Genomic DNA, 144179 nt, shown 5'->3' with positions numbered 1-144179 from the left:
TGATGTTCATGCACACGTCAAGCTCTCACATGCTGATGTTGCCCCACCACCAACAATTGCCCTCGCAAGCTGGTGCCTCTGGCCCTAACTCTTAGCCTTTGGAAATTTTTACCACACACCACTGACTGACAGGGGCAGAGGTAGGGGGACTAGACTAGGTTCAGTCCTGGATGCTACTTCTTGTTGGAACTGACTTCCCAATTTTTCTAACTATTTTTAGGATATGATAACCTGACTTATTCCCATAGGGAGCCATTTCCATATGAACACTCCTCCTACCCCCAGTTTTCACATGGTACAGTCTCTACCTCAAAAAATAAAATAAACGGCTGTGTGAATTTGGCCTCGGGAGTTAGCCTGGGAAGAAAACAAGGCCAGCTCATCTAGCAAGCGGCATAACGGCATGCAATTCCACAATGCAATTTCCTGGCAGCTTTCGGTCAGCAACTGAAGCACTTTGCTCCATGGAGCTATTGATTGTTATGAAAAGAATATGGCTTTGATTGCTCTAACACTTGCTGAAGAGGCTGTTTAACTGCTTAAAGAAACCATAAAGCCTGTGCCTGCACGAAAATGTTTTCTTTCCGATTGCTAAAGCAGCGGCCAGAGCAGCTGAAAAGTCTCTGTTTCTGCTACCTGTGAGTGCAAAGGATGTCTAGCATGAAAAAAGATCATGCCAGGAGGATTCTGAAGCAGGGGGGATCATTCTGAGTTGTTTGTTTTTAAAATCCATCCCTTCATATATATTTTTATTATGAAATGAAACCATACATTTTTTGTTAATATTTCTGTCTTGTTTTCCTTTCTGTTTCGTATGAATAGCCATTCTTTTCTTCCTCATTTTAAACAATAAAACACCGTTGTTACCTCAACTCTCTCAGTTGATGATTTGTCAGCCTTTTATGTACTTATCATAGTGGCTTGGTGTATGTATTAAGCATGCTAATAACTAAAATTGCTCCTTTTGCATTTCAAAAGCAGCTTCATAATTCTCAACCAATTTAGATTTTTCAAGCTTTCTTTTTTTTTTTGTCACTTTATATTATTTGCCAATCATTAAAACTTTATTCTAGGATTTGAAAAATCTAAAATACTTTTCAAAGAGTTGGATCCTGAGTTGCCCTTCTGAAAACTGGAGGATTTATTCTGTTCACAGGAGGAACTGCAATCTAATGGAGGCTCCTGATGGAAGTACAATGGTACCTCGGGTTACATACGCTTCAGGTTACAGACTCCGCAAATCCAGAAATAGTACCTCGGGTTAAGAACTTTGCTTCAGGATGAGAACAGAAATTGTGCTCCAGCGGCAGCAGGGGGCCCCATTAGCTAAAGTGGTGCTTCAGGTTAAGAACAGACCTCCGGAACGAATTAAGTACTTAACCCGAGGTACCACTGTACTGGGGAGTGGGGGAGGAGCTTTTTGCCAATTATCCCAGCAGCCACAAACGACATCCTGAAGTCCTCTAAAGAACATTTCAAGGGAGCTGCGGATGGAGGGAGAAATTGGCAAAACTGACTCTCCTCAGTCCTTTCTACCAGTGGGACAGTTCCATTCAGTTCTGGGAACTCTGGCTCTGAGCCATAGTGTTTGCCAGTCTGCATGCTGCTTCTATTAGCTTACTGATAGACTTAAAGCATTAAACTGGCTATTGTGTACTAATTGTCTTCTACAGCACTCATCATCCACATGCAATTTTATTCCCCTCCCTACTGTATTTAATAAACCTGCCTTCATCTCTCTTGCTGCGTCCAGTTCTTTGAGGGGCAGTCTTTTCCCCTATTTGTTGGAAATGAATACCCAGCCTACAATGTTATTAATATCCCATTTACAATGGGCTCACTTTATGAATTCTTTAAATAAATTCAAACTATCAGAGCGCTGGTGCTTCACCTGTACCTGTACAAAGGACTGTATAGTGCCGTACTTTCTGGGTTCCACTTCAAACTGCCACTGAATTCTGCACCAGCTAAAGTTTCCGAACCATCTTAAGAGGTGGATAGGTTAGGCTGAGAGGCAATGCCTGGCAAAAGGCCACCCAGTTTGCTTAATGGCCAAGGTGGGATTTGTACCCCGGTCTCATTCTAACCACGACACCATGCTGGCCAGATATGCTTATTACTTTATATGGCAGTGTGATGAGATTCTGGTCCTGAGCACATGATTAATAATAATAATAATAATAATAATAATTTATACCCCGCCCATCTGGCTGGGTTTCCCCAGCCACTCTAAGTCACAACTAACATTATTTTTTGCTTTCCCAATACCTTTTAAATGCAATATTTCAACTACACATCCAACATCCTATACCCTTTTAAAATGTGGCTCTTTTGGCGGCGGGGGGGGGGGAGTTTTTGGGTCATTGTACCTATTTTGATTTTATATATTGTGATCTTTTCTGTGAATCGCCCTGAGACCTCCAGTTATAGGGCGGGATATAAATTCAATAAATAAACAAAGAAAATTTTTTTTTAAAGTAAATGGAAGTTGCAATAACATTTCTATATAGAAAAAAGTGTCCTCGGCTTTGTTTTTCACAAATCGAGAAACTGAGAGTGAACCAGAACTTATGACAAGGGTATCTTGCTATCTGAGAAGCCGGTAGATTTGACTTGAATGGTTCTAATCTGAGGTTTTCACAGTGATATCAAATATTAGTCATACCCAAGTAAACTCTATGAGCTTAAGTCCATTTATTTCAATGGGTCTACTCTAAGTATGATTTAATTGGCTGTCACCTACCCTATTTAAATGAAACAAACACAATAAACAACTTTTAAATGGCAGCCTTAGCTACGTGTAAATAAAAATTTGTCTCATAGCCCAAAATTCATCTCAGCTTTCTTCAGAGCATTATTTTGTGATACTTATTTGCTGCCCTCAGGTGGCTACATTTTTGTGACATTTCTGTATTTTGAGTGAAATGCAGGTGAAATGCACACTTTTTTATCCTGTAAATTAAAGCTTAGAATTTCAGATTCCAAATCACTAACTAAAAATTCAGTTATGATGTTGGGCTGTTATCACCTTGAGAGCAAATCTTTTCAGTTGTTCAGCAGTGGTTCAGAATTCTCTCATCCCCCCCATAAACATTAAGGCATGTGTAAAAACTTCCAATTTGCACATATTAAATATGGAATTTCAACGTTCAACAGTTCTATCAACAGACTTCAAAATTTAAATTAAATTGGAACTGAAACTTCAAAACAAACCAGAGGCCTAAAGGGCTATCATTGCAGTCCATAATATTAGCTGTTTTGGATATTATGATATCGCATGCCATTGTTTCTGTGCTATTTGCCTGTACATGTCTATCCTCATAGGCCTAAAGCAAGGAAAACATTGCACAGATACTTAGGTTTAGCACATCACTGAGCTTGTTCATTCTTCAGTTACAAGTCTTGAATAATCTTGTGCCTACACCCTCACTGTGGAGAGAAATTGGGGAACATATTGGTCTCTATAACATTTATTTGAACACAATAACTACCAGGACACCTAATCTGTCCCTAGAAAAAAAGGAAAGGGAGGGGTAGGTCAGATGACAACTAAATATGGTGTTCCAGAGTTCAATAATTTATTTTTGCCTAGAGAAGGAAGGAGAGATGCATTCCTAATTTTCAGATTGTTCTGAGAAATCTCATCAGAATGTAGTAACTGAACAGCCCCATTGTTAGAGCATAAATGGAAGTTACCAAGCCTGGATGTTACCAGAACATTAATAAATACTATTAGGCACCCTCTGTCCATCACACCTCCCTTAGCTGGTGAAAAGCTCCTCATACCATTGCATCTATGTGGGCCAGCCCTTCCTAGAGCTGGTTCTGATATCACAAAGCAACAAATATAGCATTTCAGGAAAAGCTAGGGTTATTCAAAATAGGCCAAGTGCCACCTCGCATCACACACCACTTCTATTCACAATAGTTTTTTTTTGTGTGCCAACTGTTTGGCCCGTTTGGCATTATAAGACAGCAAGGCTTCTTCCTGTTCATTTTCTTTGTAGTATGCACAATAGAATCATAGAATTGTAGAATTGGAAGGGACCACGAGGGTCATCTAGTCCAACTCCCTGCAATGCTCAACATGGGGCTCGAACCCACAACCCTGAGATTAAGAGTCTCATGTTCTACTAACTGGGCTTTGTTCAGAGGCAATTTTGTGAACTTGATCACCCCACCATGCCTCCTGGTGTGAATGAAATTTAGTACAACCTAGTGGTATACATGAGTTTGACCAAACTGCGGGAGGTAGTGGAAGACAGGAGTGCCTGGCGTGCTCTGGTCCATGGGGTCACGAAGAGTCGGACACAACTAAACAACTAAACAACAACAACAACAACGGTATATCAGTCAAAAGCCACAGTTCCATAATGCAACAGGTGCTGCAGTGTGAAAGCACTGTTAGAAAACAGGACAGATGAGCTGGAAAACCAACACTGGAAACTAACACCTGGAAAACTAACACAAGAAGCCCCATGTCTGAATGTACCCCAGATGGACCTCAACACTGGTTAAGCCAAATAAACACACAGCAGCTTTAGGCAGCACTGATTATGTAACAATGTAATAATTTTGTTGTTGTTTAGTTGTGTCCGACTCTTCGTGACCCCATGGACCAGAGCACGCCAGGCACTCCTGTCTTCCACTGCCTCCTGCAGTTTGGTCAGACTCATGTTCATAGCTTTGAGAACACTGTCCAACCATCTCGTCCTCTGTCGTCCCCTTCTCCTTGTGCCCTCCATCTTTCCCAACATCAGGGTCTTTTCCAGGGAGTCTTCTCTTCTCATCAGGTGGCCAAAGTATTGGAGCCTCAGTTTCACAATCTGTCCTTCCAGTGAGCACTCAGGGCTGATTTCCTGAAGAATGGAGAGGTTTGATCTTCTTGCAGTCCATGGGACTCTCAAGAGTTTCCTCCAGCACCATAATTCAAAAGCATCAATTCTTCGGCGATCAGCCTTCTTTATGCTCCAGCTCTCACTTTCATACATCACTACTGGGAAAACCATAGCTTTAACTATACCGACCTTTGTCAGTAAGGTGATGTCTCTGCTTTTTAAGATGCTGTCTAGGTTTGTCATTGCTTTTCTCCCAAGAAGCAGGTGTCTTTTAATTTCGTGACTGCTGTCACCATCTGCAGTGATCATGGAGTCCAAGAAAGTAAAATATCTCACTGCCTCCATTTCTTCCCCTTCTTTTTGCCAGGAAGTGATGGGCCCAGTGGCCATGATCTTAGTTTTTTTTATGTTGAGCTTCAGACCATATTTTGCGCTCTCCTCTTTCACCCTCATTAAGAGGTTCTTTAATTCCTCCTCACTTTCCAAGGCAAAAAGATCTCCCAAACGAAGAGCCCTTATTTTCAGTTGGTTTAAGCACACACAGAGAACTTTTAGGATGAACTGGTGTAAATGGAGCAATGCATTAGCTTGCCCAGCCAACTTCAAAGACATAATACTAACCAAATGCATAGGTAACAAGGCAACCTACAAAAATAAACTCTAGCAGCAGCCACCTTATGATGTCCATAGGTCAGTGCTGGGGAACAAAGGGTTTCTTGTCCACTTGAAGCAGCACACACACAAACAGTCCAGATGAGCCTGAAATGGTCCAGCTCCAAACTTCGCCAAGAAGTGGATCAAAGGTTTAGACTAATATCAGTCCTCCCTGCAGGCTGTGCTGCTAATGTGTTGAGAGGAGTCAGCTGCTTGCAGCAGGGCAAGCATAATGGAGCGGTCCATTGGGGTAGTGAGGATAGGGGGAAATCAGATATCTTCCTTATGAACCAGCCCTTAATTGAGAGAGATGTGGCTGTAGTTACGCAGAGGCACAAGACTTTCCCCCTGCCTCTTAGAATTCAGCTGAATTGCAGAAAGCCCCCAACACTCCTCCCTACCTTGCACTGCAAAGATATTTCCTGAGTCAAATATTTGCTTAATTCCTTCCATTTCACTCACCAAAGAGGTTGTTAGCTTTATTTCACTGTCTAAGACTGTGTGTTCCTGTTTGTTCTCCATCCAGTCTGCTCCTGATGCTAGTTTGGGAAGCGGTGTGCACACAACTTAGCTCACACCATACCCATCCTGTTGTTTCTTACGAAACACTGTGGTTTGATGTGTTTCCCCTCCAAACCAGCTCCAATCTGAATTCAGAAAAAACAACGGTGCTTTAAGCCTGCAATGTGTAGGCACTCCAAGGCTCTTGACTGGAGACCAAAACAAAAAGCAGGTGGCTGTCAGGTCCATATAGCCAGTAGCACATACATTGATACTTGACTCCAGTTCCCTCACAGATGGCTAAGACATTACTGGAAGGGCTCTGAGCACACTTAGCTTTCCTCCTCTCTTTCTAGGCATGGTCCATGCGTTAAAACTGTATCAGAGCACCCCCCCCCCCAAGAGCTTTCCACATGAGAACCTGCTCTTTAAAGCTCAACCAAAGCAAACGGCAATCTGCAGAAAACCCAAACTGACATTTGCTCCAACTGAGTGCTAAAGAGTGGGTTTCTGTGGGGAAAACCTCACATTTTGACACAGAGCTTTTAAGCACAGACCTGAGCCTGGAAAGATCAGGGCAAAAGGCAAACGTGAATAAGCTCCTCGTTCTCTGGGGCTTCCAAGTCTTCAAAGTACATTCTTCCAGTTGTGGCGGAGAAACAAGAGGATGGGGGGGGGGGCTCCTGTGCAACTTAGGGCTCATCCTGACTTCCTTTTGCACCACACTTTCTAGGCACACAAGTGGCGCTGTGGATTAAACCACAGAGCCTAGGACTTGCCGATCAGAAGGTCGGCGGTTCGAATCCCCGTGACGGGGTGAGCTCCCGTTGCTCGGTCCCTGCTCCTGCCAACCTAGCAGTTCGAAAGCACATCAAAGTGTAAGTAGATAAATAGGTACCACTCCAGCGGGAAGGTAAACGGCGTTTCCGTGCGCTGCTCTGGTTTGCCAGAAGCGGCTTAGTCATGCTGGCCACATGACCCGGAAGCTGTACGCCGGCTCCCTTGGACAATAAAGCGGGATGAGTGCCGCAACCCCAGAGTCGGTCACAACTGGACCTAATGGTCAGTGGTCCCTTTACCTTTACCTTTCTAGGCACAGGCCTGTACTTTAAAGCTCTGCATCAGAGGATTTTTGTTTCCCTGGGAAAACTCACATTTTTCCACTGAATTGGAGCAAATGGCTGCAAGAGTGGAGCATATTCAAGAAGTAACCTGTAACCAGGAGAATGTAAAAGGTAAAGGTAAAGGTACCCCTGCCCGTACGGGCCAGTCGTGTCCGACTCTAGGGTTGCGCGCTCATCTCGCTCAAGAGGCCGGGAGCCAGCGCTGTCCGCAGACACTTCCGGGTCACGTGGCCAGCGTGACTAAGCGGCATCTGGCGAGCCAGCACCAGTGCCACACACAGAAACACCGTTTACCTTCCCACTATAAAGCGGTCCCTATTTATCTACTTGCACTTAGGGGTGCTTTCGAACTGCTAGGTGGGCAGGAGCTGGGACCGAAAGACAGGAGCTCACCCCGCCGCGGGGATTCGAACCGCCGACCTTGCGATCAGCAAGTCCTAGGCACTGAGGTTTTACCCACAGCGCCACCCGCGTCCCTAACAAGGAGAATATATTCAGTGGTAAAACACAGTTTTCCCCAGGGAAATCACCGGGACAAAACAAAAACAAAAACTCCCTTGGACACCGAGCTTTAAAGCCCAAATCTGTGCCTAGAAACATGGCACAAAAGGAAGTCAGGATGAGCCCTAGTTCTTAGAGACAGCTCCTGGCAAGTTGGAGATGCTTAGAAGAATGAGTAGCCTTATCCTGAGTTTGTTCCAGTTACAACCACCAGGAGCCTTAAGAAGAAGACGCCAGCAAGAGGTGTAGGAAACTTGCCACTGGCATAGGTGTGAAAGTTTCTGTGCAGTCAAGTTTTCCATTGCCTCCTCTTATACCTATTTATTGGATACTGCACCTACTTTCTCACCATCTGTTCCAGTAAATATTAATCCTTGGTACCTTTCCAGTTATAACTGGTTGATTGGTATCGTATCATCCCTTCTTCAGTACTAAATATGTTTTACTATATATATTTTTCTTCTGTGATCCAATAAAAAAATAAAGCTGAAATCCTATACCCACTAATCTGCATGTGAGTCCCATATACATGCACAGAAATGTGCTGTCAGTCTTTGAGAACAAGACTGCGTTTGACTTTTAAACTATGCAAGGAATGCTTTTAATTCTCATCCACTCCCTCATCAAATATGGTTTCACTGTTATTTCAATTGCTCTTCCTTCAATTGCTCTTGCTTCCCAAAATTTCCCAAACAGTATGGCTGTTTTTATCTCATGGGTGTTAACATCTTAGATTCCTTGGCATAGACTTATACCGCATAGGCATACAAAAGGGTCATAATGGAAACGCCCTGACTTTCCACTGTGTCCACAACTTAGTTAAGGCCCAGTAGATTAGTTAAGAAGGTGTAAGAAGGCAAAAGAAGAAGAGTCACTCTTGAAAGACAGTATCATGGTTATATTCATGGTTATAATCATGGTAATATATTCAGAACAGATCCATTGAAATAAATGGCCATAGCATTCAGTTCAATTAAGTTCAATAGGTCTACTTTGAGTAGAGTTTAACTGGAATACAATCCTCTGTAGGAAACACTAGATCTTTCTTGTAGGAAGGGATAGAATAATAGAATTGTGGACTAGATGAGGGTCATGTAGTCCAACCCCCAGTAATGCAGGAATCTCACCTAAAACATCCATGACTGGTGGCCATCCAACCTCTGCTTAAAAACCTCCAATGACAGAGAGTCCACTACCATCTGAGGGAAGGGCCGCTGAAACATATTCCTCATGGAATTTATAAGCAAATAAGGACAGAACAGGCGTTGCAAGGTGTGACAGAAGAGCTATTTCACACACACACCCCAGAGATGATATACAGAATACAGTCGCACCTTGGAAGTTGAATGGAATCCATTCCGGAAGTCTGTTCGACTTCCAAAATGTTCAAAAACCAAGGCGCAGCTTCTGATTGGCTGCAGGAAGCTCCTGCGGAACACTCACTTCCAGGTTTGTGGTGTTCAGGAGCCAAAATGTTTGAGTCGCAAGGCGCTCAACTTCTGAAGTACGACTGTACAGTAAAGATGATTAAAAGCAACACAGAAAATAACAGAGTAAACAGAAAAACAGTCCAAAGTAGACATCCATGGGAAAGACCTGTTATAATAATTTATAGCCTATTTTTCAGTATCAGTTGCAATTTCACCGAAACTTCATTTATTTGAATGGGAACCAAGGGCAACAGTCTGGATCCACCCTGCCGAAATATTTTTATGTAATTGTTTCAAGTTAATAACTTCTTTCTGAAGTGAACCGGAAGTTGAACTATAAATTGAAACAATGCACCCTGATACAGTGTATCAATCAGAAATTTTGGAGTGGGTTTTCAGCTATAAAATTGTGCTGTCTGCTACTTCAACTTCCAGAATTAGTTTGGCTAATTGTATTCACTTGAATATGGTAACAATACTTATGAATCATTGAAACCAACCACTGTATTGTTTTGTTATTGCAGGAACTTGTTGTGTTCTACATGTATCATGCAAATAAATAAATTGATATGGAAATAACACATAGTGAGTTGGCTACTCCCTTGCCATAGACAGGTGTGGTTGGCTGTGAATACACATCCTCTGCATTCACGTCTACATCTTTACTATTGCATAGAAGAGCAGCAACATCACTATCCATCACTATGTCAACACCTTCCTCACCATAGTGGAGGTAAATACAGGCCCATATTTTTCCTAGGCACTACAAAGCGATCCTGACTCTTCCTATACGTATTATATATTTGTACATTGGGGTTTATATTCGTTTTAACTGCATACCCCCTTAATATATCTGAGATTGAAAACTGTGGAATGCTTTAAACACCCCATTCTGTCGACACACATACCCGCCCCCCAAAAAACTTACACATGATTGAAAGCTCTCCTTCCATCTGAAATTAATGGACTATGCAGTATTGGATAAGATGACAGGAAGGATTTGAAACCTGCAGGATCAGAGATTCTCAGAGGACTGGAGTAAATATATGAATTATTTGAAGAGCAATTGTAATCAACAGATTACGCTAGTAGGATTGCAAGAAGTTTTGTAAGGAGGACTATGCAAAATATTGCAGAGATATGATAAGAATTATTAGTGAAGGAGTAATACTGAAAATAATGAAATGCAGATTAAGTGATAAAGACTGGAAAATCTTGTATAGGATAAGTATGTTTTATGATTTTTGGGAATTATTTGTAAAAATCAATAAAAATATTATTATTATTATTAAAAAAGAAAGCTCTCCTTCCATCTGCCACATGGGTTTTCTCTGCATTTAGCTTTGATTAAGGCTTACATAAGGGTGAGCATTCTTTGGTTTAGTTACATACTATATTTCAAATAAATAATTTCCCTGTGTGGGCTCACAAATTTGAAATATACCCTTCCATCTACAGTGCATGAAATGGCAGGCTGTGCAACAACATGTGAAACAACAAGTGGCATTATTTATGCAAATAGCGGCTGTGGACAACCAATTCTGGCTGGAGCTGGAGCCAGTGAGAGGGAGAGAGTGAAGGTCTTCCCATATCATGGTCCCAATCCAGCTCAGAAGTGATCACGCAGGCTGCTTGTGAAAGAGAAATATTGGACTCAAGGGCAAACCAGATGGATACCATCAGCTGTAACTCGGCCCTTGTTGTATATATGCATTTATGTGCCTTAGAAACTACAAGCAAACCTCTCCTCAGAGATATAACTTCTAGAGACAGTGTATGAGAGAAAGAGAACCAGAACAATGACAGTTCTAGTTTCCCTTTCACAGAGCTACAGTTCTCAAGCTCATTAACAAACTACAGCACCCAGGATTCCTTTGGGGGGAGGGAGTCGTGTGTTTTAAATACATGTGGATCTGCCCACAGCAGCAAAATGGACAGTAAAATACTAGAGACAGGGGATAGGAACAGTTTGAGCAAAACATACCCTCCAACATTTCTCCGATGAAAATAGGGACGTTCCATTCCATAATGATAATTTTACTATTTATGCCTCACACATCTTGCTGGCTTATCCCAGCCACTCTAGCCAGCGTCCAACATATATAAAAACATAACAAAACATTAAACATTTTTTTAAAAAAACTTCCCTGTATACAGGATTGCCTTCAGATGGCTCAGGGGTCAGATAGCTCCATACCCTCCACCATCCATAATAATAATAATAATAATAATAATAATAATAATAATAATTTATTATTTGTACCCCACCCATCTGGCTTGGTTTCCCCAACCACTCTGGGCGGCTTCCATAGAAACCAAAAATACACTAAAATATCACACATTAAAAACTTCCCTGAACAGGGCTGCCTTAAGATGTCTTCTGAATGTCAGGTAGTTATTTATCGCTTTGACATCTGCTGGGAGGGCGTTCCACAGGGCAGGCGCCACTACCGAGAAGGCCCTCTGCCTGGTTCCCTGTAGCTTTGCTTCTCGCAATGAGGGAACCGCCAGAAGGCCCTCAGCGCTGGACCTCAGCGTCCGGGCAGAACGATGGGGGTGGAGACGCTCCTTCAGGTATACTGGGCCGAGGCCGTTTAGGGCTTTAAAGGTCAACACCAGCACTTTGAATTGTGCTCGGAAACGTACTGGGAGCCAATGTAGATCTTTCAAGACTGGTGTTATGTGGTCTCGGCGGCTGCCCCCAGTAACCAGTCTAGCTGCCGCATTCTGGATTAGTTGTAGTTTCCGAGTCACATTCAAAGGTAGCCCCACGTAGAGCGCATTGCAGTAGTCCAAGCGGGAGATAACTAGAGCATGCACCACTCTGGCGAGACAGTCCGCAGGCAGATAGGGTCTCAGCCTGCGTACCAGGTGGAGTTGATAGACAGCTACCCTGGATAAAGAATTGACCTGCGCCTCCATGGACAGCTGTGGGTCCAAAATGACTCCCAGGCTGCACACCTGGTCCTTCAGGGGCACAGTTACCCTATGCAGGACCAGGGAATCCTCCACACCAGCCCGCCCCCTGTCCCCCAAAAACAGTACTTCTGTCTTGTCAGGATTCAACTTCAATCCATTAGCCGCCATCCATCCTCCAGCCGCCTCCAGGCACTCATACAGGACCTTCACCGCCTTCACTGGTTCTGATTTGAAAGAGAGGTAGAGCTGGGTATCATCTGCATATTGATGGACACCCAGTCCAAACCCCCTGATGATGTCTCCCAGCGGCTTCATATAGATGTTAAAAAGCATGGGGGAAAGGACGGAACCCTGAGGTACCCCACAAGTGAGGGCCCAGGGGTCTGAACACTCATCCCCCCCCACCACTTTCTGAACATGGCCCAGGAGGAAGGAGCGAAACCACTGTATAACAGTGCCCCCAGCTCCCAGCCCCTCTAGACGGTCCAGAAGGATGTTATGGTCAATTGTATCAAAGGCCGCTGAGAAATCCAGCAGAACTAGAAAACAACTAGGAAACAATGAAAATAGTGACATCCTAAGGAAAAGCGGGACATTCTGGGATCAAATCAGAAACCGGGATGGCTTCTCTAAATCAGGGTCATCTCTGAAAAACAGGGACACTTGGAGGGTCTGGCATAACCACCATTTGACATGGGGGTGGGGTGTATATTTAACTGTTTTTTATTGTTGTGAGGTACCCCAAGCACATATTTTGGTCACGGGGAGAAATTTTAAGCATGAAACAGAAACAAAATGCTACTATACTTCCCATGGGGAGTGGGGGAGAGAAGAGATGTGTCACCACAAGATAGTTGCCCAGCTCACAACTCTCTCCCACCTCACCAATACAAGCAGCCGCCAAAGACCACAAACTTCCCTCAGTAAGGAGCAGGCTGTTGTTTCCTTATGAGGCACGAACCCTCTTCAAGTGTTCTTGAATTCTGTCCTCAGAGGGAACATGAGGCCATCCATTTACAACACTCTTAGACCACTTTAAACAGTTATGGCTCCACACCCACCCACCCCAAGAATCCTGGGAACTGTGGTTTATTAAGAGGACTGAGAGTGGATAGGAGATTACCTTACATAACTGCAACTCCCAACATGCTTAACTAACTACAGTTCTCAGAATTAACTGAAGGGAATCCATGATTGTTAAAGTCAAATACAGTGGTACCTCGGGTTAAGAACTTAATTCGTTCTGGAGGTCCGTTCTTAACTGAAACTGTTCTTAACCTGAAGCACCACTTTAGCTAATGGGGCCTCCCGCTGCCACCGCTGCGCAATTTCTGTTCTCATCCTGAAGCAAAGTTCTTAACCCGAGGTACTATTTCTGGGTTAGTGGAGTCTGTAACCTGAAGCGTCTGTAATCTGAGGTACCACTGTAAGAGTACTTTAAAAGTATGGTGCGGATGTGGCCTTACATTCCTTCCAAATATATTCTAATTCAGGCATTTATTTGGGCAATCTATGGGGAGGGGAAAGAGGCACGTGTGTGAACCTCACCCTCAATACCCCTGTATGTGCTGACTCCAAATTCAGACCTTCCTGCAGTGAGAGAGAATATCTGATGGGATGGTTTGTTTGTTTTTGTCACTGTTCTAAAGTGGGAACAAAGGAAGGTGACTGATGGGGGCCACTGGCCTTTCTAGCTCGCTTATCGACACTGACCAGCAGCAGCTCCCTGCTGTACAATCAGCCACTCTCATAATGTAAAAGCAGCATATGCATATCTATTTTTGCCCTTCTGATGGTGTGCATTTTCTTATGCCAGTCTCCGATACGCTACATTGCTGCTCTTGGCACAGGCTGGGATTTGGAGCAGCTGCAAGCTGTCTCCTTAAAGCCAATACAGTTTTCTTAAGTTAAAAATGGGGAGGGGCGAATGTGTGGAATGTCGGTCCAACTTTGGAGTCAGTTTTCTCACTCTGAATGTGTGGGAAACGTGTAAAAATTGCATCTTTTGTAGCCGAATGGCTGCATCTCGCAAAATTCCACAAACGTGAGTGTTTGATGAAAAGAAAGAAATAAAGTTGTCCTTTCCCAGAAATGATGCCAGTAGAGAGTGAGCATCGCCCAACAAATGAGGGCTTACTACTTACTTTACTTCCTCAGTAACTTCCTTGTGGTAGCGGCAGAAACAGAAGTGGTACAATTAGCAATGTGGTGCAGCTATTAACCACCACGCTCTTTACCCAACATGATCTACTAAACCAATGTAACTGCTCATCTGATTCATTTCCTTCCCTAGACTCCAGTAAGGGTCCCAGGATGGCTTACAACAATTAAAACGCAACTTTAAGAGCAGTTTTAACCAACAATTACAGAAAATACGTGCGTCCTTAAAAATATACATCTCAGCCGTCAAAAGCCCGGGTAATGGCATGCATCTTCAGATATGCATGTTTGCAGCAGGGATAAGCATATCCTGAGCAAGTTGCCTCAGGGCCAGCACACTTCCTCACCCCAGCTCCATTCCAGAAACATGCCAGGAGAATGGGAGGGCTTTGGATCCTGCAGATCTAAGGCTTCCCCCAATCTGCCCCTGATATGTTCGCTTTTTTGCCCTCTGCCATTGGAGCACCAGCTGCCAGGCTTAAGGAATCTCTCCCTCCCCTCCCGATGGTTTCAAGGAGCCAGGAAAAAAGAAAAAAGCTTTTAATTAAGATTTATTCAGTCACTGCAGTAACAGACAAAGGATTCCAGTCTTTACTCCATGATGGAGTTGCACACTCTGACTCCTCCTCCTTTCCCCTTCCCCAACAGCACTGGCCCCTATGGAAGGACCGTCATGTCCTAAGAGAATGGAGGATCTCCTATTCTGTCTATTGAAGTGTTAGCTGGCTGTTCTCCCCCCTCCCTTAATTCTCCCAATTCTGCATAGCTCGGCTGCTTGCCCATCCCTACATTGTTATCTTCCTCATAGTTTGGCTGCAATTCAAAGCTGTCTCTCTCCCCCATCAGCTACAGGACGGTGGGGGTGGGGAGATCCTCACCATTCCTCTGCCTCTTCATTCCAGTCCCTGACACGAGCAGTGGGAAAGCACCACGAGCCACGGTTCCTTCCACATTGGCTGGAAGGGGAATTCCAACAGAGGGAAACCTAGAATACACCTGTGTCTTCTGATGCCCTCCCAGGGGCCACTACATAAATTATAAGTAAATAAATACCATTTGAACACAGTGAAACTTGTTTTTAAGTGCACATGCTTTAGAGTTGCATGGCATCCATGCAGGGAGCAAGTAAGTTTCATCGGAAAAAAACAGGGTTTACAGTGCTACCTCTGGTTACGAACGCTTCAGGTTATGAGCTCTGCTAACCCGGAAGTAGCTGCTCCTGGTTGCGAATTTTGCCCCAGGATGTGAACAGAAATTGCGTGCCAGAGGTGTGCGCACAGCAGGAGGTCCCATTAACGAAAGCGCACCTCAGGATAAGGACAGTTTCAGCTTAAGAACAGACCTCTGGAATGAATTAAGTTCGTAACCAGAGGTACCACTGTACTTTTAAATAAATGTGTATAGGGCTGTCTGGGATGTGCAAGTCATGAGCGGTGAGCATGAGACGTGAGGGAGAAGTGCCTTCCCCTGCTTCCTGCCAGAAAGAGGCAAAGCAACTGAACAGAGCTGGCCCAAGGCACATTGCTACCTGAAGCAAAGGGCAAGAGGGTGCTTTACCCAAATCCATGAACAAAAGCTACCCAGAATGGCAGTTGACACTGGCAAAAGGACACCTGAGGGCAGCACCCTGTTGAAGACCACATGGCGTCTGATTGAGAGCATTTGCAGATGACCTAGTATTGACGTTACAGGAGCCAGAATCTAGTACTAAAAGAGTTTTAGAATTAATTCAGGAATTTGGTCAGGTGGCAGGTTTTAAATTGAACAAGTTAAAAACTAAGGTTTTAGAGAAAAACTTAACACCGATTGAAAGAGAGAGGTTTCAGAATGAGACAGGATTGAATGTGGTAAAGAAAGTGAAATACTTGGGGATTAATATGACAGCCAAAAATGGGAACTTATTTAAAGATAATTACGAAAAATGTTGGACGGAAGTGAAAAAAGATTTAGAAATTTGGTCAAATTTGAAACTCTCGTTGCTGGGCCGTATTGCTGTGATAAAGATGAATGTATTGCCTAGAATGTTGTTTTTGTTTCAGACATTACAAATTGTAGATAAGATGGACTGTTTCAAGAAGTGGCAGAGAGATATTTCTAGATTTGTCTGGCAGGGCAAGAAGCCCAGAATAAAATTTAAGATATTAACTGACGCCAAGGAAAGAGGTGGATTTGCCCTGCCAGACCTTAAACTTTATTATGAATCAGCAGCTTTTTGCTGGCTGAAAGAATGGCTACTTCTTGAAAACACAGACATTTTGGATTTAGAAGGTTTTAACAATGTATTTGGATGGCATGCATACTTATGGTATGATAAGGTCAAAGCACACAAAGCATTTAAAAATCATATTGTTAGGAAAGCATTGTTTAATGTCTGGATAAGATACAAAGACTTATTGGAAAATAAAACCCCAAGGTGGCTGTCACCAATGGAAGCAAAAGCTCTGAAAAGGCTCAATATGGAGGCCAAATGGCCGACATATTGGGAAATTTTGGAGCAAGAAGGAGATAAATTGAGACTGCAGAGTTTTGAAAAATTAAAAAATAAAGTGAGAGATTGGCTCCACTACTATCAGATAATGGAGGCATATAATTTGGATAAGAAAATAGGCTTCCAAGTGGAAAAGTCAAAATTAGAAACAGAATTGTTAGAACCCAAAACTAAAAATTTGTCAAGAATGTATAACTTGCTGTTGAAATGGAATACTCAGGATGAAACGGTGAAATCTGCTATGATTAAATGGGCACAAGATGTTGGACATAATATTATGTTCGCTGACTGGGAACAGTTATGGACCACAGGTATGAAGTTTACGGCATGTAATGCCTTAAGAGAGAATATTATGAAAATGATATACAGGTGGTACATGACCCCAGTCAAGCTTGCAAAAATTTATCATTTGCCCGATAATAAATGTTGGAAATGTAAAGAAACTGAAGGTACATTTTTTCACCTTTGGTGGACGTGCCCAAAGATTAAGGCTTTCTGGGAAATGATATATAATGAACTGAAAAAGGTATTTAAATATACCTTTCTGAAGAAACCAGAGGCCTTTCTCTTGGGCATTGTCGGCCAACTGGTGCCAAAGAAGGACAGAACCTTTTTCATGTATGCTACAACAGCAGCAAGAATACTTATCGCAAAGTATTGGAAGACACAAGATCTACCCACTTTGGAAGAATGGCAGATGAAGGTGATTGACTACATGGAATTGGCGGAAATGACTGGCAGAATCCGAGACCAGGGAGAAGAGTCGGTGAAAGAAGACTGGAAAAAATTTAAGGACTATTTACAGAAATATTGTAAAATTAAGGAACTTTAGAAGGATGCTGGATAGAAATTAAGAGGTTTTTAGCTGTAATGCTTTAAGAGACATGGGGAAAAAAAGGTTAACAATTGGGTAAAAGATTAATGGTAAGGATTTGCTGAACCAACAAACTGAATTGGAATACAAAGAAGGGAGGTATGAGGAGGTCTGGGGAAATAAGAGTAAGGAAGATAGGTTATGGAACATTATTGTGTTTTTAACTGTTTTATTTTGTATGTTTTTTCTTACTTTTTGCTTTTTTGCTGTAATTTACACTTTTTTCTTTGTTTTCTGTATTTTTGTGAAACTTTAATAAATATCATTTAAAAAAAAAAAAAAAGAAGACCACATGGCGTCTGTCCACACCATGATACCGGGGCTTTGACATCTGAGGCAGATTCCCCAATCTGCCTCATGGCACGGCTGGCCTTATGCAGCTCAGTAGACCTGAAACTGCTGAGGCAAGTGTGACTGGAATTCAGTGTGGTGCTCACAGGACCTTGGTCGAATGGAGTACTTGTCGCGAATGTTCATTCACATCCAAGGCAACTGGTCTATGCAATTCAGTTGTGGCCCTAAGCACACCTATTGAGGAGTAAGTCCAAATGAACCCAGATGAAATCCAAGTAGAAATCTGTGAGGTTTGCAAGGGAAAAATTCACCAGTGTTTACCAAAGGTAACCACTTTAGCCAACCATGTGAACAAGTCGTCCCAAACAAGCTAAATATAAATGTGGAACGGTTGCTTGCCTCTGCTGTGTCATCTGGTGACACTTCGTCATGCTCCAGTTTTCCGATCAAGGCTTGACACACTACATTTAAAAAGTCAAAGAAAAAATCTTAATAAAACCAAATTTGAATCCAAAGTTGGTTCATATCCCATATCCCATATTGATATCATTCCTGAATCCCTTGTTCTTTTCGGCTGTAATAGAAGCACAAATTTGTCTTTTTCTCCCCTGAAGTGTTTGTTTGTTTAATAATCTCTCCCGTTATCAATATGCCATATTGCAGGTTAAAAAAATTAATCCTTTCAAAAAGATTTAGCCTGTTTCTTTCTTTTTCAGTATTTACAGAAATAGCTTGTGACTCATCAAATCTTTTCGCTGAAAATGTAAAACACTGGAGTCATTCACTTCCAAACTTGCAAACCACACCAAGGTTGATCCCTCCCATCCCCTTGAATAGAGTGATTTAAGAATGCTGGCTGTTTTGTTTTGTGAAAAAAAGTTCTGTATGTGTACAAAACATGGTGATTGTGCTAGACAGATTAGACCCTTGTGCATTAACACTAACCATACGCAGTTACAGCCATGTCTTGTGCTGAGAGGCATGTGTATGCATGCAATGCCATTCATTTGACACCGACGCAAGTAAGGTTTGTCATATTTTTTGTATGTGTTTGTACACATGTATGCACACATTAAAAAAAAAAATCCTACAAAACTGTTGCCTATGGTTAGAATTAGCAAAACAAACTTGCACTGCTATCTTGTTAAAGTTGGGCTGTTTTTCAGTTGTGATGAATCTCCGTAACGATGTGCATGCATTGAGGATGCAGTTCAGAACTTTAAGCCACAGTCTGTTGGGTTATGGTCTGACTGTTTAGCAATCCATCACCCTGAAGATCAGAAGGGGACGTAGGGTCTTGTGGCCAATACTCAGGCACCAGGGGCATCTGAGATTTGTTTATTCTAGATTTCCTGTGGGATGTGGGCAAGTTCCACTAAAGCTGCAGACATAAACTTCAGCACGTACATAGCATAGTAACACTGGCAGTGATGCAGAATCTGCCACTTGAGGGGGAAGGGAGGATCAACATCATCATTAAAAGCTATTTTGGGACAAAAATCCTCCTATAGGCACATCCACATGGAGGTTCTCAAAGTGAAAACCCACAACAAATTATCCCCAACAGAACACTATCACACTTGTTGAGTTCCAAAGGAGTACACTGAAGGGGAGTCTACATGACTGCAAAAGCAGTCCATATATTCATCTTCAGACTGCCAGTGTGAGTGAAACTGCCATTTTATGCCCTCTGGTATAAAAAAATCCCTAGCACATCAGGGAGACAGCTAACCTAGCCTATATTATAAGCTAGCTTCTATGTATAAGAATGCTTTAAGAAATGGAAGTTCACAAATACATTCTCCCAGCACCATTCTGTCTGTACTGATATAGTGAAAGAAAGAAAAAAAAAATCTGCCATTTAATTTTAGTGAATGTGTAAGGGTGCGGGAAAGTTTTGTACAGCCAAATGTGGAATCTGAGCATGTTTCAATTGCAGCTTTCTTACTGATTAAAATTGATTCTCTCTCTTTCCTGCATTCTTACCCAAACTTCATGTGATCCTTAATTCAAGGACTCCGCCAAAATGACAACCACATGTCTAACTTCTTCCTACTTGCATAATATGTAAAACAGGGTAAGGAAAGCTTTTTTTTCAGCCTAAGTGCTGCATTCCCTCATGGGCAGCCTTCACAAGACAATGACGGGTGCAAGCAGAGGAAAAATGGGTATGGCTAGAGGCAGGAGTGGGTGGAGCAGTGGACAGGACTCTTCCTTTGGTACAGTAGGTTATATTTCAGCCATGCAAAAGTGAGAGGTCTCTATACATCCACATCTATTCACATGAATGTTCATTCTCCTTTTTATTCTCACTCAAACAAGAGGCATTATCATACTTCAAGAACGCATTCCATCCAACCAGGCAAAAAGCACTCAAGGACAGCATGGAGCAAGGCCAATGAGGGATGTGACTTAGATAGTGAGTTCTGAAGGCCAGATAGGGAGGCCTAAATGGCTGCATTTGGGCCCCAGACCCACAACCCCTCCCCCACAGTCAAGAGGAACTTGCCATGTCCCGTACCAGAGGTGTCAACTTCTCCAGACAATTGAGGGGGCCCGATGCAACATCCTGACGTCACACATGGGACATCACAAGGAGCCAGGAGGCAGAGAAAAATGCTCTCTGAACATAGAGGGGGCCTGCCCCCCTCAAAAAAATATTGGGGGGGGGAACCAAGTGCCTTAGTCCCTAAGAGCCAGCACCTATGCCCCATACTCATTCCCACACTCAATTGTAATAATAGTCTGTATTTTCCCAGCATACATCATTGGCTGCTGATTGTGAGAGAACAAAACATTCCATGACATTAGGACTCCCCCCACCCCAAGCTATATATTTATAGCATTATATCTAGGTTTGGACTTGTTATGACATGTACTGGACATGTACTTGGACATGTACTGGCTTGAGAGCAGTACATGTGAAAAGGATCTAGGAGTCTTGGTTGACCACAAACTTGACATGAGCCAACAGTGTGACGCGGCAGCTAAAAAAGCCAATGCAATTCTGGGCTGCATCAATAGGAGTATAGCATCTAGATCAAGGGAAGTAATAGTGCCACTGTATTCTGCTCTGGTCAGACCTCACCTGGAGTACTGTGTCCAGTTCTGGGCACCACAGTTCAAGAAGGACACTGACAAACTGGAACATGTCCAGAGGAGGGCAACCAAAATGGTCAAAGGCCTGGAAACAATGCCTTATGAGGAACGGCTAAGGGAGCTGGGCATGTTTAGCCTGGAGAAGAGGAGGTTAAGGGGTGATATGATAGCCATGTTCAAATATATAAAAGGATGTCACATAGAGGAGGGAGAAAGGTTGTTTTCTGCTGCTCCAGAGAAGCGGACACGGAGCAATGGATCCAAACTACAAGAAAGAAGATTCCACCTAAACATTAGGAAGAACTTCCTGACAGTAAGAGCTGTTCGACAGTGGAATTTGCTGCCAAGGAGTGTGGTGGAGTCTCCTTCTTTGGAGGTCTTTAAGCAGAGGCTTGACAACCATATGTCAGGACTGCTCTGATGGTGTTTCCTGCTTGGCAGGGGGTTGGACTCGATGGCCCTTGTGGTCTCTTCCAACTCTATGATTCTATGATTCTATGAATGAATGAGAGAGAACTCCCTGGTCTGTGAAAGTCCATTACACAAACAAGCAGCACGAGAATATATAGATTAGCCTTATATTTAAGGATTTGGGGTAATGACCTTGACCCCACCCCAGTTTTGCTCCAATGTCACATCTCTGGGCATTAACAAGTTCTGCACATAAACAAATAATCAGGTAGGAGATGGTTATTTTATGTAGTTAGAGAACCAACTAAAAACCCTCCTTTGCAACAAAAACACACACAAAGAAATCCCTCCTTTGCTTTGCAGGAATTCATGCCTGCATTATGGCAGGTAATAAGCTGCCAGTATGAGTTTCCCTGTTATGTAACTGGTGAAGGAAATAAAAGTCATGTGAACACAAATAATAATCACAGTAGAGTTTTGGATAACTGGAAAATTCCACAAGCCTTATGTTTGCTATGGAAGACATCACCTTATCCTTCATGATGTTGGCCAAGCCATCCAAGTTTGAGGGCATCCCTGCCCGTGGGAGCAAGTTCCATAGTTTAGCTATGTGCTACTACATGAAGAACTACTTTATTTTATCTGTGCTGAATCTTCCAACATTCAGCATCATTCGATGGCCACAAATATTAGTGTTGGGAGAGAGGGAGGAAAAGTTTTCTTTAGCCTGTTTCTCGACACCATGCATTATTTTATAAACCTCTATCATGTCATTTTTTTTACTTGCCTTTTCTCTTAACGAAAAGGTCCCAATCCTTCCACTTGTTGGCTTCGACTGTGAAACAAGGGTAGCCAGTTGACTGCTAGGTCTCTGTGGTCCCCTGGAAGCTTTTCCCCTAGACCACTTGGGCAGGAGCATCCTGTGTCCCTACTTGGGCCCTACACAGAAGATGTCCTTCTGAAAAATCACGTTAAGCCACACCAAGATCTACTGTGTTCTCTGTTTGATGCTCAGCAATGATGTTTGATTTGCTTCCTTGCTTTGGGAATCCTGTTCAGGCTACACCAGCTTGCGCCGTCGCCATATATTTGCCTCACAGTGACTGATTTATCCACTTCCTTCCATTTAGTGCCTTTGCTCTAATGTGGCAAAGTGATATACTGCTGCCTCAACAGGGATGACTTTTATGACAGGAAACCCATTGGAAATGACAGGTCTGAAGAAAGGTGCTTATTTTACAAGCCAGGTTTACATAATATTGAAAAGGATACAAGCTCACTGAAGAAGTTTGCCTCAAACATATTATAGTGGAGAATATAGCTGACATTCCTTCCAAGCCTTGATTCCTAACAGATGTATCTCCACCCAACCTCCACGTCTGAGGTGTGCAAAGACATTATAAACCCATCTTTTTGTCTGCTCCTGCTGCAGCTTGTGCTTTTACAGACTTGTCATTCTTTAGTGATGGAGGCACTACAAAACCCTGTGCCTTCAGGGGAAAGAGGTGCTTTTCTGTGTGGGGCCTGCATTTAGAGATGAACTATGTTGCCAAGGAAATAGGTGCTTCGGATGAGATCAGTGTTAGGGTGTGTGAAACAACAAAAGAGGCAACCATGTAGGTTAGAATGACATACTTTGTAGACTCAAAGCTAGGGCAAAGTTAGACATATATGTCCTTATTAAAATGAAATCACACCACTATGGAATATTTAGAGGCAAAAGAAAATAATTTTACATCCTTTGAAAATCATTCCATTGTGTGGGTTAAATATTGGATGTCAATGGAAAAAACCAAAGGGAATTCAGAGAGAGACACAGGAAATACCTTAGGTAGTCAGCTGAAAAATTATTTGATTAGGGACAGGGCTGTCAACCAATTAGATCAGGGATGCAGAGCTTCCTCTCCCTCTCTTGTTCCTTTCCAACCACCCCCTGTCCTTCAGTTCTGCTCTGGAGGGTTAGGGGACCACCCAGAGCAGATTTTGGGTTCAGGGGGAAGAGGGAAATGGAAGTCCCATTGTGGCAGTGCAACCCCATAGCTGTTACAATATAATGACTAACAGAAAATACCTCAGCAATAACATAAATCACCACAAAACCTCAGCAACGCAGCAACAACAAAACTTTCTCAGTGCTCAGATGCTCCTCTCCTCAAAGGCCTGTACAAAGAGCTGCATGATGAAAGCAATGTTGAGACACACCTAAGAGGAGAAGTTATTCCATAGGTTTGGAGCTACTACAGGGAAAGCCCTCCCCATGGACCCCAAAGCCATAGTTCTCACTGAGTGCAGGAACCACCAAAAGGGCTTTTCTTGCTAATCTTAAAGCACAACCGGGTTGGTATGGAAGATGGTGTCCTTTCAGATATTTGGGGCCCAAGCCATTTTCAGCTTCACGTGTCTTGATATGCACCTTAAATAAGCAACCAATGCAATTGTTTCAGAATAGGTGTTACATGTTAGTGACCAGATGCATCCACAAACACCCTGGCTGCCTGCATTTTGCACAAGTTGCAAACTGAGTGCAACCTTGCCAAAAGTACCTAATCCCAATCCAGGAATCACTCATCCACAGCACCTCTGCCATGTCTGGATTCAACTTCAATTCCTTGGCCTCCACCCAGCCCATTACTGCTTCTAGACATCAGTTTCAACACCTCCACTGTCTCTCCTGATTCAGATGATACAGAAAGATAGAGTTGGGTGTCATCAGTATATTGGTAATACCTCACTCCAGATGGCAGACTTAACATAGGCATTATATAGCATGGAAGACTAGATTGAATCCTCCAGGTTCAATTCCCATGGAATTGTTAACTGTCCAATACAAGACAATAGAACGAGTTGTTCTGAACCCCTGGCCTACCTGGCAGCAAGTCAGTCTGTCCAGTCCAAAGGTCACGAAACACAGTCCAGGGTGAATCCAAGTAGCCAAGTCTAAAGACCAGCAGTCAGGACACAGTCCAGAGTCAAACTCGAAGCACAGCCCCTTAGAGGTCCAGGCGCATCCAAGCTAAGGTACATCAGCACGAGCAGTTGAACAAACACAGCACCTCAGCTCTGCTTCCCTTTTGCATGCTGATTGCAGCATCTGGGCTTGATGAGGCATACGACCCTCACCTGTTCCAAGCCTAATCCATCTGAGCTTCTCCCAGAGCTAGTGAGCTCCACCTGGCCCTTGCCTGCCTCAGCCTCCCAGAGCACCACTCCTGTTGTTGCCTACACCTCAGAGCCCACTGTGTTCAGGGGGACAGGGGCTACTGAAACCAGAATACGATTCCCAATGAATAGAGTATGGGTCTTCATTGTTTTGCAGAGTTCTTTGACCCATCCTGTGAGTCCCTCACTGCTGACACTAACAACTGCAAATTATAATGCTGATCCCACAAGTAAAAACCAATATGCTAAGCCCAATCTTTAATTTTCTTTCTTGGGAATCAGACAAGTGGGCACCACCTTTTGTTTTCACATATGATGCTTTTCTTATGCTGCAGAGTAAGGGTGTAAAGGAGGAAGGAAGGACCTGGACTAATTCTGTGCTGGGAGTTCCTGAGGAACTCTATCCAACGGGAAATCTACTGATATATCTGGCACAGACTGCACATATATAACTTAAATCTGACTTCTGGTCAAAATTAATAACTCTGTTTTCTGTTGTCTTAATTGAATGAAAGATGTTTTAAAGTTGCATATAGTGGCCAATTAATAAGTGGCACATATGTTCTGGGTGAATTCATAGGAAGTAACTGTCATTCCTGGTAGAGTCCCCTTACCCATTAACTCAGTGTGCGGCCACCTCCGTGTGGACTGCTAAGATTCTGAAAGGGATGCTTTTGCATTCTGGGCCCACCCAAACTGAGTGGATAAATGGTGTTAAGGGGCAACTAATCTGCATGAAGTGATCTCAAAAAAATGCACCCTTTAGTTCATTCCCAACCTTGCCAGGAATTTCATGTGTGACCTTGACAACCCACTTAGTCTTCCTGTGCTTCATCTCATCCATCTGCAAAACTGGACTGACAGCTCTGCCCTCCTTTGCAATGGGGCCAGGAGGCTTAATTAGTGGTTATGAAACTTCACATGAAAGGTGCTCTCTAACTCCCCATCATTATAAGAAGGGGGGAAAAGTGGGAAAGGACTCAAACATCCACTTTTCTTTCACTATAAATAAAGAACAATCAGGCAAAAAAAGGTTCTCTATCACATCACCTGCCTGTGAGCATGAATCTTAATAGACACATGAAAGTGGTGAGCTGGCATATTTCATCATCAAACAAACTGCTTTCATTCTTGGGGACGTGGGCCACCTCCCATCTCGAGAAGCACCAAAGGGCAGGCAACAGGGTGATGGGGGAGAAAAGGGCAGGATTCCCAGAGGAGGACTAGAAAGGTAAAGTGGAGGGCTGGGTTCAATTGTGTGATAGGAAGCAGATCCCTTCTGCAAACAGCCCACCCCAACCGGTTGCTGAATCAGGAGAGAATTGGGCATGTTTTTTTATTTTTAAAAAATGCATCAGCCACACAGGTAAACAAACAAGAAGCAGCCGCTGCCCAAAGTGGCTGCACTGACAAGTTTTGAGAATGATTCACAGCCACACAGCCTAGTAGTCAGGAAATCCAAGGCACGCCCAGTGAGACATGCTTGCAGCCAGGCTCGCCGGGTGTCACAAGCCCTTCCAGCCTCTCTGTCATCGTTGGTCAATGAGCCCTTGTGAAAAAACTGGCAGGGTCTTTTTGGTGGCCATGACAGGCTGGAGTAGCTCAGTGTTGGATGAAGACAGGCTCTGTTTCTCTGAAGGAGAGTGGTGGGAATTTCCAATGCCAGTTTGACCCCTGGGAAAAACAAACAAACTGCCGACCGAGTAAATTTTCAGCACTGAAGCCAACAAATGTGCACATTGACCAAGGTACTAGATGACTTGAAACACACACACACACAGAGATTGTTCCCTGGTCCTCTGTTGTTCCTTGGGCCCTGTACGCCTCTGTAGCAGGGGTAGACAACATGGTGCCTTCAAGATGTTGTTGGACTCCATTGTTCACGTTGGCCAGGGCTGATGGGAGTTGGAGTCCAACCACATCTGGAGAGCACCACACTGGCTACCCCTACTCTGTAGATTCATGATATCAGCAACCCCAGACCACTTGCAATCCTTCATTCTCTGGTCTACTTTTTATTGTTATACCAGGACCCAGGGGTTTACTTGTTAGAAAACTGCTTATCAGCAGAGGCCAACTTCAAGAAGGGGCAGGGGGACATATTGAAGACACGTCATAGCAAAATCAGCCCTGCCATGCACTTCTTCAAACTGTTCCATCATATACATTTTGGACTGACTCCTTTGCAGTCCCAAATGGGTATGGCTGTCGTCTTCCATGGGACACAGCCTGTTTATAGTAGTATATCCATAATATCTTTGCACAATTGGTTGAGTTGTCCCCCCTTGACTATCCTGTCTTTGCAACATGGCAGCTGTTTTGAAAACGAAAATTCCCCAGGTTTAATTTTCTGTGTTTTGAACTTGTCCAGGTCTTGCTAATGATTCCACATACTCTGTGAACTTCAGACTCTCTTTCACCACCATAGTTGTTCTCCTCTGAATTGTCTCCAGTATGTATATGGTTCTTAGGATGGAGACAGGCAATTGGTTTTAGGAGAGATGCAAGAGGCTTGAGAGATGCAGCTCTTCTCATGCAATACGTGTTCACAAGAGGCATTAGTGAGAGAAAGAACGCATCTTTCGAACTTCCTTCAGCTCTCTGAAAAAGGCTAAAGCCATTGCCTGGTTCCAGCCTTAGAAGATTGGATGCCAGTCAATGAATGGTAAATAGAACAATCCCTTTATTTCTGCTAAGGGACATTGGCTACATTACACATTCATTGATTATTTAATGTGTCTTGCAGTAGTAGACAATCAAGCAGCTGAGCACAATCAAACAGCACAATAATATTGCAGAAATAGATAGATATCAGGTCTTAAATAGATTGCGCTTCTGTCTCTTAGCTCCTGCTCCGAAAGTTAGTTTATTGCTAACCTTTTTCTTAACTATGTGTTTTAGATCTTTTTCATTATATCTTTCTGAATTGCATTCCACTTCTTCAGTTTAGTGCTTCCCTTTTAAAATATTATTTTGAACATCAGTTCTTTCCTCTGTTCTATCCATTGCTAATCACCACCACCTATGGTGAACATATTCCATATTCCTTTAATCATTACCAAAAAGGAGGAAGGCTAGTTCTCTATGGAACTCTATAATCTTAACATTTGACAGAAGCCTATGCATTGCAACTCTGAAATTGTCATCAAATATGTAGCCACTATACAGTAGCTTTCAACCTACTTTACGTCAATTATGTCACATGGAATTGTAGCAAAGTCTTTGTTGACAGAGCATAGTCTGGAAAATAAGATGTTTTGATAGTACTGCTAACAGATTTGATCCATGTTGAGTGTTAATTTGACACTGTTCTGTTAAACATTTTATGACTTAATAGTGTTCCATAGAAATAAATGAAAATGCATCTATGTATATTTTTCTCCCCCCTTTTGACATTTGGTATTATGTTATCTCTTTTCTGAACTTTTCTTTGATGTAGGTTCTCCAAGATGTTTACTAATAGGCCTGAGATTTCTGCTGCTGCTGCATTTCATCTCCAAAGTCCTGGTTCACGTGGATCTGGGAATTTGGACAAACTCAGCAGCCCAGCATTCAGTGATGTGTGGCCAGTGGACTAGGGGGACTAGGCTAGTCTCCTAAATGTTCCCCAAAGCCCAGGAAACTTCTACCCAGCTTAGGGAGGGAGACGTGATGCTCCAACAGGTCCAAGAGCCTTCCTGCCACCTTCCCAAAGCCCACCCAGCTTTGGCAAGGAGGCAGGAGGGCTGTAAGATCCTGTCAGAGGCATGGCACCTCCTTCCCAAAGCCTGGGGAGCTTCTGCCTGGCTTGGGGAAAGAGACGCATCACACACACATTGCCCCCACCCCATCTGCTCTTGCAAGCTGGCGCCTCTGACCCTAACTGTTCCCCTACGGAACATTTGATCGCATGCTACTGCCAGCATTCACTGATCAGGTCTTATCCTTCTCCTGCCAACCTTTCTCCTCTCTCATTCCTTATATTGACTTTGATACAAACCAACTTGCATCTATGAACCTACCAGCGGGGCGGGGGGGGGGGGGGATACTATTTTTGACTTTTTTGTACCTTAAGATTCCTCGTTAGCAGCAGCAGTAGGATCAACCCACAGGATTATCATGAACAAAATAATGGGGATTTTAAGGCTGCAATCCTATATATCCTTTACTCAGTGAGAGTGCCTTTTGAGTAGGTATGCATAGGATTGAAATGTCTGTGGAACTGTGAATGAGTAGGATTTTCCCTCTGCCCTTTGAAAATTATGCAGATATTATTTCTAAAATCCATCAGAAATCCTCGGAGTGGATTAGCAATGCAGGAAACTGGTCAGAGACCATCTACCGCCTCCCCCCCAGTCCAATGTTGCCTACTGTTATAACTGGGGTACCAGAGTCTGTAATTGAATGGCAGAAATTAATAAACAATAGTATTTAGATAATATTTGGAGTATGGAAGGGAATATTCCAGGCCAGTGGAAAAATACAAGCTAAGCTCCCTTTTTCAAGCCAGGGCCTCACCTAGGATAGAGGCTGTTAATACAACAAAAGGTGTTGATGGCCCATCCCAGAGAAATCCTTGGATCTGTGCAAAACATAGTTGTCATGGTTACTGTGGGAGGAGAATGGTTTAGGATTGAAAACAGGGGAGGGGGCAGGCTGTGCGCTCACAGGAAAAATGTGCCTTTTTAAAACTAGGCTTGGGATAACAGATGGATGGAGAGGAGGGGCTTGGACAGGGGGTTTCTGGGAACAATCAAGGAAGTCGGGAGAACACCATGCAGGAGCTGAAGGGTAGCAGCCATGAGAGCTGGCTGGAAGGTAGGAACCAAGGGATGGTGCTTACGATGGCTCAGACTGCAATGTTAGGCTGCTATGGATAACAATGCTGTAAGATCTGCACCCCCTTTATCTAAACACAGATGTAAATACAGTGGTACCTTGGTTCCCAAACTTAATCTGTTCCGGAATTCTGTTCCAAAACCAAAGTGTTCTAAAACCAAGGCACACTTTCCCATACAAAATAATGCAAAATGGATTAATGCGTTCCAGACTTTTAAAAACAACCCCTAAAATAGCAATTTAACATGAATTCTACTCTAACGAGACCATTGATCCATAAATTGAAAGCAATAATCAATGTACTGTACTATAAAATAAATAAGACAGTATTGTAGACGATAAAAATTAAAATTACTTTTTTTTCCTTACGTGCACTGATGATAGTCATTGTTTGGATGAGGGGCTTTTATCCATTTCTGCAGTCACACAATCAATCAGTAGCTGAACTGGGTTCCACACAGTCACGAAAGCAAGTCACAAAAACAAAGTCACAAGCCACAGTCACAAGTCAGTCCCATAAAATGAAGAACAAGTCACAGTCAAAAAAACAAAAAAGCCACACAAACAAAAACACAATAAAAATAGCAAAAACAAAAGCTCCAAATATCACCTCTGTGTTATGTGGGTGCTTGGGACTCAACAGCTGAAAGCCTCTGGTTAGCAGTGGGGGACTCAATTTACAAATGGAACACACTCAACAGGAAGCGGAACATGTTCAGCTTCCAAGGCAAAGTTCACACACTGAAACTTCTGGGTTTGCAGCATTCTATTTCCAAGTTGTTCATAAACTAAGCTGTTCTAAAACCAAGGTACCACTGTATGTGTAATTAAACCTCATTTCTTAAAGACACTACAGCCTCTGCCGCATCTTGAATATCAACGGAAACATGACCTTGGGGGAGCGCCCTGAACTTCCTGGAATCTCGTACACGGCTCAGCATAAATCGGGGGTGGCACGCACCCTTTTTGACAGTACTGTGACCAGCAGGTCCTCCAGGGTCTCTGAGGTCTTTCGCAAAACTGACCCAAATATTAACTAGCAGGGCTATTATGATTCCTCAGCTGAGCAATTTGTAGCTGGGGATGCCAAGGATTAAACCTGGTACCTTTTGCATGTAAGATTTGTGCTGTAGTCTTTTTTCTTATACACCATAGATTAAGATACTGAGAACTGCTGGACTGCCACACACTGAAGGAAAGAGTGGTATACTTATACTAGCTAGTTGGAATTTTAAGAATTACAGGAGAAAATATGGACCTCAGCAGTAAATCCAGGATGCCTCACGCTGGCAGCAGCAAGACTCACAATTGCCTAAAACTGGAAAGATCTGAAGGATGCCACCTTAGATCATTGGCATACCATAATAAAGTCTGGAACATTGCGTTAACGAAAGCAATGGATGCTGAAAGGAAAGAAACAGACACTTTTATGGGTGACTAATACGGCTTTAGTGTATACAGTACCTGAATACAAAACACCTAACAGAGGTGGACATGCCCATGATGTACAAGTCTGGAACTCATAAAGCAAATTAGGTTGAGTATTGACACCTTCTTGAGCAAACTTTCTATCTCGCTGTAAAATGATATCTGAACCAAAAACAAATATGTCAACATAAATTGTACTTACCCCGCCCTGAACCTATAACTTATGTTCATTTGATGTTTATATGTCAACTTCATTGCAAGTTTTACTAGCTGGTGTGAATTAAAATCCTAATAGTATAAGCTGTCGGTTTAATTGCAAAAGTTGTTCGTCAAACGATGCTATTCAAAGTTTAGCTACCTGATACTGAAGGCAGTGGCGGACCCCTATGCTGCCTGAGACCCTTGGCCCGTGGCACCTCCCAAGCTAAAATATTGATTGTCAAAACTGTGAAAAGAATAGCCTGGGTAGTCTAAAAAGCATTTCTGTGAAGATGCGACTCTGTGGCATGTACCCCATGCCTGGAGGTCCAGTTTTACTCCACCTATTCTAGTGACCTTTGCAAACCTGGTGCCCCACCCCGCAAGGTTCTGGATTACAACTCCCAGCAGTCTCAGCAAGAAAGGAAGCTAAACAAAACATATTCAATGAGTCCAGCTAAACAAGCGAACTCTAATTTGTGCCACTTTGACGCAGGTGGTAATAAAATTAATGACCAAGAGTTAACCTAATACAACTTTCTAATTTCTACTTGCTGAGCCTTGTTTGCTAGCCAGCTCCCTTTGATCCTGGTGGGATATCTAACAAACCCAGGACCAAAGTTGTAATGGGGTGGAAAATAAAACCCCTAGGTGGTTGTCACCGATGGAAGCAAAGGCTCAGAAAAGGCTCAATATGGAGGCCAAATGGCCGAAATATTGGGAAATTTTGGAACAGGAAGGAGACAAATTGAAATTGCAGAGCTTTGAAAAATTAAAAGATAAAGTGCGAGACTGGCTTCATTATTATCAGATAATGGAGGCATATAATCTGGCTAAGAAAATTGGCTTCCAGGTGGAAAAATCAAAATTGGAAATAGAATTGTTAGAACCCAATACTAAGATTTTGTCAAGAATGTATAACTTGTTGTTGAAATGAAATACTCAGGATGAAACCGTGAAATCTGCTATGACTAAATGGGCACAAGATCTAGGATATAATATTATGTTTGCTGACTGGGAACAGTTGTGGACCACAGGTATGAAATTTACGGCATGTAATGCCCTAAGAGAGAATATTATGAAAATGATATACAGGTGGTACATGACACCAGTCCAGCTTGCAAAAATTTACCATGCGCCCGATAATAAATGTTGGAAATGTAAAGAAAATGAAGGTACTTTCTTTCACCTTTGGTGGACGTGCCCAAAGATTAAGGCTTTCTGGGAAATGATATATAATGAATTGAAAAAGGTATTTAAATATACCTTCTTGAAGAAACCAGAGGCCTTTCTCCTGGGCATAGTCGGCCAATTGGTGCCAAAGAGGGACAGAACTTTCTTTATGTATGCCACAACAGCAGCAAGAATACTTATTGCAAAGTATTGGAAGACACAAGACCTACCCACCTTAGAAGAATGGCAGATGAAGGTGATGGACTATATGGAATTGGCAGAAATGACTGGCAGAATCCGAGACCAGGGAGAAGAGTCGATGGAGGAAGATTGGAAAAAGTTCAAAGATTATTTACAGAAATATTGTAAAATTAATGAATGCTAGAATGTTGTTGGATAGAAACTAAGTGGTCTTTAGCTGAAAGGTTACAAGGGAATATGAAAAAAGGGTTTATTAATATGTAAAAACCTAAAATTACAATTTTTTTATGATTAATGATTAGGATATATAAAGAGGGGAGGGATTTGCTGAACGAAATAACTGAACTGGAATACAAAAAAGGAAGGTGTGAGGAGGTCCTGGAAATAAGCAAATGAAGGTCAGGTAATGGAAGGAATGAATTGTTTTTAAATATTTTTACTTTGTATTTTTTCTTTTTTGTGTGTTTTGTAAAATTTTGAAAACTTTAATAAATATCTTATTAAAAAAAACAAAAAAACAAAGTTGTAATGGGGAAGCAAAGAATGCCAGTTACGTCTCTTGTCTCAGCTGCGCCTGCCATGTGACTAGTTCTTAAACAAAGTCAGGTGGGAGAGGCAACCAGGCCGGTTTTTTCATTTCTATGAAAATGTTGCAACATGAAACAATGAAAAATTACCAAAAGGGTGTGTCTGTAAGAAAATCTCTCTAATCTCTTCTCTGAGTGGTCTCTATTCACCTCGATTGCTGCTCTGACGCTTTAAGACAAAGGGGTAGGGGAACCATTGGCTTGTAAGATGTTGTTGCTCTTCAAGTCCCATCAGCTCTAGCCAGAATGGCCAATAGTCAAAGATGATGGGAGGTGTAGTCCAACAACATCTGGCAGGCCCAAGGTTCCCCATCCTTGCTTTAAGGTATGCCAACTTCTAAATCAAGGGTTGCTTGTGAGATAAGCTGTAAGTAAGAGTCCAGCAGTACCATACATGCAAAAGTTGTGTAAAAATGTTTGGGGTTATTTTCTTCGCTACAAGAATCTGCTGCAGGGCCTGTGCAGGTACAGTCATACCTCGGATCCCAAACACCCTGGAACTTGTGACGTTTTAGCTCCTGAAAACTTGAAAGTGATTGTTCTGGTTTGTGAACATTCTTTTGGAACCCAAACAGGAGCTTCCTGCAGTCAATCAGAAGCTGTGATTTGGTTTTCGAACGTTTTGGAAGTCAAACGGACTTCCGGAATGGATTCCATTTGACTACCAAGGTACGGCTGTAATAGTAATGATTGTTATCATTTTCAACAGAGGCTTAATTAATACAAGTAAAACACTGGTGTGTAGACAGGAATAAACTGCCCCCCTACTTTTTTAAACTGGCAACAGGCCTTTGATATGATTTTAGTCTCACTGTTGCTACTCTTTGAAAAGTTGGGTGTATAAGCAGACACAAAAGTTTACTTTGAAGATGTGCCACATGTAAATTAGGGTTCTGGTACTTCCCTCACAGGAGTGCGAAAATCGGCTTCACTTTGCCCCTCCCTCTTCTTTAAAAAAAAACAAACTTTGCGGAAAGTGGGTTTGTGGAATTGTGTGCGCGCATCTGTTTACTTTTGCTGCTAAAAAACAAAAAAAACCCAGCAACAACCACCAGAAACCTTAGCGCCAAGCAATTTATTATAGGTTGCCTGAACTCCAAATATCTCCTGCTTGAAGGAAACTGAGTAATGAAGGCTGAATGCAATTTCCTGTGGAAGAGGCTGGAGGCAGAGCTTACGGGGCGAGGGGGAGAGGCAGAAACTTGTCCATTTGCAACCAAACAGTGCAATAAAGGACAAGCTGCGGAGATAAAGGAGTGAAGCAAAGCGCGCCCCCCCCCCCCATTTTTCATGAAGTGTGTGAAAGACTCTTCATAACGGGGCAGAGAGCCAAAAGTTGTGCTTTGAGTTGGAGCCCAATTTAAAAGGGGCTGAATTGCTGGCAGCGAGAGAGAAACTTGTATGGAGAAGACAGTAAGATGACCCTCGGCTTGTGGGAGCGCCGTTAAACGATTCCCCCAAAGTAAGTTCTTTTCCAATTCTCCACCCTTCCCCTATCGATTTATTGGGTGGGGGGACGTGTTGGAGAGGGGGAGGGAGGGAGAGGTGTTGCTGAATTCCTGCATGCAGCTGGCAAGGGGCGGAAAGGTGTCCAGAGCAGGCATTTGGGGCTCGGATTTCCTCGCGAAGGGGAATGGCCTTTGGGGTAGGTTGTGGGGCGAGAGGACCGAGGGCGCCTGGGCTGGCGCGGCGCGGTTTCTCCACCTAAACGGCTGATTCATCTCCATGGGAGAGAGCGCGCCTTGTGGGCCGGCGGTGGAGGGAGCGTCTTCAATGAGCTTCTCTCTGTGTGTCTCTTTCTCTGCGTGTGGCGTCTCTCGCAGGGCTCAGTCCGATGTCCCAGGTGAGAAGCGAGCCGTCCAGCCGCTCTGACTCGCTCCATGGAGACCCCCAGGTGGATCCGGCGCCCTTCCCATCCCCCAGCGCAGGTAAGCACAGAGAGCGCTTGTTCCCGAAACTTACAAACTGCCTCGATACTTGTAGGTGGGAGTTGGGGGGGGGCGGCTTTTAGGTTCTCGTGGATTTTGTGTGTGCGCGCGCGTTTAGCTGTGGGCCTGATTCTAGAATGGTAAACTCCAGGGGGAGAAAAGAGACTTTTTCCCTCCCCGTCCCCCTCCCCCACCTCCCATGTCGAAACTTTGCTAGTATGTATGAATATTGCAAAAAGCCTCCTGTGATCTGTGCCAGCTGGCCCCCAGTGTGTGTGCGCGCAAACATCCGAAGTCTGGCAAGGCAGATTCCACCCCCGCCCCCCATTACGCTTTGATTTACGCCGCATCCACTAAGGCGCTGGCCCAGCATGTGTGTTTTGGAGACTTTTCCTTTTGTGTGCGCGCGCACATACATGCAGCGTGCGTGCGTGTGACTTTTCCTCCTCGAAGGCTGCACACAGGGCTGGAGCTGCGCGAGTCTCCCAGCGCCTCGGCTCTTTCTCGGGTTGGATGTGAGCGTTGATCTCTCTCCCCCTCCCCTGCAGAAGCGCAGGGCGTTCACGACAGCGCGTTTGCTGGGGGCTTGCGTGCCAGAGGGTCTCCTCCTCCTCCTCCCCTCCTCATCCAGCACGAAGCCCATCATTTCCTTTTTCTCTCCAAAGCCTCTTTCTCTCGTGCGCCATTCTCTTTTTTGCAGGACTGTAAACACTTCGCAGGCGTTGGGGGCTGGGGTGTGTAGGGACCCGAGCTTCTCACAAGAACTTTTGTCTTCCTTCAGGCATCGCGTGTTGCTGGGCCCGGGGCCAACTCCTTGTGGGATTTGGTCTCCTCCACCCCTCCCCTTTCCCCCACTTCGAGTCCTGATCATATTAAATTTAATAACATCCTCTAGACCGAGCTGCAGCCAGGAAAAGAGTTTTCTTCTTTGTTCCATCTAATCCTTTCAACAGATCTAGCTTCGGGCTCTGTAACTGGGGTGGGGGGAGTGGGCTGTGTACACTGCAGTTAGGAGTGTACATTCCAGTATCCCCTGCAGCAGCCTTGGCTGCAGACTGCTTTTGAAGGATCTGGAGAGGATTCAACGGAGATGCCCCCTTCCTGGCACTGCTGACCTGTTGAGCTGCAACTGATTCACACAATACTGGAAACTCGTTTATAAAAACTCAATTGGGGGAATGTGGGCTGTGGTTGGGCACATGGGTGAATTTTTGGCTGTGCAGTAACCAAATACCAATTTTTCCAAGATGGCGCTGTGGGTTAAACCACAGAGCCTAGGACTTGCCAATCAGAAGGTTGGCGGTTCAAATCCCCGCGATGGGGTGAGCTCCCATTGCTCGGTCCCTGCTCCTGCCAACCTAGCAGTTCGAAAGCACATCAAAGTGCAAGTAGATAAATAGGTGGGAAGGTAAACGGCGTTTCTGTGTGCTGCTCGCCAGAAGCGGCTTAGTCATGCTGGCCACATGACCCGGAAGCTGTACGCCGGCTCCCTTGGCCAATAAAGCGAGATGAGCGCCGCAACCCCAGAGTCGGTCATGACTGGACCTAATGGTCAGAGGTCCCCTTTACCTTTTTTACTGTCTTTTTATTGAACCTGATGGCTGACTGATGGTTAGGTCTCAAAATGATTCATGATTTTAAGGCCATAAGAATTTAGGAAACTGCCTGTATGGTTCATCAAGCTCAGCATTGTCTACACTGGCAGCAGCTATCCAGGGTTTCAGATGGGGGACATTCCCAGTCCTGCCTGGTGATGCCAGGGATTGAACCTGGGACCTTCTGCATACAAAGCAGATGCTCTACCACAAAGCTACAGCCCTCCCCTCAAAACCCTACCTTGAAGTGTTTGTAGCAGTTCATCTACACTCTTTGTTAATAGAGTACAGTGGCGTAGCGTGGGTTGTCAGCACCCGGGGCAAGGCAAGTAATTTGCGCCCCCTAACCCGTGGATTTTAGCACTCGAGTCTCTTCCGCGCCCTCCCCCAGATGTTGCGCCCGGTGCAGCCGGCCCCCCCTTCACCCCCCACGCTACGCCACTGATAGAGTACCATTGTTGTGCCTATGCTTTGCAGAGGACAAGAGGACAGGTCTCTATCCAAAGACGTTTACAATCTAAAACCAGATACAGAAGATAAAATAGACAGAAGAGAGGCTGGGATTAACACAGAAAGACTATATATGGTTACTTGCCTTGTGTGTGCTTTGATTTGGTTGTAACCCTAGTTAGGTAGGTCTGTATCATACATGCCAATTTTGCCCCCCCCCCAGTGTGTTTTTCAAGGGGGCCTGGCCCCCTCAACGTTCAGAGGGGGTCCAGCTCCATCCCCATGCTCTTTGTGACATTGTGCATGGGCCCCCTCAATCATCTTGAGAAGATGGCACCTCTGGTCTGTATTATTATCATGTTTGTGTCATTTATATGTTGACATTTTTTTATCTTCCAAACATTTCCTTCTTCACAACAACCCTGTGGGGGAAGATTAGACTGCGAGACTGTGACTGGCCCAAGGTCACCCAGGGAGTGGGGATGTGAATCTGAGTCTCCCCATTCCTAGTATGGAGCCTGAGGGAATAGCTTGCCTAAGGCCCTTCCATTGAAGTCATGCTGAATGGGCATCTGAGCTCCACCCAAACTTCGTAGATAATAGTTTATGTTCTTCAAAAGTGAACCATGAAACCTTTGTAGTGACCTTTAAAAAAAGGTGTGGTAAATTCCCAGCTTGTATTGGGAAATCAGGACCTGAATGTGGGGTGACGTGATTGCATGACTGCCTCAACCTACATGGATTTCTGCCTGTTTTCTTAGGGGGTCAATGCATGAGACCCACCCCCTTTGCCTGTGTTTGTCCCTGCCCCTTCCATGCTCATGACCAGCGGATTGTCGGACTCACTGTTTTAAGGTGGCAGCTTTTGCATCCCATGTCAAGTGTGCCGTGAACAGCAAGCACCTCAGGCATACAATGTCCTCCCCAGACTAGAGTCTCAAGTGGCTTCAACCCTCTGATCTGATCAGCACTGGGTGAAGATGTTCTTTTTTATTTCCCTTGGGTTTAAACATAATCTATGATGCCCTGAGATTCTGGACATTTTAAGGCCTGTGAGAACTGGTAGTCCTGATGTACGTTTGTTATGCTGGGGCTACCTTTTGCTCCTGTTTTCATATTTTGTAATACAGTCGTACCTTGGTTTTCGAGCAACTTAGTTCACGAACAACTTGGAACCGAGTCGCAAACTCAGAAGTAGATGAGTTCAGTTTGTGAACTTTGCCTCCTGCAAAGGACACTCCTGCAGCCAATTGGAAGCCGCACCTTGGTTTCTGAACATTTCAGAAGTTGAATGAACTTCCAGAATGCATTCTGTTCAAAAACCAAGGTATGATTGTATAAATAAAGGTATTTCCAGCTGTGGATTTGAGGTTTCTTTGTTTTTTCCTCGTGAGCCAACACAGTTACCTTTGTTTTTTAAATGTTAGGTTATTGCCTTTATTTTTTTATTCCTAATTCTTCCCTTTTTGCCATCCAGATAACCTTTTCATCATTGAGCAGCAGGCAAATACAGTAAACAAATAAATAAGCCATGGAGGGTTGGGGAAGAAGGTGTCCTCTCTTGAGCATGGCGATTGGGTGAATTGGCTGTGTTTTCCTTCCTCTTATCCCTTCTGTCCCCCAAAGAATGAGAACACATCAAAGAATGTTTTCATTTCACGTATATCTTCATGATGATGTTAGTTTAGGATTTCAGGAATTTCCTTGTGCCTTCTGATTTGGTCCTTTAGGCTAAAAGTGCAGCAAACCCCCATCCCTTAAACTGAGCAGGGATGGTGTGGCATGTGAAAAGATGTTCCACCCTCCCTCTGGGGAACAGACAGTCATAGCCTAATGGTAGAGCATCAGCTTTGTATGCTGAAGTTCCTGGGTTCGACCCCCAGTATCTCCTGGTAGATCAGGGAATGCCCCCTATCTGCAACCCAGAAGAAATGCTGTAGTTGGTGAGCTAGATTATCTAATGGTCTTACTTAGCATAAGGCCATGAGGAATGGCTTCTGTGTTCCAGAGTGACTTGGGTAGGTTCAAATCCCCACGACTGGGTGAGCCCCCGTTGCTCGGTCCCTGCTCCTCCAACCTAGCAGTTCGAAAGCACATCAAAGTGCAAGTAGATAAATAGGCACCGCTCCGGCAGGAAGGTAAATGGCATTTCTGTGTGCTGGTCTGGTTCACCAGAAGCAGCTCAGTCATGCTGGCCACATGACCCGGAAGCTGTATGCCAGCTCCCTTGGCCAGTAAAGCGTGATGAGCATCGCAACCCCAGAGTCGTCCGCGACTGGACCTAACAGTCAGGGGTCCCTTTACCTTTACCTTTTACAGTTCATACAGGTGAGCAGTGTAGACAGAAGCCCTCCAGTATTCTTGTATGTCCTATCAGGATCAGATGTACTGGAAGAGATCTCCAGGGAATCACTTCACAAAGCCGCCAAATGAATTTAGTAACTAAGGAGTAGTTTTAAACCTATAACTCCCCAGTTAAGTACTTGCATGTTATCTTCTGACCCCACTTTCAACACTGATTCAGGGATTATTCTATATCACAAACCATTCCTAACCAAAATGAGAGGCGGCAGGCAGGTCGGAGCAAATAAGTGTATGCATATCAAAATCCTGTGCAAGAATAACCCAAATCCTGTATCACAGAGAGCAGAATTCTGTAACTTTGTCTAAATTATGCAAATTGAGCACATTTGCATTTTTCATATGTCTATTAGTCTTTAGAAGGGGTAAAAAACCCCAAACCCCTATACAGGAAACTAAGACTTGGACTCCGACTACTGGAAAATATTCAGCAACTCCTCTGGCTTCTGAGATTTCACCAGGTGTTACTTACATACTTTTAAGCATATATCTCCAGTCGCAAGAAATCTATGAGAAAGTTGCTTTAGAACACAAGGGCAAGCAGAATGGTTTGGGAAACCGAATTCCAGTCGGAGCACCAATTGTGGATAGCAATTCTGAAAAGATAATGACAGTCTCCTGGGTTCATGTATGTGTTAAATATATACACTAAGGACCAAATCTACTCTTACACTATTTTTTTAAGCTAGAAAAGTTGCTTTTGGGGGCTGGTAATTGGTACTGGAGAAGAGCTGGGGAAAAGGTGAAGCACCTATTTCTCTTCACCACCCCTGGCCCCCTGCACCAGCTTTCCTGTCTAAGGAGTTCTAAATGAGTGTTTTCCTCCGTTTGGAACTCATGAGCTGCAAGTGGGGAGCTGACAAACAAGCAGGGGGTAAGCAGGAAGGTTTAAGAAAAGCCTAAACACCTCCCTACTCCAAAGGGGCTTTTGCTTCTTAAAAAGGACCATTTAGGTACAGTCACACATGCCTGTGCATAACATCTAGTTTGGCCATAATGCAATATTGCAGACACTTACCAGAAAGAGAGCAAACCTTATTGAGCAAAATGAGTAAGTGTAGCCTTGGGGGTGCAAGGCTGCATTGCTACATAGGCTTACTCTCAAGCAAGTCTTAGAAGTAAGTCACTTTACATACAGTGGGACTTTCTGCAATTGCAGCCCTGGCCTAGTATTGTGTGTAAGACAGTGGTACACCAGAAATCCTGAAAAGTCTAAAAGAAAACAAATAATAGCCATACTCTTGGCTATTCTGCATTCGTTAGTGCAGATGAAGTGGGAGTTGATGGGATTGTACTGCAATAGATTCAGCCTGTCTCTTCCTTCATAATCATTGTGTCGATGGACCTTCAACGTCTGTACTGCTTGGTCCTTCCTTTATTCAAGTCATTAGCTTAAAGCACTTAGTCTTGAATATACAAGCCCTCTATCAAGCCACCAGTAGGATGGTAGTGTGAGAAGCAGCAAAGGGAACTGAAAGTTGGAAAGCACTAAATTCTCCCAACAGCAGGGCTGGGGAACCTGTGGCTCTCCAGATGTTGAACTACAACTCCCATCAGTCCCAGGAAGCATGGCCAATGTTTAGGGATGATGGATGTTGTAGTACAACATCTAACAGGCCTGTGGTTCCTCAGTCCTGTCCTATGCTGTGCTTTTCTTCACTCTAACAAGTTTAGTACAGATAAACTTTGCCTTAATTTCCAACAACTGTGTTTAGGAAAACTCTGGAAACCAGTCAAAAGTGCTTCACTAAACAGTTCAGCTGCCCACTTCAAAGTAGCTGATTATTATTGAGCCTTTTAGTCACTTTTTGTTGTGTTTTCAATGACTTTCACAGAACTTTTATGTATTATGTTTATGTACTATTATTGTAGAATCATAGAATCACAGAACTGTAGTGTTGGAAGGGATCCCGAGGGTCATCTAGTCCAACCCCCTGCAATGTAGGAATCTCAGCTAGATCATACATGACAGACGGCCACCCAACCTCCGCTTAAAAACCTCCAAGGAAGGAGAGTCCACCAGTTCTCGCAGGAGTCTGTTCTACTGCCAAACACCTCTTACTGTCAGAAAGGTCTTCCTGATGTTTAGTCAGGGTTGTTGGGGAAACCCAGCCAGATGGGCAAGGTATAAATGTTGTTGTCGTCAGAATCTCCTTTCTTGTGACTTCAATCCATTGATTCTGGTCCTAGCCTCTGGAGCCAGAAAAAACAAGCTTGTTTCATCTTCCATGTGACAGCTCTTTAGATATTTGTAGGCTGCTTATATTCTAAACTGCTTTGAGCACAAACATATTGCTGAAAATGCAGTACAGAAATGCATTGACTATGGCTAATAAATAATGTCTAGACATCATTTGGACATTTCCTTGGTAGATGATGGCATTCACAGAAACATGTGAAGGCTGGAGGTTCCTTGTTGGGATCTCTGGTAACCTGTAAATACCTTTTATCTCTAGCACGCAAGATCCAAGGTTTGTGTATTATGTGTGAACGTAAAGGTGGTAGTCATCTGAGGCCTCATCTGCAGTATACATTCAAAGCAGTATCATGCTGCTTTAAACAAAAATGACTTCCCTCAAGGAATTATTGAAACTATCGTTTGTTAAGGGTGCTGAGAGTTGTGAGGTTGTCCTATTCCCCTCACAGAGCTACACTTTTTAGAGTGGCTTAAAAGGTCTATCCCTCTTCCAGGGTAACTCCCTCAGGATTCTTTGGGTGAAGGCACGACTGTTTATTGTGACATGAGACTGCTTTAAATATATAGTGTAGAAAATGGAGCTGTAGTAACGTGTAGATGGCCCAACTGAAATGGGAACTCATTGCATTTTGCATTTTTAGGGGTATATCTGCTGTAAAAGAGACTAGAGGTGAATGACAGGTTACTCAACACCAAGGTAGAAAACTTCAGATAGTGTTGAACTCTCCAATTCCATCATTCCCAGTGAGTCTGGCGGTTCCCTAACTGCGAGAAGCGAAGTTACAGGGAAACAGGTAGAGGGCCTTCTCAGTAGTAGTGCCTGCCCTATGGAAGGCCCTCCCATCAGATGTCAAGGAAATAAACAACTATCTGAAGGCAGCCCTGTTTTGGGAAGTTTTTAATGTCTGATGTTTTATTGTGCTTTTAATTCTGTTGGGAGCCACCCAGAGTGGCTGGGGAAACCCAGCCGGATGGGCAGGGTATAAATAATTATTATTATTAGGTATTATAAGAGTCAGAGTCTCATGATGTCTGGATGGCTACTCCTATTCTACACATACTGTGTATGCCTCCGTTGGATGGATGCCTGGTCCTAGCTGTTTGTTTATTTATTGGAAATACCACTTTTCCTCACATAGGCTTGGGTCCTCCTCACTAAGTTTTCTGTGATGGTTCCAGCCCTGGAGTGGAGATGCTCATGGGATGCTCCTGCCAGTAGAAGTGGGAGAGATGCAGTATTCATCCCTGCAGACCTTCATGTGTATAGACATGGATGCAGGGCTGTCGATCACATGGAAAACCTGTGTCTGCAACACTGTTATCTGTGTAGGCTCCTGTTTCAAATATTCTGCTGAACGATACATGCTGATGGAAGTTGGAGTCCAAAATGTCTAGAGGTCACCAGGTTGGGGAAGGCTGGTCCAAATTGTGATATGCACACATTTCCCCAGGAAACAATACACCTTCCTTCGGCCCACAGAAGTTTGTTTCATGGCTAGCTTCCTGCTCTTGCATCGCTCTCTTGGCGCCCGAGCTAATGGCTCTGTGGCTTCCCACTTCTGCGTTAGCAGGGGGGTGGGGCAGGGAGCACTAACTTCTTGTGGGCATAAGCAGCAGCTTTCTGATCATTCCTGGCAAATTTGCCCTGAGGCATCGTGCTGGTTTGAAAGCAATTCTGTCCAGATCCTAACTTAGCTGGACTGCCCATCCCCTTGGGTAGTTGTAAACAATGCATCTTTCACAAGAGTGCTCCACTGATACTTTGCTCAGAGTTCAACTGGCCCAGCCAAGCAGAGTGCTGATGTGGCCTCCATTCAGTTCATTGTGCTGCCTAAAATGCACAACCCTCTGCACATGGAGATCCTTCCTTGATATATTAAATCCATAATTTCATGTGTCGGCTACTTGGCTCTGCCCAGCATTTAGTGGCAGGTGAAAACAGGAAAATGTAAGGCAAGTCGAGTGATTGTGCGGCAAAGGAGGAGCTGAGTTCATTCTTTCCCTCTGACCGAGATTGTTCTTGTCATCGTGGGATATGTTTTTCCTTGTCTTATTGAAGATGGAACCTTCCAGGCAGTATCTGGTTGAGCGTGTTGTGCCAGTGCAAACGGACATTGTCTCTCTAAAGGAAAGGCTGAGTGCTGGAATGGGGATGTCAGTAACTGCTGGCTGCTGATGGGGAGTGAGGGAGAGGGGGAAAGCAAAATCTCAGCATAAAAAAAATTCTGATCACACATGTCTACAGTCAGAATACTGTCTGAGAGCAGGGAGAGGCAACGCAGCTTGGCGACAGAGCATATGTTCTTCACGAAGAAGCTCCCACAGTTTAGCCTTCGACCTCCAAAGAAACTGTAAAGCAGCTGGCAGCCATATTGGGTTTGATCAGCCTCCCCAACGTTGTGCTGTTGAACTTCAACTTCCATCATTCCTGACCATAGTCCAATTCTGCTTTTCTAAATTGGCTACATTCTGCTGATGCAGTCACAGATGTAGTCAATAGTTGCATTCCACAGTGCATTCCTATGCAGGCTTACTTAGAAGTAAGTCCTCTGTTGCTTAAGTGGGCCTTACTCCCAGGTAGGTGTATATATGATTGCCCCTTGACGTGAGAGGTGTCATTAGACTAATCTGTTGTTTAACTTTCTCAATACAAATGTGACTCGTAATGCACGCAGAATTGAATTTATTTTGGGACAGCATTTATTTAAATCTGCGAGAGCTTTGATTGAAGGTTGGCTTATTGAAGTTTGTGTTTCCAAGTCCCAGTAGGAGAAAATATGCTTTAATCAGAGTTAAACTAATCCATGTGAAAATCCTAGTGAAGATTAGGCTGTTGTAATGATATCCATGTATGTATCCATGTATGCTGGTCAAAATGAATTCTACATAGAAACCTGGAATTTCATTGACTTATTAATGTGGGGCAGCCTCCCCCCCCTTTTTTTGGCAACTGCAGATTTAAACCTCCTCAAATAAAGCCACTCATACCCATAAACTGTACAAAATTGTATCAAAAGACAAACCATTTTTAAAAATCACACATTGGCCTTGACATTTTTATTTTGCCCTAAAACAAAGTAGGTTTCTCCCCCCAACTTAATCTTGCATTGTTTCATCGCTTCTCCATATATTTTAAACGGGTTATAAGACAAAATTCATAAAGCACTGAATAATCATAAATTAAAAACTTAACTGAAGCCTTTGTGCCAGAAAGCATCTATTCTGACCCACGCCCCTTTTGCCTAATTGAGTCATTCCTAAAAAGGATATCTATCTCAGAAAAATTCCAGCTTGCAGGAAAAAGAAGTTATCAATAATTTCATTGGTAAGAGTATCTGTTAAACTTCATCATAAGTGGATGCATTTCAATTTACAATGAGATTCTAGGGAAACAGTGATTATATGAAATGGTTTTCAAACTGTTTTTATTCTAATAGCTTTTTTACTTTATTTATAGCATAATCCTATATATGTCTACCCAGAAGTATATCCCATTGAGTTCAACTGGGTTTACTCCTGTGTAAATGGGTATGGGATTGCAGCCTTAAACTTTTTATTTTTGCCATGAGATCTTGCCATATATTTAACTATAATAAAAGGTGTCTGAAAAGTCTTTTTTAACCATTATACTGATTGAGAACCTTCCAACGGTATTCTGTTTCTATTCCTTGTATACTTTTATTTCTTGTTGTTATTACTTAATTGGTCACCATTTCTTGATGTTCTGTTTGCCTCAAGTCTTCTATAAACCCAAGCAAAAGTCAAATTGGAGACTTAGGTAATGATTATAAAGATTTATTTCTAATACTTTCTGTTCCATTGTCCTAAATAATCTCTCCCCTCCACTGCATATGCATGTCATTGGCAGTGCATCTTGAATACGGCCAGTGTGCTGTCTGGCGTTCCCATATTGAACTTGCTTATCTTAACAAGGGGTAAGATGCCATTTCTTATGCTGTTTTTATTAGCTTATCTCATTAGCAAATGAGGCGTTTCACTTTTCATGAGTTTTCTCCCCCTACGTATTGTTCCATTTAAGTTTTAACCTTTGAATTTTTTAACAGTCACCTCTTTGTGTAACAAACTATGCACTATTGAGAAAAGTCAATAAAAAAACTTTTCAAAGTTCCTCTGCAGCCCATCTTCACATATGTGCTACAGTGCCTTTTGTGGAAACAATGAAATAACAAAGATCTGTTGTTACTTTCCATACAATCACAGATACTACCATCTTAAATTCTCCGTCCTTTTAAAAAGATGCATTCCATAATATTGTTACAATGACACAGTTCCCATACAGTGGTACCTCGGATTACATACGCTTCAGGTTACAGACTCCGCTAACCCAGAAATAGTACCTCGGGTTAAGAACTTTGCTTCAGGATGAGAAGAGAAATCGCGTGGCGGCAGTGCAGTGGCAGCAGGAGGCCCCACTAGCTAAAGTGGTACCTCAGGTTAAGAACAGTTTCAGGTTAAGAATGGACCTCCAGAACGAATTAAGTTCTTAACCCGAGGTACCACTGTAATTACAAACTCTCTATTAGTATCCTTACTCTTCACTGAAGAAGACTGGTATTGTAGGTAATGTATCAAAAATCAATTTATATTTTGACTGTTTCCCAGTTTGATAATATTTTCACCAATATAGATATGTTGTGTCCAGCTTTTCCATTCATACCTTTGACATGACATTTAATGGCACATATTTATCATCAGCAGGGGCGGATCTACTATGAAACTCATGAAGCTTAAGCTTCAGGGCCCTAATCCAGAGGAGCCCCAGAAGTGACTTTAGTTCATATTGCTTAAAAAAATATATGGGTCTAGTAAATCCAGTTTGAGTCGTGCAACCGCCCCCATACCAGAATTTTCTTTCATGAGTTGCCATTCCTATTCTTCAGCTTTCATTACAACTTGTGACATATCTGCATATGTTTAAAATAATAATAAACTGAAAGAGTCAGAGGAGAAACAATAAGCAGCTTTTTGCCCTTTTCCAGGGTTCCAATTTTAAAGCAAAACAAATAAATTCCCCTTCTGGGATTTGTTCTTTGCTGCTTAAGCGTTGCATTCTTGCACTAATTTCTAATTGGATTTCCTTTGAAATTGCCTGACTAGATTCTATTAGTTGCAGAAACCAAACAGCATCCCATTGGGGCATTGTTGAGTTTCATATTCTTATATTCTCATTCTTTCCCAGAACTGTAAAACCACATGCATGCTAGGTTCCAGGCTGTGCTCTTTCCACCCAAAGGCTCCCTGGCTTGATCTGTGTTGATAGGCCTGAACCAAAGATGGGTTATTAAGTGCTGTAAAAGGGACGGTTGCTTGTTCTGACCTTGCTTATTTTGTGTTTGTTTTCCTCTGCCATGATTCGTCACAGCCCAAACTGAACTAAAGCAGACGAGTAAAGCAGTTATAAAATGTTTAAGATGGAGTCTGCGAAAATTGTCATGAACAGATTCTGAAGGAACTTGTCAATTTTAATACCACTACCACTACTACTACTACTACTACTACTAATACAGTATTTGCATGGTGCCTTCCTGCATTCAAAGCACTACACTTGCATTTTCTGGTTGCCTGGAAGAGACTTACTACGAGGCAATGTAATTGCCATCTTCAAATATTGGAAGGGTGGGCTGCCTCATAGATGATGCAGTACGCTTGTTTTCTGTGGCTCCAGAGGGTTCAAATTACAAGAAAGGGATTTCAAGTAAATTCTAGGAAGACCTTCCTGAAAGTACAAACTGCCTGGAAAACTGGCACACTCTTCTTCACTGGAGGCTTCTAACCAGAAGCAGGAAGGCCATCTATCAGTTGCAGTCTTCTTGCGCTATGATGCTATAATTCTTACAAGAGTCCAGTAAGTGTTAGAATATAGGTTAAGTGACTCAGGGAGATGAATGAATGAATGAATGAATGAAGGTAAGGCAATATTATTGCAAGGGGGAGGGGCTGACCAAGAGTGGCTTGCCCAAAGCCACCTACTGAGTTCATGGCTTCCTATAGTTCAGTTTCATAGCCACTGCTACACTATGGGCAGATGGGGCTTGTCAACCATCTAGGAGAAGGAAAACTCTGATCTGAAACCACCACTGCCTTGCAGGATATCTTTGGGCAAAGAAAGGGCTAAGGAGTAAACCCTACACAGGTGGAGTCCCTAAGACAGTTGGATGGTGCCTCCTTCTGGCAACTCTTGCAGCCAAGCTTGTGCCAAATGTATTGCTCTGTTTTCCTTTGGACTACATCAGTGAGGCTGTCTCTCAAGACAGACGGATGCCAACTGCACTATGCCAGCTCTCTATTTGTTGCATTGTTTTAGGCTTTCCTAATTTAAAAGACTTAACGTTCAGCATGTTGAGGTCAGGATTTCAATACATTTTTAATACTATGTCTCCAAGAAATATGGTGCTAGGGTAAGGAGATGCACTATATGTTACTTACTGCTTGGAAATTTCACTATTTCTGAGCCTCTGGTATGGCATCTGCAAACTCATAATAAAATACTTTCCATTCTAACAACTTGTGGCTTTCTAGTCTCCCATGTTCTGTGTGGATGCTGGTGGGGTGAAGAGGAAAATCATGTACAATGCAGTATGGATTTTAACAATACTCTCCACAATGGAACACTGGTAGGGGTAGTTATGCTTTCCCTTCTCAGGGATGTGGAACGAGGTGTGGAACCTGTAGCCCTACAGTAATTGTTGGGTTCAACTCCCAGCAGCCCCAGCAAGCACGGCCAATGATAAGGAGCAATGAGAATTACAGGTGTAGACCAACAGCATGTATGTGGGGGGCCACAAGTTCCCCATCCCTGCTGTAATATAAGCAACAATAAAGCAGGACATCTGATTTCTGATTTCCTTCAGCTGTGTTGAAATGTCCAGATACTCCCGATTATTGTTATTTTTAAAAAAATATTCTTGATACTTTCTGGGTGTGACACGAGAAGCCTCCAAAACAAAGATCCTGAATCTAGTTATAAAACAATGAGTGCTCAAGGGTGCTCCAAACAATAATGGTTAGCAAACAGATTATCACTTAGCTGAATTCAGTGGCACTGGCTTTACTTGTAAGGGTCAGAGGCCATTGATGTAAATAGGAACTACATCTTTTTTTAATTTCAGAATTTTTTCAAAATGTGTTCCGTTACATTTTTTTAGTTGGACAAAAGTGGATGCAGATCCAGACATTCTCTGATTTCAGACATTTCTGACTTGCAGTAACACTGGGGTAGCCAACGTGGTGCCCTCCAGATCTTATGGACTATAGCTCTCATTAGCTGCAGCCAGCATGGCCTATGTCAGGGATGATGGGAGTTGTAGCCCAAAACATCTAAAAGGCACCATGTCTGAAAGTAGCATATTTGATTTTTTTTAATGGGTTAGAAATGACTCAAGGGTGGGACAAGAGGAGCATGCTGGCTTCAAGGCATAACTGTTCTACAGTGCTGGAAGATATGGGAGATTACAGAAGCTTAAAAGTCTGGTCAAGGTTCATTCATGCAAAGAAGGGAGAGGTAAAGAATTAGCTAGCTGACCTCTGGCCAGTTCTTAGTAAATTGTCTTGGTGACTTTTGTCGGTTTCCATTCCCCTCAAGGTCTGCTTGGTACACCAGGGACATGTCTTTCCCAACAACAGTGTGTGTTAAGAGTTTTTATTGCTGTTTCAGAGAAGATCAACTGACCACATCAGCCAATCTTGTAAATTCCAAGTAGACTATGACGGGTTGTACAAGGAGGCTCAAGATTAAAGGGCATGTGACATCAGCAGGAGCTGTGGGGTGCAGAACTTTATAGAAGGCTCTAGACCAGGAGTCAGCAACCTTTTTCAGCCGTGGGCTGGTTCACCATCCCTCAGACCATGTGTTGGGCCGGACTATATATTTTTTGGGGGGTGGGAATGAATTCCTATGCCCCACAAATATCCCAGAGATGCATTTTAAATAAAAGCACACATTGTACTAATGTAAAAACATGCTGATTCCCAGACCGTCTGTGGGCCGGATTGAGAAGGTGATTGGGCCACATCCAGCCCCCGGGCCTTAGGTTGCCTACCCCTGCTCTAGACTATTACGTGAACCTTCAGTAAAACACACACAGATGCATGCATGGACTTAAATGTTTCTACCTGGGTTCATTTTGGTTTGGCCTAGATCTTTTAAGACTGTGCTGTTTATAAAGTCATCACTCAAGGGCCAGGAGACTCGCTAGGGTGTCTGGTTGGCAAACCTGCATGAACTGCAACAAAAGCTTTGACATTGCCACATGTGGTGTTTCTTTGTTGCTAGGGAGTGGTAGGTAGGCATTCCTTTTCTCCATGCTAGTAAGATCTGACTTTAACTGGCCTCAGGATGGGACTCTGAGGGGGCTCAGAACCAGTGGCTTCTCCTTACTCTCTAGTCATGCGGGGGCTCTGGATGGCTAGGGTGTGGCCCCTCTTAGCAGTGGGATGGGTGCTGCCTCTAGGGAATATGAGGAAGTCAGTGGGTGGGAATGATTTGCAGGAGGGGATATTATGAGTCCTGCTAGTTACTACAGACAGGATTGGCCTAGAGAGTCCTAAGGGCTAGACAGAGAATCCTGGCGGACTGCATTTGGCCCTAGACCAGAGGTACAGATAATTAATATAAATCTGGGTGGTGTTGGGCTTTTTCCCTTCATTGTCAAAAATGGATCTATTTCACCCAGGACTCATGACCCTCTGAATTAATACGGTTTTAGATCTGGGTTGGGTCTCCTCAGATGTCAGTGCCAGGCACCGTGCCTACAGGTCTTGAACCCTAATTCAGATTTCACAGTATCAACTAGTATCTCCTGCTTATCTGCTCTGCTTCTGGCGAGTAATGCAAAGTGGCTGTGGGTGGTTTGGGGAAAGCAGACTTCGTGCCCTGAAGGCCACCATGTGATCTTAGGGCTTTAAGTACACTAATGTGATTTTTTTAAAAAACTAATTGAATTTGGTAAAAATTGGCCCATGTTTGACTGAAAGTAATCGATTGAAAGAATCGATGGTGTCTCTGGAACCCATCATTTGTGGTGGCTTGCTTAGCAACAGAAGGAATATCGGGTGTGGGAATGCAATGCTGCTATTTAACAGTTACCTCTCATCAGCTACTCACTCTTGGTTGGGAATGGGGAGAAAATTGATTTCAGCTTCCATTTAAGGATGACTCTCTCTAATTCACACTTCCTGAAACATCTGAGACACAGCCATCCTTCAGAAGTCACACTGCAATGCAGTTTTCCAGCCAAGTAATGGGTACAAAAATGCATATACTGGGGTAATGTGTGCATTAAAATGCATATAGTAGTGCAAGTAACATTGCAAAAATGCATCGTATTGGAGGAAATTGCTTTGCAAAAATGTGTAAATTAGGGGAAATTGCATACAAACATGTGTATGTAAGGAGAAATTCACTCTATAATACTGATGGACTTTCATAAGGACTTAAAGAAAAAAAATCACAAACTGATGTGGGGATGTGGGAAATTGAACTTAAGGTTAGAAAAACAAGAAACAGAAATTGACAAACTCGTCCATCCCTGCTCTCGGTACATGAGCATTTTAGAAGTTCCAAGTTCTCAAGACAGCAGGGTGCAAAAAATGTACTTCCGAAACATTCTGCAGCTCACATCTATCGCTGAGGAAGATTCAAAAGCTTCCTTCCAGAATCATAAGCACTAGCTGGCGCTAGTTTATCTGTTTCTCATTTCTGTGGGACCAGCATGCCCTGCTTAAGCTCTCATAGTATAGTGTCACACATTTTCCATTACACCTCTTATTTATGCAAACATGTAGTGTGTTTCAAACCTAGCCATGCTTAGCAGTAACTGTGCGGCGGGGGGGGGGGGGGGAGGAAGTGAAATGACAGCATCACAACTCCGCTTGCCTTTTTACCAGTGACTAATTGGTAGTTGTTCTGGGGGGAAAATGCTGTTATTGCCAGAGTATACAATTTTCTTCAGAAGTGCTGGATGTTGGTACATGGTTGGCATAGGTGAAGGCTGAACGGGACTTTACATATCAAACAGGTTTGATTCTGCTGAGTGCTATAAAGTTTGAAAGCGAAAAACTTCTTTATAAAAACATGTGCTGGACACATGCACAGAAACTACAGCCAGTCACTTCTTTCTTGCCGGTATGCATCCTGTAACCAGCTGTGTTTACTTGCACCAGGAGTAAGAGACCTTTGGCCCTCCAGATGTTGCCAAACCATAACTCTCATCAGCCCCAGCAAGTATGGCCAGTAGTCAGGAGTGATAGGAGCTGCACTTCAGCAACATCTGGAGAGCCAAATGTTCCCCTAACCTGACTTACACACATATCCCCTATATCAGGCATAGGCAAATTCGGCCCTCCAGATGTTTTGAGACTACACGTCCCATCATCCCTGGCCACTGGTCCTGTTAACGAGGGATGATGGGAGTTGTAGTCCCAAAACATCTGGAGGGCCGAGTTGGCCTATGTCTGCCCTATATGCTGAGACATAAGGCTTATCCACACCTCCATTTGCCCCAACTCTCTCTCACACATACCCTGGAAAATCCATGGCTCAGTGCCCTTGGGTTTTCTGCGGATTGCTGTTTGTTCCAATTCAGCAGTAAAGAGTGTGTTTTCCATGGAAAAGCTGCAGAACAAATGCAAAACCACTTGGACCCATGCCCAGAAAGCACAGGGACCCTGTGGGACAAGCAGAAATGCGGAGAAGCCCATAGTGTGTGTACACAGGAACTGCCAGACAGATCAAGTGCTAATTGGTTTCACGCCTCAAGTCTTGTCTGTCTGTTAAGACACAAAAGTTCAGGCTGCCCTACCATCAATCCAGCTTGTTTCACAAGCCATCTTGCTTGTTTACCCAGTTTGACAGCTTTACATTTTAATTCCTAAGCCTTTGTACAAAACCTTCTTGAGAAAGGTTGCATGCAATGGATTGCTACCTTGGTGGACTGTAACTTGCATTGCACCTTGGTTTTGTGACTGCTAGCCTCATGGAACTGGAATAAACCTTCTCTTCAAAACTTTGTCACTGGGAAGCCTGTCTCCAGTAATCTTGTGAGGATGTCTGCCTGTTGCTGATATGACCCTGTTTTCAAGTTAACTGTTCCCTTTGTACATAGCAGTACAACTACCCTATAAACCTCTGGCCTAGGACCTAAAACAGGAGACATTCAAACAATAAAGCTACAGTATGTCTATAACTACCTGAGGCAGGGGTCTCACTGTAACCAGCAGTGTTACAAGGGAGTTTTGAGGCTAGATCTGTACACAGTAGCAAAAGATCAGACTTCCACTACGCATCAACAATTTTACATGGCAAGAACCACAGAATAGTTAGCAATTTACTGTATGGAGCTCAATCACATCATGATGACTCAGATTAGGAAGTGTTGCAATCTTGAGTTTGTCTGACATGTATTTTCATACAGGGCATGGTTATGCTTCATTTGTTCCTCAATCTTATCTGGTATGCTGAGAAACAAATTGAATAAAGCACTGATGCTGTCAATAAAGCAAGCCTGGGTCTTGTATTGCTGGAATACATTGTATTTGCATTGGTACACAAGGTGCGCCTGTGGTCCAGAGATGGGTTGGTGTCCTGAACTGAGAACAGCTATGATGTTAGCTCAAACCTTTCAAAACAGACCTGAAGAGTGATGGAGTGGGGAATAGTGGTAAGTGCAGGTAGATTTCATTGCTCCCTGCAGGTCAAAATGACTTCTGGATTTCTTCATCTTGCTCTCTGCTTATAACAGACATTAAAAGGAATATCACCCTCCTAATTATGGGGATTGGCCAAATGTATTCTATAATTGCCTGGCATAAGAACAGAGAAGTTGGTGTGGACTGGAGAACTGAACATCCTGAGAACCTGAACACACACTCACTCACTCACTCACTCACTCACAAGACAGCTTTAAAGCTGTGAAGAGAAGTTTGAAAGTGTTGTCAGTAATGCCTGGTAAATATAAGAAGTCTAGGGGGAGCTGAGCAAGATTTCCAGTGCTTAGGTCATGCATTATTCTTTGATGCGCCACAAGCAAATGCAGAATAATATACAAAAAAATGCCTAATTGCTCATGCAGGTTGCAGAATTTGATCATAACTGGAACAGCATTGGGTGCATATATCCACCCTGGTTTATATATAAACTGTATTGAAAGTGTACTGGTGTTGGAAAAGTGTACTAACAAGTTCATATATAGCCAACTGCTGAGTCATCCTAGCAGAAAGTGGTAGAGCTGGTGCATGATGTTGGCGCCTTTTCCTGGATCTACGCATTGCAATGGGCTCGAGCTTTTGCTTAACATGCTGTTTACGTTCTTTGCTACATCCACACCTTGATTGTTGTCAACAAAGGTTGAATCCCAGACTGTTTCAATTTGGCATGCAGAGTCAGTATTAACTGGTGTTAAAGCTGACACAGAAGCCAGGTAATGTGTACACACCCTTAGATCTCATCTGGGGTTGGGCCTAGGCACTGAGCTCTTGGAAACTTCTATAGATGAGCATTTTGGCATACATATTTCATGGAAAAGCTAATGCAGCATGATCTTGCATAGTCACTGCCTTGGATGATACCATTTTAATAAAACCTGTGCTAAGCGATGAGTTTGATGTGCGACAAAAGAGTTGGATGTGTTCAAATTATAATTCTCATTAATAATGATGTCCACTAGCTCCCATATATCTAATCTTCAATTAACTTCTCAAAAGATCTCTTAACGGGTTAGAGAAGCACAATTTCCCCTTGAAGAACCTGTGCTGGTTTGACCCGAGAAGGTTATACAATTACTGTACCAGCATGTCCTTAATTAGACTCTCCATAATTTTCCTTGGCATGACGATCTGTGTGAAAGGTCTGCAGTTTCCAAAACCTCTTGAAGGTGATCTGTACCATATTTATCTTTCTCCCAGCCTTCAAGCTCATCTCTGCATTTGCGCAGAAATCAAATGAATGGTGGGAATGTACCACATCTCCATTTTTTCGATGCACTATTTGTGTCCTTAAAAATAAGTAACTTTGAATAAGGACTACTGCTTTCAGCCAAATTTGAAATAAAAGCATTTTAAAGTTGCACTGCAAAGACCTCTTTCAAGTATAGTAAATTAAGATAGGATGCTGTGCAATGTGGGGTCTACAGAAGCTTTTTGCTAATGTAAGAGGAGAAATTATTTTTCTAATTTTGTCTTCCTGCTGCAATTCCCAGCACTTATAAAAAAACCCATTCTAGATTATTGGGGGGGGGGGGGCTCTTTCCAAAAGCATGGAAAATAGCACAAGGGGATGCAGCAGGAAAGAAGGACTGATTAACAAAAAAGCCCTTCTCTTACAGTAGCAGATGCCTCCATTAGATCAGAAATCCGGCACCAGGTTTTACCCATAGGGAACTTGGCAAACTGCATGTCTTTCACGGTCTGTTTTTCAGTATGCCAGTACAACCCTACCTTTTGGACTCCTCAGCCACCACTTCTCTTTCTCCAAATAGCTTTGAATCTGAAATGCTTTAGTGCTTTCATTTCAGACTGAATGTAAATAAGCTGTTTGGAGAACAAACTCATAAACTAGAATGGTAAGTATTGTTTTGTTAAATTTCTATACCGCCCTTCATCCAAGGATCACAGGGCGGTTTACAATATAAAGACACAAAAATACATAACATATGAACAAAGACAATAACCTGTTGCTTGTGTGACTATGCTGTGGTGTGTTGATTTAACTAGCAAGTGTGTGAGGAGCAAATTTTGTGCAAATAAGCAGCCCATCTGGAAGTACCTCACATGTTTGGTTAATCCCATTCCCCATGTAGACAAAAACCTGATGCAACACGTCTTGCTCAGGCCAGTATATATCAAGGCTTCTTTTCATGGAATTAGCAGGGAGGGGGAGAAACATTTACTTTGTTGCTTGTGTCACTGTGGCCAGCTGGCAGAAGAAGGAAGTATACAGTATCTCACTGCCCCATTTGTGGCAAAATAAACTATTGCACCAGACTTCACAATCGTTGACATATATGCATTCTCCTAACACAGTGCTGAGTGGAGTCTTCTGTCACTTGAAAATAATGGGACATTGGCATGTGTAAATTTCATGCAGGATTGCAGCTATCGACCTCATGAAGCCACAGCTTTGACCTTCCTATTATAAGGCTCAAGTGTCTGCCCACAAGCATTATAGCTTTGAAGACAATTCACAGAACTCAGCTGCCACCAAAACACATCCTCCCATTTGTGGGTTTCTGTCTGCAACCAAAGTTATTTATATGTGCCTTTCTCTGAGAGAATGATGCAAAATCTCAATGAACTGGGGGAAGGTTCATTGGCAGCATATCCAAAAGGTCCCTGCTTACAAACGCAAATGATTGACTGCTTTCTTTTCTTTGCTATGCAGCCCTTTCCCTCCTACACATTCAAAAGTGTGAATGCAGAAATTGTGCTAAGTTTCAGAATTGCTAACACTCAATGCTTCTACTACAGCATTGCCTTGAGGTGTCCACTGCATTTGAGGTCCACATTACACAAACATGGAATAAATGACTCATTTTGCAATGCATCCTGAGGTGGCATGCCTAAGGACATTTACTAGAGAAGTTTAATTGAACTCACTGGGATTTGTTTCTGAATAAACATGCTTAGGATTGCAATGTGCATCTGGCACAGAAATCTGGAAATGGGCACATAAAATCATATTGCCAGCAAAGTATTGAATAACATTGCAAGTATCAAAGCTTCTTTGATGTGGCTGAGCTTGTACTCAGAGGCTATGTGTTTCTCTCTCTCTCTCTCTCTCTCTCTCTCTCTCACACACACACACACACACACACAAATATTAGAGTTGGATTGGTTGAGGTGCATCTTGGCTTTTATTCTTTAAATGAGTTTCTAGACCTCATGACTAAAAAAGTAGACCTGAATGTAAGTAGACTACACCTGGTTCATCCTGGAATTCTAAGTAAACCAAACTCTATTTAATGCAGTGGAAATAATCCCTGAGTAGAAATGGATAGGACTGAAATACAAAATCTCAGGATCCAGAAATTATGATTTTATGTGGAAACGAGGTCTAATGCTTTGCATAGTAGTAGTAGTAATGTCTGATATAAAAACTGTTCTTTTACACTCAGAATGTAGTGTACTCAGAATGACCAGTACTATAGGTGAAAAAAGGAAGTCGTCGTGTAATACAAATCATCACCAAAAACAGTGAGATAAAACAAATGGCACTAACATAGTAGGCATCACAGTTTCCTATTACATTTATTTAAAGTATTTTTACCCTGCTCTTCAGCTGAAAAAAGACTCCCTGAATGGCAAGACAACAGAATAAATTATGCAAAATAGGCAAATATATGCAGGTGTACTTAAGCTGCATTTTGCATATACTGAGTGAGAATTCAGTTCTTCATGCAGAATTTAAGTTACCTTGGTTTTCAGTTATATCACAGAGAGTAGAAGAGGAGGAGTTTGGATTTGATAGCCCGCTTTATCACTACCCTGAGTCTCAAAGTGGCTAACAATCTCCTTTCCCTTCCTCCCCCACAACAAACACTCTGTGAGGTGAGTGAGGCTGAGAGACTTCAGAGAAGTGTGACTGGCCCAAGGTCACCCAGCAGCTGCATGTGGAGGAGCGGAGATGCGAACCCAGTTCACCAGATTACGAGTCTACAGAGTATGCACAGCTCTGCTGATGTCTGAGTTTGTAGGAAGTTTCCTCCCTGTTTTCATCACTTTTACAGCACCCAACTGAAGACGCCCTCTAGACTATCAGTCTTCAACCTTTTCAGACCCAGACCCACATCTAACCCAAACAAGTATGTTATAGTGGTGGTGGGACTATTTAATCTTTTTTAACACTTACGTTTGGTGGTAGTTAATGCTGTTGTTATCCAACTAAGACCAGGTTGCAACCGAGTTACAGATCCTGACCCACCAGTTTAAGACCAATGCTTTAGTCCACCAAACCTACTCCATGATAAATCTATTAGTGTTAAAGATGCTAAAATACAGTGTTTTGTTGAAACTAACACATAATTCAGATTCCATGATCTGCCGGAATGCTAAATGCCAGAATGCTTGTGGTGCATAATTAGTCAGGCAGCAGCACTGTTCAGAGACATCTAGGTTTTGTGGGTAATAATGAACATGAAAGCAATGTGATGTTGTAGCATAAACAGAACCTAAAAAGGACATTGGCTGTCATAAGACTTAATTACATCAAAGATTTGGAGACTCAATTCAGACTCTCCTTAAAACTATGATTGAGTAAATTTGGAAATAAGCTGCAGGCCCACAAACTTCCTTCTACTGTACATGATGGAAGAGTGTGTTTGGAAACATCAGGAGTGGGGAGATTACTCCCCTTTCTTTGACATTTGGGGAAAACTGTTTTTGTGTGTGCGTGTGTGGGGAAAATGTGTTCGGGTTTTATGTTTTTTGTTAAAAGTTGTCATTGGGATAGATTGCTATCTATCTATCATCTATTTATTTATCTATCATTATCATCTATAATTTTTATTAGATCTTCTGTTTTACAATTTTAAATACTCAATTAAACATTCGTACAATATCAATGACTTCCCTTCTCCTTTTTCCATGGTTCATTTTGTATACCATAAATCATTGCATATTTTACATAAACTAAACCATTCAGTATTCCATTATTACATCCATCAAAACTTATTTACACTGTTGAATTTATCTTAATGCTGCCTGCGTTTTCAGATTGCTATCTTAAACCTTCATATACTGCATTTCACTTTATAGTTTGAATTTTGTATTTGTGTTAACCTTTGAGAGCCACCTTGGGGATCTTTTTGGCTGAAAGGTGGCATAGATATGAACTATAACTAACTTCTTGTTTTCCTGTTGAATGCTAGCCATAATTTGCAAAGGCATCTAAGCTGGCAAACTGTGGCAAGTGTTTGTCCCAACAAATGGGGGAACCCACTTCAAATCATGGTTTCTTCTTTGCTTTGAAGGGTTCTTTGCTTTGTTAACCATGGTTTGCCAGTTAAGATGGTTATATAATCTATGGGGTTTTTTTTGCTTTTATCCTGCTCTTTCTCCCACAGGAATCCAGGACAGATAATAATAAAATACAACACATAGAAAATTTTAATTACTGTTTTATTATCTATCTCAACAATTAAAACTTAAGCAACAGGCAATAATTTTTTATTAAGTTAGCTGCATCCTAAACACCTGGCGAAAGAAATGTTTTTAATTTATATTTGGATGGTGTCAATGTGGAAGACAGTTGATCCCAGTAGCATAAAAATTAACAAGTTAAAGCAAAATGGATCAGATAAAAGTGCAGCAATTAACAGATAATCATAAAACTGCCCATAAAGCTGCAGAACATTTTCCTCTTAAACTAAGCAACTAGCACCCACCAATGCCTTGGGAAATAAGAGATGTTCTAAGCTGGTACCAGAATGAAACAAGAGTCTCTGCCAACCAGATCTCATATTATAAGTTCAGTCTCTGCTGTGGCTTCAAACTGGCTAGACAGCATCTTCATTAGAGATGCCATTGAAGTTTGGAATTAATGGTTTCGGAATACAATGTTTCCCTGTTTATAATGCCCAAATGTATTAAAGGAATGTCCTTGCCTCATAATGTAAAACGAGACTATTAAGATTCCCCCCCCCCCCCCGTGAAGTCTATATTCATCAGACAAAGGTGCTGTAAGTTAGTAGCTGCTGTTTGCTAAGTTCTCTGACATCGGTCAGTTTAACCCCTTGAAACCATCCTTCTCTGCAATTGACTAGAAGTTTTTAACATGAGAATATAATTTACAGACAGTACCTTAGCTTCTCGGGACACGGGTGGCGCTGTGGGTTAAACCACAGAGTCTAGGACTTGCCGATCAGAAGGTTGGCGGTTCAAATCCCCGCGACGGGGTGAGCTCCCATTGCTCAGTCCCTGTTCCTGCCAACCTAGCAGTTCGAAAGCACGTCAGAGTGCAAGTAGATAAATAGGTACTGCTCCAGTGGGAAGGTAAACGGCATTTCCGTGTGCTGCTCTGGTTCGCCAGAAGCGGCTTAGTCATGCTGGCCACATGACCCGGAAACTGTATACCGGCTCCCTCGGCCAATAAAGCGAGATGAGCACCGCAAGCCCAGAGTTGGTCACGACTGGACCTAATGGTCAGGGGTCCCTTTACCTTTACCTTTACCCTGGCTTCTGAGCAATCCCTTGGGACTGGGAATGTCAAAATTTCAAGAGGTTTATGTACCAACAGCATTCTGTATGAAATGTGACCTTCGAAGCAATTCATGTGTGATGGCCTGGGAATCTGATTCAGAGGCTGAACCGGAGGAACCCCAGCCTGCACAAGAGTCCCCGCCTCCAGGGCCGGCTGAGCTGGGGTGGGGCCTTGGATCTGAAGCGCCTGCACCTGTGCCGGATCCTCAGGAGCAGGCACCAGGTGACTCCACTCTAGCTCCGGAGGTGATTAAGGACACAGTGCCTACAGGTGCGCCTCTCCCGGCCCTGCCAGTGGAAGGTGAGTCTCCCCCTGGGTCCAGTAACTCCCCAGCCTCTCCTGAACTGCAGAGGCTTAGGGCAGAGAGGCGGAGGGAACTGGTTTCTCCCAGGAGGAGTGCTTGCCTTAAGGCCGGGAGAGGCAGGTCTCCTGGGGGCCAGGACCGCCCCTGGCCTCAGAGAAGATAAAGGCCAGTCAGCCCGGTCCCAGGTTGCGGGAGCAACGTCGTTGAGTACCTGCTCTTGCCCGGACCCAGACCTGACCTTCCAGTGATCCTGTCCCCACCCGGCTTCCTGCTTCGGACCTCGCCTCGCTCCTTGTGAACTGTTTCCAAACTAGTGACCCAGGACCAGACTTTGACTGTGCCAATGGTAACCTTCCCCCCGGGACCAGCACATCATGAGTCTAACACACATGCACAATCACTTGCCAGGATCTGTCTCCACTTGCATCTGCATAGGAGTAGGAAAAAACTGAAGTCTGACCATAGCAACAGACATTTCTCTTGGGTGACATCTCCTGCCTGTCTGGTGAGTGGGTGATAGCACCATCACCGCTGCTGCTGGAGTTGCCTCCCCACGCTTCTACTCTACAGTTACCAAAGAGCACTCCAAGGATGCACTTGTGTTCCAGAATAGTAACATGCATGTGCAAAAAACATTTACATCAGTTCAGAACATTCAGAATAAAATTGGATTTTCCCAGAGCCTTCTGCAGTGATATTTGCAATTGCTGATTAGAGTCCAAATTGAACTGAGAAAAGTTGACCTATCACTAGCTTATAATGCCACAGGCATAGAAGCTTGCCAAGGTGAAATATTTGGGCCCATCACATAAAAATACAGCAGTTGTCATGCTTTGTGTTGAGGCAATGGGGGTTACTTTTGAGTAAATTGCGTGGTTCATGATATTTCTTGGGGGGGGGTACCTAAGGAAAAGCATAGCTCATTTTGCATGTTCAAAAAATCCCGATGACATCTCTTCAAATCCTGGGAGCTTTGCAGCTTTATGACAGGTATTCTAGCAAGATTCTTCATTAAAAAAAACCCGTTTCAGTGATGCAACCAAATTCTTCCAGTCAAGAGTCATGGTCTGTGACTCTTCTCTTTCCTGCTGCACCTCTGCGTTCCCTTCTAGCAGGAAGTAATTTGCAGGTCTTGGTGTCAGAATTACTAATGAGCATTCCAAAATAATTTTGTTTTTACATTATACTCTTGGAATAATAAAACTGTTTTGGATAATGTTTTGGACCTTTCTACATTTGTTTGAAATTGTAGCTTTAATCTAGGAGACGCTTTGCTGATAAAAGCATCTCCAGAAAGAGAGCTTGTCTTAAAATAATTCCAATACCGAGGAGGAAAAAAACTGGTACGCCAAACCAATATTTGTCTTCCTGTTTTTGGACACAAGGCTGTGTGTGTCTCTGAGAGGGCTTTCAGAGAGCCCCTTCTTCTCATATGGGCTAATCTGACAGGCAGACTGTGGAGAAACCATCCACGTAAAGTTCCCTGGAGTGGGGCTCAATGAGCACAGCTGAACCAGGTCAGGAAAAGTGCAATGCACTTTTAATGCTTATATATTCCATGGAAAGTATGAGCCTGCATGGTCTTTTCCTTAGCTGCAAGGGTTTTAGGCTCCTTGACATTTCTCTTTTTCTTTAGGCTTTTTTTCTGGAGATTAAGAGCTGTTACTTTGGGGCTTTTGAAAGACATTCAAGCAGTGATCTTAACTGCATCAAATTTTGTGTGGTGAATATGTTGCTTGAAGCTTCTTTCTCAGGAGTCAGCAAACCTTTTCAGCAGGGGGCCAGTCCACTGTCCCTCAGACCTTGTGGGGGGCCGGACTATATTTTGTGGGGGTGGGGGTGAGGATGAATGAATTCCTAGGCCCACAAATAACCAAAGACGCATTTTATATAAAAGGACACATTCTACTCATGTAAAAACACGCTGATTCCCGGACCATCCATGGGCCTTAGTTTGCCTACCCATGTTCTTTCTTGTGATGAGAGGGGGAATTTACCACATTAAAGCGACTCCCCCTCCCTTTTTAATGGCTTAGTAAATTCTAACTCTCATTGTATGAAGGTTCATTTGGTGAATATATTCACAATGGCTCCTTTTGGTTATCATCAGGCAAACCGTGGTTACTACTAACCAAAAGTTGCCTCCAAATCAGAGTTGCGAAGTTGGTGGTTTCCAGTTCAGATAATCGCAATAACATTTCCGAAACACCTCAGTCACCAAAACTCAAGCGTATCCTTCCTGCCTAAAATAAAATAAAATAATTCGCTCCCCCTGCTCCTTGGTGCCAAAAAAGAGCAGAAGTAGCCCCACTCTCCAAAGGTTCCCAGCAGTTAATCCTCATTTTCCAGGTCCAGGCAACCTGTAGTTTGTGTGAAACAAGAACCAGAGTGGGGAATCAGAAGTGTTTGAGGACAGGAGGGAACAAGTGTGTGTGTGGCCAAACACAGTGGTTTGGTGATGTCATCTAAACTGATCCAGTGTGAAAATGATGCAATTAATAACCTGTCATTATGACTGCAACATCTGCAAGTGAGCTATGACTCATCCCTAATAATCACATAAGAAACCAGCTGCAGAACTTGCTGTGTTGATGACTGTTCAAGTGGCTGTTTTACTCTAGGTACATACAACAGAAAGCAGCAATTTGAAAGGTTGCATTTATGCCAGTATGTGCTTCTGGAATAGAAAACATGAAGCAATAATTTGAAAAAAGGCCTCTGAGCATGAGCAAGGTGTCTCATCCTTTACAATCAATTAACCTACCAAAGTTCCCATATGCTTAAACAACTTATGAGCACGTGTTCTGTGGAGACCATGTTTTGAGTGCCATAGTCTTCAGCGGCTAAGCTACACACTTCCTTAAACTTAGGATCCAAGCTTGTGTGTTTAGCACAACTAACCCCAACTCTGGCAAGCCTTTTGGTTGATGTGAAGCCTTCCGATGCCTATAGAAAGTAGCCTGTTAACTGTAATGGCCTGAGGATCCAGCCCTTTCTCTTTCACGCAGGGCTCCGTGATGCAGTCACTATAATTATGTGCATGTGCAGTCTGCCTCCTTTCCTCCCTGTCTGCCTGCATGTAGGACCTCTTGTTATATTGAGTATAATAACGGGTCCAAGGGCCTCTTGCTTCCTGCCCTCAGCCCCCTGCCTGGCTGAGAGTAGGTCTTGTTGTTACCGTCAGTGTAATTATGGGTGTTTGGCCTCGCTCGCTGCGCCTAAGGTGTAATTTACTTTATATAAAGTGTGGTTCCACCCCTCCGAAGCTGTTGCACTCCAGCTGCTTGTCTTGTGTGTAAATTGTTGCTATTCTGAGTGCCAGGAGGGAGCAGGAAGGGGCTCTGAGGGCGGGGGGAGTGAACAGGTCTGTGGTTGAACCGGGAAGGGGGGGAGGGATGCTAAAAAGAGGAGGGGAAGGATTTGCAGGTCCAATCCCCACCACCCTGAGTCCCGGTGTGATTTCAGTGAGTCTATGCTCTGGTCATTTGTGTGTGATTATTCCATTCCCTTAGAACAGGCCCCGTTTCACCCGATAAAATTCCTCCATTGTAGCAAGTGGTTTGCTGAGATAAGGCAGGTTTCCTTTTGCACACTTTTGCTACTGTACTATACAACTGGCCACACACAGGAGCGCCAACTTGGTTTTATTGGGCTCATCGCACTGTGTGTGGATTGGATCTAGGGGTGGGGGAGAAATTTGGTTCAGTTCTCAATTAAAGGCGAATCTAGCTAATTCAGCAATACTGAAACATAGCCATCCTTCAAAGCTCGCACTTCGCAGAATTTTGCTAAGCAATCTCTCAGCATACAAAAATGCATCTGCTAAAGTGTGCATAAAGATGCATATCTATTAGTGAAAATAACACATATGCATTGTATGTTAGTGGAAATTGCTTTGCAAAAAAAGTGTATATTGTGCAAAATTACATACAGAAATGCATATTCAGAGAAATATGCACTAAATTGCTGATGAATTTTCATGAGGAATAGATAGATAGAAAGAAAGATAGAGGAAACTCAGAAACTGATGTGGAAAATGGAGCTTAAGACCTGAAAAACAAGAAATGGAGAGGGACCAAAATTGACAAAGTCCTAATTGGACCCTCCACCTCACCCACAATCTGCTGCCTATTTACTTATTCTTTGAGCTGTGATTTATTCACCTATATACTTCTGTTGCCCCAGCCCCATACTTTCTCTTATGGAAGGAGGATAGGGGGTAGGCAGAGCAGCAAAGCAGCAGGGAGGGGAAAGAGGAAGGTCCTAGTGGGCCTACTCCCCCTCCCAAGAGGTGATGTGTGGCGAGCTGGGGGCCTGAGCATACTCTATGCCCCGTGCAGCAGGTTAAGTTTGGCAAAAAACAAGCCCCTGTGTATCGGAATGCTGAAGCTGCAGTTAGTATCTATGGGGAAAACCCATGTTCACATGCATACAAACAAGATAAATACCATTAGAGGTGATCTGCAGCATACACAGAGCACAAGAGATCTCACAAGACTTCAGCAAGATACTGCAAGATCTTACCAGAAGTCAGTGCCACTGTTGGCACTTTGTGGACACTGTTGCACTGCATGGTGCTGGCTGTGAGGAGGTAGCGAGGGGGCAAGGTGGCAGCAGGGACAGCAGCACGTTCCCGCTTTGCCTCAAGTAGTGAAGCAGAATGTGCTTCCCCTGAGTGCGCAATAAGCAAATTTCATGGGCCTGGCCAAAATCAACAACTCCTAGATGTTGCTTGCTTTTTAAGTATTGCCTTTTGGCCTTCCATCTGTCCACTAGTCAAGATCTCAGAAATAAGGCTTCCACCTTCTTTCTGGCAAGGTTCCTGTGGCTTCAACAGGTGTGTGTTGGGCAAGAAATCCAGCAGGAGCAGCTTTCCCCAACACACAGGGCCCATAGCTACATCTGTTGCGCCAAAAGGCACTGTGTGCCAAAAGGAAAGTGGCATCAATAATTGGGGTTTGCGCATGAGATAAATTTAATTCTGAACACCAATGGCATCCTGGTGTAAACACCCCAGTGTCTCTCATTCACAGAACATTTCTGGCTCTTTCCTGATGGAATAAATGAGAGATCAGTATTGAGCACAACTGGTTTAGTGTAAGTGACCATGCTTTGGCATTAATGGCAAGGAGATTCTGACATCGGAGCTCTTTCTTCAGTTTGAGGCCAAACTCAGGCCGACAGAAGGGTTTATTGCAAATTAGCTTAAGAGGGCAATTGGTCAACAGACCATATATGGCCTAGGAAGCTCTCATAAGGTCAGACTCCCCACATTTCATAATTCACAGCTGGGGAACCTGTGGCCTTTCAGATGTTGCTGAACCACAAGTCCCATTATCCCTGACTGTTGGCCATGCTGGTGGGGGTGGTGTATGACAACATCTGGAGGGCCACAAGTTCCCCTTTCCTGACTTAACAATGCAGGAAAAGTATCACCCCTTATTTCTTCTTTCACAGTCCCTGTTACAAATGCATTTGTACAGTTTAACTATTCTCTTCGTTGCACAGTGCTTAATACGCATTTGAGTAGCCCTTTTGTCCTTCCCACCAGGGTACTAAAAATATGGTAATGGAATACATTTTACTTATACTTTTAATGCATCACAGCTCTGTGGCCTGGCTTAAACGTAGATATATTGGCTTATTAAGTCGATATATGCACGAGCCTTGCACCTGCACGCTCCAACCTCATACCACTCCTTTCTTCTTTTCTGCATGCTGCAATCCAGCACTTCTGGGGTTAATTAACTCTAGTTTTCCATTAGACCTGAAGATACTAGGTTCTTGGAATCACAGGTGGGCAAAGACTCACGTCCTGTTTGTGGGCTTCCCAAAGCCATCTGCTTCTCTAGTGCAAAAACAGGATGCTAGGCTAGAAGGGCTGTTGACCTCACCCCAGCCGGCTCTTCTTGTGTCCGAATGGGGAAATCTTGGTTAATAGGACTGGAACAGTCAGGATCTTGAACCAGAGTTTGAAGATCCTCATTTGTTCCTAACCTGGTAATCAGTTTCCCACTTTGGATATAATAAGTAATCAGAGTGGGACAGGCGGGGGGCAAGGAAGTGGAATGGTTTTGAAGGAATGGGGATGGTTTCAAAGAGGAGTGTCCACCACCCCATTCCTTTTTGATTCCAGGCTCAGTTATGTCCACTAGAAAAGAAGTATGATAGTTACAGGTCTGTCTGAAAAGAAATGACATGGCACACCATTGTACCTCTCTTCAGACCTTGGGGGTGAGAGGAAACCATGGTTAATAAACATAAGTAACATTGGTTGTATTGCAATAAAGGGGTGCCACGGGGCGCATATTAGTGCTGCACTGAAAAATTCCTCTAGTGTTTTGTTCTGTGGCCATGTTGCAACAATAAAATAGGCTCCGTCCTGTGCCTGCTGCAATGCTAAAGCATCCTGCAAATTAGTCAGAAAAATAACCCTCTTTTGCAGGGTAAGAAAACTTTGGAGGACAGGTTTCAGCACAACACTACCTTGTAGGTATCTCTGCTTAGTAAACTGAGATTTGTAGGTCTGAACGGATACGTGGAGTGTGTGTGTGTGTGTGTGTGTGTGTGAGAGAGAGAGAGAGAGAGAACTTTAGTGAGCTATCCATCCTCTCTAATCAGGTGAGAGCTGTTGTGAGGATACCTCCATTTCAGGACTTCAGGCATCAGGTGAGCCTGCTGTCATCAGCATAAAGCAACACTTATGCTGGAACTGCCTCCTGTCTTTCAGGCCAAGATACAAACACGTGCCCTTCCTCCATGCCGAATTCAGCGGTAGCACCAACTACTCCAAACTTGCCAACCTCAGCTCCTCATTCTCATAATCAGACCACAGATGTGAAGGAAGAAAACCCAACACAAGAATACTCAGCATCTTGCAGGTCTTTGGTGAATGGAACAGCGCCTTCCAAGAGGAAATCTGAGGATGACTCTGCAGTAGCAAGAGAAGCTATAACACGTATGTCTATTACCCCTGTCCCTAACTGAAAGTAAGGTCTCCTGTTTCATGAAACATTTGTCAATTCCACCTTTAAAAGTTACCAAATTCCCTCCCCCAAAGTTCACTTACTTTTGATAAGGCAATGAATTTGGGGTAGCACTCTTTTTTAGAAAGACAAAATCAGATTATCTTAAATAAAGAAGAATCTGATGCAAGTAACGAAACTGTCAAAAATAAATTACATATGCTATTATAAACAAGATTGCTTTGCTTTCAGTAAATAAAAGGTCACCAACTCTTTACATATTGGTTCTCTGTCTACTACCTATTCGGTTGACATTTTTTACTCCCTATATACAACGGAGCTGTTTGCAAAACCCTTGTCAATTACTCTTTAAATGATGGGCCTTTTCTGTTTTTAGCAGTATCTAGGAATAATCTTTTTTTATGTTGTTAGTAAAGATACTGTACTGTTAATACAAATTCATTTTGAAGTGAACTTTTTAAAAAGGTTAAAGGTATGTTTATAGTTTATCATCCTGTTGATTTCCTTCACCATTTCCATCCAGAACTGTTGCACAGCTGGGCGTGAGTCCGCAAATGTGCAAGAAATAAGCAAAGGTAACATTATAGTTCCTCCCATTTTCAGAGATCTTCAAGTTGTCTAGAGATGCATACACCAGTTTTGTATTTGTAGAATCATAGAATCACAGAGTTGGAAGGGACCCTGAGGGTCATCTAGTCCAACCCCCTGCAATGCAGGAATCTCGGCTAAAGCATCCATGAGAGTTGGCCATCCAACCTCTGCTTTAAAACCAACAAGGAAGGAGAGTCCACAGCCTCCCAATGGAGACCGTTCCACTGTTAAACAACTTTGACTTTGCTCCCTGCTAAGAAAATGTCTTTCGAATATCAGTCAGTGACTGAGGCACTTACCGGTATGTAGCCCATAAAACTCTCCTGCTTCCAAATCTTTCCTGATTATAAGATGGTAATATTTTCAATAATAAATCCTTTGTTCCTCTAGTGGTAGCAACTTATTTCTGGATCTTCATGCAATGTTCTTAAATGTCTGTTTCTAATTCCAATAGATACATGATTCCTTAACTGGAAATACAAAAAGTAATTATTGCCCACTTTCTGATTCCCCCACCCCCTTTCTTGCACTCACTCGTGGCTGGATAGAAAAAAATTGAAGTGTGACCAGGATACAACAGCTGTTGTTTAGAAATCTGAAGAACAGCCAGTACAGGGTAATCCACAGAAATTTGGGGTGGACAGGCACAATCTCCTTCTGTTGAGAGATTAAACTTTGATTTATACCATTCTCAGGGAAGTGAATTCCACCCTGTAGGTGATTACATGTGAGGTTGTTGCCATCAAGAGAGTAACTTCTTTGCATGGAGGCTGTTGAGCCAGGAAGTGCAGATGCTTCCCTACAATGCACAGCTCCCTTCAGCAGTCAGTGCAAGCACACACTGACTTGTGTGATAGTTACTTGATATACAGGTGCACAAAGCTCTTTTGGCCTAACCTATCTCTATTACTGCCATCTATTGATGCTGTTTTTAGGTAGGGAAGCCCTCCAGCTAAATCAGGTAGAGGTAGGCATTCAGACTAAATGCCCAAGAAACAGATCATCTAGAAGCATCATTTCAAAGTGGTGATGCCATGGGTCTTGGGACACAGATCTGTGTCGATATAAAGTAGCACCAGAAGCTACTTTGAGGGCCAGACTGCACATTACAGGTTAACACACGTCATGGTAGCCTGATAACCCATTTCCCCCCTGGAAGCTTTGAGAGGGTGCTATTACGACCATAGTGGCAGAGGCTAGCACCCATCGCCTCGCTTTTCTGCTCCCAATGGGACCTTCCATAAGTAGACAACAGGAAAACAAGGAAGGGGAGGTTGTCATACCCTAAAAAGACTGATCCCTTCTGGGCACTAACATGCCCTTTCATCCCTCAAAGGCTTTTCCTCATTTAGGAAAATACTTTGGGTGACTTCTGCAAATCATTTGTTGCGCAGGCATATATATAGAACAAAAGGTTATTGGTGAAAGGGTACTAGAAACACTGTCGTAATGAAACTGTGCAATTCTGAAGCCACATGCTTGCCTGAGAGCATCTGGTGCTGGGCTGCTTGCCTGTTGACATTCTGCATTCATGAGTCACTCTGCAGTCATGCTGCACCCTCTGCAAAGAGGGAGCTTTCAGCAGCTACGCTCCCAGATGTTGCGCCTCTGCTGTAGGTTTTTACACACACACATCACCACTGGCCCTCAAACCACTCCCTGAGGTGTCTTCCTCGAACGAAAATTCCTTGAAGGAGAGATCTTTCTCCTTAGGAGAAGCTTTTGATTTTGCAAGCATGCTATAAATTGTGCTTTTTCCCTCCGCCGCAAAGAACATTACTGAGAGCAAGGTTTTTGCTCCGCCATGATCTGACCTAATGTGCATCTCCATATTCAAGTGGAATTGTTTGTGAATCATTTGTCACAGTATCGTCATGACTAGGTCATCCAAAGTAGACCTCTCATCTTTAACTGGCAATGCCAGTGTTGGTCTTGTGCTTTCATTTAAGCCACTCCAACTTAACACCATTTGGGATCCTATTTTGCATTCTTCCGAGCTAGCAGAGTGGGGGTTATTGAGAATAAAACCATCTAGACAAAACAGGTTTGTCTAGAGCGATAATGGGGAACTTCTGACTTGCAGACCTAATTAGACCTGCCAGGCCTCCCTGTTTGCTCTGTAATGTCATTTTGGCCAAGCTATCACAAATGTCATCAAGTTTGGGGCAGGTAAAGGTGAGGCTGGGCTGAAGGGAATTTGCAGGTACCATGGAACAGCTGATCTGCAAAGCCTGGGGGTACAGTACTTTGCAAGCCCAGCTGATCAGCTGGTCATTGATGCCTGAAAAGTACAGTGCTTCTGAAGCTCCAGTGATCAGCTGATCATCAGGGCTTCCATGCGCAGCGCTATACAAAAATATGCATCACTGGATGTCACTGCGACATCAACTGTTTGTCAGGCTTGGTCCCTGGAGTGGGGGGGGGGAGATAAAGATCCACTTCCCCATCCCTGATCTAGAACAAGTCCTAGCTACCTTACAACAGTACAGTGGTACCTTGGGTTAAGTACTTAATTCTTAACCTAAAACTGTTCTTAACCTGAAGCACCACTTTAGCTAATGGGGCCTCCTGCTGCTGCTGCACTGCCAGAGCACGATTTCTGTTCTCATCCTGAAGCAAAGTTTTTAAGCCGAGGTACTCTTTCTGGGTTGCCGGAGTCTGTAACCTGAAGCGTATGTAACCTGAAGCATATGTAACCCGAGGTACCACTGTATGACTAGAGTGACCAGATCAAAGGAATACTCATGGCGTTAATGCATCCACCAGATTACGACACTTCTGTTAGTTCTGGAACTTGAGTCGGAACTTTTTGCTGTGCTTACATAGCAGGTAGGATCATCACTCTTTAGATGGTATTGGGTAGGGAGAAGCCAAGATGTTGAGTTTGTTTCATTACTGTACAAACATTCCCTTAGGAACCTAGGAAGCTGCTTTGCAGTGTGTCAGACATTTGGTCTGCCTAGTTCAGTACCGTATACAGTACATTGACTGGCAGTGGCTTTCAGTCAGGAGTTTCTCCCAGCTCTACATGAAGAAACCATTGTAGATTTGACCTGGGGCCGTCTGTTCTATTGTTGAACTACATCTCAAAAGCGATGGTCCTTCTCCTGAAAAACAAAACCGAGTCTACTCCAAATTGAAAGAACAAACATGTTTCTGGTGATGCAAGGCTCCATTTTCACTATACTTGGGGCTGTGTGCTGGTCGTGGATGTGGCCAAAAGTAGATGTGGCCAGTCAGCACCTTTTCACACACAGGCCCCTTCCTCTGTGCAAATTATTTCCTCTTCCCTGCTCCTGAAATGATAAGAGGGGCAATTTTGCACCCCTAGCTCGAACCTCTCAGCCCACCTCAGTGCTGTGTCTACTTGATTACTGTTTTGCTGCCACCGCAGCTGGAGGAAGAGAAAAGCACAGAGAGTGAAGAAAGAGCTGTGAGTGGAGGGGGCCATTTCCCCATCCTTTGGACCCCAAGGGAAACTCAACAAACCTGCTGCACCTGGAACTGGGCGTGAAAAGTGCAGCTGAATGGGACCCAGCTATGGGTAGCGTGAGGAAGTAACATCCACCTTGAGCCTGACCATAAAGAGCAAATCTGGAGTGCGAGACTAAGGTCATGTCTGCTGTTTCCAGGATCTCTTCTCATTCTGAGACTTCTGTGGGTCAGCTGAGGGTTTGTTCAGACCCTGGGTGAGAACCCAGAGGCTGTGGGGGGAAAATGAATTGATACCGATTTATATATATTAGTAACCTTGCATCAATGTAGCATTTTTATATGTAATTGCGCGCTATAATATTTCTGTTTAACTTGTCTCTTGTTGCTTCAGTTTTCTGTACACTGCTTAGAGATATTTTAAATACAGTGGTACCCCGCAAGACGAACGCCTCGCGAGACGAAAAACTCGCAAAACGAAAGGTTTTTTCGTTTTGGAGTTGCCTCGCAAGACGAATTTCCCTATGGGCTTGCTTCACAAAACGAAGCTTGCCCCGGGGACAGCGGGTCTTCTCTTTTGAAGCAAGGGGCGGCGGGGAGAAGCGATCTCCCCGCAGCCCCTTGCTTCAAAAGAGGTCCGGGGACAGCGGGAAGCGCTTCGGACCTGTCCCCGGACCTGGTCTGAAGGCGGTTTCCCTAGGAACGCATTAATTGATTTTCAATGCATTCCTATGGGAAACCGTGCATCGCAAGACGAAAAACTCGCAAGACGAAGAGACTTGCGGAACGAATTAATTTCGTCTTGCGAGGCACCACTGTATAGAAATTGAATCATCATTACTGCCAAAATCAATGGGGTTGGGTGTGTTGTTGCTTTTTTGGCAGAGCAGAAAAATCTGCTTGGAGGGGGGTCAGATCAGATGTCGGTCACCCTGGCTTTAAATAAATAAATAAGCTTGGCTTAATCCCTCCCCCCCCCCATATTTTTTTCCTTCAGAAAACAGGACCAAAGGATTATGAATAGAATATGTGTGCAGCTCCTGTTCACTTTGGTGAGCTTGCATAAGGGAAGCTCCCTGTGGATTGTATCAAATGGGTCTTCAGGCTACTTGCCCTTTATTCACCCCTGGAACAGAGAAAGCTTTTGAAACGGTCCAGGTTGCTAATGGTGAATTGGGTGTTGGCCTGGTTTGAGAAAGGAGACTGTGTTGAAAAGCCAGGAAAAAACTATAATAAATGGCTGGGAATGAAATTCTTATCATCAGTGGAATTCCCACCTGTAATTATCTGATTAGGGGATTCACCACTCTATAATTTCATCCCCGAAATAATGATGATTATAATGGTTCACTCATGCCACTGCAGTTAAGGTCATGTCAGTGTGTGAACCCATATTCTCATGGGCTCTATTTGAACTCAGCTGGTGAAATTCATTCTTAGCCTTAAGCTGAAACTGAAAACGAGGCAGATGTGCATATAGCAAGGAGCCTCTCCCTCTTAGAAAAGTTTTAACTAACGATAAAGCTTTTGCTCCCGTCATGTTGCAGATAAGGAGCTATAGGTGTGCTTGGATACTGCAACCATTAGCATTAAGCAAGAGACTTGTGCAGTCACTGATTGTCCTGCTGCCATTAGCATGCTAATGTGCGGCTTCTGAGGTCAAAAGGTAGGGGAAAAACCTTACAACTGGCATTCTGTCAGAATGAAAACCTCAGCACAAAGTGTTTTCAAAATGCTGATCCTTGCACACGTAGGTCATGGATAGGTCAAAACCTTTATTTAACAGACGGTTGAATTCGAAAAGGCTTTGTGTTGGAAAGGGCTATGTGTATGCAAAGGGAACTTCTGCTGGTAGGATAGTGCCTCACTATGTCACAATATGAATGAGACAAGTGTGGTGTCGGGAGTGGGACATTGGGTTGGGCAGAGGACAGCAAGGTTCAAGTCCTCCTCTTAAGCCCCATCCAGCCATTTTCTTGCACACCACAAGAGCAGGTGGGGAGAGCAGGTCTTGCTCAGTGACCCTGTCCCTGCTATTATGGTTGTGATGACCTGTCCCTTCAGCTCTCCATTCCTTTGGGCTGAATTTCTGCTCTGGGGAGTCTTCTCTATTCATGATTTTTCAAGGTTCTGATTCATGTGGGAGCTTCCACAAGTATAGGAAGCTTTCCCTTTGCAGGCTGTAACCCTGGAACATGCACGACGTGATGGGGATGGGGGCAGAGATAGTGTGTGTGTGGGTGCTCTTCCCTCCCAACCTGCCCTCTTCAGCACACCTGATTAAGGGCTCTTGTCTCTTTGCCATCTCTAATCCTATAATGATCCTCCCTCCCTCCCTCCCTCCAGGTACGGTTGTCAGTGACTATGATTGGAACTGAAAATGATATTGGCAACTATAAACAGTGACAGTGTCTGCCACCTGTCCATCCAATGTCCTTTGGGAATATTGATTGAAAAGTGGTATAGATGTTTCATAAGTAAATAAAAAATAGAGAGTGATTATTCATTATCATAAATGCACTCATTGGCCAGCAGTTTCCCTCTCCTGAGCATGGACTCTCCAGCAGAAGAATAACCCTTCCTACGAGCCTGGCCCTACCATTCCATTTCTATGCAAAACCACAAGATAAGATCACTACTCTATCCATGCTCATTTTATGAGGCCTTTATTAACTACCAATAGCTCTGGCTCACTGATGAATCCTCTCTTGCTTAGCCTCATGTACAGGTGTGGGAAGAAGAAACGCTTTGCTTTTCTGTAATATTTGTAATATTTCCCTACATTTTTATATTACAAATATTTCTGTAATATTTGTAATATTTCCCTATAAGCCTTTAATGAGTCAGCTTTCCTATATAATGCCTGCCATTCGTCTCCTAATGTGAGTGACTTCACAAGCTTCCTGAGCAGAGGAACAAATAATAATTGAAGATAACTAGGTGGCCATTCTGGTGCTTTGCCATTCTAAAATGTTGGCTCCTGATCCAGAGATGCCCTCTTACCACCATCAAACTAATATTGGCATCCTACTGTATCTGGCAGATGTCTCTATTGGCAGAGCCAAGCTCAGATCCAGGAAATGGCAGCTGTGTTTCTTGGTGCCTACAATTCCACCTCTTTTCTCCTTGAGTCCATGTGTGTCAAAATAGAATCCTCTGTCAACTTAACACCGTGTGGTACCTTAACACCCATGCTAGAGAAACCAAGATTGCCTTTTTGCCACCTACTGTGCATTGCTTTGCTCCCCCACTATCATGAGACAAGAAACATCTTGTGCTGGAAGGTTGTGCATGATGCTTTCAGTATGACTCAGTCCTGGCCCTTTTCATCCCAGAAATTCAGGAGTCCTGTCCAGCTGACACCCCAAAGAGAATGCAGTGTCTGTTCCCTGGATTGGCTCAAGATAATTTCTGCTCTCAAGCCTTTCTGCTGAATCACCGCGTGTTTACAGATCAGAGAGGGGAGAGAAATGTAAAGTCTAGCAGAGGGAAAAAACAAGCCCTAGCTTGGAGGGAGAGGGATGAGGTGAATGTGTGGCGAGTTATTTGTTTGGGGGCCAATCACGTCATTTTCCTTAACCCTATCCTGATCTGGATAGTTGGTTTATAAACTGAAAATCAGAAGCGTATGCAAGAGGTTTCAGGTTCCAATGGTGCTTGCATATCCCCACATATATTTCTTGGCTAAGGCCATTCAAATGATTGTTTCCATGACTTGGCCACTGCCAAACTGCAGTTTGTAATCTCTTGCATTTAGGAGTAGTTGACACACTTTACATTCATGGCTGTCGCTTCGGTAGTGCTAGAATTAAGGGGGAGACCTGACTTCCTTCGCTCCTTTTTTAAAAAAATGTCTACAATTGGAGAGAGTTTGGGGAAGTGGATTTTGGGAATTTCATAATTTTATTTTTTCCTATTGGCTTTGGGCAAGTTACTCACATCTTTGCGTCACTTCCCAATTTCTCTTTATACTGATTTTCTGTACATTTACATTTCAAGTAAGAATGCCACAACATTGTTAAGTGATGCCTCCAAAAATTAGTAGAGCGCCTCCACTTAGATCTGAGCAAGAACTGCTTCCTCATGGGCTGGTGTACATGCCTTGAAACCTTCCAGTGCTGCATACATGGCAGAGCAGTGGGAGGTCTTTATTGTACACAAGCCTCCCCCTGTCTTACTGCTGCCGCCATGCATACTGTGTAACCTCTCCTAAAGTCAACGGAGCTACTTTGACACAACCGGACAATGGTCTGTAATCACAATTGCTCTTCATTCTTGAACAGTTTGTGGTTGAGGCTCGGAGGGGGGTGGGGGATCCCAGGCCAGCAGATGCATGCCATTCATAGCAGAGGTTTGGCTGGCTCTGCCCAGAGAGGAGACTGCAGCTTCATAAAAGGGAAAGGTCCATGTCCCAAGGCTCCAAACATAGGCTGAAGACCCCAAAGAAGTTCTGCTCTCTTCCCCACCACCAAGGAAGAGCAAAAATTGATTTTAGGAGTCTAGAATGTCTCTGTTGTCCAAGCAAATGGCCAGCATGGTTTTCCTTTTGTTTTCGGCTGTGATCCTGTCCATGTGTTTGTTGGACATGGTGTTTCTGGTTTGTTTTTGTGTGTTATTACATATTTTGTATTCTTGTTTTGCATTTTTATGTATTTTTGTGAACCGCCCTGTGATCTTCACATGAAGGGTGGTAAACAAATTTAATAATTAAATAAAATAAGTACAATTCCACATAAATAGCCAGGGGGACCACCCCCCCCTTTAAATCCCCATTGTCATTTGGAGACTTGAATGAGCCATTGGGACCAAACATTTATTTTCTAGGGAAGAGACACACAGCTAACTCTTGACTTGCCATTGCATACATTCAATTTTCACATGTGTTACCATTCAGTACAATAATAGCCTGTATTTCGGAAGTCGCAGCTTACTTTGCCTCTTGGTTACTGTGGATATGTGAATGTTCAAGAATGTACAGTATGTGATGTTAACCACATTTCCACTTGATAGCTAGTATAATTTTTGTTTGTTTTTCAGAACTCATTGAAGTAAAAAAGGTGTGGGAGGGGGAGAAATAATCATTTAAAACGACTATTCCCTGAGGAAAATAGTGGGTTTACTTTATTTCACATTTTGTATGGATTTGTGTAATACACAGGTAAGAGCTCCTATAATCTCCTTCCCCCCACATTTCTACACACACTTATGAAAAAGCAATGCCAAGGCGCACAAAGACATCTTTTAATCACAGGGAATGGTCAGTACAGAAAACAAAAGGTTCAAAGTCAACAGCATTCCCAAAAGGCCTCAGACATTTTAGAATGGAAGCCACTTGGGGTTTTGGTATTATTAAAATACCAAAAGAATAACCAAGGTGACTGGCAAAAAACAAAAACAAAACCCCAACAAGAAAGAATTCATTCCGTAACATTTTTTTATCCCATGAATGAGAGAAGCTCCGCAGCAGAAGCGGATATCTTGCAGAAGGTACCTTCTTCCAGAGATCAGCATACTTTGGATCTCAAAAACCAGACCAGGGAGTGTGTGTTTTTACACTGTAGGAAATAGTATGCAACCTGCATGTACATCAGGGGTGGGGAACCTGTGGCTCTCCAGATGATGGACTTCAACCCACATCAACTCCTGACTATTTGCTGGGCTGGCTGGTGCTGAGCTACAGGTCCCCATCCATGCTTACATCATCACATTTAGTGATTCTACATGCGGTGAAAGATGCTTGCATGATCATCAGACCTGATAATCTATGCATGGATTGCTAAACTATCTCCCATACAGAAATGTCTTCAATATATTGTTTATTATTTATTGAACTCTCCTAAAATGACCAGTTGCCATCCTCTATTACTTTATTAGTTATTCATCTTTCTTGCCACATCATTGTCGCACATTCCTTCAGACAAATTTACTGCATACATTTAAAACTGTTTAACTTACCCTGCTCTCAGTTTAGCCTTTAGTATATTTGTCTGTTTGATTTTTTCCTACATCCAGTACTTATAGCCTCTAAGAGCCAACTAAGAGAGAATTCAAAGCAATAAAATGGGCAAAACATATAAAAAGGAAACTTCTAATCAACAGTGTAGAGGACCTGTGAGCAAACATCACAAAAGGATCTGTATCCAGGTGCAGAACTGATTCCGGCAATCTCATTCTCTTTCAAACTTGTACCAAAACTGCACAGCACTGGCCCTGTAGATTATTTCAGGAGGATAGCTCACTGCTGTGTATGACCGTTACTGAATTCGGACCAAAGTCTATTCTAGGACCAGCCCGCCTCCCCCCTTGCCTAGCTAGTCTTCTGGACAAATACAATACTTTCTGCAAACTGTAGGTACAAAGCTTTTAATTGTGTAGCTTTCATAATGGTTATTCAGCTGAAAAAGAAATAGCTTACAGCCTGAAATCACAAAACTCAATTTGGATTTTGTTCAGGGAGCTGTGGAGGTGATGTTGTTTGCTTGGAGGAGGGATATTGTAAACGTTCTGAAATACTTTAGGTTATCGTTTTGCAACTTATTTTTAAGATTATGAAAAGAAAGGTGGGTTGAGCAAAATGTGAAGGGACAAACTGTTGCAAAGTATTCCCCCCGCCCCAACATAACAGAGTCCACAATTTCTCAATGCTTCTGAGGGCAGTGTGGAATCCTAGATAAATTTCTGTCAGAGCTGCATAGGCATTATGTTCCATAATCTTTCTCTTCCTCCCTAACAGGTCAGCCCCAAAGCCGAGTAACTGTCCGGACCCCTCCAACCTCGACTTTGATTCCCCTGCTGCAGAATGGTGCTGGGCATGTGTCAGACCTCAGTGCTTCTAACGGCGAAGCTGGGAATGGTGCCTTGTGCTCTGAACGCAGCTCACTGTCGGGCTCCCAGAAGCCTCATCGGAAGCTACAGTCTCATCACTCCATCAACAGCCAGATCAGTAAAAAGAGCAAAGGCAGCTCCAAATCTGCATCATCTCAGATACCTACTGAGGCACAGGAAGGTACCTCTCCCCATACCTTAATATTCTTCAGCTACTGCTAGAGTTTATTTGGTGCTTTGTTCATCAGGAGGAGAGTAGAAAGCGCCACCACACCAGTGACTGGATGGTAGAGAATGTGAAGGTGGAAACACTGATGCTCCTGATTACTACTTTTTAGTATATACGCTACCTGTTTTGTTTCCAGACACATGGAGTGGGTCAATGCCTGCATTAAGATGCATGTCTTATCCATAGGAGATATTCTAACCCAAGTTCCAGTTCATGCAATTACAAAGCCAATGATTCATTAGACAGACATGACTGGACCCCAGCCAGCCAGCAAGCCAGCCAGGGTCCACAGAGTCTCAGTGGTAGGACTGGAGAATGGTCAGCTTCCATGCAACAGAGGGCAGATTCAGTGGAAGGATGCAGGCAGCAAGTGGAAGCCAGTACAAGATCAGGGGCAGTTCAATAGGCCTGAAGAAATGGGCCAGAGAGAGAAGAAAGCAAAATTATGGAGATGGATTTAAGAGTTGCTATTCTCACAACTCTTGTTCAGTGTCTGAAACAATTTGATTACATGCACATGTTCATTTGCATTAGCTTTTGAACCTGTATACCTTCCCTCTTTTAGGATTTAGTTACTTTAGCTACCATAGCAGCTGTTGGTTCTTCCTTTTAGGACTTGTGTATGATTCATCCAGATTCTTCATCTAGTCATATGGCAATTGCAGAGAAATGCAGCCTTCACAAGGGAGGTGGACATATCATCCTTTTGGGGGCTAGTGGCAGTACAGTCTCCTATACTTTCCACCACGCACTAAAGCACAATGCAGGAGTGGGAAATGTTTCATGGGGAGTTGTCCCCTGGTTCCCTTTACTATGAAGCTGCTGAGTGGCCCTTGCTTGAGAACTGTGGCGTTGTGTGGCGTACTGAATTTTGCCCTGCAGTTGTTGGCGCTAATTGCTATAACCATTTCTGCCTTGCGCACTCACTATTGGCCAAACATCTGGAGGCTGTATGCCAGTAGTGGGTGTGGCCCAAAGTAAACATGGCCACTTCAAGGGCCAGATCAGGCTCCAAAACTAGGGGCTGGCATCCTGGCTGGGTGGGTGGGTGGGTGGGAGAAAAAAGAGAGACTGGAAGGGGTGGGGGAATGCTCCAAATCAGCCCTTGCAGTTGCACGTCATTATTTTTGCAGCTGCAAGAGGCCGGCCACTGTTTCTCGGCAAGAGACCTCAAGGGACTGTTGATGCCAGCGAGCCAGTAGATGAACTCTCACTATATGTTCTCCCTTTCAACCAGTTGTGGGGCACCTGGCTTATGACGGGATCTTCTCTGGAAGAGAGAGGATTTCTAGTTACATATGTTCAAAAGGAAGGTTCGGGCCTTAATTCATGTCACTATACACAGTGTTGATGTTAACTTTCCCTAGCTGGCCAGGCTCACAATCTCATGACTGCTGAAGTCATCCTAGGTGATTTCTCCCTAGCCATAGCATCCCAGATAATCACTGACTCTCATCCAAGTGTCTGCAGCATCTTCTTTCACTAGACCGGCCCCAGATGCCTTGATATACTGAAATGCAACATTTGTGCTTTTCTTAGCATCGGCAGATTTTTGGAGCAATGCCTTTGCAGAATGCTATGCACAATGGTATCTTCTGTTTCTTCCTGTCTTCTGACTCTGGTGCAATCACTTCTCTCCATGCCTGGTTTCAGCTTCCCATACTTGGCTCTCTTTTGCTTGCTTTTTGATATTCTATTTTCTTTCTGCTTCCAGATTGCTGTGTCCACTGCATCCTCTCCTGCCTCTTCTGCGAGTTCCTGACCCTCTGCAACATCATGCTGGACTGTGCCACTTGTGGCTCCTGCAGCTCCGAGGATTCTTGCATCTGCTGCTGCTGCTGCGGCTCTGGGGAATGCGCCGATTGCGACCTGCCATGTGACATGGACTGCGGCATTATCGATGCATGCTGTGAGTCGGCTGACTGCCTTGAGATCTGCATGGAGTGCTGTGGCCTCTGCTTCTCCTCCTGAGACATGCAGCCAGATCTCATGCCCTGAATATAAACTGAATGTGCGGGAAACCTTCGCAACAAGGTCTCTCCACTGTTCTCCCCCGCCATCCAATAATCTGAATCAAAAGAAGCTATGTTTGAAACAGCAGATGAGCCCTGCGGAGGGGACCAAAATTCTGGGCTGCAGAACTGCTTGGGAACAAGATGTGCAGGATTCTTGTAGGACAAGTGGTGGGTGTGCTTGCTTTATCTCTCCCCTCCCACCAGATTCCTCCCAATGGCAGCTGGGGGAGAGGAGTGTTCCTGCTGCCTGAGCCAAGAGCAGACAAAGATTAGCTGCACATCCAGCTAAGTTGCTTGGCCGGGATCTGGAGCAGTCACACAGAGCCCAGAGATGGGCATGATGTGCTGCCTGGGTCTAGTGTGCCAGTAAGCTGTGCCACCTACTGGCTGTCGGGTCCTGCTGCTGTTCGACTCCTGGGTATTTCTCCCCTTAGTTCTGGTGCTTTTCATTTGGCAAAAGTGCCTTAAGTGTACTGATGTCAACTAGCTGGCAGCCTTGCTCTCTCCTGGCTGGCCACTGAACATCTCCGGCGCCCAAGAGGATGGCAGCTAGCCTAGTGTGCCAAGATGGAATGTTTTCATGCAGCTGCTCTGGGCTGATCCCTGGCCCTGTAGCAGAATTCTTCCAGTGGCAGAAAGAAAGGAAGCCAAAGCCTCAGAGCAGTCCCTAATCTCATGAGAAAGTGACTTGTGAGCAGCCCCTCCACAATTGTCAGCAGCCAGGAGCTGACCTGTTCTGTTAACTTTTAAGAGGACTCGTATCTCACCCCTAACTCCCCTACCCAAATCCTTTAGTCAACCTTTTGCAGTGGACATATCGGTGCTGAGATTAGACAGTCCCATCCAGTCATCTCCATACACATTCAAGGATCTCGATGACATATCTGGTGTTTGAATGCAATACTTTTAAAGGAGCTTTTTCCTGAGGATGAGGATGTACTTCATAGGTGTGGAAGGGGATAACTGGAGCCTCATTTCCATGCCTTTTCCCCACAGCAGGCAAACACTAGGCCTAATGCAAAGGCAGCAATCCATTTGATACTGGACACTGACATGACAGCCTTCCAAGAGAGCCATCCAAAATGGTAGCCTGTTTGGGGACCATAAAGGGGAACAGCAGATGCCGCTCCAAATGTAGACATCCTTGCCATGGGAGTCCTCAAATCCCTTTTAGTGATGGGTTTATATTTTGTCTTTCCATTGTTATTTGTTACTGTAAATAAAATTTTAAAAAATCACTTTGAACCAGAGAATACTTCAGTGTTGTGTACTGGCTTTAGGGGTGAAACTACCACACACTGATAAGCAGGCACCTTTCCTGGGGTCATTTTACCCCAGTACAAATCACACACACCACATATTAAGTGCACGAAGCATTAGCTGACGTATGTGTGCATGTGTGTTTAAAAAAACCATGCCAGCGGTGATTAATTAATAAGCCCATGCACATCTTGTATTAGGGCTGTCATATCTAAGCACAAAATGTTTTGTTTCAAATAGCCTAAATTTATAAATGGAGGACCTTTTTGGGAAGGCATTCTTTAAGACGGAGACAGGCAGAGAGTAATTCCCAGATCAGAGCATCTGAAATGGGACTCACTAGATATATCCCTCCCCCAAAAAACGACTGGAAAGAGCTGAAGAATTGCAGGGGCGTTGCGCTGGAATGAGTGGTTCTGACTTTTGGAGCCTTTGCACATCTCTTAATTCCTTAGCATTTAATGATGAACGCTGTTTGGAGAACAAGGTCGTTTTGGGTTTGATTATACTGCATCCAGGAAAAAAGGTCTAGTAGCCAGACTGCTCCATTTTTTATGGAAATGTTCAAAACTCTCTGGGTTGTGCTTCAGACTGTCGGCAGAGGCTTTGCGTGATAGAATGCTCTCTGTATAAGCCCCCTTAACATGGTGCTCTCGTGAACTGGTGACACAGGTAACAAAGTCGCTGTGGGATGATGGCACCTTTACCCCCATGCTTTGAGATCTGCTGGGAGGGGTGTGGAGCAGCCAGGCTCATGCTTCAGTGGTAACACTGATAGGACATCCTTGTTTGTGGAACTCCCTGTGGAGGTACAGCTCTCCCCCTAGTCAGCTTTTTGACGTCAACTGAAAACTATCTTTTCCTTTGGGCTTTTGGGAGATAAACATGTGGAGCCCAACAGTTATTATTTTGTCTGCTGCTGTCATTCCTTATTATTGTAATATGTTTGGATAAGGAGGTCAAATTCTGCTCTGTGGTATTTTATCTGACGTTTATGTAAACCGCCCTGGGATCCTATGGGGTGAAGGACAGTTTAACAATTAAAAATGATTATGGACGATGACGATGATTTTAGCCCTGTCCCTGACATTGCTGGGCTGTTCCCAGCCCTTTGCATTTTGGGGGATAAGCTTCAGAAGTGGAGAGCTTCTTCTGCCTTTGTAGGTTCCTCACATTTTATATTGCAATCATCTGTGGGTTAAACCACAGAGCCTAGGACTTGCTGATCAGAAGGTTGGTGGTTTGAATCCCCACAACAGGGTGAGCTGTGAGCTCCTGTTGCTCAGTCCCAGCTCCTGCCAACCTAGCAGTTCAAAGCACCTCAAAGTGCAAGTAGATAAATAGGTACCACTCCGGCGGGAAGGTAAATGGCGTTTCTGTGCGCTGCTCTGGTTCGCCAGAAGCGGCTTAGTCATGCTGGCCACATGACCTGGAAGCTGTCTGCGGACAAACGCCGGCTCCCTCAGCCCATAGAGCGAGATGAGTGCCGCAACTCCAGAGTCGGTCACGACTGGACCTAATGGTCAGGTGTACCTTTACCTAACATATAATGGGTCTGGGAAGAGCTTTGAGTTAAGACTAAATGGGCAGCCCCTGTGGGTGGTATTCAGTGAAGTTTTACTCAGAGCAGACCAACTGAAATTAATGAATATGACTAAGTTAGGTCCCTTAATTTCAGTAGGTCTACTCTTGAGTAAAACAGGCACATATTTGGCATCTTCAAAGAATAATCCATCCCCACTAGAACATCTGGGCTGAGGTATGGTAGAGCCCTTGGCTGACACAGGTCTGCTGACTAGGCCCTTCCAATCCCCCTATTTTCCTGTGGGGAAGTTTGCTCTTGTGTTTATGGGAGGGGTGCATTTATTCACCACCAAGTCCATGCAAATTATCGTGGGCCATCCTCCCTCCATATTGATGGCCATCTTGTTAAGAAAAAATAAATAGCATAAACTCTCTTCAAAATGTGAAGTATGTTGGCTAATTAATTACCGTACACACATGCTAACATGTTCCTAATTAGCTTTCGCGGACATCTTATTTCCTAAAAATACCATGGCAAATAATTCAATATTAAATACCACAAAGGGGGCAAGGGAACTGCAGCTGGTTTCCAAGGGCTTGCTGAGACAACAATCCCTAAATTTCTAGACAAAAATGCCTGCAAGAAGTTTTAGAGGCCTCGCAAACAGATCACAGATTTAAAAGACTTGAAAGATAATCAGAAGCTCTTGGGTCCTTTGCTGAATGTTGGGTAAGCATTGCTAGGGGTCCTGAAGATCGTGTCTATGGCTTTAAAATAGGAATGGGGAACCTGGGACCTTCCAAATGTAGGACTCCCAACCGCCATCAGCACCAGCAAGCATGGCCTGTGGACTCTAGGATGATGGGAGTTGTACAACAACATTCCAGGGATTAATAGGTTCTCCATCCCTGCTAAAGCAGCAATAGAGGTTAAGCTGTCACTGGAGCTGCTCTCTTACTGTGCTACCAGTGCCTGCATCTCCCTTCTCTCCTGCCTTCAGGAAAAAGCAGCAGCAGGATTTCAGTTTCTCCCCGCGCAAACAAGGTAGGAGAATTTAGCTGGTGATGTGGGAACAACAATGGCTCCATCCTCCTTGGCTGCTTTGGACATTTTAAATATACACCCAACAACTGTGGGTGGAGTGGGCAGAGGAATGCCAGGTCACATCTGTTTACTTAAGTTTAAAATTCTGTGCCTCCCTCCATCATTGATTCCAGGGCAGTGCATGGCATGGTTTAAAACAAATAAAACACAACATGAAGTAATAACATATCAAACGGCATAAAACAATGTCAGCAACAGCAGGAGACCCACCTCTCAAATGTACTTTATATACTTTAAAGGCCTGGGGAAATAAATAAACGTCTCTTGGTTGCCAAAGACAACAAGGCATGCCGTAGGTAAGCTTCCCTGGGGAAGGTCCTCCATAGATGGGACATCACTGCTGAAAATGTCCTTTTCTTGGTTACCACTTGCTTCCCCTGTTTAATAAACCAGTTTTGTTCCCAACTCTTTTGTGGGACCTGAATCAGTAGTTGAAGTCCAATGCACATTCATCTCTCAGCTCCCTTCTTTCTTCGTCAGTCTCTTGCTTTTACTCTGTTCCTGCCTACCCCCACCTGATCACTGATTTCAGCAACATGAACAGTGCATGAGGTTCTCACTCAGCAAATTGCAGAGTAATCATAATCATAATAATTTTATTATTTATCTGCTGCCCTTCTGACTGGGTTGACCCAGCTACTCTGGGCAGCTCCCAACAAAATATTGTGGTGTTGTTGTTTAGTCGTGTCTGACTCTTCGTGACCCCATGGACCAGAGCACGCCAGGCACTTCTGTTTTCCACTGCCTCCCGCAGTTTGGTCAAACTCATGCTGCTAGCTTCGAGAACACTATCCAACCATCTCATCCTCTGTCGTCCCCTTCTCCTTGTGCCCTCCATCTTTCCCTTTTCCAGGGAGTCTTCTCTTCTCATGAGGTGGCCAAAGTATTGGAGCCTCAGCTTCATGATCTGTCCTTCCAGTGACCACTCAGGGCTGATTTCCTTAAGAATGGATGCGTTTGATCTTCTTGCAGTCCATGGGACTCTCAAGAGTCTCCTCCAGCACCATAATTCAAAAGCATCAATTCTTCGGCGATCAGCCTTCTTTATGGTCCAGCTCTCACTTCCATACATCACTACTGGGAAAATCATAGCTTTTACTATACGGACCTTTGTTGGCAAGGTGATGTCTCTGCTTTTTAAGATGCTGTCTAGGTTTGTCATAGCTTTTCTCCAAGAAGCAAAATATTAAAAACACATAAAAGATCAATCATTAAAAACTTCCCTGAACAGGGCTAAGGGAGTCTTAACTGCAAACTGGGCTGCAACAGGCTGGGAAACTATTGCTAACTCCCTACATGCCTTTGAGTCCACTGAGAGGGGAATGTCAGCTAAATTGTAGGCATTTGCCAAGGACCCCACTCTTGGTGGCCTTTGGGCAGGCCTAGGCTACACCAGCAGCATGAGATCATATGGCAGCAGCACTACTGTGTCCTGAACCACTAGGGTACCATGAGAAATCTCACCCCAATGGCAGAAACCTGTGCTGGACATTAGGCCAATGCTGGACTGGTGGTTCTCAACCTGTGGGTCCCCAGATGTTGTTGGACTACAGCTCCCATCATCCCTGAGCTCTGGCCTTGCTAGCTAGGGGTGATGAGAGTTGTAATTGAACAACATCTGGGGACCCACAGGTTGAGAAAGGCTGGCCGTTACCAGCTACAATATCCGCTCCTTTTCTTTCTTGGCCTTGGGCGTCTCACATTACCCTGGCCAGAAGCCTATCACTTAGTCATTTTCAGTTCCCAGACAGCTAGTTAGTAAATGCACCAATGACAATCCTGTCTGTCTGGTCTGCTTAGGTATATGTGCATTTTTTGCCTCCTTTTTCTTGTTTGCTCAGCCTCCCCAATCCTTTTTCTGTGCTTCTTCCACACTCTTCCTCAGTTGCTCCCCCTCCACCCCCTGCAATCCAAATTCCTTCTTTCTGCATATTCCCATTCCCTTCGGAGCATCTGCTCCTTAGTGATGCTTACTCTTAACCTCTAAACCCAGAAGTTTATTTTGATTGGTTCCTTACATGCTTCGCCTTTCCTCTTAGCCCCTGTCCATGCAGCTTATCAGATGGAAGCGCAAAGGTTGCTGGCTGGACAAAGGATTCCCATTAAACTGGAATGTGCAGCTTGCAGCAGTCTTTTTGTTAATTCTGTTGCTTAAAAGCCTTCAAGCAGCACTATGTACCTAATGCATGGGAAGGGCTTGGTGGAGCGGGGTGGGATATGACGTGGCTGCCTTGATCTCTTCCACCTTTGGGGGGAGCATAACATCACTCTAGCCCAATTAGGAATGGACTAGCGGTAACTTTGCCAACTAACCAGAAAAAAGCCCTGCTCTGCTTTTATGCCTTTAGCTGCAGCTTGGTCTGTGTAAATCAATCATAAAGCTTTTCCCAGTATGTCAATAAACATTAGGATGCACAGACATTCCCCCATCCCATGCACACTGCTGGACACATCCTCAAATGCGATGCAGCTTCTTGCCATCTCCACCCTTGTCAGCTGTGCATTCAAAACTCATGAGACAGGCCCATTTGCCCTTAGGGCTCCTCCTTGCAACCAGGAAGCCCAATTGTGCAGGATTCCCAGGTGGAGAGGCATATACGGTCATCTCTCCTTAACTTAGTGTGTCTACTAGAGGGGCTTGTGTGACAGTGGGCTTTCCCACATCAGGTGGAATTTTAAAATGCAATTGTCGGAAATTTTTATTATAAACATTGATGATGGGTGAGTCATTAGTACTGTAGAATTGGATATAACTGTTGAGTGACAAAATGTCACCCTTTAGCTCAAAATAAAATAAAATATTTTTATTTTAATTTAAATAAATAAAATACATTTAAATAAATAAATTTATTTAAATAAATTTAAATTTAACCCTATAATACACTTTAATACTTGAAAAATAATGACTACATGGCAATGACTACATGGCAATGAAAAGAAAGGAACTCTGAACTTGTTCAAGTACATATATACCCATAGTTTTGGGGGGGCAGGACTCATATTTACAGAAAAATAAACACAAGCAGTTTCTACACTGAATTGTTCAACCATCCCCCATGTTTAGGGGGTTTTCTGAATGGGGTTATTCCTGTCTGTGGATGCTTAAGGATACAAAATCTTCCTCCTCATTGGGAGGAATTCCTATTGACTGAAGCCAGTATCTCCCCACCCCTCATTTATTCCTAAGTTTTGCCACTGCATAAGAGAATTTAAGCTGGTGCCGCTTGCCAAGATACAGTAATGTAGACGCGAGGAAAGCCACATTTGCTGAAATGCTCCTTTTGAAATGCTCCTTTTGCTCCCTGCCTCCTCTATCCCATCTGAGCAACTTACCCCTGCCCAAAAAAGCCACCTACGTACCAAACATAGAATGCAGAAACAGCCTGAATCTTAGTAGGACGGAGGGGTTTGCAAGCTTTGAAACCTGCAGGCAGTGGGCAAAGGAAGAGTTAACCATGCTTTGGGGAATTAATTAACAACAGATGTCTTCAGTTTCAATTAATTAATCTCCTGCCACGCTTGGTTTTTACAGTTCCCTTGGAAGCCTCTCCAAAACGAAGAGCTGTCCAGATGCCAAGGCAAGTCCCATGCCTACAGGCCTGGAGGGTCACGTGGGCCTTGAGCAGCCTGACTGGGCAGGGGCAGTGAGTAAATGGATTTGTTGTTCTCCCATTTGCGCAGCGCCAGCTGGCCAGACAGGCACACTTCCCCTGACGTTGGCAGCAGTGACGCATTGAGCGTCATGCTTCTCAGACTATTTCCCAAGGGGCTGCGGGTCATTGGCCAGCAATTACTGCCACCTGGCCCTGTGTGTTCAGGGGGGACTCTGAAAATCAGTCCAGATTAGGTAAATATATGAATTTAGATCACTTAAATCAGGATCAGTTTTCACTTAAAACTGTATGGCGAGCACATGTGCAGAATTTTAGATGGGGTTTTTAAAAAAATCAGATGGGCTATTTATCTCTTCAATTGAAGACTAAATGATGGTTGCTAAGTGGCAATCTGTGCTACATAACTGCTGAGGAGGTTGTCCTTGCAGACCCCTGGGAAGACTTCTGCACTTTTAACCCTTGAGGATTATTCATGCTGGCTGGTGCAGATGGGAGATGGGGGCCGACAACATTTGAGGGGTCACAAGTTGGCCACCATTACTTTGAGTGGTGCAAGTCCTACAAATGGGAGTTAAATATGTACATCCCTTCCTTTGCCCTGTGTAGCAAAATGCTGTTTGCTGAGTAGTGAGTTAAAGGTAAAGGTAAAGGGACCCCTGACCATTAGGTCCAGTCGTGGCCGACTCTGGGGTTGCAGCGCTCATCTCGCTTTATTGGCCGAGGGAGCCGGCGTACAGCTTCCGGGTCATGTGGCCAACATGACTAAGCCGCTTCTGGCGAACCAGAGCAGTGCACGGAAACGCCGTTTACCTTCCCGCTGGAGCGGTACCTATTTATCTACTTGCACTTTGAGGTGCTTTCAAACTGCTAGATTGGCAGGGGCAGGGACCGAGCAACGGGAGCTCACCCCGTCGCGGGGATTCGAACCACCAACCTTCTGATCGGCAAGTCCTAGGCTCTGTGGTTTAACCCACAGCGCCACCTGCGTCCCTGAGTAGTGAGTTAGTATGAAGCAATTATGGTACTGACCCCAAACACTCTGAGGACAAGGAGCAATCAGTTTAGAAACAATGTACCACCCTAGCAAGTAAAGGACAAATAAATGGCTTGATGCTTTCCCCACAAAGCAGATTTCTGTTGTGCGACTCTTAATTTAAGTAGTACAGTGATAGAGACATGTTTTCCATGCAGCAAGTCCCAAGTTCATTCCCTGGCATCTTCAGATGCGATTGGGAGAAAGCCCTTCTTAAATTTTGCAAAGCCACCGTCACTCAATGTAGACAGTACGAAATGACTTAGATGGCCTCATAGATTGACTTGGTTTTAAGCAGAATCCCATGCTCCAGTACTGGGTAACAATACTGCACCCATACTAATGCCTGGAGACTTGCTATTTTTACAGAACATGCTTCTTCCTGGGGTTAAGATAAGTAGTTTCCCTGGATTAGTACCTTCCCTGCTCCAAAACAGTGTCTGGATAAATACGGAAATCCTTCTGAAACATATACCATCAGGGTGTCCAACAGATCAGACTAGATAGGAATCCATTTTCTGGAACCCCAGACAGATCTATTAAACAGCAAGTGAGATGGACTTTGTGAGATGGCCTTTCCAGCAAATTTCATCCAGAGGGCCCTTTTGATGGATTACATTTAGGGGAGCTTTAATTTTCATCAGCTTAACCACCAGCAATTTATTATGGAGCATATTAATAATGAAAGTTTATTGTCGAATTGCTAATTGACTGCAAGGGAACTACATTCCCTGAGCTCTGCCTTCGCTTTCCCAGCTCGAGAAAAGGCATTAATGCACAGAGCTCTTTTCGTACAGTGTCTCTGCATGGAAATTGCTTTTGGAAATGCACTTCCCTTTTTTAAGAGTTGAGGTTTGGCCAAAGTGCTGGCCCAGGGAAGATGTCCAGCTAGATGGAGATGAAGGATATTAACCTTGAACCTAATGGATAGAGAGAAACATTTGAATAGAAGCACCACAGCAACTATGTCAAAAAACAAAACAACACCTGGTGGTATAGGAGCCATCACCTTAGTAGACTTGCAGTTTAGAGTGTCAGTAATAAACACATGTTTCTTGTTCTAGCCAAAGGCCATGATAAACCCGCAGCAACAGTACCAATAAAGCAATACAGATCATACATCCATAATATGAGCCAACATCCATGATATAAGAGGTTACCAGAGACATCAACAAACTCAAATCCAACTTAATTTCAAACTTAACCTCCAAATCACCACAACAATTTATAGTGATTTAATCTATCGCCTTCCTTTCTCCTTTTTTTTTGCAGTCAGTGCATAGAGGGCCACTGTGTGTTGTAAAGCTTTTTATTCTCACTCAAAAGAAACCAAACTATTTCTGCCAGGGTGGACCAATTTGCTTTTGTAAGCAAATGTTTCAGAAATTAAGTCCCCTTAAGTCCAGTGGCACTTACTTCCAGGTAAGTACATACAGGATGGCAGCTGAAGTTGAATTAGTGAGAGATTGCAGTCCTGAGCTGATCTTCTCCCTGGGAAGCTTGACTTCAGGTCACACCTTGGCCATCAGCTCATTGTGTGGCCTTGGTCATATTACAACCCCTTTCAGCTTCAATTCCTCATTGATAAAATTAGGATACAAGAGACCTATAAGTAGTTGTGAGGATGATATGAAACAAAAGGATTAAAAAGAGGACTCGGTGGGCTTTGAATAAATAATAAAAAAAGAGTGTGACTGAATTTTCTGAGCCAAAATCTTTAGTGTAGATTGGCTCCTCTCACAAAATCGCCCTGCATCACATCTCTTTCCTTTTCTTCCCAAATATAAATGTTTTTGATACTAGTTTCTGTTGCTATTTCAAGAGCAATATCCAAGATCTATATCTAAATCCTGCTTGCATTCTTTTCATCCCAAGCCTAGAGGATGACATACGTCAGAAAATCTTTTTAAATATATTTTTTTCAGCCAGGGTTTTGATTTCCTCCTCTTCTGTCTGCTGTTATAAAATGGCACCAGCTTAACTTTCAACAAACAGTAAGGGGATGCTGAAACTGCAGGCTCTGTGCTCCTGTTCTGGTGACCTAGCAAACCTCTGCAAGGAAAACCTTCTCCAGTGGGATGTGTGAATGCAAGGCTCACTTGTCAAGAATGGAAGTCAGCCATACTGTAGGAACCAGAGAGGCCTCTTGCTGGTCTCCACCAGCTTTGTAGAAAGGTGAGGGACTAACATGAACCAAAGTGCTTTCCTTGCATGTCTGAAGTGGAGGGGCGTGTGGTTCAGGAAATCTGAAAAAGTGTTGCCAGTACCTGGTCAGGCTCATTGAGATGTGTCTTCAATTACCTTTGGTGACTCCCACCACAAAAGAAAGAGCTTTAAATGGCAGACAGACAGCTTTCTTGATGTTTTCACTGGCTGATGTAGAGCTACACTGACCCTCCACCCAGCCAGTTGTGGAGGGTTGTGTTTAAGCAGAGTAGCCAAGGTTGTGGTTATCCTTTGCTCTACCATGCAATGGGGCTGGCACAGGCTCTTAGGATATTGTAGTAAACACATCCGTATTCTGGTTCAATATGGTACTTTCCTTGCCCTTATGGCAATCGTTGCTTTCAACCGCACATGCTATTTCTAGCCACACATTTTTCAAAGGAAAAAAATCAAAAAAATGTGAGGGTTTTCTACTTTCTCATCACCTTCATCGCAAAAAATTTCTCCATCCTGCTTCCTGTCTGGCCGCAATACCAAACTGGCACATGCTGTGGAGTGCTGTGAAATGGCGTCCAAGGCTAGTCACCTGACTTTCAGTCACGTCTAAACGTGCCCCCCATTGGTTGCCTACCCCCTTGGCCAAAACCGTTTCCTCCCCTTTAAGAAGCTGAAAATTTAAAGAGCAAGGAAACACATGGCAGCGAAGTGAGCCAAGCCAAAAAGAAAAACAATTCCGTGGGAGTCACGACTTTTGTTTAATCATCGGGTTGCGCTGCGCTGCCTCTGCTAAGCAGAGCTGGTGGAATGGGGGGGGGACAAGCAGAGAAGGCTGCAGTCTATTAAACTTCCTTTGAGAGCCTGCCAGACTGACAACAGCTGGAAGAAATTAACATTTCAGATCCATCAGCCGCCTTGCTGCTTTTCCCTCCAGAAAACAAATGGCTTGACGGCTGTAGTCTAGGCAGCTTCACCTTGTCCCCCTTCGCTTCAGACAATTGCTGGCTTGATTTTGCCTGTGCGGGGCTTTTCCTCTCCCCCCCCCCCCAACCTGCAATGAGACGAGGAAAGAAAAGCACTACAGAAGTTGTGCTGCGAGGAGTACAGAAAGCTGCTATCATTTACAGGCCTGGCTGGAAAAGTCAACAAAAAGCACACAGTGAAAACGACTTTGGTACACCAGAATCCACAGAAATATCACTGCCAGTTGACTTCGAGGTGTTAAAAATAGTCAGGCTCTTTGTTATTTAAAATGTTTGTTAGCTGCTCTTCAGCTCCCAGAGTAGTATATAGAGAAAGCATAAATAGATTTTAAAAAATAAATCAAAAAGGGCGAGATAAATCATGAAATTAAGATATCAAGCAAACATCTCTGGGGATCCAGAGCTTGTTTATGCGAGGGGTTCAATCACATGCCAAGGAACTTAGGTTGTGCAATTACAGGGGATTTGAGTTTTTGCACAACTAACCTACTTGCCCACAAAAGTGGATTTTTTTTGCAATAAGGAATGTGATGGGGGAAAGCACTGGGAAGTGAGGGACAACAATTGCATGGTATTGCAACACTGTATAATTTCCCTGCAAACAAATCAAGAATGAATGCTCACTAAACAGGTCATCTGGAAGCAGATCTCTCCCATGAGCTGAATTGGTGATGCCTTTTGAAATCTGATGAGTCTCCCCATTTTGTGCACTGGGGTGAAGGGGAGTCCCAGGGCAGCTGGGGGGGGGCTGTCGGGCGGGGGAGTCTGTCAGCTGATCCACCCAAGATGCTGCAGTTGCTTACACATTTCTAATTTGCTCTGAGGAATGTTGGAGGGTATGTAGTTAGCTTCATTAACCTCCAAATTTTGGGTGCCCTCCAAACCAATGCCAAAGTTTTGTAGTTTTGTAGCACGAACCCCGTGTCGCGAGAGCTTCCTGCTGTGGATGCCTGTGGACAACAGTTCATACCACTCAGCGCGAGAGCCTGGGTGGCTTGGAGAGTTGGGGTGAAAGTTGCTAAGTTGTTGTTTCAAAAGCCACTGAGTGAGAATCTGTTGGCACAGCCTGGGGACCTCTTTGTGTTTGGGGGCGGTGTTGTCAGTCATAAGTGAAAAATGGGGTGGGAACTATTGCTAAGACCATTGGCCATTTGAATGCCTTGTGTGTTTTTCCACCTATGTATTTGGTTAAGTGGGTTGTTTTCATTTTTGCCATTGTAATTTTGCTTGTCTACCTTATGATAGAATTATTCATTAGCTGTTTGTTGCACAAGTCTATATGCTTTTGCAATGCTTGTATGTTGTTGGTACCCGCTCTTTAGCTTTATTACTTAGTCCCCCCTACTCTAGGATTGAAAATATTCAACTAAGAGCAGGCTTTAAATACTGTACATGGATGAATGAATAAATGCACTCTGCATTGCATTTATTTCCAGGACTCCGAGAAACAACCCTTTTGCTCTGCCTTGAAGTCGTTTGATAGTTGCCTAGGAGTGGAAGAGCCAGATCTGATCTGCGTTGCTATCATGTAATATCTTGTGGGAACAGAAGCACTCTGAATCCTCCAATACTGGAAGTGAGGCCAACTTGGCAGGCCCAAGACCTCCGTGTGCCAAACTGCAGTCTGTCTGGGAACTTTGGCTTCTCCGGCAGCACAGCCCTGAGTGAACACAGTCCGTATTCCTCTAAGTTCTGCATTGCTACCAGGTTGGAGGAGAAAAGGGACAGTTGGGTGGAGTTTACTCTGGTGGGGGAGTGGGAAGGGTTTCAATATGTGGTGGATACGAAGAGAATGAGCTCTGTCTCAAGCAATACCCAGCTTTACAAGGAAAGTTCCCCAAAGTCAAGTGTGAGAACTTGTTCTTGCTCCAGAAATGCCCTGGTGGCACAACTGGGTTTCTCTATGACAGCCTTTCTCAACCTGTAGGTCCCTAGATGTTGTTGAACTATAACTCCCATCACCCCTAGCTAGCAAAGGCTCAGGGATGATGGGAGTTGTAGTCCAACAAAATCTGGGGACCCACAGGTTGAGAACCGCTGCTCTATGACATGATGCACATTCAAAACTATGATCAGCAGTTTGAGGTACAAGTACTTACATTCACACAACCATCTCAGCATCCAAAGGAGAAAGGTGGTCTTCTCCAGAGCCTAACACCCATGGGTAGTATCCAACACCCTCCTTCCATTAGTGAGGATTTCCACTTGCACAACATCACTTCCCCCTCTCTCTTCCCCCTGTTCATTCCCCCACACCCTCCACAAATCTGCTCCAGAGTGTTGCACAAACCACATAATAGACTGGAGAGCAGTGCCAGATTTAGGGCAGTATGAACAGTTCCCTAGCACAGAGCAACAAGCTGAGAGGGTGCAAATTTGAGACCTACAATTGAGAAGGTCCATTTGGGGTGCCAAATGTTGGCCTTGCACAGGGTGCCATATTATGAAAGATTACCAAAGTCCACCCCTGTTTGAGAAGGCACATAGGGAGGTGAAGAAGGCAGTTCTGTTGCGTAAGGGTAAATCCTTCGTCACTTTGTGGCTTTGTGGTACATGTGCTGCACACTCCATTGCAAACAGTTAACTATCTCTTTATAGGATTGACATAGGAGTCGTTGTATATTCCTGTGCCAAAATGATTTCCATGAGGGAATTTTGCCCCGAGAGAGTTCTTGTAATCAGAGAGGTGCTGATGGTCTAAGTCACATAAAACACCTGTTATGATTTTTCAGACTTTTATAGAATGCAATTGCCCATGACTAGCTTAGAGAGTCTAAACAAGCAGAGGACACCACTTTTTTGAGGGGGTGGTTTATCTCCATTTCTCAGGCAGCCCAGTGAGACTGCAGGCTTGTTTAAACAATGAATTTGCTCTGGTTTGGTTTAAAGTTATAAACACCAACTAAGATAATAAATGGTACCTCCTCTTCCCCTCCTGCCCCCTCTCCAAAACTAAAAAGCCCTGGGTGGCCACTCTAGTTCAGTTTAGTTTACATCAGTTCTTACTGCTGACCAACTTTTGCTGTGTCTGGGGCCGCTTTTCATTTGCACACCAAACCGGCATCAGTTTCCTGCTATAAATGTTGGCCATCGCAACATGCTAGCAGATGTTTGCTGCCTTTATAATGGCTTGTGCTCACTCTCCCAATCCACAGATGTGTGTGCATGTGCACACCCGCACATGTATCTATCCATGCACTGTGGGAGCCAACCAAAATGCAGAAATCCCAGCAGCCTTCACTTCATTAAATACCAGCATTCTTCTCAACTCCGATATACTTAAGCTTCATCCTCAGATGCCCACCTTGATCAGCTGCATGAATATAGGTGAACAAACAGCCTCTGTATTGATGCTGATGTATCAAGTGTAGTGTCAGACAGGCCTTGATAATGTGGCAGCTGGTGGCTCTTTCTTCTTGGCTCCTGGAATGGTACTCTAGGGAAGGGACGGGGTAACAAGCTGAGAGAAGGTGGAGTGCAACATACTCCCCAACTGTACCAGTTTAACTCGGGCTCATAAATCGCCACTTTTCTACGTTTCCTGAAGCAAGTAAGAATGTGGACAAAATCACACTGGCATATTTTATGAGCACATGGGATTCTTCCCCTGCTTTTACACATTTGCACAGTTCACAATGTTTCTTTCTATCTTGCTAAACCTACCCACTCCCCCTCTGCTTAGTGTGGGGGAAGACATTTCCTCCCTGGATGCTCATTCGGATGCAGTCCCAGCAAAACAAGTTTGGGAACGATGTGTATTTAAACCACCTTTTGGCATTGCCTGGCCTTTCACGCTTGTCCTCTGTCTCTGGATTCAAGTGAAACTGACAGGGGTGTAAGAAAACCCTATCAGATTTACGAGAAGTCCCACCCCGCACTGCCACTCTTCAAAAGCATGTGCATAGATGCACCGTACAAAATATTTTTAAATTTTTTTTAAGAAACCCAAAAAGGGAAATAAGACTTTCCTCTAGCTTCATCAATTTCACCTTAGTCTGGAGGAGGGGGATGGAGAAGAAGATGCCCGTGCTGCCATGTCACTTCAGACAGAACATACTTTATCACAGTCAAAATAAAAAAAATCCTTCCAGTAGCACCTTTAAGACCAACTAAGTTAGTTCTTGGTATGAGCTTTCGTGTGCAAGCACACTTCTTCAGATACTTTATCACAGGTGACAACATATGTGCAGGAAGTTTGAAATTTGTTAGTTAGACAGACGAATAATGGTTGTTGTTGTTTCGGATTATATATATACAGTGGTACCTCGGGTTACAGACGCTTCAGGTTGCAGACTCTTCAGGTTACAGACTCCGCTAACCCAGAAATAGTACCTCAGGTTAAGAACTTTGCTTCAGGGTGAGAACAGAAATCATGCGGCAGCAGTGGGAGGCCCCATTAGCTAAAGTGGTACCTCAGGTTAAGAACAGTTTCAGGTTAAGAACGGACCTCCAGAATGAATGAAGTTCTTAACCCGAGGTACCACTGTACTGCCCTTCGCATAGTACATAAATCCATAAAACAACACAGTCCTTAAACTACACTACCACTCATAACAATTCATTAAATAGTAATTTACAAAAACAAAAACAAAAAAAAAAACAAAACACAGCAGCAGCAACTAATCCATTTATCTAATCAGGTCTCCAACATTCCCACCCAAAAAATTGTGGTGGGGTGTGTATTTACCAACAATCTAAAATGGTAAAGATGCACCTCAGAATGGAGAGAGCTAACACAGGTGAGGAGACACCTCTGAAAAGGCCACCACGCCATGTGATACATGCTGTGTAGAGACTATGTAGGGGTTTAAACATGGTTTCAAATCCATACAATGGAAATTATATGAGCTTTAGAGAGCCTGTCCCACCCACTGTTTGTTTGCCAATGGGAAATTTCCTCCGAAAGCAAATGCGAGCTTCTGAAAAAGGGTTTTCATTGGGACTGCAAGGAGTGAAAGGGTTACATTCCTGCTCTGTGCCTGCCTTGATCCTATTATCAGCTCCCCACCCTCCACAACCTGATACAATTTGTAATTCAGAAAACCAGCACATTATATGCAGAGTCGCATTTAACATCACAAGTAGTTGGGCCCTTAGAAACTGTATACTGATAGTACAGAGAGAAAGGTTTAACAGCACTAAGCTGTTAGTATGTATGAAACTGGTCTCGCTCTCCAGCAAACAGACAGTGAAACACGATATAAGTTGTTTCTTTTCTTAGACCATACATAGCAAATGTGAGTACATAGGAAGAGGTAGAATATAGTGTAGTTTAAAAACCATGTGAGCTTGTAGGCTTTTTGGAAGGCTGATGTAGCTGGTGGCAATGCTAATAGACTGTATTGGATTTCCAAATTCCTCTTAATTTCAATCTCTTCCCCCCCCCCCCCCATTGGCTGCAGGAGTACAATGAGAAGATTGGTAGGAATCCTACACTGGCCAGAAACATGGAGTTTTATTCCTAAGAAATTAGTTTGCTGATTAGTGTTTACTAAAAAGAAAGCCCATATCCTGTTTGTCAGATGTTGGGAGGATATAACGTGGTGCTGTGGGCAAGGCAAGCTATGTCTGCAGAATTGAGGAATTGTTGTCTTCTATGATTGGCTCAAACACAGTACTTGGGGTTTGTCTCATGTCCATTTGCCTGGTCCAATAGCAAGTTGCACCATTGTGCGCAAAGCTATTTGCTTCTTATTAGTGCCAGAATCCATATTTCTGGGTGGATTTTTTTTGGGGGGGTGGTGGTGGCTTGTTTTCTTCTTCAGTGAAAGTTCTTCTATTATCACTGGCTGGGTAAGGCAAGTGTTGTGTTTTCTTTTGTTTGGATCATTGGAGCAAAGGATGTTTTTTCTGCCTCAGGCCTCTACTCCGGTATGTTTATACAGATACCCTATTCTGCATTTGGACTGTATTTTGGACCTCCCTGTTTTTATACCCCTAGTTTCTGGTTCCTGGATCTGCTGTCAGCAAGGGCCTCCTTTCCTCATCCATTTCTTGTCTCCAGTCATGGCCAAGCCTAACAAGCGAATAGAGTGGAGGGTCTCTCATTCTGGAGAGTGCCACATTCCAGGCCCACCGCTCTGCTCTTTCCAGGAGGAGTTGTGATGGGAGCAAAAAGGGACCGGGCTGGACTGGCTGTGGAATACTAACCCTGTAAATCTCGCAAAGGCTTTTCAGTGAGGGCTGTCAGGAAGAGGTGCCTCATAAAGCCAAATAGTGATTTCCTGCTGCAGCCGGCAGGAGTTGTTTTCTTTACAACACGCTGCTGAAACCGGAGAGGAGATGGTGTTTAAATATCTCAGTCCTGGAGGAGTTGCTGTATGCTTGAAACGGAGCCAGCAGCCAAAGTGCACAAGGAAAGGACAGATGCCAACATTTGAAAGCCATTAACCGAGAATATTTTGGGAGGATAATTAAGAGACATACCTTTAACCCACTTCGAAATTCACTGAATGGGCTTATGTCTCTGTGAGTTATGGAGTGAAAATATGGCAACTTTTTTTTTTTTTTTTGCCTTGAAAAAGAAAAGAGAATGGTCTGCCTACATTCCTCATACAACTTTGGCAGTTTCCTTACACACGCACACACCCCTCAGTTCTAAAAAGAGAGAAGCTCTGCGTCTCAGGGTCTATCTAGAAGCCATGCATTTAAAACCTTACACACACACGCCTTCCAGCTGTGGGTGGAAGAGCTGCAGTTACTCACTGAGTGAGGGAAATATACTTTGCCTGTGCTCAGAAACCTAACCTCTGCTTTCTAATTAATGCCACCTCTACCAAGGCTGAGACGTGCCTGGCGTTGAAAACACAGGCACCAAGGCTGAGCCCTAGTAAACTCACTAGTTCTAAGCCCTTTGTTCTAATAGTAGAAAACTTCTGGAAGATAAAAAAAGGAGCAACCTAAGCCAACAGCAACAGCAAAAGTCAAGGGAACAGTTCGAAAACCAAAGGGGGAAACATGCCATCGTAATCAACCAAATGAACAACAACAAAAAAAGGCCTAGCCCTGGCACATATGTATCTCAGACATCAGTCACAAATCAAATAGTGCAATGTTCAAACAGTAACAAAGTCAGAGAAAATTGTATTAAAACTGAACACATTTTCTATCCCAAATGGTTCTCCTCAGTGGTTAAACAACACAAAATCCCAGGCTGTGTACACATACCATTTACTCAGGCTCCAGCGCACTCCCCGGGCTGATGCTTGAAGCAGAGCACACATGACGTTAGCCACAAGCTATATGTATTCAGTAGTTTCTTGAGTTTCGGAAACATAGGCCACAGTTAAGCTTTGGTGTGTATATTTGAGACACCTGTTGCGCATGTGCAGATGACAGCACATGCACAGATGATTGCTTTGTTGAATAGGAGTTCAGAAGGGTTGCAGATGTGGCGAAACAAATCAGGTAATGGCGTGAAGTAAAATGTGGTTTGAAACACAGCAGGGGAAACGACCTTGCTGCATTTTAAGGTGCTAATGTCTGCACACCCTTAGACTCCCTAACCAGCATGCTTGCTGATAACATGAACAAAGAAGGTTAAAATAATGGAATATATGGCACCTGGCAGCAGGAGGACCCAGTTCAAATTGATATAATGTGAAAGAGCCCAAGCCTGTGGTCCCTGTGAGGGTGTTGCTGGAGCCGCAGAATATTACTGACCTCACTGCAGGGGGAAAGGGGGTCTGCCATCCAACGCCTCCTCATTGCAGGTACAGAAAGCTCCATGGCTGTCCCTCTTCCAATGCCAGGGCTCCGGTGGTGCTAGAGTTGGAAATAAGGTGACCATGAGTGCTACGTTCAAGAGAACTGCTCTCTATTTGAAGGGTTATATGGACAAAGTCCAGTTAAAAGAGAAAGAACCACAGGAAAGGAGAACAGGAAGCACTTTGAAGCTGCACCTAGATAGCAGGTTAAGCAGGAACACAGCTACCATGACCATAGTCTTCCCCACAATTGTGAGAGGTATTATTTTTCTATTTTAATAATAATAATAATAATAATAATAATAATAATAATAATAGCTTTTTTCTGGGGGTATGCAGGGGTACACATACCCCTAAAATTTTGTGAATCTAAGTTTGGCCTCATTGAGGGGCAGTATTTTCAATATGAGTAGTAAAATGAGAGTAGCCCTAAACATTTTTTAAGAAAAAGAAAAAAAGCACTAATAATAATAATAATAATAATAATAATAATAATAATTAATTATTTATACGCCGCCCAGCTGCTCTGGGCGGCTCCCAACAGAATATTAAAAACATGATAAAACATCAAACATTAAAAACTTGCCAAACAGGGTTGCCTTCAGATGTCTTCTAATAGTCAGATAGTTGTTTATTTCCTTGACATCTGATGGGAGGGCATTCCACAGGGCGGGTGCCACTACCGAGAAGGCCCTCTGACTGGTTCCCTGTAACCTCACTTCCCTCAGTGAGGAAGCACCAGAAGGCCCTTGGAGCTGGACCTCAGTGTCTGGGCTGAGTGTCTGGTTGTAGCCAATGTTAGCCCTACTCAGAGTAGGCCCACTGAAATAAATGGGCATGATGACTTTTATAGTGAACATTATACCCCAAGAGTGCCTCTCATTGTTCCCTCATAGATTCAGCAAGCTTGGGTCCAAAGTAGCAGGCTTCCAGGGTGCAGCAGCCTCCTCCAGCCACCAGCACCTCATGGAGTTTGGCTACCTCCTCCTCCTTGTCCCCAGAACATCTTTAGATTTCAAAAAGGACACATTTTTCTGTGACATCATCCCCCATTGCCTTGGCAACCTCCCAAATCTTTTGTCTCTGTCTACTTCTCAGAGCAGGAGGTGAAGGATGGCTTTTTGCATCGCCAATTGCACTTAATGGCCCAGTACCTGGTTTCCCCATAGTTTCTCAATGGCTCTGCACTTAGCTGGCCTAGCCAGACTGATTTGCATAAGCAAACCCAGGAATTTCTTTCCTAGTACAGTTCTGCAGCTTGTATTTTCCCTTCATATCTCAGTTATTACCTTAATACTACAATTTGTTGATTTCTACCATTCACCAGCAGCTCAGAACTATGACATTATTAAGGATCCAACAACATCTGGAAGGCCATGGCTTCCCCACCCCAAATCTAAGACTCAAAGGAAGATAGGGTGCCAGTAACTTTCATAGTTCTTTAGAAGGGCTTTTTTGAGGTGGGGGGCAGAGTGTGAAAAGCTGCTCCTTCCTCTTCAACACAGCTGAACAGGGGTCTTGTCCTCCTCGGTGCTTAGGTTTACATCGTTCACTCAACCTATTTGAATCCCTTTTTTCTTTGGAAGTGAAATACATTGTTGCTAAGCATGTCAAAATGCATAAAATGCTTTAAAAGCACTAATAAATTAAAGCTGGGTCCGCTCCACTCTTTGACCTTGGGTTGCTATCAGTCCCAAGCACTTTGATAGTTGTCTGTGCTGCGCACCTGACCGCCATATTTCCTAAAGCAGAGTATCTTAAGGAAGCATAATATCCAGGATTGAGGCACCCTTGGTCACTGAAAGATGCAGAAGAAAGCATCCAGTTGATTGGTGAGATCCACCAACCTCCTCTTGGGGAAACAGGGTCATAAGGTCTTAAAGTACCCTTGTTCATGGAAGCTGAAGTCCTCTGGAAATTCTGCTCAGAGAGAGAGAGAGAAGGAGAGAGAGGAGTTTTCGGATCTCTTGGGCTGAGGGTAAAGCTCAGATGTGGTCTGAAATCCTGCCAAGTGGTTGAGTCTGGGGAGTGTTTGTTTGCAGTTGTACAGCCTACTGGAGGCTGTTTCCACTCTCTAAATAATTGATTGTTCTCCTTATCACTTCGGTTAACATTTGTCAATGAGATTTCTCTGTGAAACTGGATTATTTACAACCACCCCCTGCCCAAGGAAGGATTATAAAGACCACCCCAGACAGCAGCTCTTATCCCAACACAAACACGCCATCAGATTATCTTCACACTGCATGCTGGCCCTGTCCCCAACAAAAGGTGAGTTTTATTGCTGCAGAAATATTTAATACAGCGGTTTGCTCCTGCATATCCTAGCTTCCCTGGTGTTTGATAGTATTTGGATCCCTGTTACACTACATTAGTTTCATAGACGCTGGAAGTTTCTCAAGAGCAATCCCAAATTTGGGAGTTCGTAGTTAATGGCCACATGCAAAATCATGGATTCTCTGAAATACAACTTCCAAAACACAACAAACACACCAGAATACCTGTGATTCCTATAATCCTTGTAATAAATCACTCACTGAAAAAAATAAATCAAAATTGGGAATAATTGTTCCACAGCTTCAGCAGACTTATGTCTATTTTGCTTTGATTAAGCAACCTGGCCATTGTTAAAATGAAAAAGAGGGAACTCTGGTTGTGTACACATTCTCATTTACTCTTCATCCAGTGTGTTCCCATCCCACTACTGGTTTGGGAAACAGTTTACACAATGCGTTGGCCACAATGGCCTGTTGTTTCTTATGAAATATACTGTTTTTGATGCATCTCCCTCCAAACCAGCTTCAATGTGAACTGAGAGAAAGAACAACCTAGCTCTGTCTTTCAGCTGGTACACAGCCTAATAGAGTGATCCAGACCTTTGATCAAATGGCGACATTTTGCAATGTATGTTTCTCACTTAATCTTAATCTCTCCAACCTAAATGTATGCAGTTACAGAATTTCCCCCCTTGTAGATGTTCTGTGCCTCTCCTTGGAGTCACTCTCCCAGCAGTGAGCTAAGATGGTGAGGGCCAACAAAAAATAGAGCCACCAAGAAATAACAGAGAGGCATTAGCATGATTGACACAAGGGGGCAACTCCCTCAAGAAAACAGTTCAGTGAGCAACAATCTTTTGAGCAGAAAAAGGGGGGAGGGGAGGGGAATGGAAGGAGGCCTGGCTGCCCAGCACTCCTGTTAGGAGGGAAGCATACACGGCAACGTTTTGTTGCAAATCTCACTTTGTCATTTCAAATTTGCTGATGTCTTCTGCGAATGTTGCAGCCCAGAAATGAATACTGTATTCCAAATTAGGCTGTGGAGCCTGGTTAGTTAGGTTGGATGGAGCACTGCCTCACCAACCTGAGTCTGCCTTCAGCCAGTCCTGTCTACCTCCACATTTACAGCCAGTCCAGCAAGTGGCACTGCTTATCCTGTCCGCTTCCTCTTCCTTAGTCTCAGAGCTGCCCCTGTAGAACTTAGCAGGCAGAAGGAAGGATGGAGCTGGAATTAGTAGGTCACTCCCGCCTGCCTTTGGTTCTGGCCTACTGTTAAATCCATAAGTGTTCCTGAACAGAGTCCTGTCCAAATAGGCTCCTCCAACGCTGCCTTTCCTGACCAGCTCAGCTAACATAAAAAACTGCCATGTTTCTCTTTACTTGACTTTCTACCTAGTAAGAAACCTGTGTGTTTTGCTCACAACTGAAAACTGGATAGCTGTTGGATTTTGCATTTTAAAAATGGGCGGGGGGGATTGGCCATTCCTTATTTGTTTCTTTGTCCCAGCAGTCCTGGGTGAAAACTGAACCTTCACTAGGTCCTAATAAAAGCATTGTGCAATGGTGGACTATGGAGTTTTTGTTATGGACCAACACAACTTCCTTTGCTTCCCCCACCTCCCTGACCACTAACACATAAAGCTCTTGTGAAATCAGATTATTGCCAGGACACAGTTTAAGCGCTAGTTCCCTGCAGACAGCTAAGAGCAGTACCTTTGGAGCTGAGCCATCTTTACCCAGGGAAGTATTTCATGGGTTTCTTTGGCTTCCCATTCCTCGTTACTCCTGAGCTCAAATAGAAGTAGTTTATAGTGAATTGCAAATTAGATTTTGGAACTTTTGGAACTTTTTTTCTTTTAACCAGGGGGAGTCTCAATGTTGGAAACTTTGTGAATGACGCCCTGCCCTGTAAAGAACCTGTAAAGAACCGTGAAGTTGGGACTGAAAGCAGACAGGACTTGTTGGGAGAGGAAGGACACTGAGGAGTGAGTGTGTATTCAGCTGCTTCTGAGGTTTGGATGGGTTTTGTAATTAACTTGGGCTGTATCTTGCTTATTCAAGGCAGCTGGCCAAATCCTGCCTTTAATTGCATTATTGCAACCACAGAGGCTCAAAAATGGCTTGATGGGTATAAGCAAGGGCGAGAGGTGGCTTGCTGTGTGGTATTTATGCCTACATAGGTATTTATACCTATAGCAGCCAGCTATTTTGTGAGGTTCTTTTAAATAATGTTTTCATCCGACTTGAATGCCTGCTTTATTGACACCACAATAAACTGGTGAGCAAGTGTGTGGACCAGAAAGACACACCACTGCCCTCTGCTGGCGGGAATGAAAAGCCTGGCAGCGAAAGAAAGGTTAGCACAGAAAAAGCCTGAGAAAGAAACTTCAGACACATTCAGTCCCCCCCCCCCCTTTACCATCAACTCTCTGGCAAAGCTTGAAAAAATATCTTCTTTGAGGTCTCTGTTCACACACACGTGTATATACAGCAAAGACGCAGCATAAGAGCATCTCTGCTCCTCAGCACAGACCTAGGAGACTGAATTGAACTCGGACTGGAAGAGAAGGCAATGTTCAGTGTCTAGAGCAGCCCTGCCCAATCTGCTGCCTTCCAGGTGTTGCCATGCCTTCCTCCATTCCCCTCCTCTCCCTCCTAAAGCTGATGTTACCAGGATGCACCTAGCAGTCATGCATTCATGTGAACATGCAGAGGCTTAAAATGGGTAAGGGGTGGGGCATGCACGCAAGCCATAGCCCCAATATCCCAGCATTCACTGGCTTTGCTGCAAACCTTTTTGTGTTTACTGGGGATGTCTTAATTAAGGGGAATTCTAAGCACATTGGATGAACATGCTTAGAAGTTCCCCTCTGGTTAGGAGTTTATGGGAAGCCTTCTAAGCATGATCATCTGAATACCAGAGCATTGGCTCTTGCTGTCCCCTGGATCAATGCCCCCTCATTATAACGGTGTTTTGTGTTTCTTCATCCTGCCCATGTACAAGGATCTCGGGGGCTGGTGATTTCAAGAGAACATGTATCAGGTTGCCATATTTCAAACAGTGAAAATCCAGACAGAAAAGCTGCTGAGCTTCTTTGAGCAAAGTTGCCACGCTTTGAACTGCATTGGCAGACATACTCTAGAAAGGCTTACTGTTCCGAATGTTGCTTATTCTGTTCTACGCAGCTTCTGACTGGTGCCAGCACATCTCACAAGCCTTGGACATAGATACTTGAAAACAAATTTCCACAAAACGACCTCAAATATGATCCATAAATTATTCTTAGTTGCAGCCTGGATGGCCCTCAATGGATCTCCAGGCCCTGGTGAAGCGTAGTCTCTGCCCCATCCTATACTTGGGCCCTGGAATCATTCAAGTTTATTATTTCAAGTTCACTCTCTCTTATTTCTTTTTAGGTATTGGCAATAGCAGCACTGCTAGCGGTTTTGTACAGTAACTGAGTGTGATGCACCACAATTCTCCTGGCACAGGAGGTTAGCGTTTTGGATCCAGAAGCTGCAGATTTCAGTCTCACTAATTACCTCTTCAAAGTCCCACATGAACTCTGTGTTCTTTTAATGCCCTGAGTGCTTTCCTCCCAAAAACAAACAAACTACAGTTTCTGCTTTGAGGATGAATCTGGATTTCATTTACTAGCTTTTTGGATTCATGTGTATCATGGGACAGGTTGTTCTCTTAGGACTGAAAAATGTTCCCTTTGTCTTAACCCCCAGGGATAATTTCCCAAGGCCAAGATGAGGCCTATTGTTGCTTGATAGAATCAAAAAGCTTCTTGAACTTCTTGTAACATGTATTTGTTGTGAATTGATTCGTTGTGGTGCTTCCTGTTGCCAAAAAAAGACAGCACACTATTCTAATGGCCTTGTTGCTGTGGGGCAGAGGACTTCAATTTGTGGAGTGCCAGAGAACATAAGAGCCCTGAGGAATCAGGTCAATGGCCCATCTAGTCCAGCATCCTGTTCTCACAGTGGCCAACCAGATGCCTGTGAGATGCCCAAAGGCAGAAACCTGAGTGTATAAGCCTTCTTCCCACCCCCTTGTGATTCCTGGCGTCTGGTCTTCAGAGGCATACTATAATAATAATAATTTTATCATGTATATGCTGGCCATCTGACTGGGTTGCCCCAGCCACTCTGGGCAGCTTCCAGCAAAATATAAAAACACAATAAAACACCAAACATTAAACACTTCCCTATACAGGGCTGTCTTCAGATGTCTTCTAAAAGGCATATATTTGTTGAGCTGTTCGAAATCTGATGGGTGGTGTTGGCTCCAAACCCCTCTGCTCTTCCTTTCAAACCCTCCCTGTACAATATCCAGTTTTAGAGTGCATACACAAAAAAGGGAAATTGCCAAATGTGAATAAAACTGATTTAGATTTAGATTGATTAGTAGTGCTTTGGCTGCCTCTCTTCCTGAGACTGAAGGTTCAGGAGTGACTTCCCCTTTATACACTACCCTCGAAGAAAACTCCATTGTTGGATAAGAGTCTCTATGGATGCTAGCACATTACAGTTAACAATGAAAGGAATCTTATATCCTGCCCACTACTGAAGGTGCCTCCCCTTTACTTTGTGGCCCACATAAGTGGGCCCTCTTACAGAAATCAGCCTAACTGCTGTGCTAATTCTACACCTCAGTCTGACTGGGAATATTGTTCATAAATGGCTTCCAGATGCTATCAAATAATCAGCTCTCTCCTTCCGCCTGCATGCTATTCTTCCACACGCCATTTGGGTCAGCAACTCTCTCGGCTCCTCCTCAGCTGCAAGAATGCAGCCGTCCTTTCCAGCATTTAAAAGATGGCCTGTCTCACATCTGACTATTAATCCAATCATCCTCCATCCAGAGGGCAGACGACTGACCCTACCATTTAATACATGACCTTCAGTTGCCAATAATACCCTCTGCATGTACTCGCCAGAAAGGAATCGAACCACAAAGCTGAGAGAGAGCGAGCTTATCTTTGAGGGAAAGTAATAGGCAGAATTTGGGGTAGCCCTCCTCCATGGGGAAAAATGGACTCATCTGTTCTGAATTCCATACAATAATTTCCAGTTTATGGCAGCTGGGGATCTGGGGACAGTCTCAGACAAGAAATGTTTTGCCGAGGCAAGAGAAAACAAATGTTCTTGAATTGGAGACCAATAATAATCAAAATGGGTGTGTGGCAAATATGCTTCTCCCCTCCAATGGCTTCTGTACACTCAACATACACACACCACACACTTCACTCTCTCCACATTCCTGTACCAGTCAGCTACTCAATATATCCGAGGACTATTATTTAACTATGATTTGGGCCTATCTCACAGCTGATGAATCCAGATCTGCTCTGTCCCCAGCGTGTGGCTGAGTTGGTGTTCCATTTGCAGAACTGGAGAGCTACGCAAAGCTTACGCAATTCGGCAGCATTTCAGCTCAGTGTGTGAAAAGTCTACCTCTCCCTATAAGCAGCAGCAGCAGCTTTCAAGCTTAACCTTAACCATTAAGTTATTTAAATAAAATAAAAAACCCAATAGCAACAATCTTAATACACTTTCTGGAAAATCTGGTTCTGTTTTACAGAAATGGTCACAAAATATTATTCACGGGCTTGGATTTAAAAGGCAGCAATGATAAGCAGCATCTCTCAGTGCTAGTAAAAAAAAAAAGCAGCCGTTACAATTATCTGTGGTAAATGGTAGTGTGCAGACTGTTATGTTATGCAGAGTTTTGCTGAAGCGCTTTCCAATTCAGAAGGACAGAGACCTCTTTCCACTTTTTTGTTCTGAAAGATCAAAGACAATCAAAATACTGGGAAAGGTAGATTTTAAATTATTTTAAATTGATTTTTCTCAAAGATTCTTGAGTTTAGTGGCAGTAGTGATGTGGATTTTCTTTCAGAGCCCCTTTCTCCAACCTTTTCCAATAGGGGCCACAACTCCAGAAGCACCTGCAACCATAACTTTGCTGTCTGGAGCTGAGGGGAGTCCAAAACAGCTGGAAAGCATTCAGTTGGTGAAGGCTGCCTTAAACCTATCACAGAACTACAGTTCCCAGGGTTCCCTGAGGCAAGGAATAAGACGATTAAATCAGTTTTCATTTAGTTTAAGCATGTAGGCTTCAAGTATGCCACTCAAGAGTGGGAGCTGGTAAAGTGGTACCTGGTACAGTGGTACCTCGGGTTACATACGCTTCAGGTTACAGACTCCGCTAACCCAGAAATAGTACCTCGGGTTAAGAACTTTGCTTTAGGATGAGAACAGAAATTGTGCTCCAGCGGCAGCAGGAGGCCCCATTAGCTAAAGTGGTGCTTCAGGTTAAGAACAGTTTCAGGTTAAGAATGGACCTCCGGAACGAATTAAGTACTTAACCCGAGGTACCACTGTACTGCTGTAGGCCCCTAGCCACTGCTTTAAAACCCACACAATCTTATAACCTTGGTGCTGTAAAGGAAATTTCTTTTGCCTGCTGTGCTACTTCAGGAACGATGTGAAAAGAATAAAACTGAATGCTGAATCCAAAACAAACGGCTCATATTGTTAAATCTAATTGTATCATGTGGAAAAACAAAACCACGGATCTGATCACTCCAGGATTTGAGAACCTGAATTATGTCACATACTTCCAGCATTGCTCGCCACATAAGTTTGATCCAGAAAAAGGCAGAGTTCATCCACATTAAAATCCAGGAGACGGTAAGGCAAAGGGCTCCAATTCATCTGGCTTGGAAACTGCAGGGTATCTTTGTGTGTGAACACACACTTGTATGAGGCATGTGCAATAGAAACAAAAATTAGAAACAAGTTTCCCCATGCAAAATCTCAGGCTCTAAAGTTTCCATCAATTTATTTTTGCCGGCTTTTTAGTACATAGATGTTGCAGTCATATTAGCTCTGTTGATGTACCAGGAAACCAATGACCCACAGTGATTTCGAAGAATGAAGAGGGGAACAAGGAGGAGCAGTGGGAAACAAAACTGAGAAATCCTGTTCCCGGCAGTGATGTCCTATTATTCCGCTGAGCCAGTGCTAATGGGAGGTTGTGTGGGATAGGTGGCTGCTTCAATTGTCTCATCTGTGGGATGGGTTTTAGAGAGCTAAAGATGCTGGTTTTCACTTGGTTTGTGCCCATGAGCCATGCAAAATAGAGAGCAGGGTTCAGGTGGGAAGATGCTTCACAAAAACTCAATGAATTGTTAAGATCTTCTGCGCTCACCTTTCTCAGCCGCTGTTTCAGAACATTTACTGCTTTGTGTGCCGCATTAAAGAGGCATCTGCTTCAGAAATCCCATCAGCCTATACTTGACTTTCAAGCAGCAGTTAATGACCAAACTTCAAGAAGAGAAGTACCTGAAACTTTGCACAGGTTCCTAAACCAGGTCTACACTCTAGTCACTCAGTGCTCAGAGCGAAAGGGAGCCCTCACACCTGAAGGTGCATATCCTCACTGAATCAAAGCAAAACTGACTGACCCTAAACTTCATTAAATGGCAAACTTGTCAAGCTGATAAGCCATGGGTTTTCTTCTTCTGCATGGGTAAGCAAACTAAGGCCCGGGGGCCAGATCTGGCCCAATCGGCTTCTAAATCTGGCCCGCGGACAGTCTGGGAATCAGCGTGTTTTTACATTAGTAGAATGTGTCCTTTTATTAAAAATGCATCTCTGGGTTATTTGTGGGGCATAGGAATTGGTTTCCCCCCCAAAATATAGTCCGGCCCCCCACAAGGTCTGAGGGACTGTGGACCAGCCCCCTGCTGACCCCTATTCTACTGCAATAAGTCCAAATAGAATGCAATTCATCTAGTTCTTAATCTGAACAAAAGTATACTGGATTGAGCCCATGGAAAAAAATCCAGCCCAAATACTTAGGCTGGAATCAGAGTCTGACAGTTCATGTATTTAGGCCATGTGAACAGGCTGTGAGACATGCAAGACCTGCTCCCTATCTTGCAGGCCTTTTTTCACCTGGAAAAAAACCTGACTGACTCCAGCTACAAAAGCTAGGACTGCTGAAGAGGCCAGAGACCATCTTGGCCATCAAGCCTGACCTTCCACAGTCTCTGCCCACTAAGAACCATCATTGGCAGGACTGGCAGCAACAGCAGCAGATATCTTTAATGCTCATGACAATATTTTATTTTCTTGCTAACTATGCTGTTTTAAATGTGCATTTTCTATTTGACTTCCTTTAGTAATGTTTCTTTTGAAGCATTTAAAATAATGTTTATTGTTACCTTTGCTATGTTAAATGTGCATTCTGTAGTTAACCTCCTTTGTTTTATTTTGAAATCTTTAAGACAATATTTTAGTTTTCTGTTAATGATTCTGCTTTGGATATATATTTTATATTTGACTTCTGTAACATTTTCTTCTGAATTGTTTTATTTGATGTTTTAATGTAAGTTGTAAACTGCTTTGAGATTTTTTTCTTAAAAATATAAAGCGGTATAGAAATGAAATGAATCATCATCATCATCGTCACTATGTATCTGGTGAGAACATGGGCTAAGCTTCCTGGCCTCATAATCACTAATTGCACACAAATTATTTCAGACGTCAGAGCCCATTTTTCACATTACATTGTTCCTATATGGAAGTATCCCCTGCACTGTAAATTACATGAATCCCCCAATATATTGATTATAGCACTTACAATGTATACAAAGTATACAATTGATGTATACTTTTGCCTAATATTTGCTTATTTATTTATTTATTTATTTATTGGCTTATTTGGTGAGCTACATCACAAAATTTGGGGAAGTGTGAATTAGGTAGGTTTTCATTAAAATGTGAGCTGAGCTTAATTTCTCCTCCATCGCTATTGAGTAGGACCCCTTGGCTGCCGATCTCCGTGGCTGCAGATTCCATGTGGGCTGGAGTCACATCTCTGCTATTTTATGTATTTTTTTTACCATTAAACTGAGATAATCTGTAGCAGTGCCTCAGACAAAGCTGTGTGATCTCAGATAAATCATTCTTGCTCCGAGACCTTAGGAACCAAAAGGTGTTTTCTTTTTTAAACAGCGAGATATTTTGCAGCTGAAGAAATAGAGAAATAAACCTTGATCTGACAATATTTGTACATTACTACTGAGCTGGACTGCTGCCAAATATCTGAAGCAGCCTGAACGTTTCAAAATAGTTTTGGATTTTCATTTGCAAATGTGAATCCCTTTCAAAAATAAATTGTTTTTTAAAAAAATGGCATAAAGATGTTGGCTTTATTCTTCAAAAATCTTCTTAATCAACGTTCATTTATTGCATATTTAAAATTTAAAATTAAACTGGCCCACAATCCAATTCATTCTTGGGTGAATTAAATGGATCGCGATGACTGCTGTTGCCATCTGTGGATCTGGCCTACAAGCAGTGCACCACTCAGTGTCTCCTGTACTTGTCAGCTGCTGCCTCCTCCTCCTCCTCCACTGTTGCCCACTTCTTTCCAGCCTCCTTTTACTCCCCTGCTGACTCAGGTGGCTGCAGAGGAAGAGGAGGTGTTGGCGTCAGCAAGTGGCAGGCGGCAGGGGTAGTGGCAGCTGACTAACACAGGAGGGGGTGGTGGGAATGGGCATTTTTAGTTCTGCCTCAAGTACCAAAGCATCCAAGGACAGCCCTGCAGGGAGTCCAGCGATATCTACAGGAAATCAGGTTCCCCAGTGCTGCTGATAACAGAAAAGAGAAAGCCTGGCCTGGCTCAGTATACACTGAGGTTCCTGTTAAGTTGTGGGTGAACAGACCAGACGACACAACGATTCTTCAAACAGCTCTTGTTTATTCACAGGCCAGAACAGAACTGAACTGAAGGGTTCAGCCAGCCTACTTACCGGTATATAGAGCTCCACTAGAACGCAACAGTAACCATTTTCTGTAGCTATCCAATCACTGAACATCACTTTCAATCCCTTATTTGCATATGTGGACCTGAGTGAAAACTATCTACAGTATCCCCCTGCTGGCCCAGGGTGAGAACTTCAGTACATAACAGTTCCCATAGCTGAAGATGGATTGAAACAACTTGCATTTCCAATGGACTCCTATAACTCTCCCTCAGCTTTGTATCCTAGATCTCTTTCTCAAATGGGTAAATAAATAAGTCACTGAGGCTCAAACAGCTCTGTGGCACAACGGATCAGTGTATCTGGCTCTTAACCAGAAGGTGGGTGGTTCGAGTGTGTGGTTCGAGCCCACGCAGGGACGGTTGTGGGCAGGATTCCTGCACTGCAAGGAGCAGGACAAGACTGATCCTCAGGATCCTTATCCACCTCTACAATTCTATGATTAATCTATGATATCTTAAGTATTTAATGCAATCGCTTCAAAAGTATCTTCTGTGAAACAGTCCACCACAGAAATAATAAGTCTAGTAGGCCAACAGAGGGGCTGGACTTCTCTGAAAATCTTTCTAGGCAAGCTACAATGGGAGCAACTGGGTGCTCAGCACTTTTTGAAATGTGTAACTTTGTAGTACTATCTAGGCGGGAACCAAGTCCTTGAAAACTGATCTTGAGTCCTTTTGAAACCCTATTCTGGCTTGCTCCGGGATGAGTCCAGGTCTCTGATTCATAAAGGAACCCAGAGGAGAGGTTTATATTCCTGAATAGAAGTAGAAGAAAGAGATTTGGGAGTGGGGGGGTGGGGAGCCAGCGGTTAGAATTCTTCTTTTTGCCAGCATTGCTGAGTATAAAAGGAAAACCCTTGTCCTTTTGTCCCTACACTCGCCCTCTAAAGATGCACATGCAAAATCTAATTAAAATTTAGCAGAAGAGGAGGAAAAAAACCTGACATGGGTTTTTTAGTTAAAAAAAAAAAAGAGCAGTGAACGAGAGAGAGATCTTTAACAAAGGCCATAATATTAACGGGGCCGATTCGTCAGCCGCTACCTGATAATATAGAGTCGGGAAAGCTTTATTAACGTTGGAAGCCTGGGTTCTTTGTTAATTACGGGCTTTGCTAATGATTTGGAATATTGGCCAGTTCCGGGGGATGTTGATGAATAGAGACCTCGCTAAGATTTATTCCTAATTATCTCATTTGTCTCCCTCCATTACTTTTTATGGCTGAAATTTATGGAGCTATTACTGGGGACATCGTTGCAGCTCAGAGATGATTTGGGAGAAGAGAGATGTTTAATAATAATAACAATAATAATAATAATAATGCCAGATTAATAGGAAACCGATTATGCTACAATGGGCAGAAGGGTCTTCCATGCTCCCCCCCCCGCCCTGGCTCCCCTCCCCTCCCCAAACTCATTGTCTCTTGGCTGGTGTGTAAGAAGTCATGTCCTTGCTGAGAAGGCAGAGGGGATGTTGAAAGAGCAGTCTGGAAATTCCTTCTGGCACTTGCTCAAGTCCCTTCCATGTCCCTTTGGCTCACTCATTCCAAAGAAGATAGAGGAAATCCATCATATTTTTAATATTTTGCCTCCCACACCCCCGCAGCTACCCACCGCCTTTATTCCTTTCTCTGCCCCCCTCCGCCCCCAAACTCATCGTTCAGAGGCAGTCTGTTCTTCTGAGATTCTGTTGGTGGGTCAGATCAACACATTTATGAGGAGTGGAAATGTCAGATTTGGAGAAAAAGGTGGTGTTTGGAATAGAGGCATCCATTGCTCACTGACATCCCTACAGAGATATACAAGAATGCAGGCACACATATACACATGATAGAAATAAGTGAATGGTAGATAATAAGAAAATAATAATAAGAAAAATAACAAAATAACAAAAAAAAGCTTCCCCTCCCCTTGCAGTTAGCTCATGGTAGCGATCTACAATATAAGGAAAATCACCTTATAAACACCAAGTGCATTCTGGATAAGTGTAAAAAATAAATCCAGTACAGTGGTACCTCGGGTTACATACGCTTCAGGTTACAGACTCCACTAACCCAGAAATAGTACCTCGGGTTAAGAACTTTGCTTCAGGATGAGAACAGAAATTGCACGGTGGCAGCAGGAGGCCCTATTAGCTAAAGTGGTGCTTTAGGTTAAGAACAGTTTCAGGTTAAGAACAGACCTCTGGAACGAATTAAGTACTTAACCCGAGGTACCACTGTATGTGCTATGCGTATTAGCACATGGGGCTGCATGTTGAATTATTCACTGCACTAGAATTTAAATGGGACTGTGTTGCAAGGATGTCTTCCAGTGGGGGAAAAACAGCCATGTGAATTCTACCCAGCATTAGAGTTCTGTCTGTTGACAGCGGTTTGTAGTATTCATGCAGGCTGATGATGTGTACTTGTCACCTGGCCCTCAGCGCACATTATAACAGTGAGATGCAAGTAGTCTGTAGATGGGAGATACTGTCTGACCACATCCACTTTAGTCTCTCTCAGGTTTGTCAAAATGGAATGTTGCTTCCCACATATTCATTGGCACATCCTACAATGGGGTAGGGTGGAGGGATTCGTGCTGTCCCATTGGGCTGATGAGAACATAAGTAGATCTAATGAAACTCAGCATGTTTGACAAAGCACTTGGGCTGTTGGTACAGTTTGTGCCTCACTGACATCCCAGCCCATAGTGCCAACATAGATGCATTTTCTTTGGGGAAACCCAATCGATTTTGTTGCAACAGCTGAGCAATGGCTTCACCATGTGCTGAGCTGATTTTCACTGTCAAAAATCTACACTGTAATATCTGGTGGAAACAAAAATGCATCTATCAGTTCCTTTCCAGCACTGGGCTTCTATTTCATTTTGAACGGACATTCAAGATCGCTTCCAACTCTACAATTCCATGATTATGTGTTTCAAAATCTTGTTTGTAGACTGTTTCAATGACCTTTAAGGTTTTAAGACCTTGATGTCTTGAGGCAAAGTAATGAAGTAATCCAAGGTTGTGATAAATTCAGATTTATGTCCATGACAAGAGAATGTCCTAATGTATGTGAATCCAGATTCCTAGTCCAATGGGTGTGTATGGCTCAATGGAAAATCAGCAAAACATCACAGAATGGAAGGTGCTTCTAGATGTGGGTGACTTAGCAGCATCCAGACATTGTTGCTTGAGTTGGAAGTCGAATGGCAGACTTCTTACACTTCCAGACTTCTAACACTCTGAACAAGTATTTAATCCCTCTTTGCCCAGCCCCAAATGTTTTTTTCGGGGGCAGGGGGGTGGCGATTCTCACTGGGACCATTGTGTGGAGGGAAAGTGTTAAATATTCCTTCTACTCCACACTGCACTACCATTCATGATTCTCCCTCTCCATGGTAGAGAGATGTTGCGGGGGGGGGGGGAGGCGGGGGGGGAGAGAGAGAGAGAGAGAGAGAGAGAGAGGCAGGCAGGCAGGCAGGCAAATAGAGAGGGATGTATATGGAGGCAAAGCTATTTGGAAAGTGAAGAGTTAAAGCAATTTAGTTTATTCTTAGAGACCAGAGGACTGACTATTGAGAAGGAAATAGCTAAAGCAATCTAGCAAATGACTTGAGTGAACTATACAGGCCGGAATGAGCCAGAATAGCAGTGGGATGGGCCATCCACACTTGAAGAAATTTAACTGTGTTTAGAAAGTTGGATTTTCGAACTCTTGAAAAAAATGAAGCTGAATGGTTTATAGAAATTGAGTGAAGAAACATGGATGTTCCACAATAAATGATCAGCGTGGAAGCAAGCAGAAAGTAAAAAATTCACACTCTGAATTGGGTCATTTTTGTTAACTAATTGAATTTGCCACAAGTTTAGCAGGGGATGGTCACTTAAATCAGATATTGCACTCTATAGAAAACAAGCAGTTAACCTACTTGGGCCTGCAAATACAGCTACAATTCCTGGGTGTCATGAGAGTCCACTTCCTTGTATCCATAATTTCCTCACTTGCTATGTGACTTTTAGCCCAAACATTTGGAAGCTAATCTGAGCTATAGAAATCAATGCCAACAGCTCTGCAAGTCTCCACACCTTTCCTGGCATATAGATAAACTCTTAAGCTTTACCCTGCTCCAGGGAACGGTATGTTTTTCCTGCACATAAATATGTCCTGGCCCAGACAAAGCCTTTATTCATTGCACCTCGTAAGGGAGATCTGTGAGGGCCCTAAAGGCTGCCACCACAAAGGGTGCAGCTGCTGTCAGGATTGGGGAGCTGACAGTGCCATCTTCCCAGAGCAATGCAGCTGAAACAGACGCGCCCCATGAGCTTGTGCTGCTTTTATTGAGGGAATAATTGAGCTGGCAGAAGGATATCCTGCTTTTGTATGGGACGTTATTCCTAAAAAGCAAATTCCTCCTTGTTGCTGCTATGTCTGGAGTGTTAATCCAGCATTGGCAGCTTTGATACCACGACACCAGGGCTGAGGGAGCCACAATCCCTCATGGACAACCTTCCATGAGGCCACATGCCAGCAGGGAGAAGAGCCAGAGGTTAAAAGTGAGAAGAGCCACACAGGAGACCCTTACTTTTCTACAATAGACTACATTGCAGCTACAAAAACCCCCAGATATTTCCACACACACACACACACACACACACACTTACATCCAGGCAAGCAAGAGCATCATCACCACAAGGACACAAGCCAACCAGGCAAAAGTACTTCAGGGGAGTGCAGAGCAGACCTGTGAGGTGCATAGCCAGCCCATAGGCCTGGCCACCTGAGAAAGTCCTAAGACCGGGTTGGCTGGAGAGGGCCTGAGGTTCCCCATCTCCTGCTCTGCATCATAGATGTCTACCAGCATAATGCAGGGATGAGGTGGTGAGTCTTGTTGACGTGGCAAAAGACCGAACACTTTATTTTCCTAATTTGTAATTACAGCAGGATCATCAATGCAGCGGTACCTTTTGTTAGAGCAGCTTTCAAGCGGCCTCTGCTGTATTCAGTTTCACCCTTAAGGGAAATTTCGTACACATATTAATATGGGGATATGGACACATCCTATCACATAATGGAGGGGTTTTTTTTATTTAAACAACAACTTTTGATATAGTTCCAGACCGCTTTGAGCACTGGCAGGGGATGAGAGCTGGAGTTAAGTTAGAGTGTGTTCCTTGTCCTGCCCACAGCAGTCAATCCAAAACATAACATGTATTATTACAGCAGTACCTGTGGGGACCAGTTTTCATTTTTCCAGTGCACAGTTGAAGTGATATGAAAACGTCCAACAACAATTTGACCAGCAACTACGACAGGGCATGAACAATCAATTCCCCAGATATTGTTAAACAACGGTTCCCATCCTTACTGACATTGGCCTTGCTGGTTGAGGCTGGTGGAAGCTGGAGTCCACCCTCATCTTGAAATCCCTCAGATTCCCTGCTCCATGACGAACACTAATGGGTCCAGTTTTATGAAAAGCTGCCTATCTTTGTTAGACTGGCCCTTTGTGGATCAACTGGATATACAGTACAGTAATGGAGTGCAAAATGTATTCAAGACACACTTTCAGTATCATCACAACTCAGGCTTCTACCACTAAAATCACCTCAAAGTAACAGGCCCATTCTCTCCTTCAGGCCAAACATCTCTGGGTAGACAAATGCTAATTTATTTATTTATTTTATTTATATTCCACTGCAGCCTCTGGGTAGCATTTTATTTCAGTGACATCTGCATGAAAGGCAGATGAGACACCTAAAAAAGGACAAAAGGGAAAGGATGGTTTTTGAAAGATTCAGCTGAGGCCCTACGCAGGGAAGTCCTTCTAAGTCAGGCAGCTAACATGGGGGTTCCTCTCCCCAGTGCTTGCCATGGAAGGGGGGGGATTGGGTTTTTGCTAATGAAACCTGCCTGGGGTAATTATTTTAATCTGGGTTATTGGGATGGAAAGCAGCTCTTTCTGTGTCTGCAAATTTATAATAACATATGGGGGGGGGGACACCCTTCTCTCCATAAGAGCCTTGCTTCCTTTGATCCTTTGTGCAAGGCCTCTTATCGGCAGGCGAGTAGGTTTACATAGTGAAAGATAGAGGAATAATACTCAGCTGAGATAAGCTGCAGCCCCGTCTTGCCTTTGTGTAGCAAATTTGATAGCACTGGGAAAATGTTTACTGGGAGACTTTGGGAGGGAATTAGTCCCCAATGCAGCTGAGAAAAATAATTGACTTGAATTATAATTAGAGGGGCGTGGGGTGGGGTTCCTGCCACCGTCTGAACTGCTGCATGCTCATCTTGGTTACCCCTCTTCCTGTCCTCACCTGTGCGCTGCATTTGAAGTGAGGATTTTTAGGAGCAACCACTCTAATTTAAGAGTAATCACCTTCATTAGACTGGAAGTGTTTCTTTTCCCTCATATGGTGGCTGCTAGTGGGATTTAAAAAAAAGAAACGTCAGATAGGACAGCAGTTTTTAAGCATTACTTGGGTTCTTTGTGGCATTGTTTGAGTGGCACTCTCTTTTAGTCTTGCAATTTAGTAAGGCTCTTCCAAGATGTGTTCAAATATATATATATGAAATACTTCATGGTTTTAAATGCATCTTTCTCTTTCTGGAAGAAAGTAGGCATCAACTTTGGGGGATCTGGACAGTAGTAGTATTAGACTACCCAGTTGCTGTTGTGGTAACTAGTAGAGTTGGTGGGGCAGCCAAGGGGGTCACTGGAGACTGGGCAGGTTTGTTCTGGTCCCCCCCCCTTCCTCTCTTCCAAAGGATCCTGGTTGAGCTCTGCTCCACCTTGCCCTGGTGACAGCCTCCCAAAGGTGTGTTTCACAGCCTTTTCTCTGCACAAAAGCCAATGACCTGTGTGCAGGAAATATGGGAGTTTCAAGCCATATTAGAACCTTTGGATTCTAAGCTTCAGTCAATCCCACCTCTTCATTAAACAGTGAGGGCTATTATCCTTTTCTTAATGCGGGGATCAGTTTCTAGAGGATATATTAGAATCCATCCATGTTATGAGGTGGCTTCAAACATTTTGTTTGGTCTGCATCTTGTTGACTTGTTTGCTCAGTTGAAGAACACTTGCTTGTGTTACTTTGCTGCTGTAGTTAAAGGCAGAAACTGAAAATCTCAGCTTTAACAGGGTTATGTTGTCGGAAAGGAAGCAAAACACCTTTTGATGGTACACTGACTTCGGAATGCCTTCTCCAAGTTCTCAGAGTTCTACTCATTGAAGTTAATGGAGCCAACTTAGTAACGTCCATTAATTTCAATGGGTCTGTGCTGAGTAGAACTAACATCAGTTTCTACATCAGTTTACAGTTATTATTTTAAAGTCCTCAAGAAAATACATAAGCATATTAATGTAAATTTCTCCTAACATATACTTTTTGTATATAATTTTGGCTACTATGCATGCTTTTTGCAAAGCAATTTCCCCTATATATGCCTTTTTGCATTTTTTTAAAAAAACTAATATATGCATTTTTATGTACACTTTAACCTGGCAAATGCATTTTCATATATATTACTTGTTTGGAGAGCTGCTCTGCAAAATCTGGAGAAGTGCAAATTTTGAAGGATGGCCGTGTTTCAGTTTGCATATTATTTCAGAAAGTTCAAACTAAATAGGTTTTGTCATAGTCTGATTGTAGAGTAACAACATGCAGGGCTCAGTGGAGTGGGAACCAACCAGAAGAGTCTCTGAGATGTACTTACCTGAAATCAGGTCAAGTCCTAGGGTCGGCCAAACAGCAATCCATGTGGTCAGATGGTCCAGGGGTCAAAGAATCTGATGATCATGGGGTCAAGGGTCAAGACGAGCAGGAAGCAGCAAGGTAGGGCCAGAAACTACAAGCATTGTTACCAGCATCTGACTGCTGCTAGAAGCTCTGCTTAAGGAGACTGAAGCCAGCTGGTTTTCATCAGGGCCTTCTCCTCTGAGTCCTTGAAGGCTGATCAGCTGCAGGTGGAGTCACTCTGCCTTCTCCCCCTTCAGGCTGCTCTTCAGCAGGTGAAGCTGACTCCTAGCCCAGGACAGGTTTGCCTTTAAACACAAACTGAATCAAATTTCTTCCCATAAACACTCTTGGCTTACTATTTGTGTTTGGGAAACAAAACAACAGCCCTGTGTTTAGATGAAACAACAAGCCAGGATCTGTTTCTTTTCCTAAGCAACAAAAAACTGACAATACTGTTGATATCATATGTTGCTAATGCCCATTTTTCTTTTCATATCTATACATTTTGGTATCATTCATCTGTGGTGTCGCAGAGGAGCGCTGTGGGAACTTTTGAGCAGCATGTGCCAGCACGCTGCTTGTTTGCATTAAACCATAGTTTGTTTTAAACTATGGTTTAATGTGATATGCAAACTGCGTCAGTGTTGTGAACGCAGCTCACCTTCTGTGTTCTTATAGAGGCTCCACAGCTAAAAGTCTGGGCATCTCCTTTTTCATTGCTCTGGAAGAGATGCCAGTGTACACCACCTGAAGGCCAATTCAACAAGCATGCCAGTCAGACAAGGAAAGATCTTTAAGCCTCAGTGGAAAAGTCCCACTATTTCCACCCCTGCCATGGCTTGTCAGCACAGATGGCAAAAGCTAAATGTTATGATAAGGTATTTCTCCCAAATTTCCCTCTTAATAGAATTACCAGCCTGTAATTACCCTACAAGCCTGAAAAACTGCCAGAATCCCAATTAGGAATCTGAGGATATAATTGGCCCCTAATTAGAAAGATTTGTCAAATGCGAATAATTTCCTTTGCTTCTTTATTCCTCCACCCTTCCTGTTGAAAATCTAGCTATTTTCTCTCCCTCACCCCACCATCCCCTCATTCCTCAGAAAGTGGGAGCCACTTCCCCCCTTTTGCACTCTTGTTCCAGAGCTGCATTCTTTCGGATTCTTGTGAAAGTTGAACCATATGGCAGGTGTTAAGCCGCTTTTATATTTCCTGGAAAATGGTGCTTTAAAAGAGAGAGAGGGAGTCAGGCAGAAAGAAACTTTCAGTACCGGTGCCTTGGGGTTTTCATTTTGCAAAGGCGCAAGGACTGGTGCTGCAGGACCAGAAGCAGTGAGTGGAAATGAAAGCAACTTAATAAGAGACTATTGTAGCTGATTTTTTCGGCTGCCGAAGGAGGAAGAGGGTGTTTCAAAGGCAATGTGAGTCTGAAGTAGATCAGAGAGAGAGAGATAGAAGTGAGGCACATAGTAGAACATGGGCATAGTTCCTTAGTGCTATATACTACCAACACAGGAGTAAATCTAAGGCATAGGCACATCATGCACTTAAAACAGTGTTAGCAGAACAAAATGAACTTTAAATAAAGGTTGCTTCACACATCACAGGAGGCAAAAATGTATTCTTAAAAGGTTTTTTTATATTAAAAAAACCCTCTTTGACCCACAGATTCCTGACACATCTCCCTCCCAGGTTACAGCTTTCTTGTGTGCACTGTATGTACCCGCTAAAAATATTATATATGAAGCATCCCTAAAAGATGGTATTCTAAAGGCTTTGAAGTGTCCACTGTATAGAAATTACACAAAATAAAAGCAACCTGGTTGTAAAAGGGACATCAGTGGTCATCTTCTAGGCCAATCCCTACATTAATAATGATCTAACCTGGCATTTTTAAAGATACAGCCAGTGGCTCTTTAAAACTTCTGTTGATAGAGATCACATAGCATTTCTTATTCTGGTGTTGTCCAACAGTTCTTATATCCTGGGAAAATTCATCCTAATATTTAGGCTGGGCACAATCTAGCTAAAGTTAAGGATTTTACACATCATTGATTTCAACAGGAGAATTAAGCATATGTCTAAATCTCTCCTGTTAAGATCAATGGGCCTTAAAAGTGATTCTCAGTCTGGTTCATGCCCTCTGAATGTATCTTTCTGCGCCTTAGGCCGTATCCAGATGGCAGCTTCCTCCGTGACTCTGGTGGCAAACTAAAGTCAGGATGGTAAAAGAGGAAGCCACTTTCTTCTTTCCTGAGGAAAGGTAGCAGTGCAGGAAACAAGAGAAGAGGAACCTTCAAAAAGGTGCGCTGAAAACCAGTTGGAATGGCCACTTGCAGATATCAAACAACAGAATCGAGATGAAGTGGGCCTTGGTATGCTGTTTGAGACATACCTTTTGAAGCGCCGGCGCCACCATTAGCCTTGCTGAGGCAGTCGCCTCAGGTGGCACTCTGGGGAGAGCTGTGAGGGATGACTGATTTTGCACATTTGTTGGTGGAGGCAAAAAAGCAACTCCAGAGCATAAGGTGTTTCCACTCCAGACCTCCCATCGCTTCCTGTCTCAGCATCAGCTCTGTTGTCTCTTGTGCCTTGCTGTTCTTTCAGCCGTGGAGGCAGCACAGCAAGAACATTGGTTTATTTACACAGATATACAACCTGAGGGCCTCACAGCAGTAGCACCCCAAAAGTGCTACTACAAAAAAGCTACTACTCCCTAGTAGCAGCATCCGCAGCCTCTCTTGCTCTATGTGACGCATCCCTGCTTCAATGTTGCTCTCTCCTTCCTCATTACATCACTTCAACCCTCTTCTCTAAACTAAGCCCTTTTTATCTATAGAGCATAGCTGTCAACCGTCCCTTATTTGGCGGGAAAGTCCCTTATCCCAGCGTTGTGTCCTGCTGCTGTCCCTTATTGATGATGTCCCTTAAATTTCCTGGGTTTCAAAGGAAGCAGCTCCTCTCCCTCCCTCCCTGCCAGCCAGCCAGCCAGGGATGAGGGAGGCTCCAACTGTGTTGCTTGGCTGCATTGCTCACCCAATAAGGAGTCTAAGAACAACTGGGGGGTGGAGCTTGCATGCCTTGCACTGATCAAATCGGCCGCATTGCCAGGGGACTCGCCTTTGCTCAGTGCTTCGCAGTGGAGAGGTGACGGTGGTTTTCCTTGCTGCAGCCCCTTTGCCGGCTTGCTGCACTGTGGGAACCACCGCTTGAGGCTTCGTTTGGGTGCTGGCTGGGGTTTCTGCCTTTGGCTGGGAGGGGCTCAGAAGTTGAACATAGCTGTGCTCTGAAAATCCCTTATTTTGGCTGCTGATCCCTTATTTTCAAGGCTGCTGGTCCCTTATTTTCAAATCTGTAAGTTGACAGCTATGCTATAGAGGGGGGAATGTGTTTGTGAAATCAGCATGTTTCACATGCAAACAAAAGTCCTCAAATGTGGAGAAATATAGAATGGCCAAATTTATTGAACATACTGTGCTTCTTTTTGCCCTGCAAACATTTTAGAAAGAAATGCTGTGCTAGGCCTAGCAGCCTGAAATTCCCACCTCACCCCCTCCTAATGTAGCTTTTGAACAGGAAAAGTAGACTTGTTGGTAATTATTAAAACAAGGAGTTCCTATAGGAGGTAGGTAGCTTTTTTCTCTCCCCCCTCCCCACCATACCACGAGATGACAAACAATTTCAATTTTTTCAAAAGGATTATTGTGTCAGCTTCCTACACAACCTCTAAAAGGTACATAGCCACAATTTGTTCTAGTGCATCTGGTCACCATAGCTGATATGGGTTGCCATGGAAGGGATTAAAGATTTAACAAGTAAAAACTTTTTGACCCTGCTCCCCTCAATCTTCAAATAAATAAATAAATCAAAGTGCATAAGAGGCTGAGTAGCATTAAACATCAAACACACATATCTACCCCCTACAATGAGCAATATAAAGTATGGAGACTATTTTTATTTATTAAATTTATTAACTGCCTCATATTGATTATCTACAAGTGATTTACAATACCAAAAAAAACAACAACCACACTCTCCAGATGTAAAATTCAACAATTTAAAAAATGCAACAGAACATTTGATTCTGGTGACTCTATGGAGGCAAGCAGATAATCTTCTCGCCAGATCAGAGATTTTAGCAAAATGAAAAATCTGGCACATGTGAGGGTTAAACTGCTGAGATCTGGAGCAGTGATACAAAAAAAGGGAATGTTGGGTTGAGAAAGGCCTCAATACATGGGGTACTATCAGGACTGAGTGTAAAACCGGCACAGGAGTGGTTAATTGGCTTGCTCTCCAGATGGTAGACTTATGTTCTGTTTCTGAATAATAACCCTTCAATCATTCAGGAGCAGCTGGCAAGTGTCACTAGTGGTCGGAGCACCTTTCCCTGGAAGAGCTCCAGCTCCGTACAAGTGGGGCGCCTTCTGAGCCCATCCTCCCAACTCCCATCCTTCAGCGCAATAGCAGCGGAGCTGGTACAGCAAAGGCAGAGACCAGAGCAGCAGCTCCTTTCTCTGTAGAGGGATTTACCAGTCCTATTGTTCCTCAAGCCTCTCTTATACAAGAGGCTCTTTAGTTAAAAAAGACAACAGGGGGAGTGGGAAGGGGGGGAGGCCTGGTTTTCCTAATTAACAATTAGTGCAGAGTGTGCTGCTAATTATGTGGTTCCATGTAATTAAGAAGCTAATTAGTGCAGTGTCAATTAAGATTTAATTAGTACCCTTGTCAAAAATACTTGAAAGAGCAGTTTATATGCAAGTACTTCAATATTTCAATGGCCGTGATCTCTCCGACGCAGGGAAGCAATCTGCTTGCCAACCTCCGATTTGAGTGTGTGAACAGCTCTCCAGAGTTTATTGATATTGTCCTCTAAAACACTGCGGCTTGTATCTCTGTAATAGACACTTTTATTGATTTCCGTGGGAAGCTGCCTCTCTCTGATGTGCCCAATCTCCTCAGCACAGATCCATTGGCATCTGTGTTTTCCCATGACAGATGGAATTAGTAGAAAGAGGGTTTCATTTTGTAATTGTCCGGATAAGGATCTCGGCTCGCAGAACCTGGAGGTGGGGAGACAGGGGTTGCCCAAATTTTGCCCCTCAGAGAGGTTTGACTGGCAAAATGCCAAGGCAACTGGAGCGGCATGCGCCACTGACATAAAAAGAGCTTGCGGCTGCCCAGGGATGTCACTGAGTAGTTAAAGGGAGACCTTGGTCTAGTTCAGCACCCCCTAACCTTCTGCTGTTTTGGACTACAACTCCCATCAGCCCCAGCACAGCCTTCCTGGTTTGTCTTTCCTGTGTCTTTAATGGAATGAGATATTGAAATTCCTGGGATCTGGGCAGGTGAGCATTTTGTTTGGTTATTAGAAGCAGGAAGAATATGATCCATGTGATGTGGCACTCAGATTCAATTTTTAAGCAGGGAAATGTGGTTATTCAAGTCTGCCTCCATGCATTTTGGATTTTAAAAGGAAACAGTTTTCTTGGGCGGTACAGGTGATAATAGGGGAAGATGTGTGAATAATTGGCTTAGCTCTTCCCTTGCCCCATGAGAAAAGTTGCTGGAAGAACAACCAAGAGAAAACTGCCTTTTAAATGTGATGTGCTGCTGTTGATGTCAACCAGGGTTGCATGACTGTGACAGCTCCTCATTTTGGGGGGAGCCTAGGGAAAGGCGAGGCACAGGAGTGCACCTCCCCCAGTGTCAAATTATTAACATACACAGTGGGAAGATGATCTGTTTGTAAAAATCTGCACCAGAAATCTTGGGAGAATCTGATAAACACTAGACATATTGGACAAGAAATGAACTTGCATCTCCTGCCACAAATATGGCAGCATCCTATATCTGAAATCATATGCTACATTCACAACATTATAATGTTGAATCTTATGGGTCTCCGGTCAGCCATTCCAGAAGGGAAGCCCACACCCCACCAATTTATATATTAAATATAACTATAAAGAGGAATGGAAATGCCACCTTTTAACACCTGTCAGTATCATCCCTTTGATGTTCCTTTCTGACTTAAGCTGGATAATATGAAAAATTCTGCCTTCTTTATGCGTTGTGAGTTGCTAAATGGGTCATCAGTGTGTGGTGTGTTCTTTTTCCTCTTAGCTCAACCAACATAAGTGTCCTCTCTTTGATCTTTGACCTGGCATAGGGCAGCTTCTTATGCTCCTATATTTTTATTGGGTTCCTTGACAGCAGTAACAAATGATGGCAGCATTTTCAAATTTCCAGGTAATCTTGTAAGTCTCTTTGGGTCACTTTTGTGAGGAAAGTGACTAATAAATCATCAGCAGCATCTTGCTATAAAGTGGCCAAATCCCAGACTCAGGAGTGGTTCATGTGCTTTTAAACTGTCTTCATATGCAATCACACTGAACTTCGCTTGTTGTTGCTCTCCACCAAGAGGTCTCTTCTAAGACCTAGATATGTAACCTGTAACTTTTGGGTATCATCATAACAAAGTCAGGCAAACCTACTGTTGATGCAAACAGCAGCCTATATAGACCTCTATATTGTTTTTGTAAATGCTTTATTACTTATAATAATGTTCCTGACTTGGTTTGAATCTTACTACTAGGACTTACTCTCATTCTTACAGAGGAGCTCTGAGGCTCCTCAAAAGCTTAGTTGGGGGTTCCTCAATGATAAATTAGTGGAAAAGGCAGCTTGCCCATTCACGACTGGTCTTCCTCTATAGTGTTCAGGTGCAGAAGAATGCTGTGTACTAGAGCACACACTCGGGCCTGACAGGTTTGACCAGTACCCATTATGAACTAAGGTCATACCTGATGATGTTTCCCAGAATACTTTGCACCTTGTAGGAGTTCTGTGGCAGGCTGCAAGGATTTGTCAGCTGGTGTCCAGTCTAGTCTGCAGATGAAGTGTAGCAAGACAGTCAGCAGTAGCTGGAGTTCACTTTGTGTGTGAGAATGAATGTTCAGTAAATGGCTGGTGTCCTCTTAAATTCCCTGCATTCTTTTTGCAAACTAATCAGGCTAAATGCTCAATAAACAGGTTGTCTGGAAGTCACTTTTTATCAGAAGCATGAAACCAGGTAGGGAAATCATCTCCCTCTGTCATGTGACTGCTTTGGCTTGCTAAATTGAATTGTAGTAGCAGAAGACATCTCTCCCAAAGGGTTGTGTAGAGGTTAGGCAGACCCATCTGCAATCATAAGGTGGAGGAAACTGTTCTGCACTTGTTTTGTGAAATATGGAAGGGTTATAAGTTGTTTTCACAAGTGACCGTTATACCTGCTAGTCAAGAATGTGTTTCTTGTGAAAGTTCTTAATGGCAGCATAGAAAGTAGAAATGGGTCTTTTGAAAACTGTATGTGCATTTTAGTCAATGTAACTGTACCATTTGATTTAGAAACACAGAAAATGCAAACGCTGATTAAAGCATCATTTGGAAAAATGGATAATGGCTACAGTACATCTGTTGGGGTCAACCAGAAAAGCAGGTCACAGCATTGCAGCCAGGATGGAAGGGAAGCTCTGCTATCACAACTGGGGGGGGGGGGTTGTGTGAGGGGGTAGGGTGGATGGAAGGAGAAAGGAAGGCAGAAAGGAGAAACATCAAACTTTCAGCCTTTGTTCCAATAAATTCCTATTCCCCCAGCCTTTCTATGGACTTGGTGTCCTTTCAGTTCAACTGATCTGTGGCTTCTGGTCTTTGTCCTGATGCAACTGACCATTCTTCAGGAGGTGTAGAGTGAGAAGAGGGTACCAGCGCATTCATAAGGAGTCCCATCTTCTCAGGAGACAAAACCAGAAGAGAAACCAAGAGAGATATCCAAGGCTGATTCTTCCAATGGGCCATGGAGAGGGGTAGGAAGAAGCAAAGGCTGGCCCTAGAGATGCAGAGAGTAGTACAAGGAATCTGTTTCCCCTCTTTCCCCCTCCTCCCGTGTATATGACTGAGCCGCCTGTTCTCCCACAACGGCTGCCAAAATACAGCGAGACAGGGTATAATTACAGACACTTACTGTGGCCATTACACCACCGGCGCGGGCTGCGCAAAGTGACACACGACCCGTCAACTCCTTATTCACGCCATTAAGGAGACTCATTAGCATCTTCACTCAGAAGCAAAATTACCCTCACTGCTCATTTCAAGATGTCATAAATTTTAATTTAGGACCCAAAGATAGCACAATGGGAGCGAACAGGCTCTCTCTGGCACAGCCGCACAGGCAGGGAGGGAGGAGGGAGGCCAGGGGTGGGTGAGGAAGAAAGAGCTTGCCTGAGGAAAGATGGTGGGCTTTGTTTTTCAAGAGGAGAGAATGAAGAACATGGAGCTGAGGAGACCCAAATGGAGGTATGCTGAACCCAAGAGAGGGAGGACACCATTGTTGTGTGGAGGAGGCAGCCTGCGGTGTGAGGCTTTATGGGTGAGGCTTGAGTGATCAGGATTGTCCTTAAATGTCAGAAGATTGACACACATGCCAGATCCAAAGGGATCTGAGACTGCCGTCAAATTATCTCTGCCTGTTTTTTTGCCTCATGAGCCACATTTTGCCCAACAGAGCTGCTAATTCCCCTCTCCTCATCTGAAATTATGTGGGCTTCATTATTTTCAGTGTGAAATACTTTACTATGAGAAAAACATCTATTTCATCCATTATTTTTTAAAGGGTAATATTATGGAAATGAAAAAGTTGTTTCATTATCACTTATCCCTTCCTCCCTCCCCCTCCTGTTTTTAAGGAATGGGCATACAAATGTTGATCTACATTTTGGTAGGCAACAATAATTATATTTCCTGATCATTTGCTCCATCATGATTCCTGTTCACTGTCTAGTTCTGTCAAGCACTGGTGCCAAATGTGCTTTGGTTCCAATTATCTGGGTGAACATGGAGGTAACCAGATCAGCTCCTCCCTGTGTTGTTCTTATTTCAAAGGACAAGGTTAAGTAGCAAAGCATCAGTGGGCTATGCAGTCAGTGTTCCCTAGAGAATAAAGGAATCTGAACTGCACCCAAGGGCTAAACTCTTGAGAATCAGGAACCCTACAGGAATGAACATAGTGTGCATTACCATTGGGAAGTGCTCGTCCACACTTCTGCCTGCTGTGCACCTAGAAAGCACAGGTCTGAGCAGTTTTCTGCTTTCTAGGCCATTTTGCCTTTGTCCCACCACTTTCCCCCAGAAAACCCCTCTTTAGTGCTAAATCAGAGTAAACATCAATTGGGTCAAGCACTAAAGATTGGGTTTCCCTAGGGGAAAGCAATGGAGCAAACGGAAGTGTGGATAAGCCTGAAGACCCAAGCTGAGAGGACTTAACAGGCTACTGATATGCTTAGAGGCCTTGCACCAAATCACTGAAAAACTTTGTGTGCTTGTAGAACACACAGCTCAGAGTCTCTGCTGAATGTAGCAACTTGAGTCAAATTCAAGATCATTCAAATTAGCTCTCTTGTAATACCTTTTAACCTTCTAAGCATACTCATTGGATAGTTAAAGTCTGGGCATTTTTTCAGCTGGAACTCACCAGAACTCAATGCCATTATATAAGAGAACAAGGGAGGCATTATTGGTGAGTTCCAGCACCTCCTTTTCTAGAAAAATAGTACTGGTTATAGTGCAGTCAAAGTGTAGGATTTTGGTACTCTTTGGGGGCATCCTTAAGGTGCATCTACTTTAATATGGAAGTACAGAATCAGGGAGAATTGGTGCACTTGCCATACACATCATAACAACAAGGCATAACAACACAGACCCCTCTCCTGCGTTTCTCAGGCCCTTGGAGCCAAGAGTGCAAATGTTCAGAGGTAGATTTCTACATCATTGCTTTGCTTATACCCCATGATTCACTTTAGACCACAACATGCAATTTCTGCTCTTACTATGAGATTGCTAGAATTTGATTCCACATGTTAAGGCTGCAATCCTTTGCCCACTTACCCTATTGAACTCAATGGGACTTATTTCTGAGAAGACATGTCTAGAACTGCAAGGTAATTCTGAAGCTCACTCTCCATCTCATGCAAGATGCAAGAATTAGGGTGTAAGAGAAGTGCTTTCATATGTATCTATTATTATTATTATTAATAATAATAATAATAATAATAATAATATTAGCAAGTGTAGCAGGAAAGAAATCCAGAGGCAGGCAGGCAGGCAGGGAAATAAATGTAGGGGAGAGGCCTAGGGAGAGTACAAAATGAAAGTGAGGGTAGGCTTGTGAGTATTAAAGGTAAAGGGGACCCCTGACCATTAGGTCCAGTCAAGACCGACTGTGGGGTTGCGGCACTCATCTCACTTTATTGGTCGAAGGAGCCGGCGTACAGCTTCCAGGTCATGTGGCCAGCATGACTAAGCCGCTTCTGGCGAACCAGAGCAGTGCACGGAAACCCCATTTACCTTCCCACCGGAGCGGTACCTATTTATCTACTTGCACTTTGAGGTGCTTTCAAACTGCTAGGTTGGCAGGAGCAGGGACCGAGCAACGGGAGCTCACCCCGTTGCGGGGATTTGAACCGCCAACCTTCTGATCGGCAAGTCCTAGGCTCTGTGGTTTAACCCACAGCGCCACCCGCGTCCCTTGAGTATTAATACATTAAAGGAAAAAGGGGTTTCCAGAGTGGTTCCTCCCTTTCTGTCAAAAGTTGAAACATCTGCCAGATTATCATATATCAGTCTTCAGGAAGTATTTCAAATACTCATCACAACTGCAAGACCTCCCGCCAGCTCACAGCAGAATGTATGAAGCTGGTTTATACTGAGTCTGGCTATTGGTGCCCCTAGCTCAGTATTGTCTTTACTGATTGGCAGTGGCTGTCCAAGATTTCAGGTTGGGCTCCCTTGCAACCCTACTTGGCCATACCAGGGATTGAAGCTGGGACCTTCTGCATTCAAAGGCAAATGCTCTACTACTGAGCTACAGCCCTTCCCATTCAGTCCCTTTTAAAGACTCCCCTTTGCTGTGAGAGACTTGTGCCTAAATTGCATGTAGACTAAACAGAGCCATACCAATTCCCCCCCCCAAACTCTTATTGTAAGACTGCTGCCTTTTTGGAACACAGGGGTGTGCAAAAGATAGTCAGAGGGTGTTTTATAATGCCACAATCCTAGCCTACACAGCTGGTTTAGTTGCTAGGGGGTACTTTTAGGTTCTTTCCTAAAGCTCCCATGACAAATGCGTAACAGTTTGTGAATGGTGATCATGACTGCAGGTAGCTAACTTCCCACCCACACAAACCAAGCATTCCTCTTTGTATGGTGATACTACAAGATAACTAATCATATGTTCTTCATTGAAGGGTGCGAAATAGGCCGTCAGCCTTGCAGACTTCTCAGAGACCCACCATATTGTGTAACCGGAAGAAAGCCTCTGTTTGACAGGTGGTCTCCAAGCAAGGCAATTGATTAAATCTCAGAACCCCCCTCTGTTTATATGCATATTTGAATATTCATGAGGATAAAGACACACCTCCACTTCACCCCCACAGACAGACAGTTTCAGGACAGAATGCAATTACAGGCTCTTAAACTTTACCAGTTTCTAAGGATCCATGATTAATGAGTTCAAATGTCCATATCTTTAAAAAGAGAGAGAGAGAGAGAGAGAGAAAGAGGTGGTGGAAGAGGAAGCTTTAAGGGGGGGGGGAAAGCAACTCCAATTACAGTAGCTGAGGGAATCCAGCATGCTCCTCTGCTTATAAGTATATATATCCAGAAAGGTTATGTTAATTTTTAATGTACGAGGCTATAATTAATTTCAGTGGCTGGGTGGATTAGCCGAGAGTGTAAATTTCAGGCTTGGCTTGGGCAGCAGATAAACTAATGCCAGGGAACACCATGGAGCGAGGCACTTGGGTCTTAAGCATTTTGCTAGGCTCGTGGGGATGCTTAGAGCTGTTGCATGTGAGAGATAATAAAATAATAAAAAACGCTGGACACTTTATCTGCAAATCTTATATCCCTCCATAAAAGTGCCCCTCCTCTCTTTTTTCAGAAGAGGATTTTGAAGTATATAAGCATGCTCATACCTCAAGGTTCTCTCATCAGACCCAATTTCAGAACTCATTCCTATTCTTGAAACATGGTCAGAGAAAAGGCCAGTACTGAACAGTGACTGGCATTCAGAAAACTTGAAAAGGTGTTTCATAAGAAAGACGCGCACCAGTCCCTTCATGTTATAGGTGGGCAAAACAAATCTCAGACAATCAGCTGTATAAGTAGAGACACCCAGCTTGTCAGCCTCACTGGCCCTGTTCCTTTCTTTCCAGCCAAAGTGAGCATGAGGAGATAAGGGGACAGCGATAGCTTGCTCTGCCGCAGAACTGCTGTGCAACATTGACCATAGCAGTTCTCAAGCCACTTATTCCCTGCAGAGGTCCAGGGGCTGCGTCATAATTAGTAATTAATTAGGCCTAATGGCTTCAATGGCCTATCAGTAAAATGATACTGATGTATCATTTGTATGCTTGATATGATGAATCCATATCATATAGCAAGATACCCCGGTGCTTGGAAAACAGATTTTAAAGAATAGATAGCCACCTACTGTCAACATGCAGAGTTGACTTTTCAGTAGGGTAGCCAACTATGCATTGTAAGACAAGAGGATTTGCATCACCAGAACAGGGTACACTGATCTCCATACGGTGATTTAGATATAATGGCTATAATTCAGATATAAATACAGTACACCTCACCATAATGAAGAAGAGACTTGGTGGCATGTGTGCCTGCTCAGTCTGTTGCCTAGGTGCTGCTAACTGTTGGTGGGCAACTTCAAGCCTCTGTAAACCAAACTAGGACTGGACAGCCCTCAAACAGAGGACAGGGCTGTCTTCTGTAAGGGAAGGCACATGATCACCTTATTCATCAGATCCTACTTACACAGCCATTAGGTATTTTGTGGATAAGGAGGAAATGCTGGAGAAGCCTACATATGGTGCCCCTCAGACTACGGCAGGGATGCGGAACCAGGGGCTCTACAGATGTTGATGGACAACAGCTCCCATTAGCTTCAGCCAGCATGGCCAAGGATGATAGGAGTCGTAGTCCATTAACGTCTGGAGGATGACAAATTCTTTAACCCTGGCATAAATAATTGTTTTCCTGAATAAAACAATGGCTATATGCTTACAGACAACTAGGAGAGGTTTTCTTCCAGGACCACTAGGAGAGACTCTCCCCCCCCCCCTCCAGGTGACTCAGAATGCGAAGCAGTAATGAACAGCCATCAACTTGCCCAAGGCTTTCAGGAAAGATTGAGATGCTCCAGAAAATGAGACTTCATTAAAAGGTGCATCCTAAAAGCTAGATTCCAGTCATCTTGCTTACTTATTTACCTATAGAGCAATCCAGGCCTTGCTTGTTCCAGGCTGGAGGAGATTGGATTGGGTGGAGCTGTCCCTTGACTTGGCTCTGACAATGTCCATTGGCCTTGTGCCACCTGTGGAGTGATATGTGCCACTCTACTGGTGCAGAGCTCCCTCTTTTGACTGCTAACTCTGTGTGAACTCTAAGAGCATTCCAGCCAGAGTTAATGGTCCAGAGTCCACTGGCTGCATTCCACTGGAGCAATAAGGTTAAAGATGATGCAAGTTCCATTTGACTATCTCAATGGGAACTTTCTAATGTGCACAGCAGCTCACTGGCAGAGATTAATATTGTTATTAATCAGTATTATTATCCCATTCTTCTATTAAAATACCCAGAGTAGTGTACAAATTATCATGAAGCCATATAATATAATAAGTAAAAATGCAAATACAACGGACAATTTCTAAAGCCAGTAGTAACAAGATGCACCCAAGGTTTGGAACAAAGCAAGAGTAAAATGTGCTATATATTAAATCTAGCAACAGCAAAACTAAATGTTGCACATTCAAAGCCCATTGAAATAAAAACATAATCCGTTTCTCATGACTTTCAGATTAGGAGGCTGATGTGCTGCCTGCTGCATCAATGAAGCTCCTGTGTGTTCAATTTCTGGCAAGAGAAATCACCAGAGAACAGGGACAGAAAACCTCAACGAGCAAGATGCACAGGTGGAGAGTAGGACTGCAGGTTGTACAGCTCTGCCAAACATGCTTACTCGGAAGTAAGCCTTACTGAGTTCAATTGGATGTATTCCTTAGGAAACAGGCTTAGAATGGCAGCCTTAACTGACTCAATTGCTGGATTTGTCAGCTGAAGCTGTGCAGCCTGGTCTTATACCTTTTCAGCGGCGTTTACTCCTCAGTATATGTGTTGAGGATTGCAGCCATACATAGCCAAGTGGTTAATGACCACAACTCATTAATCTGCAGGGCTAAGAATTAAGTACATCCCTGTTTATTTTTTAAGCCTGTTTTAGTTTCTGTAATAAATGAAGATGAAAGCATCAAAAATACAGTTAACATCTAATGCGTTACAGCTTTTCTATTAAATAATGGATTATACTTCCTTCAGTATCTCAAAAAAGGTCTCTAGTCTTTATTGAACTGTTGTCAAGATGCACATTTATTGAAATGCAAGCAAGCAATTAGTCAATTAAAAGGGAGATAATTAATCAGCTAAAATGTTTTAAGAGCTCTACTGTTCAGCAAGGCTCATGGGTAGCAGGAAGTCAATATATATATTTTCCTTTACCTTGTGCTTTTGTCTGCGACATATGTATGCATATATATATATATATATATATATGCATACATATCCTCCACATTCTGCTTTTGACCCTCATTCTAAAGGAATAATGGCCTCTGCTTTCTATGGGCTTTGGTGCAAGCATGATGAAAATGCCTAGCCAAAGAGCAGAAAGAAACTGGCCCAGGAAGGCAGGGAGCGCGTGGCCTTGAAATACAGTAAGTTTTTAAAGGAAAGAAAAGGCTCCATTATTCTTGCATTAAAGTGTCTCTCTCCCCCCTTTTCTCCCTCACTCTGTCAGTCTCTCGCTCACTTGCTGACTCCCCCAGCCTCTCCGAAGACAGATCGCTCCCTTAATCACTCTGGAAAAGAACCCCAAGCCGATATAATATTATAATTAATTAATTCACTAAAAAGGTATTAAATTTCTTTTCCCCCCTGTGGATATTATCTGAATTCATTGACCTTTAGAAAAATCACCCTCTAATTGTAACCAGGTTCAAGTGCATTTCCAGCCTGTCCCTTTTACATTAATAATATCTTCCAGGACTCCGCTATGCTACTTAAATATTGTATAAATTTCAGTGCCCCCTTAAAAAGGAGAGAGAGAGAGAGACTTGAAATGAAAACTGTGAGAAATCTGAAATGGCTTATGAATGGGGGGTGGGGAAGAGACCTGGTGGATTCCAGTACAAACTCAGGTGATCTATATAATGAGAGAGTGGAATGAACCCCAAAATGCAGAACCACTGTTCTCCCATACTGTCTAATGTGAATAGTAAGCTCCCAGTATACCTCCATTAATTATCTATTGTCCTCATGATGTTCCCCTCCAAATCACTGCCTTCCCACACTTCCCCCCCCCCCATTTCGGATTTTCTCATACCATCTCCTTTCGGAGTATCATTGGTATCAAAAAATCCAGACTGAGGAAGGGGAGAGTGTGGGAAGGAAGTGATTTGACGGAGAATGTCATGTGGACAACACAGAATTAAAGAAGGTACAGGAAGTTTACTATCCGCATTAAACAACAGTAAGGAAGAGCCCTTAGATTCCTGGTGCCTATTCCTGGGAAGTTTGGTTTCGTTTTCCAAGAACCTGATGGAAAGATGGCTGAAAAGATGACACATATCTTGCGACTTCAAGACTGCTAGATGCCATCTATGGCCAAACTATAGGAAGGCATAAAAATGCTGAACATGACAATGGAATCCCTGTGGCTCTCGTGATCCCAGCACTAGAAAAGCCAGTAGATTATCTCTAGAAATCTAGTGCTGCTGGCATAAGAGTAGATCCTGACTATTGTATTGATCTAGCATAATGCAGAGCAGCTCATTCTGAGTTGGAGAGCTGGGCTGGTCCAGCATTTAGGAAACTATCATCTGACCTCACAAATGCACATTTAAGTGCCTGTGGAATACAAGCCAAGACATTTGGAATATCACCAACTTACAACCTTAGAGTTCTCATCAGTGCTAATGTTGAAACAGGCAGGAAGCAACTCCTGGAATATATAGGAAAGTAGAATCATATATTACTGAAACTGTGGCAATAATACTGGTTGCCAGGTAGTTTCAGGACCCAGTCCAAAGAGCTGCTTTTGACTTTTAAAAACCTTTGTGGCTTGGGAACTTGATATAGCAAACAGTCTCTCTTCATAAGAATCCCATCCTAGTATATTCATCAAAAATTCTTACCCAAGTTGTAGGGAGGAGCAGGATCTTTTCAGTAGTAGCCCCAAGATGATGGAATGAGACAATGAAGTGACTCAGGAGGGAGAGTAAAGTCTATCCACTTGGGCAGACTTTGGGAGTAAAAATGCCGTAATAGGGCAGTAATATCTGTGGGGATGTAATATGCTATTTTATTGTAATGTAGCATTTTAAAATAGTTTCAGTGCTTGGTTTTATGATCGTAGTGCTTGCTTTACTTATTTTAATGAGGCCAGAGACACCATGAACAGATGGAGAGGCAGGATAAAACATTTAAGTGAATAATCAACTCAATTTGGGTGGTCTCTAGTGGTTTTGCGTATATTTGAAAAAGCCTGCAAACACCCTGTTCTGCCACCCACCCCTTTTTGTGACTTTTTGTGATGTTTTGAGGTCACTTCTGGGTTCAGTGCAATGCATGTATCTGCTGTCGCGCACATACATTGCACCAAAACCAGAAGCTGTTGCACACCTATTGAACGTGTGTAAACAGGGGGTTGCCTTTAAATATATAATAATGATCATTTCCAATGCTCACAGAGGTCATTGCCTGGCCCTTGGGATTATAAGTCTACCTTCTTTCATTTGAGGAACCCCAAGCATTAAAATGAAAAAACCTGACTCCACTGCAACCTGCCAGGAAAGAGTGTACGTGGTGGCCTACACCCTCATGACTCACACAACTGCTCTGGTATGTGGTGGACCTTTTTAGTTTCTGAGAATGGGAGTGAGATAAGCAGGTTTCTCCTGAGGAATAATAGGTGCCACCACATTTTTATATATGTAGGCAGGGATTCCTGTCTATTACAAACAGGCAAAGAACTTATAAGTATGGCCACCAAGTGATTGAGGATTGGCAGGCAATGTTCATATGAAGCTACTTTTGAGCTGACCATCTAATCCCATATTGTCTACTCTTATTGACAGCACATCTCCAGACTGCTCCCTTGTTTGTTTTTAAGCAGAAATTATGGGGGGTTGGGACCTTCCACATGCAAAGCTCATACGCGACATACTCCGTGGTTGAGCTGTGGCCCTCTCCTCTAAGTCTGTAATGACTTAAATGCAAAAGAAGAAATTACTTTAAAGGCAATAGTTATTTAGGGGTGGGAAGAAGGGACATAAATTCAGGCATTCGAGAGAACAAAAAGAAATTGAAAATAGTATTATATTTTCATCAATTCAACTCAGGATATTTTGTTTTGTATTTTTTTTAAAAAAGGAACTCTGGCAGGCAAATTGCTTGAGAATTGATAGAGTCTATTTTACCTGAACTAGTGCTGCCAAAAGGAAATATCTGCCTCTGTCTTGAGACTTCTCATCCAGCCACCCTAATTTCTGGCCAAAGAAATCAAGATACACTAAACACAATTGTCCTACTGGTAAAAAGAAAATCTTTTTATGGCGAAAAGGCTTTCACTTTCCTTAGGTTTAGCAGATAAACAAGCACATAGTCCATGTTATTTAATACCAGTTGAAGTTCTTCCCCCTTCCCCTTGTTACATTTACAAGTTACCTTTTCAGAAAAAGTTGCCGAACATGGCATACAGGATAAAAATGAAAATATCAGTGAAAGCGCTGAAACATCAAGGAGGTGGTCTGCTTTTCTTTTAATCCCAAACAGGCCACAGCCATGTTGACACAACTGTCCTCTTCTTTCAGAGAAAGACCATAGCTTAGCATGTTCAGCATGCAAAAATTCCCAGGTTCAATTCCCCAGAATCTTTGTATGGGACTGGCAATGTCCCATGTCTGAAACCCTGGAGGGCCACTGTTTGTTGCTGTAGACCAGGGTTACCCAAACTTGGGTCTCCAGCTGCTGTTGGGACTACAACGTCCATCATTAGCTAGCAGGACCAGTGGTCAGGGATGATGGGCATTGTAGTCCAAAAACAGCTGGAGACTCAACTTTGGGGAATCCTGCCTGTGGACACTACTGAGCTAAATGGACCAATGGTCCAACTTAGAATAATGCAGTTTGCTATATATTCCAGGTTGTTACTGTGATATGCTGGGTATAGATTACTTTAAACATGAATTCCATGTCCAGGCCAGGATTTTGTACCTACTGTTTAGGAAGCTTTGTGAGGAGGAAGTAAAAGAGAGATTGAGATGACCCTTTCATCACCAATACAATGCAATTCAGCTGGGGTGAGTGGCCACACACTGTGGATTAGCCATTGGCAAAGGGGTGAAGGATATAAACTGGGAACACCGTCTCATTAATTCAAATAATCCAGCCCATAGCAAGGAGCAGTGTAGCCACCACTGCCTTCACAGCCATGCTGCAGATGCCAACCAAGACAGAAAGTGGCGACTGGTAAAAAATGCATCTACACTTTGACAGATCCTTGGATTGGGCCTGCAGGGTTGGCTCAGGATCCAGATCTGTCCCCTCCTCCTTTATGATGGCTATCACCAGTAGTGATACATACTACCAGTGGCCGCTTGTTGTTGACCATGTGTTGGGCAGGTGCATCGAGGCTCTCCTCAGTCTCAGAGCACCCCCAGTGGTGGAGACCAACAGAGCTAAGGAGGCTACCCTGGTTCATCCAAACCCCCTTCAACATGGCAGACTGGGGGACTGGATTGCTCTGCCAAGTTTATGTTAGCACTGTGGATAGCAGTCATGTTGTCTTTGTGCTCCTGCAGTGACATGCATCCCAAACAAACATTATATTGCAGCATTTCCCCAGCACTGCATCCCTTCTCCTTGGAATCTGAGATCTGAGCCAGCCAAGTCTTTCCCCAACCGCACAATAGAGGTGTCTGATGAGTCACAACTTTTGATGTCTCCTGTTCTGATGCTCTTTAATGACTTGTGGCATTGGTCTCTGCTTGGAATCTCTCTCTTTCCATATAACCCCCAGTTGCAATTAAACTGTCTGAAAGGACCCCATCAGCAAATGCCTTTAAAAGCCAGTGATGGAAAATCAGCATGCCAAATGCACACTTGGCCTTGCTCCCCCAAAGCCAAAGGTTTGTCACCTGAGAGAATCCAGCCCTTTTCCTCTTTGGACACAGCTCTGGTTTGGAGAGACATCAGATATTTCTGGGTTCTTCACATTTCTCCCTCTTTTATTACTCAATGAGATTTACATGAAAATACCTTCCCCCCCCCCCCCTGTCTTAAAAGCTGATCTGGCCTTACTGCATATCCCCCCAACTCAAGCTGCAGTCTCCATTGTGTGATCTCAGCTGTTTCCACAACAGTTTTGCAGATGAAACTAACAGAGAATTAGGCATTTCAGGTAGGGCAGGAGGAGGTGGAATAAATAGCGCAAGGACTTTTCCTTACCCAGAAAGAAAAGGAACAACCTAGTAATCTGGAAAAGCACTTTTCACAAGATGCTTGAGCATTTTATAGAGCTGAATCATAGGGAGCAGAACAGGGAATGGGGGGGCACATGGGGTACCACCTGTCCTTGTTGCTCTGCCATCGCCCCCTCTCCCACTTCCATGCCAAAGGCACTGACAGAATCTGCAAAACTAGAGGAGGGCAAACAGAGAGCAAACTCGACCCCCCACAACCCACGCCCCAGCAATCCTCCACCCACAATCCGTTCTTCAACTGCACCATGACATGAAAGAAGAAACTCTCCACCAATTATCATGAAGCACAAGAAGAATGCTTTAAAATAAGATGAAATCCCCCTCCCCCAATCCTTTCACCCTTTCCAGCACCTCCCCATCCCACTCACTTTACAAGCCTTCTTTCTCACTTTTGAGTAAATGAGGATTGGCTTCAAATCCAAAACATTAGAATTAACACATAACTTTTATTTAGCCACATTTGCTCACCAAACTGCAAGATCAATGTTGCACCGGAAACTTTTTTGAAATATTCCGCATGCAATTTATCTTTCTATCCACTGAAGCAGAAGCCTTTTCTAGCCTTATTTGCAGGAAGCTTGTGCAACAGTTGCTGATTTGCAGTGGGAAATAAAGGGGTTTCATCTAACCTACTCTCTTAGAGGCATAAGTACCTAGAACACTCCTGCTGGCATTACCTTCCTTGAGTAAAACAGGGTTCTTTATCCTACCACACAATTACCGGACATTTGTGCATTTCATCAGCACCCCCAATTCTCTTTCCCTCAAAACAGCTTGTATCAGGGATGATCAAATGCATTGTACTATGTGAAGTGGGGGTGGGGCATACCAAAGGCCCACACTAACTTGGAACCCTGATCCATTTAATCCTAGTACAGTGATACCTCAGGTTACAAACTTAATTCATTCTGCAGGTACGTTCTTAACCTGAAACCATTCTTAACCTGAGGTACCACTTTAGCGAATGGGGCCTCCTGTTGCCACCACGCTGCCAGCGCACAATTTCTGTTCTCATCCTGAGGCAAAGTTCTTAACCTGAGGTACTACTTCCGGGTTGGCGGAGTCTGTAACCCGAAGTGTTTGTAACCTGAGGTGTTTGTAACCCGAGGTACCACTGTACTATATTGTATATTCTGGCCAGTACTGTAGATTTTTCTATAATAGTGCAAGCCAGTACTTCAACTATCCTTTCCTCATTAGACGAACCATGGACTGAGCTTAGAACACAGGGGCGGGGAAACCCCCCCCAACCCCCCCCCAAAACAATATGAATCATCTTGTGGCACTATAGCATTAAGTATTCCTAAAAGAAAAGCAGGTAAGGTGGAAAACTCCGCAACAGTGGCATCAATCAGCTCTTTGGAACTGAAGCTGCTTTCTTTTATCTCCAGGGTCAAAACCCACCCAGAAATTCTCCTGTGGAAGCATTCATTCCAGAGGTGTGGGTTTCCAGTAGCCTATGACCCACATCACTAAATAAGTGAAGGCAAAATTCCCAATTGTTTTGTTCTGGCCAGCTTTTGAAAATTATTAGCCGTTCACATTTTGCAATTGAAATTCATATAATTAGGAGTTTCGTGTCCAGATTGTCACTAATGCAAATCCACTAAATCTGTCAGATACAAATGTCTCAACAACCATTCAGTTCAGCTCTAATAGCAGTGGCATAGTTAAAAATCAATCAAGGCACTATGAGTCCTCAGTGAATTATTTCCAGTAACTATCTGGCTCTCTCTTGTGGTCATGTATGTTCCATACAAGCTTTCTCCTTAACACCTGCCTTCCTTGCAAGATGCAAGGAGGATTATTCTCCCAAGAGGAAACAGGCTCAACACCTGTCCCTATCAATTTCCGTATCCTGTTGGAAGTGGCTCCTGCCAAAAAGGAGCAATCCTGTTTGGGGCTGTGATGGCAGATAGGCAACTGGAATTGTTTTCTGTGTTCGCTTATGAGAATAACCATTTCTTCCCTACTTGCAATTTCTGTGGGAAACAATCTGAGCTTAAGTGTCACTCCATCCTCAACAAAGTTAGCCTGAGCCAAGCTGATCAGATTTTTTATCTTGTTACACTTTGAAACTTATATCGCAGGGATTCTACAAATGTAAACAGGTAAATGTGCCATAAGGACCAAACTGAACATCAAATACAAATATGTATAAGAATAGTCCAACGGGGGGGGGGGGGTTAATCAAAAAAGACATGTTAGGAGGATGTGTTTGAAGGTGGGGAAGGAGCAAGAGGTAAGGAAGCAGTTCCTTATCTGCTGCTTCCTGTTCCATATACCCCACATTCGCTCACCCCCTCCATGGCATTTCAGATGTTTTTGTGTGTTATTTTCTTTCTTTTTTGATTGAGCTGATATTGCTGTATTGGTATGCATGTGAGCAACTGAGGACAATTTTCTCATTCAGAAGTAGCATACAAAGTCAATACCAATCGAACCTAATTCTAATTTGGAACACCATAAGGAGAAAAGTTGCTGGACAGGGGAACCGGAGTTGAGAAATGATTGGAGAAAAGAAAGCTAAATGCCCTCCTGGCAGCCACCCACATTCGTCTATTCCTAACTGCCCCCTTCCAAGGCAGCATTTCTGCCATTTTAAAAGGGCCTTTGGGCTACTCTTATACATGGTTGCATGCAGTTAATTTGGCACTCCTGCTTCTTTAAAGTGATGGAATACATATGAAGCAAAACAAAAGCTGTTAGTTCCATGAAAGAGGACATGGAACAGGTAAGGGTACCAAAGCATGGAATCTGTCAAAGCAAGGATCCTCCCCCAAAGCCTACATTTTGAAGCCACAAGTATATTAAGAAATGAACTTTCAGTCCATGTTACAAGAAGACATTCAGCATTATAAAGATTTGGCTTTGTCCATATACAGACTTAGATACCAGATATTGTGTAAAATGGGAGATTCGGAGCAAAGTATGGATAGAGGAACCTAACATTGCTTGTGATTGTATATCTAAATCACTAAACTATTAAAATCCATCTGTGTAGACTTGAGAGCACAAGCATACATTATGGTTAGCAGGTGGTATTTGACATCTTGTGAGTTCACCTTGTCTTAAGCCAAGACTCAGATAAGTGCTGAGAAGAGTGAGAACAGAAGGACACTTATTCCCATCCATAGTGGATGCCATAAACTGCAGAAGTACTGGAGATCTATTTTGGCAAACATCAGGTCCCCAAAGTTTCTTCCTGAATCATTTTGATGATTCACATGTCTTAAGATGCTCCGGAGAGGATATCACCTGCTTATAGTTGGCAGTTATCTATGTGAGTAATGGTTCATTTAACTACTGCACCTCAAGTGCCAAAGACCAGCTAAAATATAGGACCGGATCTTTACAGAAAGACAAATTGACAAAATAGGAAATAGGACCTTAAGACTTAGAAATGCCCATCAAGCATATGTGGCAAAGGCTGTTGTTTCAAGAGGAAGGAGGGAGGGGAAACACATGCAGTATGTTGGAGAGAGAGGTTTGGGAGAGAGATTCCTACTCTCCAGTTAAGCACAATGGCAATCGCTCCAAGCACATTAAAACTTAGTTAGATTTTACATCTGTCCTCAACCACCTTTAAACAAATGTTTCCACAAAAAATACTTAGGCTAGAATAAATCACAGACACTTAGCTTTGCAAATATGTGAATATTTTACTCATAGAGTTTCTAGAAGTTACAGCAAACAAATCTCCATCCACTGGCAGTGAAATGAAGATGAAAACAGGTTCCAAACAACTTAAAAAGGGATAATGTAATCTTTGGATTGGCAAAGATGCAGGCTTAAAAATCTCCTTTTAGAAAGATTCAATTCACTTGTAGGGAGCCATGGCTTCATGGCTTCTTACTTGTTCAAGGAAGCACAAAGCAAAAGTAAAAGAGAATGAGAATGAGGAAACAAAAGGCTATAAGGAACCTACTAAGTTCCACCTGCACTGCCAACCTGAGTTAAGGTTAACCCTTTCATGCACATCAGTAACTGTATATTACAGCAAAGTGAACCCACTAAGCCTGCATATTACTATGCTACAGAAACACAAAAGTTGCAGCTTTGCATATGTAATATCCCATGGCACAGGGGAACTTCATGGAAGCCTATATAGAAAAAGATGCTTTTGCTTCATGAGTGTAGCACAGTGTATGCACCATCATCTATTGCTTGCTCCATTTTGCTGCTTTGATGGGTCTTTGGATTGGGTCCAGTCATCCTGGTACAGTGTAGGGTAGCATGTGCAGCAGTAGATTTTCACACTCTAGTTAGAGGAGGAAGCACAAGCTGGAACACTGCAATCATCACCTGTTAGTCTGGGCTATGCAGCATTCCTATTGCTGTATTGGGAACCATATGGCTGGAACCACCAACTTTGATAGAATTGGTCATCTTTTGAAGGGAATCATATTGGCAGTACCACAGTTGATATCACTGGCCACCTGACCAGTAGGTACACTCAAGGAGATACAAAGCAGTGCATGGGCACTTCAAAGCTATGTACACATATCTCAGAGCCATCTCAGAGAAACTATTAGCAATAACAAATTATTTCATTATCTGTGTTATTTAACAGGGGAAACATTATTGTTAATAAATAGCTCAGACACCACACACACGACAACATTTAATTGAATAATCAATCAATCGATGGAACTACTGAGATAGTTAATAGGTTACAAATATTCAATAGATTGAAAAATAGTTAATAAATGGTTAAAATGAACTGAGTTCCAGTTATAAAGGTCCACTGGAATAAGTTTAACATGATGGCTAGAATCCCTACCCCTTTGCATGTAGGAATTTCAGGGATGGCAGAGAAATGTGTTTGTCTAGCATTCATGCTTCAGAAACCAATGTGGAAACTGAAAACACAACTATCCTTCAAAGATCCCCACTTGTCTGAATTTTGGTGGTTATTTTTCAACCCCCAAAATGTATACAGAAATGTGTATTAGGGGAAGGTTTACACAAAAACACATCTATTAAGTGAAAATAATGTACAAAAATGCATTGTCTTAAAGGAAAGTGCTTGCAAAAATGTGTATTATCAAGCTAAATTGCTTACAAAAATGTACTGATCTTTCTGTATAGTGCACTGTCAACAATCATATATGGCAACATATCAGCTGTTGCATATCAAATACTGAAATCAAGTAAGATTGTTGGCAGAAATAGATATACCGTAAAATAGTAATTAAATATTTCAAAAATATTTGAGCACAGAGAATAAACTGGGAGAATGCCCCTACATTCTCATTTGCAAAGGAGATTCTGAGGTGTGTGGGTTTTTGGGGTTGTTTTTTTTAAGGAATCA

General features: G+C 43.5%; 1 protein-coding gene and 1 long non-coding RNA gene across 2 annotated transcripts; both read left to right on the top strand.

The window, feature by feature from the left end:
- The first annotated feature begins 33811 nt into the window (after positions 1–33811).
- On the top strand, positions 33812–81219 carry MDFI (MyoD family inhibitor). The gene is made up of 5 exons (XM_081010158.1): positions 33812–34319; positions 34681–34785; positions 66634–66861; positions 77646–77918; positions 79681–81219. The coding sequence occupies exons 2-5, from the start codon at positions 34692–34694 to the stop codon at positions 79935–79937; spliced, it is 852 nt and encodes a 283-aa protein (XP_080866284.1). The 5' UTR covers positions 33812–34319; positions 34681–34691; the 3' UTR covers positions 79938–81219.
- Positions 81220–103386: 22167 nt separating this feature from the next.
- Positions 103387–105454, top strand: LOC308479202. The gene is made up of 2 exons (XR_013987550.1): positions 103387–103630; positions 105063–105454. It is a non-coding gene; the product is annotated as an uncharacterized lncRNA (long non-coding RNA).
- The last annotated feature ends 38725 nt before the right edge of the window (positions 105455–144179 follow it).

Source organism: Podarcis pityusensis (genome assembly GCF_964106645.2).
Source record: "Podarcis pityusensis genome assembly, chromosome: 6".
In the NCBI taxonomy this organism is placed as follows: domain Eukaryota; kingdom Metazoa; phylum Chordata; class Lepidosauria; order Squamata; family Lacertidae; genus Podarcis; species Podarcis pityusensis.
Note: the sequence above shows the minus strand (reverse complement) of the source record. Positions and strands in the feature narration are given on the sequence as shown.

Coding starts and splice junctions, on each gene's coding strand:
- MDFI (XM_081010158.1), top strand. CDS start 34,692: ATGTCCCAGGTGAGAAGCGAGCCGTCCAGCCGCTCTGACTCGCTCCAT. Junction 34,786..66,633: donor CTTCCCATCCCCCAGCGCAG/GTAAGCACAGAG, acceptor CCTGTCTTTCAG/GCCAAGATACAAACACGTGC. Junction 66,862..77,645: donor AGCAAGAGAAGCTATAACAC/GTATGTCTATTA, acceptor CCTCCCTAACAG/GTCAGCCCCAAAGCCGAGTA.